Source organism: Haliotis asinina, chromosome 5 (assembly GCF_037392515.1).
Source record: "Haliotis asinina isolate JCU_RB_2024 chromosome 5, JCU_Hal_asi_v2, whole genome shotgun sequence".
Taxonomy (NCBI): domain Eukaryota; kingdom Metazoa; phylum Mollusca; class Gastropoda; order Lepetellida; family Haliotidae; genus Haliotis; species Haliotis asinina.
This window is the reverse complement of record NC_090284.1, coordinates 20471747-20615925: the sequence shown is the minus strand read 5'-3', so window position 1 is coordinate 20615925 and position 144179 is coordinate 20471747. Positions and strand designations below refer to the sequence as shown.

The 144179-nt window shown below is 39.6% G+C and overlaps 1 protein-coding gene across 7 annotated transcripts; it reads left to right on the top strand.

Annotated features, from left to right (window-relative positions):
- The first annotated feature begins 78664 nt into the window (after window positions 1–78664).
- LOC137283347 (protein pangolin, isoforms A/H/I/S-like) lies at window positions 78665–143978 on the top strand. Of its 7 annotated transcripts, none has more exons than XM_067814802.1 (11): window positions 78665–78910; window positions 79043–79112; window positions 108587–108672; window positions 126557–126659; window positions 127171–127261; window positions 131809–132015; window positions 133445–133643; window positions 134196–134358; window positions 136236–136320; window positions 136823–136897; window positions 138387–143978. In XM_067814802.1, exons 1-10 carry the CDS (start codon window positions 78767–78769, stop codon window positions 136893–136895), a joined length of 1221 nt encoding a protein of 406 aa, XP_067670903.1. In that variant the 5' UTR covers window positions 78665–78766; the 3' UTR covers window positions 136896–136897; window positions 138387–143978. The 7 variants fall into 7 exon arrangements, with proteins under 7 accessions (XP_067670903.1, XP_067670905.1, XP_067670906.1 ...); XM_067814804.1 differs by lacking the exon at window positions 133445–133643 and adding an exon at window positions 133089–133278; XM_067814805.1 differs by lacking the exon at window positions 133445–133643 and adding an exon at window positions 133089–133278 and having other exon boundaries at window positions 136823–136902.
- Window positions 143979–144179: the final 201 nt, after the last annotated feature.

Genomic DNA, 144179 nt, shown 5'->3' with positions numbered 1-144179 from the left:
TCACTCACTCACTCACCCATAGTAACCTGTAACACAGTCTTTATAGCACTGCCACTTATCTAGGCTCTCGGTGAAACGCTTTCAAGCTATGCGGCTATAAACTCCGCTTGCAGTTATCTACGATAATTCGTAATTTTGTATTTCTGAGTAAACTCTTAAACAAAGAATCCTATGATAATAAATCTTTCTTGTAATATATTGGTCTGGTGTGATATGCGTATATTGTACTGTCCAGTTGTCTTCCTGTCATAGAAAGCCTACTTCTGACTTATGACTGTCCAAACGCGTTGTTGAAATTGCTCTTTACAATCATCAGCGGTTATTGGTAAACATCGAGCGGGTATTTGTTTTAAAGAATGGGATATATATTTTTCCGGCCTTGTGATGGCAGACTGTAAGCTTTTGGTACGGTAACATAAAAAAATAAAAAAATAAAATAAAATAAAATAAAATAAAATAAAATAAAATAAAATAAAATAAGTGTAAAACACAATTCACTCACTCACTATTTTGGAAAATGGTAATCTACTGTAACTTAGGAAGAACTCCGTTCCAACAAAATCAGGATAACTGCATATCGACATGTATACTGACATTTAATCCTGGAGGCATATTAATCACAGAAAATGAAACAAGTTCATCAGTAATGACAGTGCACCAACCATCTCCATCACTCTGATAGCCACAACTACACTGATAGTACACTACAACCAATAATGTTTACAATGTAATGCATGTTCCAGCTGAACAGTTAATATGACATCCATTAATTTGAGACGCCATGACAACTGCTGCTGCGCACGCATACTAATCTCAGTATGGAAGTTCTGACTTCCGGTTGTATGACGGCCTTGCTGACAGCGAGAAAAATAGGTCTTGTTCGTTACCTAGGTCGGAAGTGAGTGCGACGGACCTGTCAGTTCCATCTGAGTCAATGAAATCATGCTACTATAGCATTAATGTATCATTATACAAATCTGTGTGTGGGTCAGGGGTATAGCTTACAAAACTGCCAAGGGCGGACTGACTCTTTATTCCTGGTCACTCACGCTATTCGTTCACTTAATCAGCACTATAACGAACTATATAATGAAATGTCTCCGACGGAGGTAAGAAGGATCATTTGTCAGATACCCAACAGCGTACAATATGGTTGCATTGTTTCCTGGATCCTTTAACGGTATCTTGTTGGCTGGTGAACACGTTACACATTTATCAGACTGGACTAGCCGTGCAGATCCAGGTTAGAATTGATCTTCATCAACCCATACTTATCGTAAGAGGTGACTATCGGAGTCGGGTGGTCAGGCTGGCTGACTTGGATGACATATGTCATCGTATCCCAGTCGTGTAGACTCATGCTCACGTTGTTGATCACTGGATTGTCTGGTCACACTCTGGTATTTACAGACCGCCTCCATATAGCTGGAATATCGATGAATATGGCGATAAGCAACAAACGTACATTAGGTGGCCCTGTGGTAAAGGTATTGTCTCATCATACTGCTGAAGTGAGTTCCAATCCCATCAAGGTATATTAGTGGGTTCTCTTTACTTACATGGCTCTAAGAGTGTCTTCAAACTCTGACTAACTCAAACACTTGTTCGTTTACATCTACCCCTAGACGACACACCAGTTCCAGTTTAGCAACGTTCACTGTGTTCGTAAGCTGGTCAATGGCCATCGATCTGTATTTCCAAAAGTTGTTAAAACTAGAATGGGCGTTCGTTGCGTTGTCCTTTCCATTGTGTTCTACCCATTTTCAAGATACTTTCAACAAAGGTTTGATGTTTTGTTGTTCAATACCACAGGACCAGACATTCCAGTGACTGACCTCATGAGCATCGATTTAGGCACTTAGGATTTAGGGTTAGTCAACAAAGTCTGATCACTCGGATCTCTTAGTTGTCTGTTACGACAAGCATGGGTTGCTGGAGACGAGTTCTAATCAAGCCCCGATCTTTATTGTGGCAGCTATATCACTTGTGCCAGCTACACAGAGGTGACGTATGTTGGTCTGTTGGCAGAAAGTCTTCCAAGTTTATGTGTTGTTCAATGGCTTTCTTTAAATGGTTACTGCTCCTCAGTGGTAACCATACAATATGTAATACCGTGAAAGACTATTAGGAAAAGCTCGTTTGAAATGTTAATTTTTACAAACCAAGCAAAATTCGCTTTCCGTTTCAGATTCTTCCATTTATAGGACGTAGATCACAGCTGAACATCTCATTTCAGGAATCGAACCCAGAGCATTGCCTGACGCATGAACGGGTTAACCACAAGGCAATGCCACCGTCTCTTAGACATAAATCTCTTGCTCCCATCAATCTTCTTTTTTGCTGTTTAAATTAAATTCTGATAATACCAAAGGCATTTAAAAAGTTAAGGTTAAGTAAATATTTGTAAAAGACCAACCACCCCCACCAGTTCACGACGCCAGACCAACTATCTCGTTCTCACTGGTAAAAGTGTCACGGATAATAAATCAGTTTTTTTTATCATTTTGAAATAAGTATGAACTAAATATAATAACTTAATGGAAGTATTAGTTCAAGACCTAGTACTGAACGTCAACACAAATATCCATTGTACTTCATGTAGTAGTCTCAAATCATTACTCACGTGTTAAAACCTCAACAATATTTTCAAGTAAAGACATGTCTTTATATTCACTAAGGACCATATAGGAATACATTTAAAAAATACAGTTTTACCCCCCAACGACTAAACGTGGAAACTAAACTAAAGTTATGTTTATATTCAGTAATGGGCATATATGAATAACGGTAAAGTAGATGCATGTATATATTTAATAGATATCTCTTAATTTTTAGCAATGCAAATACACAGAATATATAATTCTGGATATGTCTTTATATTCAATAATGACTGGACATGCAATGAAAGTAAAAATGTCTTCAAAGTCAGTAGTGACCATATATGGGAACTGAAAAAGGAATTATGTCTTTATATTATATTAAATAATGACCATATATGGAAAATATCACTAAAACTAATTTCTCTCAATCAGAAACAGATGGGCGAAACTCTTCCCAAACGCGTTCATCAGCGAGATACAACCTTCATCACAGCGAGGCCACGAGCCACGGAAAGACTCCCACCCAATCTGAATCGTGCCCTAGACCTGTCTACAAAGAGGGGTAGAGCTCATTTGAATATGACATTTTGTATTGTTTCTACCAAGTCCCGTGTTCAACGGCCCCGCCGAGGGAGATGCAGGGCCGTTGATCTGGGAGCAGTTTAATCTAATTCTACTTCAATATCCCATAATTGGCCATCCCTCGAATCATGTGACAAAACAACGATCTTCATCTCCAGAGGAAAGAGAAATTTAATATTTTTCTGATTTCATCGCTCGCCTTTCTCGTCTTATTGCTTGATATCTATTGCTTGTAAGGATCACAAACGTCGGGGCCTTTGATGTGTGCTGTGATTGACAGTTGAGGTGGTCGTTGGGCCCGGGAGATCACGCGCACTCGGGGATACGGTAGTCGTCCCTTTTCGTTCCTTCCGCCTCTTCTCTTCTTTCGTTCCATGAGAATTCCTGTAAATTATAAACATATATGTTAAATTAAAGATCGTTTCATTGATAAGTTGTTCCAAAGCTCTAAAGAACTTTTATGTCAATAAACCTGTGATTTGGAACTGGGTTTCTTTTCACTGACGACAGTAAAACAGAAAATGAAACGCGTGTAAAGCATAAGACTCTCATAAATAAGCGTGTCTGTGAGTACATCTTTGAAGAGGAATCCCAGGGATTCTATGTGTCTATATATGTCGTGGCAACAGCGATGCAATCAGGTATACCCTTATGCATACCAATAATGCACTCTCGACATTAGATTACCTCTCATGCTTTGCCTATATGCAAATGACTTAAGTGAGATTGAATAGATCAATCATAACTGTATTATTTGTAATCTAACCATTCTACCAATCGTCATGGTGCACGACTAGTCCACCAAATTCCATCAAATACACCCACACACCCATAATATATCCCTCAACGTCAGATACCCTCTCATGCTTTATCTATATGTAAATGATATTAAATGAAATTGAAAAGATTAACTTTATTATTTGAAATGTAAACCAATCGAACAATCGACTGGTGTAGTTGGCAAAACGTGAACTGTGTAGAGCAGTGCCCGATAGGCATACCAGAACACTAGGGGTTTGAATATCTGCTTGTTTCAAAGTTTGTCAATACCACACTCGTGCTCGTGATTCGACCAAAGTGATAAATTTTCAAGGCTTCCACTTTCATACCAGATCAAACTGAAACTCCGTGATATAAACGGAATACTGTTCAAAGAGGTGTTAAATAGAGAATCTCACCCAAGTGTGTACTGATATCCATTATATAAAGAGTTGATAAAGTAACAAGACTTGCCGAGGATATTTTTGCCTTTATCAAAATGTATTGAACTGACATTAGTATACCCGAGGGTGAGATATTTTTCATGGAAAATCATTTTCATTAGTTTTCAGTGAAAAATGTACATCTCCCGACACTGCGCTACTATTAGATTTGCAGTATGTCATAGCATTGTGACGTATTCAATTTCATGACGTCATAGAATTGTCAGGGCATTGTGCATAAATCTGTAAAAACGGTATTTCCTAGGCGATGTCATATAATTCACACAAGCGATATCTCCTATGAAACACAGTTTGGTATGATAAACTAAATTTATTCATTCCATTAATCGACAAGAGCAGGTTGAAGTATTCTCAAACGTCGGCAGATTGAATTGAACTCGAGATACTGCTTTTCATATGTTGAAATGTCAAAGTATAATCAATACATAATGCCTAAAAGACTAGTATCCTTTGTACCCGAAGATACCTTACAACGAGTAGTGTTTGTTTGGTGTGTGTTTGTGGATGTACAGTGAGAGCTGTGAAAACCGGCATCTGTTCAATCCGGCAAGTTGTCAAGATTGGCGTAAAATCTCCGTCCCGTTTGTGGCTTGTACATTTTTTTTCATCAACTATACAATCCGGCACATTGTTTAAAGCGGATTATTTCTTCAGTCCCAATGAGTGCCGGTTTAGACAGCTTCCACTGTATACCATTGCTCCAGTTATGATACTGGATGAACATGATGAACATGATGAACATAACTTTGGGAATGACTAGCATCAATCATACTAACTAGACTGACTACCGGGACATCCCTTCACGAAGCACTTAGATGGCCGTAAGTCACCAAGGTAACCTCATTGCAATGCAAAGAATTGAAGTTGAGGTTAGCCTTTGTTAAGGTCGCTTTGTGAAAGGAAGCACTGATCCCTTTAGTCGCCCCTTAAGACAAACATGAGTTGCTGGAGACAATTCTATTCCGGGTTTTCAAATATTACCAAACGACAGCGCAAGAGTATAACATTTCTGTTTATCTATTTATATCACACCGAGTTCCACCTTGTTTTTTCCATCGATCACTGGATGTCAGTCTCAACAGCATATCGTATTATCAATCTCAGCTCCCTGGGGATCATACAACTCTTGCAGGCACTAGGCGCGTCCGGTTAAGGTGACTTTCCCATCCCTACGAGGTATCCAGTCACAGCTGCGTGGACTGGGACACATAGTCACGGTACTTTATCAGAATTTACTGCACGTTGCTGTACCCACAACTAGGTATTTGCACGTATTCATGACATTTTTACAGTAGAAAATACTAGCATTAAGACATAGATTGTAATCGTAACATACATATTGAATATACTCAGTGTATGGTCAATATACACGTGAAGTACAATACAACATTGGGCTAGGTTACAGTGCAAATTGGTTGATTCCAACCACAAGCCAAATTGCCTGTAAACGTCACTGATGCTTTTGACAGATTGACTGATTCCTCTTATGAATATATAACATACTCGCCAGACAATAATCAGACTCATATCAGATTTCATTAGAGCTAATGCAAATGAGTGGTGAAAATTACAGGAACAGAAAATGAATGGAAAATGAATGTATCTGGAGTATTCGCGCTCTATCCAAACAACGCGAATTAAGGATTCAATCCACGACCTTAGTGAGTGAGTGAGTTTAGTTTTACGCCGCACTCCGAAATATTCCAGCCATATGGCGGCGGTTTGTAAATAATCGAATCACGACCAGACAATCCAGTGGTCAACAGCATGAGCATCGATCTGAAATTGGTAACCGATGACACGTGTCAACCGAGTCAGGGAGCCTGACCACCCGATCCTGTTAGTCGCCTCATATGATAAGCATAGTCACCTTTCATGGCTTGATTTGTTAATCATTTCACTTCGAGTAGAAACAGTAGAATTCAAAATCGTGAATCTGAAGACTAAGTAACATCAGTGGGCTAAAACAATCACAAGAATCAGTAAAGTTGGTATTCAGAGGCATCGGTCACAATCAAAGAATTGTTAAAATTAGAAGAATAAGTAAAATTAGAACAATCGGGAGAGTCAATAGAATATGTAGACTATTTAAAACCAGAAGAATCAGTAGAAACAGTAGAATCACCACAGCCAATCTAATAAGAATATTTAGAACCTGCAGAATCAGTAGAAACATGGATCAGTAGAATCAACTGATCAGTGGAATCAGAATGAGTAGGATGAGAATGAGTAAAAATAAAACGAATCAGTAACCCAGGATGAATGAATACAATCCAACAAAAGAGACGAGTTAGTAGAATTAACGGAATCTAAATATCAAGAGAATCAATACAATCAGGTTGAGTCAGTTCTGTCCGAAGAGCAAAGCAATATGTGGAATGAAAAGAACCGAAAGATTCAAGGATAAAGTTATTTCAAGACTGAAAAATCTACAGATACCGAAGAATCAGAAGGATAACGAGATTGAGAGAAAGCAAATATCTGAAGAATCAGTTATATGAAACAACTGATGGAAGACTGTAGAAGGGCAGGAGCCAATAGAAACAAAACACCAGTGGAATCAGTAGAAAGAATATAATCTGCACAGCCAGTATCAATGGAATCGGGAGAATCAGAAGATTGAGAAGCAAAAAAGGGTCAAATCAATAAGATAGAAAAATCAATAGGAAGGTAGAATCAGAAGAATCGATAGAATTCGTGAAATCAAAAGAATCAATAGAATAAGAAGATTCAGTCACTCAATTAAATAAATGAAACATTTTAAACTAACAAACTAAGTGAATTTACTGACTGACTACAGCATGTATAGATATTTTGAAAACAAGTCTTTTGATGGCGAATATAGTTGGACGTATTAAGACATCACTTCAAAGGTGTTATTTTGTCTGGACGAAAATTATAGATTTTTTGCCAATTGCCCGTACACGTCTATGTTTGATCCGTGCGTTGTTTGATATTGTCTGTTTAACATCACACTTAAATAATATATCGATAAAGGGAATATTCATGCATAAAAAGAGACGCCAAATGTCTCCAAATCGGTCCATCCCTGAATCCGAGCAGCGAACGATATTGCTACAATCTCTGTAACAGTGGGGTTGTGGCAGGGGCTTTAAACTCTACATCAAATTTCTTGATTCAACATGACATGTTGGAATAAAAAATCAAAACGAGGTCCTATATAATTGAAGAGGATCAGAGTTGGAATAATTTCATTATGACTTTCAGTTTAACACGCGGCAGCCTCCAGCCGTCTTTCCTGTTACGACAAATGTAAATCAGAAAAAATAAAATGTCCCAGCACAGAATAAAGTTTGTTGATGACCATGCTAGAACTGCCGATATTTCTAGATTTGAACAGTATATGATCTGACACATCCACAGGCTGCTTCAATGCGTCCATTAGACGTGGGTTTGATTCAATGGCGGGCCCGAGCCCTCATGTTAGCTTGGAGGGGTGGCCCATACAAAACAGCCCTCCATCTGCCACGATCAATACGATTTCTTCAGTAAAAAAACATATCGCCCAAAGCAATGCACGGGATGTATAAAACATAATACTAGCCCAACTAACGCGATTTTCATGTAGTATTTTCTTCCCGTGTGTATAAATGGCCACTTGATGTTTTATGTATTGGATGGGGCTTGGGGCGGAGAGTATGGGTTAAAGTCATCACGTGACCCTACTCTCGAACCATACGTGCCAGCGAGGACAAAGCTGAGTATGGAGTGCTTTGCTTTACATGTACTGGTGCTTTAGTGTGCTGCTGTATGTTGAATCATCTCACTTGTGCCTGAGTGACTGTCATTGAAATGCCGGGAGCGGCTGTTGTCCTCTCGTGAAGTAAATATAATAGTAAAATGATGTGTATGAGATCATAAAACTAATTCCAATTTGAAGATGCACTTACAAAACTGCAAAGTATATAGCAAGAACTGTTTCCGTATAATTGCCTTCTGTCCTTCAGCAGGACACGCGGTGAATTAGCAACATCTATTTGATAGATTTCAAGGGGTTTTATGACCCACGACAGACATGTCATATCTTACACTTGAAACATATTCATTGGGGCTAAAAGGTCAGAGGCTTAGATTTAGGGCCATGTAAATTACGCACACAAATTTTAAATATACAGCCGGTACTATATACATTCGATTTTCTGATGAAAAAAGCTATAAATCACCACAAAGAACTGGAAAATAGGACGAAATATGATTTCTTGCATGAGCGATCAAAACAGTATTAATACGCCATTACAGAATATGATGAAATTTCTATATGACAAAATATGTCATTGTCCGTAAACTTTGTAGAGAAGACTTAGTCTTTTAAAGGCAAGAAAGTAATAGAACAGATTTGACAGGCATCAGAATGAGATTTGTTAGGGTGTTGGCTGACTGACTGAAGGTCGCGTCGTCAATCACGCCCGTCGTCTGGAACAGCACGCAATTAGGCAACGTGTTCGTCAGCGAGTTAGCCGTTTGATTTCTAGAATTACGAATGTGAGTGCATTGTGTTTTAGACAATATCTCCCAATTTCATTTCAGATGCAATATCAGATATTGTAATTATGAAATGTGGAAGTCCCTAATGACGCCTACCGCAAACCCTTTGACGCGCTGTGGTGTCTCTTGGGTGGAGAGGTGTTCAAAGGGAGATAATTCTGAAGCATCAATAACGGGATCAATTGTTCCGGTCTAGGGTCCCGGGGCATAAGCTGACCCCCACATCTGCAGGTGGCTCCCTCCCTCCCTCCAAGGCCCAACGTCACTGTCGGTACGGGATGGTGGTGGGGGGATGGTGGGGGCCAATTCACCGTCTCAAAGAGACATGATTCTATCGGTCTGTATTCGCGCAGCCATGCCGAAACTCAGTTTTGATTTTCTACGCGATGAAGGATGGAGCTGACGCTGATGTCTACCCAGCTGTTGAGGGGCAAAAAGGTGCCCCCCCCCCCCCCCCCCTCCAAACCATCCATTCCGTTTTACTCCCCCGTGCACGTGGGCGAGAACCATGTGGCGAGGAATCAAGGGGCAGATCACTCGGTGCACAGAGGCGCCGAGCCGTGTCGCCACCCAGTATCACCCAGTGAGAGATGACATGCACAGCTCGTGCTGATGTGCTGGGCTATCGAAAAAACTGTCTGTGACTTGTAAAGAATGTGTTTTCCCGACTGAGAACAAAATGGCAAAATATTTGTTATAAATACAGAGTGCCAAAATAGCACACTTCACAAGCCAGTACAAACACGAGTTTAAAGAATACCTAGGAAAATCATCATTGTGATGCTGAGAATTTTCCAAGTTCAAGAAGATACCTTCAACCCGAGGAAACCTGGACACCAAGAACTACCATGATTTTTAAAAAATCATATTGCTATTTACATGGTAGAGGAGTTATGTCCCTTGAGACGGTTAGTCTGAATGCCTTGGCTTAAGGTTCTGGTTCAGGTCACAGACCAAACTACCATTCATAGTTTCCGTGTTCATCACTTGTGGTCTCCACATTCACCTGTTTCTAGACATTCTAGCTTTCCCAATGCTTAAGTGACACGAAAACAGAGCAAACTGAACAGAGTGATATCGATTGACTTGCATGGTCATCCGTAGACTACTGTTGATACTTAATGGTGATTATGGTTTTACACCGTTTACGCCAATATTCCTGCAACATCACAGCGAGGACAGAAATGGGTGCGCATTGTATCATTGTTGGAATCAAACGTGGGCCAAAGGCATGGCTAGGGAACACGTTAACCACAAAACCAACACTGCGCCGACTCTTGAAACTTTAGAAACGATCATGGCAAAATATTCCATTGTACACAAATTGTTTACGTAAAACTTCCTAGGGTTGGCTGTGTCAAATCACTGCTTCTATTTGCTGTTCTTTATTGATGATGGTCAGTTGAGTGAACGCTATATCGCACAATTGTGTCACGTTCAGTGATATGTTAAGTTCACCAAAAGTCTAGATTTACGATATAATGGTTTAACGTTAATGTCTGCACTTAATGGCAACGTACGTGTGTGCGCGTGCGCGTGCGCGTGTATGTCTATGTGCATTATAAAATTGCCTAAAAAAGGATTACTTGTAAAATACAATACATCATAACACCAACATCAGTGCCATATGGAACGTGTAAACAATGAAAACCCTTTAGCACGGACCTCGCTAAAACGGAAAGCCGCCTCCAGAGAGAATATCGTCCATCTTAAAGCTATGTCAGATGGCTAACATACCCACGATATCACAATCGTACCATCAACTAGGATTCTATATGGATGTTGATTCTTTCGTTTATATTTAACCATTTAAGATTTGTTAATCGGAAACACATCTTGGTTCTGAAGGCAGTCAAGCACCATTGTGACGACCTTTCATATGTCGAACTTATGGTTGTCCCGAAGACGCGGCTTAGTCTCTTCGTAAGCTTTCATTATTTAGCATTTTTCTCTTTCAAACTTTGAATAACTCAAAGCATTTCCTCCGATTCATACCTCTTCGAGATAACGGTGTTTGACTGTTGGAAACGGTACATCTGTGGGAGCGCGACTGTCCTGATCAAGGGGGTCCGTTGTTGTGAGGCAGTGAGTGGAACCAATGGCTGTAGGCTGCTGTACAAGTTCTGTTGTGGCACTCTAATGTCCCATTACTCCCATGGGAACAGTGGTTCCGGATTTCTGATTCCTGGGGTCTTATCGACAGCATCCATGGGAAATGTGTGTTTACTCCACAGTGTCAGCACAGGCCCATTTGTAAAACCTGGATAGGGTGGTGTTCTGTATCATGTGATTCGTAATGTCTGTTTTATCTACTAGTGTACGTTGAAGCTACCCGTGTTGGATGCAAATTTATTTCCCTGGAATAAGTGTTGCTGTCTGTTGTAACTGCTAGTGTTTTGTTACCCCTACTCCTAATAGGGTCTTTTGCAAGCCCTCGTGTCTGCTGTAGCTCCTAGTGGCTTTTTACCTCTTACCGTTTGTTGTAAACCCTCGAGTGTGTTGTAGCTGCTGATTTACCCTTCGTGTCTGTCCTTACAAATAGTGTCTGTTGTAACACGCTGCGTCTAGGAGCAGACACTTGGGGCTGAATCGGACACTAAAATGCAGTTAGTAATTTCAAATCATGGTCTTTCTTAATGTTTGTGAAAATTTCCAGACGATGGTTGTATGTTGTAGCGGTCTGTTGGTTGTATGTTGTAGTGGTCTGTTGGTTGTATGTTGTAGCGGCCAGTTGTGCGTTCTAATGTTGTAATGTGCACTAATATTTTGTAGCTAAGGGCCCGAGAGCGAGTGGTCGTTGTTCCCAGTATATACATGCAATATGGCAAGAACACATGCATGTAGTCAGTGTCTTGCTTAATGTCTAGTGAATATTTTGTAATTTGTGACATGTATGGTCTATTACATCGTCTGAGTTACAAAGGCGGTGTGGTAGACAAATGGTTACAGAGTACTCTGCCACACCGAAGCCACACGGGTGTACAATGTGTACAAACCATTTCTGGTGCCCCCCGTCGTGATATTGCCGTGTATTTTTTTGTAAAAGCGACATGAAACCCTTATCACACATCTGTCTTGTTGCTAATTCGCCATGCGTGACTGTCATGTATGTTCAAAGTCATGTCACACTGGTACTTTGCAGTTGGTGCCACTTTGAGGCTTGCCATATTGATGGTACATGTTAAATATTTTTGGCTTCACATCGTCTATGTGATAACAGTGTTCTCTAGTAAGTGTAGTGGACTCTAGAGTCAGGTTGGTATATTGTAGTAATTGTGCTGTTCGGGTAATGTTCTGCGTTTCTTCGAAAGACATCTTGTGTCACGAGTGAGTGAGTGAGTGAGTGAGTGAGTGAGTGAGTGAGTGAGTGAGTGAGTGAGTGAGTGAGTGAGTGAGTGAGTGAGTGAGTGAGTGAGTGAGTGAGTGAGTGAGTGCGTGGGTGAGTAAGTGAGTGAGTTTTTACGAAGCTTTAAGCATTTTCTAGCAATGTCACCAGAAATGGGTTCCACACCATGCACCATCGTGCTTAATAGGGCCCGGTCTTCTGCATGATCAACGATTTTTTTTTAAACATTAGGCTGCACCACAATCCCTCGATAAACAAAAGTAGATTTGAAATGCCTTTGTTCCATTCTGTGGAACCCCCTACATCGTATATTCCACATCTGAAGGCACCTAACGGTGGTTAGTTCTCTATTTGTGGCGTTAGCTCTGATGTGCTTTCGTCCACCTACTGGAAGGGTTGATAAAACTTTAGATCTTAGTATAAATATACATGTATCAAGAACGAAGCTGAGGTGAATAAACTGTCATATTTACACATATTACACACATTCACACTGACACACATTTATATCAAATTTTCTTTTGTCACACTTAACGGTTAACGGTTAGAATCGGATGTTAATTTAAAACGTTTAGTAATATCGTGTGATGTTTTGTTTTAATTGGTTATATTGTGGCAATTTGTGATTTTTACGTAAAGTTGCGGTATTTTGTATTCCGTGATGTTTGGTAATAACTTGTGTGTAATTTGTAATCTTTGATGAAGTATTTTAGATTTGGCTATGGCAATTTGCAATACTTCGCTGTATTTGATGATAACTACTTGTATCGGATTGAGAGACAATTTCGTAGCTAATAGGATTCTGTTTCGTTTCATGATTCGCAGTGTTTGTGATCAGATTGTCCTTTGTAGTACGTGAATGTGGGTTTTCAGTTTGTAGAGAACATTTGAAAAGAGAGATAATGCGTAATTATTCCAAATAATCAACTACAGAAAGTGAACAGAATGAAGGTTTGATGGCAGTTATAACCCAAAGAAAACGTTAAACACATCGAAAATGTTCCAACTAGATAGATAGATAAATCATACGCCGAAGTGTTAAAATGTCGTTAAATATTACCAGATGCCTTAAATACGTTTCAGATGTTTATAAAACAACAAAAAGTTGTCTGACAAAATGAGTATGAATGCTGTTTTTATGGTTCATGTGCTGGTTTTCAGTATCTCCTCGTCTGAAATAACACTGTGATGTAAAAAGAGTGATTAGCGTCGTGTAGTATGACAGTGCTGCAGTTGTCGACGTCTTCTTCGGGCGCACACGTGAACGCATTAATCACATACATTACGTCATAGTAACTCGATACTGTTGTGAACGGAAATGCAAGACTATTTATGCTTATTTTAGTTGCTAGTCCATGCTTGAACATTATATCTCGATTCGGCCGTTTTCATTTTCATTTTTTGTTCAAGGGAGTCCTAGGTTAGCTTGGAAATTGAATATCAAACATATTTTCCAAATCTTTGAACATGGTGTTTTAATGGTGCTAAAAAATTTATTGATACACACAATTTGTATAAGTGTTTCCTCACAAACTTAACACATTAACAGTTGAGGAACATTAAGATCGTTAAAAACATCGTCGCTTCTCCATTGTGATACACACGCACCCTGGGTGATACAGCTGTTGGCGAGGAAACTTGCCGATTTCATGGATGATGGCCTGTTTACGCTGTATTTAATACAGATTTTTATATTCCATGTAACCTTACCGTTTCATTCAAGGCAAATCGTAAAAATGACGTAGATGTAAAACAGAGCTCACGCTGAATGAATGTATTTCTGAATTCGCCTTAAGATGTTTCACAGTGAAAATGATCTTTGTCGTGGTTCACTTTCTTGCACAGACAGTGAAACCTGTCAACAAGGGACCCTGACTGACCCGAATCTCAATCAAAACCGGACACCATTCGCTTCATCAGTTCACCTTCGAGTAAAACCTTTCTAAAAGGACGAGCTAATCGTGTATTTGATTCTCCCTCGTTCGGATTAGTCCGGTTTAGACAGGTTGTATTGTACATATAAATCTCATGATTCTTTTAAGGAAACATAACCCCATATAATAATTATCAACAGATTTAAAATTTACTCATATTCCTCTTCAACGTCAAAATATTATATTTTGGGGCATTCCTGGAAAGAAATTATACAAAAATAAGAATTATCATAAAGTTCAAAGTGGCACTACAGCACTCTCTATATTAGAATTACATTTACACATGATCAGGGCACGTTGTCGCTTACCACAGGCCCTAAATGAGTATGAATATAATCAATTCTGGTTATTAATTAAAGTTTATACTATTGCAACGACACACGATAATGTTGATGCCAGGTCATAAACCTACTATAGGATTATTTGAAATGACCCTTAAGATGCCCGTTAGTATTTCATCTTTACATGTCATATCTTCTTTCCCCGCGTTACCAATAATTCATTTAATTATGTTTGCCATTTATTGTCCCGGCATGATTTTTACTAACGACATCATGTCTTGGGTTCCTATTATTTAATCAACTTTAAATAATTCTTAGTTTAATTGTATACATTTCGTTGAATTATATTAGTCTACCGTGAATGTTATAACAATCGAAAAGTAGCCAATAAAACAAAGTTTCCCATTGCGAATCTTTAATGAACTCACTACAATAAAGCCGGGGGAAAATCAAAGTACTCTTGCATCGAAATTCTTTGAATAACTAAACATAGAGACTCCCTGGTGGCGCTTACTGTTTGGTACAGTGTTTATGAAGTAAGGGCATAGCGTTGATGGTGCCTCGTGGTACATGCACAAATGAATCGCATGGATTCCACAAGCACCATTTCTGCTACGCAATGTATGCAGAAAGCTACCCCTATCCATTAGGCAAATAAAGATCGCAGAAAATTATCCGTTAGTTGGAAAGAGAAAGAAAACATAGAGTAACATTGGAAAATTCTATTGTGGAATATTTTGCTACCTCGCCAAATTGCCTGTGCATTGGAAACAAAAGAGCATACATTTGGTTTTGCTTTCGCCAGATCCGCTACAGCTGTGTTTTGGAGGGAAAGCGGTACAAGTACAATATCGAAACAAAAACAGGTGTCTCGCGCTTTCTCACCCCGTCTTTAGTGCATCGGGCTGGGCCGCAACCTGGATAACCACTCTCAAACACGCCATATGGTCAAGTAGAGTTTTATACAAGGGGAGACAACCGGTGCGCATAGAAGGAAAGTGAGAGTGAAAGCACGTGAGTCCGCAGCTGGCATGAGCGCGGCACGAGAGCTAGCAATAGAATTGCTAAATTACATCCAAAAAAATATAAATGTTTATTTTGAAATACCAGGCACCTTTGCCTTCGATTCTTAAAAACACGGTTTAAAAACCGATGTCATAATTTCAACCAAATGAGCCCTTTGATGATCGTCGCTGATCTAACAAGACGCATTTGGGGAAACCCGACGCGTCCAGATTCACAGCAACATACCGATGCGCGCCAAGCAAACTGATCAAAGAATATTGTTCTAATTTGTAGAATATCATCACAGTTTATTTTTTGCTGGCGAACAGTAAATAAACTTGATAATTCCGTTAAGTCGACACTTCAAACATCTTACTGGCCCGAGGATAGATGGTCCGTTTCTCTTTGATCTTTGCCGGTCTACCTGTTTTTCCCATCCTACCTCCATAAGATAAAAGACTTCTGCTTACCCCCAAACCGCAACCTTGTTGACACCAGTTTCCATGGTTACCGGCAAAATGGACGCGGAACCCATTTAAATATAGATAACGGAAGTAAACGTTTAGGTAACTATATTTGCATATGACTCAAATATCAAAGGAAAATGGCTGGGTTTCTTTACCGAGGCATCGGACTGTTTCTTTATTGTGATGGTTCCGATTGATCACCAGACTGAACGGTCTATTCCGTTTGTTTCTCAAAGTGGAATAACTGTCACACGAATGTTTCACTAATCTGTCATAATTTGGTAGTTGCAGGCTTTCGGGGGAAATTGTGTATAGGAGTTAGTTTGTAAAAGCCCTTTGCTACACACAAATAGATTTTCTTCACATACAATGGACAGGGGCGAAAACGATCTCAAAGTAATAAAACATTTTTTTGGTTAGATTCTTATTGAAGTTGTTTCTGTGATATCGTTAGTTTAGATCATCTGCTGTCTAAATCTACAATAATAATGATCTTATTTCTAGAAATAACAAACGTAGTATTTAGATGAAATAGCTACTAAGCTCTCTGGTCTGACATTTTAAGTTCACATTTTACCAACAAATCGATAATACGGAGACTGATGGTCAGGACGTTTACGTACATTTATTGACTCACGAGTGTGCATGTACGGACATATGGTCCGGTACTAGAGTTAATATTTGATGAGAACTGACACTCCGGGTTACAGAGTCCCACGGTTCAAGTGAGTGAGTGAGTGACAGAGTGAGTGAGTGAGTGATTAAGTGGAATATCCGCAGTTTTCAAGCTATGACACATGTAAGGTGACACCAGAAACGGGTTTCGTATAAAGCGTTTTTTAACAAAAATGATGACAAAGATGATGATATCGATGACAAAGACGATGACGACGACAAAGATCACGATAGTAATGATGACGACAAAGATGATGATGAAGATAACAATGATGACGACAAGGATGATGATGAAGATGATAACAATGATGACGACAAGGATGATGATGAAGATGATAACAATGACGACAAAGATGATGATGAAGATAACAATGATGACGACAAGGATGATGATGAATATGATAACAATGATGACGACAAGGATGATGATGAAGATGATAACAATGATGACGACAAGGATGATGATGAAGATGATAACAATGATGACGACAAGGATGATGATGAAGATGATAACAATGACGACAAAGATGATGATGAAGATGATAACAATGATGACGACAAAGATGATGATGAAGATGATAACAATGACGACAAAGATGATGATGAAGATAACAATGATGACGACAAGGATGATGATGAATATGATAACAATGATGACGACAAGGATGATGATGAAGATGATAACAATGACGACAAAGATGATGATGAAGATGATAACAATGATGACGACAAGGATGATGATGAAGATGATAACAATGACGACAAAGATGATGATGAAGATGATAACAATGATGACGACAAAGATGATGATGAAGATGATAACAATGACGACAAAGATGATGATGAAGATAACAATGATGACGACAAGGATGATGATGAATATGATAACAATGATGACGACAAGGATGATGATGAAGATGATAACAATGATGACGACAAAGATGATGATGAAGATGATAACAATGACGACAAAGATGATGATGAAGATAACAATGATGACGACAAGGATGATGATGAATATGATAACAATGATGACGACAAGGATGATGATGAAGATGATAACAATGACGACAAAGATGATGATGAAGATGATAACAATGATGACGACAAGGATGATGATGAAGATGATAACAATGACGACAAAGATGAAGAACATGATGACAACAATGACGATGAAGAAGACGATAACAATGATGACGACAATGATGAAGACGATGACAAGAACGATGAGGAGGAGGAGGAGGGGGCGAGGAGGACGACGACAAAGCTTGTGGTTGTGGTGATGCTGATCTAGGTAAGAACTCTGAGTGCATTAACAGACGCAACTGAAATGTTTACGCATGCGTATGAAAAATATCAATATACTTCCTGCGGATAAATCGGTATTTGTGCAACAGATTAAGGAATGTCTTTGTTGTGGGCGACTATTGTTGAGGTGTCATTTGAATTCGTGTGAATTCCTGACTGAATGTAGCAGCTGAATGTAGCAAACACGAGTACCACTCAGGGGTACAATCGTAGGAAATGACTGTGGCCGTGTGATCACGTGGTATAATTTGGTCCCTAACGGTGACTTTGATAGGAGGAATGTGGAAAACTGAGTGAAATACGTCGTTTCTTGCTTTCCTCAACTTCCGGAAGAATAAGTTGTCACTTTCAGTGTGGTCGGAAATCATCTCTAGATTAAAGTCGAGATTATTATGGTTTATTTCCGGTGGTCGTTAAAGTCACTGACAGTGCACATGGTTCATGTGAACTTTTGAAAGTGGGACATTACATATTAAACAAGGAGAAGAATTACATTCTCCATGTGTGAATACTGATGTCACTGTATAACAAAACGTGCCAAAGAGGCACCATTATGTGCCAATATCGTACAGACAATTTGTGTTGTCACCTCTTGTAGTAGTGGTGAATAAATACAAGTTATATTTTTCATATTGCACGAATTAGGAAAGTGAACAGATTTTCCCTCAATACGAAAATACATTTGAGCGTTTAAAATACATTTATGACGAATTACCAAATCAAATATAATCTTTGATTGATCTGATAACACTGGATTTAAAGTACAATCATTTCTGTAATTGACACGACAGCTGTCCGTCAAAACGGAAAACGTGACTCGACGAAACGGGATGAAGGAAGTCTCGCACTGTAACGGCAAACGAAGGTTTCAATGGTCAGTTACATCGTCTGAAATATATTTTCATGTGGTATCATACTACGTAGAAACTGGTTTGTTGCTTGAGGTATCAAAGAAACACTTTTGCTCCAGATAAGTACAAACAGTGACCTAAAATTGGGTCGATAAACCAACATCCCTCACGACAGTGAAGGGAGTTTGTTACATAGGCATTCTAACTGTATAACAATGAAATAATGCAGTACAATGTGTGGAGCTTGCGGTAAACTCTAATTATCACATTAAGCACCGTACAATGTAACTGTTTTTAATACAGAAATTTATGTGACTATCAATTCCGATTTTTTAAAAAGCAATATCATGAAAAATATACATCTTTATGGTGAAGCATGCTCACTATGAATGAAAAAAACACACATTTTGTCCCCGTAACAACAATCACTTTGAGAATAAATTAGGCATACATATCTCAAGGGTGAATGTCAGTCATTGTTTATACACAACAGAAGCATATTGTAGTCAGCGTTCGGCGTACTGATGTCTGCCACTTTTACACAGTTATGAACGTTGATTGTGTTCCTCTCAGTGCGTCAACTCTGCTTGTAAGTGTGAAAAAATATCGGGCCCTCCCCACGCATGAATGATTAAACTGTTCCTCTGAGAATGAAACATGCGTAACGTTTTTGTGATAATGGATTGTCGGTGACATACCACGCCATAAGTACAGAATTAATTTTTTACCTTTATATAATATATCGCTATGATATAGAAATCAGCCTACATCGGAAACATTTGCAATCTGCAGTATTATATTTTCTTGATGGATAAACGTACATTTTCGACATTGCAAACGTTTCGGATACCTTCTCGAGTACGATATAACCTCCGCTGGTGTGTGTAACAATGTCAAAAGTAATAGGTTCTCGTGATCAAAGAAATAAAACAACGTTTTTCCTGTAAATAAGTACAATGAAGTGTTGAGTCCGTTTTTTCTTTAATGGTCTTTTCAGGAGTTGAGGAGGTCAAGAATGAGGATGACTTTTTGCATATACAACTTCTTTAATCCGTCAAAGGCCACGTTTCAAAACTGATTTTAACGTCGTTGTTAAGTTGTTGAGTGGTTGAGTTGTTGAAGTGTTCGCTCGTCACACCGGGTTCGATTCTCCGAATTGGTCCAAGGTGTGAAACACATTTCCGGTGTCCCCAACGTGATATTGATTACCACAGTCTCGGGACGAAGAAAGTCTCTGGGAACCTTTTTATTGCAATTAGTTAAGGCAATTTAGAAACAAATGTTTCTGTATGATATGTTCATTTCAAACACAAGATGTTGTCTTGACCTCCACAACTGTTAATAATGTCCTTATTGTTGGTACATATTAGGTATGGTATTTTAGTATGGTATCTCAGCTAATACTCAGTCTATTGTAACTAACGTCATTGACGACACTGTAGAACTGGAGAATGTATACACTCGAAGACGGGACTTTGCAGAGTGAGTGAGTTTAGTTTTACTCCGCACGCAGCAGAATTCCACCTATATGGCATCGGTTTGTAAATAATCGAGCTTAACCGGGGTATCCAGTGATCAACATCATAAGCATCGATCTACGCAATTGGGATACGATTACACTTGCTTAAAACGGCGTAAAACAAAATTCAACTGCCACTTTCTATTATTTTAAAATATATTACTATAGCTTTGCCAGGTATCCAGGAGACTTTTTGAAACTGTCGGCCATTACAATAACATAACATAACATTCTCATACGAATAACCAAAGACACAACTATCTATTAAACCTAAAAAAGTATGTCTACCATATATGCTCGTTTCTTCATATGTCGTGTACCAGTTACATCACTGTGATGGTTATCAGTACGTTTACATGTCGTAAATTATCGCGATTATGATCTATAACTCTATGACTCTAAACGTTGAAAACGTACTATACTGTAATTGGGATTATATGTACATGATTTCATTCACCGATTAAAACAAAGTAGTCGATATCCCTATTTTGCTATCAGTGAGTGAGTTTAGTTTTACGCCGCACTTAGTAATATTCCAGCTAGCATCGGTCTGCACAATTGGGAACCGATGACATGTGTCAACCAAGTCAGCGATCTCGAGCCTGACCACCCGATCCCGTTAATCGCCTCTTACGACAAGCATAGTCGCCTTTTATGGATTTTGCTATCAAGGTGATATCCTGTCTGTCATAATGATCCTGAAACATATATACATTCGTGTACATAATGCAAATCTAGCATGTTTCGCAAGTCTAGATTACCACAGTCTCAGGACGAAGAAAGTCCCTGGGAACCTTTTTATTGCAATTAGTTAACGCAATTTAGAAACCAATTCAGGAGAATGTATACACTCGAAGGCGGGACTTTGCAGAGTGAGTGAGTTTAGTTTTACGCCGCACACAGCAAAGTTCCAGCTATATGACATCGGTTTGTAAATAATCGAGCTTAACCGGGGTATCCAGTGATCAACAGCATAAGCATCGATCTACTCAATTGGGATACGATGACACTTGGCAGCCAAGTCACCCTATCCCTTTAGTCGCCTCCGACGACAAGCATTGGTTACTGAAGACAAATTCTAACCCGGATCTTCACAGGTGTTAATAAAGAAATTCTCGGTCGTCGAAACGTTTCTACGCTGAAAATGGTTACCTTAAGACTACAACGAAAGGTCTAGGGCCCCGTTCCCCAGTGCGATCGTAGCGCTATGACAGTCATAAGTCTATGTTAAAGTATGGGAGTTACGATCAACCTGGCACTACAATCGCGTTGAGGAACGGGGCTCAGTACACAACCAGGATATAAAGGGCACCGCCACAGTATAACAATTCCGTGTTTGTTTCATTTTAAGCTACGGAGAATACTGTATTTTACCCGATAGTGTAGCTGATTTAACATGTACATTTTATAAGATTTCTTTTCGACCAGAAGGTGACTTATCATTGTACTTTCTTTCACCCTCAACTAAACAGATTGCTAGTAAATACTGACTCTTTACTGGTAAACGTCGTCGCTAATGCATATTCTCGACCAGTGTTCATACATATTTGACTTCATTTTTGTGTTGGGCTGGTTTGTTTGCATAAAATGTAACATACATGTATACATACATGTGATAATTGTTTATTGTTATTTGAAAATATCCTTACTTTGTAAACATACTCTGCGGTAAATGAGCCGTTAATATTTAATACTTGTCTCGAATGAATGGTTTTATTTGTGTAAAGTGGGACTAAAAAGCCTTTCCTTGTGATGTTTGATCTATGTACATACCTACATTTACAATCCAAGAAAGAGATTGTATTATAGTCAATGGTTTATTGAATATGCATAAAATCGAAATAAACTGTGTGTATTGACCTAACACTTGACGCAAACCCCCGTCAAAGTGATGGCATATCTACAACAACAGTTGTGTGATAACTTCGCCCTCTTTTATCGCGAATTAACTAGTTCGCTATAGGAGGCATCTCCAAAGTTCCCATGAAGATCGCATCAATATTGACTTGACACATCTATCAGATCAAAATGAGAAATAAATTATGTGGGTTGAGATAAAGTAATATCCTCAGTGTTGATGACACGGTGAGATATCGATGATTTTCCGTAAGTTGTTTCCACCGTTCGCTTTCCGCCCTCACTAAATCTCCCGTCTGTTCAAAATCAAGAGGTGAGATCAGATATGCGTTGGAGTTCCGCTGTTAGCGGCGAACTTCGGGTGCTTTGTCAAAGGAAGGACCAAGCTAGAATTTCATAATATCTTGGGCTCTCGCGACGGGACCACCGTTTTGTCAATAACGGGTCTTGTAGTGCATCCATATTGCTTTCTTCGGCCCAGTGCAGTGCAATAAATTTCTGCGAAAATAAATAAACGGATAATTTTCAAACGGCGATTGATCGTGCCGCCGCGAGGCGAGCGAGCACGTGCGGACAGGTGTGCGGTGTCGGCAGATCATTGGCAGTGTGATCTATGTCGATACATAACTAACTCCCCATAAAGCCACGGACCCGCTCTACAAGCGATAAGTCAATACCGGGGGACTTTAATCAAATCCTTTATTACGGACAATATCAAATCTCCGCAAGAGTCGATCACGCGGAGTGACTTACGTGCTATAACAATACGCGCGACACTGCACACACACCCGTGCTGTGTTGGGGAGGTCAGTGGGTTACAACTTAATATGGCTGTGCGAATGCGGGTACGGGGTGGTTTACGTTGTCGCGAAGCACGCCTCCTTCCCTGTCTCGTTGTCGCAAACAACAGACACGTCACGTAACGAAAACCTGCCCCCAAGACATGAATAAAAAATCCAAAACATTATTTGTAAAAAAAACAACAAGACAACTTCCCTTCTTTACGACATACCAGTATTGACTTACGTCACTTAGGCAACAGCCCCGTCTGTCCTGCTTTCGAAAGTCAGTTTGGGCTGAACGTCAACGACGTTGGTTTTCAACGTCTCTAACTCGATGTGTTGCTGCCGTATCGCTGACGCCAGCCAATACAAATATTTCCTCTATCGACCTTCCTTGTGGGTTTCAAGTGCAAAGCCATTCGCATGTCACGCTTGAATACCGCCACAATCGATACAGCGATATGATCGCGCCAATAAACTCACGGCGGCTCGCTGGGGATAGAAAGCGCCAAAATACTTAGCTGTACTACGAACTATCTTGATTGGCATGGATCTGTTAAGGGGGAGATAACTCATTTGACACCTGGCTCAGTCACTGAAGTGTCATTGCAACCTGTTAAACTTATCTTATCTTATCTTATAACCATATGTATTTGACATGTGGCATAAGTTCTGGAATGTATTTCGAACAGATTAGCACAGGAAACTGGCGCATTTAAATAATTCCATATAAATAGGAATCATTTCGTCAATGATTTCTTTGATGTTGCATTTTTTACCCAAAGCAACACCAGTCTTGGTCATTCGATGCACATGGAATCCTATTCTAAACTGCCCATCGGCTATCATGACGTCATTTCTCTCGCTGTCTGATTCAGACTTGATTATTTACGGACTGCCCTCCATTATCTGGAATATTTTCTGAGGTCAGCGTAAAATAGCACAAAAATTCTAGGAAAAGCACAGTACATATTCGAAAACTATACGTCCAGTCTATAGGAAGTTGACAATAGGCTTGATGTCGCTGACAGAATTAGAAAAAAAAACGTTCAAGAGGCTGACGCAGTGCTAAAGTATGTTTTTAGTTTTGCCTATCAAGATTGAAATCCCAAGCCAGACAACCAGTTTCTGAAATAATTTACAGACAAAACAGTTCATAATAAAAATTAAAATATAATGCAAGGCAGTCCCGAGACTTTCTTCATTTTCAGAAACTGAATATCTGGAGTTGAATCACTTTCTAGGCTAGCATGGGCTACACTGGGTATGTTTGTTCCAGAGTCTGTTTGTCAGGCTATGAAATCCCTTCTAGTAATACCTCCATCTCTTGCCATAAGTTTATGCCCCCTCTAAACCTTAACCTCCCACCTTTTAGTGCCCTCTTCATTCCGTTAACCCCTCAATCCCATCCCTTATCCCTCAACCCCATGCCTCCCCCCTCAGTCACTCCCCCTTAACCCTTCCAATATACACCTCAGTGCCCTCTTCACTCCGTCAACCCCTTAATCCCATCCCATAGCCCTTCAGCCCCATCCCTTAACCCCACAATCACTTCCCCCAAACCCTTCCATCTTACCTCATTCAGTCCTTCCAATAACCCTCCCCTGGCCTCTTACCCTCGTCCCTTCTCCCTCACCCCTTCCTCTTACCACAACTCTAAACCAAACATCCCTTTGCTACCCCTCCCCTTCAACCCCCAACCCCAGTCTCTCCCCCAACGCACAATGGAGACCCAGCGTTATTGACAACAGCCGCATGAAGCGTGTCACGTTGACAATCAAGTAGATTTGGGTGATGACTTTTTGAATGCCTCTCCATGCTCGCCTCGCCAACATAAAGAATGTGTACTGGTTCAATGTGACACTTTTACAGAATCACAAAGCCAGTTGTGAACCAGCTAGTCAGTCTGTGTTGATCGTTGCAGGCGAACGCAAACATCGGGTACCAACTAACATGGTATTTATGTAAGCGTGCCTTTCAAAGAGGCAGTAAGTATTGTCATATACAGTGTTTTAGTCACGGAATTCTAACGTAAAGCTCAACAATGAAATGTGAACAGTTCTGAATTCCGTCCTCTGTATTGTACTGACTCGGTGGGTCAAATCAGAGCTTTCTCTGGCCTCAATAAAGCTGGAGAAATGCACACAAATTGGAATAACTATGTTTTCTTAATGAAAGTATTAAAGGGCAGATGTATTTCTGTACTGGAAGTGAACCTATTGATACTGAAAGTGCAACTCGGGGGAACTAATTACACGGATCATGTTATATATATCTTGGAAACAGTTGCAGGTTCTCTGAATTCAGTGGCCATTTCCTTGTTATAGACACGATAGCGTTTACATGTCGACGCTGTGAGCACAAGTGCTTAAGTCAACACCAGTAGATAGCAGTGTGAGTTTCATTATAAAGCGGTTAGATGAGGCACGATGTAGTTGTAGGTTTTTTTCTCTGAGTACTTTATATCCGAAGCTAATGTACATGCGTGACAATCTGAGACAATAACGAGAAAATTGTTTGGGTTCAATTTTCGTTATGTTGCAGTTATGTCAGCGTTAATAAGAAAAATAATTCATCGCTCTTATGAATGAGTGAGTTAAGTTTTACGCCGCTTTTAGCAATATTTATGCAATATCAAGGCGGGGGACACACATTGTATCCATGCGTAAATCACCTCGCACTCCCATCACACGTGTATTAAATGTGATCTTGTTAAGAGAAACGACTTCTCTTGGAGTGAAAGACTTAATTCAGTAATTCAGCAAAGTGTAAGTGAGTGGTATATCAATGTAATAACCAGGCGATGGTGTTAATACAAACTATACCTATATTATTCTATAAAATACGATAATATATGGGAATGCAACTATCATGCATCGCATTAAAATAACCGTGAGCGTGTTATTTACTGTTACAGTCTTATAGTAACAGAAGGGGATACCTGACTGGGCTTCACACAATGGTTGATTAGGCCACGCTAACTCCCCATTAACTGCTATATGTTGTACCCTTTCACTGCTGTTACCCTCTACACCACAGCAAACACAGAAATGTTGGAAAACAACCGAACACTCGAACCCATGTCTAATTGTGTAAAAATTAAATTAAATTATGTAAAAAACACACACATCATGCTTCATTTTTTAACATACTGCTGTGTTAACACGAGTGTTTTCACGATGGAAACAAAACAATTGCATTGCAGTTTTGGACATTTAAACTCTACATGATTGTACAAAGTCTGTATTTAAGAAACACGGTCGTGACATACGAGTTAATAAGGTGTTACCCTGAGAGCAAACCCGTGTTTGCCATTAACCCTGAAAAGATGCAAACCCTAAGGCCCCAGACCCATGGAAAGTTGTGGATCACGATCAGAATGGGTGGGCCCTATTATTTTGACTAAAATATATACGTCATTCCCAGCAAAATATGACAACAAACAAACTGAGATAAAGAGTTTGATTTAACTCTAGTAACAGACTAGTCTTCATTTATAACAAAATCAACATACATGTCAACATCCGCGACTTCTGATTAGTCGAAAATGACAGTCCTTTGTTTCATACAGACAACAGATGCTGATCGCGATAAAAAGTAGAAATTACTGAATGATAAGTTCTGCAAAATAATGCTAGATATGTTAAGTATATGTTAGATAATTGGGGATGAAAACAATGTCGGTCATAAGGACCCCCAGAAAACAAAGTCCGAGTGGTCTTTAGTCGACTTCGGGCCTAAGGGCCGACTTTATTTCGAAGGCTGATTTAAAGCGTTCACTTGTCATACCGATGCACCTCATCGGAACAGTGTGAGAAGTCTATTATGTGAAGTCAAATCCGGGTTCGTACACTTCCGGAATCCAGGTTCATGCACTTCCGGGTTAACGAAATCATGATATGTTATGTAATATCGTTTTTCAACAGATATTCGAAATTGTCATTGTCTGGAAAACCGTGTGTCCGGTTTAAGCAGGTCCGCTTTCTCTGAATTACGGGATCTGAGATATTGTACTAGGACGTTTGACCACGCATGGCCTCAGGGTAGTCGATATGTCCACTGGTCGGTCACTCAGTACCAACGCATTAATCATTTATGGTTGAGACAATTTGATGCCGTAGGTTAAAAGAGTGTTAATCTTCCGTAACCGAGGTCGTTTTAAAAACATTCACGTGTTTACACAAACTCTCATCAAATGGAGGGGGTTATGAGATGTTGGGGGGCGAGGGAAGAGGGTTGGAGAGGGAAGCGGTGGCTTGTTGTTTGGGGGGAACTGTCGAAGTTGTAAGGGGTAAGGGTAGGTGGGTAGTTCGAGTGGGGTCGGGGCCTGGAGGGGTATGGGTAAGGGTTGAGGGGGGAACTGGTGGTTGTTTGTTTGGCGAATTGTCGAGGTTGTTAGGGGTAAGGGTAGAGGAGAAGGGTGGTTGTTGGGTGTAAGGGATGCGGATTTAGAGGGGCTGAGAGTCAAGGGGTGTGTGGGTGTTTGAGGGTTCGTAAAGGATAAAGTAAAGGGGGATGGTTGCGGGAAATGGTTGAGAGGGATGGGGACTGTCGCCGGTGTAGGAGAGAGGAGTTTGGTGGTGGTGGTGGTGGTGTGTGTGTGTGTGTGTGTGTGTGTGTGGGGGGGGGGGGGGGGGGGGGGGACGAGGGAATGGATATACATATAAATAGAGTACCACTGCGAGGGCAACGTTTGCATGTTTGAGAGGCTGTGTGCGTAATGTCGTTCATCGACGTCGACGTAGTTCATTCCATGGAGTGAGTGTTGACGCGATGCCAGATAGATGTGTCAGTAGTTCCATTAGGCGCGTGCCACAGGTAATGGGCAAAGCAGCGTTATTTTACAGGCAGAGGGGAGGAGGGGTGGGGAGCGAGTGATGGATGAGAGTTAACTATCACGCATTCTCTAATTCGCATAAATTAAATCTGTGGAAAAAAATCTAAATTGTTTTTGCAATGCTGACTATTAATGGACTATCTTCAATATCCAACAGTCAACCCAATGCATTAATGATTAATTACTAGCTGTGCCTTAAATCTCCAAGTCATTGTTGCATATATTTTAACCAAACTATTCCTTCAAAGACACTTGCATTCAACAAAAACTTTACATTTAGTTCATTATCTGTAAAGCAGTGGGCACTGCTTATCAAACCAAAAAATACATGTTCCCGAGCAGATCCGGGATACAATTGATCTTCTGCAACCTATGCGATCGTGTGGTCAGGCACGTTGGCCTGTTTGACACGTGTCACCGTATCCCGTTTGCGTAGATCGATGTTCATGATGTCAATCACTCGATTGTCTGCACCAGACTTCTTTATTTAGAGGCAGTCGCCATTACACTGGAATATTTTGAATGCGGCGTGAACAACAATAATAAACAAATTAACTTAACGGGAATGTGTCCGAATAAAAACGATGGACTGGAATATGGTCGAACATTCTTGCAAATGGATTGGAATGTTGGCAAGTTGACAACGATGGTCAGTATGAATATAACATGTAAACAGCCATTTAAAGTTGTTGCCATGTGACTCGACCAATAACTAGTCTCTGAAATGAAGATATTTTACAGAAAAAAGCTCACAGTAAAAAATAAATAATGAAAAGGCGCCCCGATACTTTCTTCATTTCCTGAAGCTCTGGAATCTAGACTTGTCACATTTTCTAGGCTTGCGTAGGCTTTTTGGTACATTTGCCTCAGGGTCTGCATAACTACAATATGACTAAATGTGACATAAAACACGATTCACTCATTGTTACCAATGACAATTCCTATCAACCCTATACCGCCGGTAACTATAAAATGAATACATGTATTCTCAATACACAATGACCTCCTCTGGCCGCAAGACGAATCTGAATCCCTTTCTCTTCCCATCAAAGACGGTTTGAAGCGTATCAGTGAGTTGAATAATGCTACATGCTCTCCTAGACAGGGTCATGGGGGCTCGATGGCGGAAAACAAAGAAAAACAATGAGCGGATATTTTTTTTTCACAATTGTGAAAACAGTAATTATTTCATTCTCTATGATTCATAGACAGCAACTGCATCTTTGTCTTAAAAGATGAAATCAACAAGAATGGCGATTATGGATGTTGTGCTTGAGGGCGCTTGAGGATGCATATTTAACCTCGGTGCTGTTTGATGGTGAATTGGGTAACACCACGGCATGGTCACAGAACTTTGAAGTTTTGTAGGAATCGTTATGCTTCACGTCCTCTCAGAAAACATCCATGCCAAAACTGAAAACAGGGCGCTTAGGTACGAAACAGATATTTACATGAGCACTAACCCTCCTCGTGGATATCGAGAAAATCGAAACACTGGGATTTGGCCAAGATGTTCAACTGCGGCGACTTTAGCCTTAGGTATATCGGAGCACTGTAAAGGCAGGTAGCCCAAAACACCTTCCACCGATTTATCCAACTAGATCTATATACATGGCATATTAACCCCTTCACGTTTAGATCTCTGTATATACAGTGAGTGAGTATGGTTTTACGCCGTTTTTAGCAATGTTCCAGCTATATTACTGTGGGGAACACCAGAAATGTGCATCACGCATTGTACCCATGTGGGGAATGAAACCCGGTTCTTCGGCGTGACAAGGGAACGCTTTAGCCACTCAGCTACCCTACCACCCCCACCCCACTTGTATACAGAGTCAGAGCAACACGAAACTATTCAGAAGTCTGTTCGACAACAATAATGATTTCAAGTGACAAGCTTTTCTGTTTACATTTCATAACTTTTAAGGTCCTTGAGAAATTGTTGTTCTCCGTTTATATAGTTGTATGGTCGACGGACGAGGAACAAATTTGACGCATCGGTGCCAAAATAATACCCGATGCTGTTCCCCATCTTGACTTAAAAAACAGAAACAAACTGTACAAATCGTTTTAAGCAGGGGATTCCTGCAATCATGTTTGGTTTGTAGCTTTATATTGATTTTGTTTTTCATTTGGTCAGCTAAAAAGGGCATATTATGCTGAACCACAGAATCATCACCATATTCATATCAGGCCTTATAAATTATATTTGTTCGAAATTTAATAACGTTAATGATAAACCTCAGATCCTCTTATGTCTGTATATATACGTGAATGTTGTACCACTATTATCTATGGCCTATGTTTTAATTACAAATTCAAACAGAAACCACACGACGTACACTGACTGACAAAAGGGTGATTGAGCTGAGTTTTACGCCGCTTTCAGCAATGTTCCAGCAACATCACGGCGGGGGACACCAGAAATGGGCTTCACACATTTTACCCAGGTGGGAAATCGAACCCGGCTCTTCGGCGTGACGACCGAACACTTCAACCACACGGCTTCCCTATATAGCTACCGCCCATGTAAGGTTATTATTTCCAATCCTGTTGTGTTAGGATATGCAACTTCTGTATTCTGTGAAAGCTGAGGTAGAATCTATATGGTTTCGACGTAGATTCTAATCCATATATCTATACATCCACAAATATTGTTATTATGTCATTCACCTTCCTAAATGCCCATCAAAGAAATCTACTTTGGTAAGACTCAACGGCGCTGATATGAAGCACAGACCTAGAAACATGATCGAGCCCGTCCATTAAATACTTTCCTGCCATGTGCAAGGGCTGCAACCCTGTACAGAGAATCGGGCCATTCTCGAGTTCGAACCTATGGTCAAACGTGTGGTACGTCTAAGGGACGTAACTCTGTATAAGGTGAATTATCTGTTCATTAAATATATGTAAACATGTGAGTATTCCTTTTTGTGGTTAAAGGACAGAAGGGTAAAGAAAAGTAAAATGGAAATAAAATTTTAAAACAGTCCTATTTAGGCTGAATAATCAAAGGACCTTTGGCTGTTCTGGCGTGTATCAAAAGAACTCCGTTAGTCCTTTTTTTTTTTTTCTTTTTTAAATCTTTTTATCTATTATGAACAAAATGTCATTTTTTGTTTGTTTTAAAAATCCCTTTATTTATTATGAACAAAGTGTCATGCTCGAGTACATGTGTATCAGTGATCACTCCAAGGCACATGTCGCCTAAGCATGTGAAGACATCTATTATTGAAAAAAACATTTCAAACAGGACATGATGCATATCAGTTTGTATAATCGTTGTTTTATGAAAGAATGAATCACATGTTCCTGAATTAATTTTCATAAATTGTTTTCAGTTTTCCCCATGTCATAAATCAGCGTCATTACAATGAGATCACAGTTCTCTGCCGATGGAGGACGTTGCAGAATACGTCGGAGCGAAGATTAGCGAACTTTGACCAACTAATGAAATGTATAGAAATTCAGCACAAGTTTCAAAGTGACTACTACCTTTTGAATTCATTTTTCACAATTTTAAATTCAGAAAACTGAAGTAAACTACACTCAGAAATTTCCTTCGGAGGCATTTTAGAATTTGTATAGGCGAAGGACATTTAAGTTTGGATAGTCAATATCTTTACTGCAACAAGTTTGGTGTATCGACACTATTGCAATAAAAAGGGTTAACTATCCATTGCCGTTTTCCTTCAACATTCATACAAAACTATATTCGCCGAACTTAAAAACCTCGAAACTATTCATTGATATATATTCCCTATATAGTACCGCCTCACAATCTTCACTATAGTCAAATGTTTATCCTACAGTGACAGGAGATATATGCACGATTTGAGGAATTAAGGATGTAGCTTTGAAGCTATTGGGATACCCAAAGTGAAATGTTTTTAAGGTCGGCGAATATACAATTGTGCAAATTAAGTGAATGCACTGAAAATCAAAAGAAAATTTTCCCTTTTTTGTTATGAAAAATCCCCATTGTGTTGTGCCGTGCACAAGGTAAACGCTATACTGGGGTATTGTATTTTGATACGGTGTTATTACGGGATCATATAGCGGGGAATTTGCATCTGTACTCATAATGCTGCAATGTATAGAGCTCCTAGGTTCACCTGTCATTCAAGTAGAACATGATCAAGTAATCATCTATTTTCCCTAATGTGTATCCTCTAACCTGTCCAGTCGGGAGTTGATAGTCCGAGCTGACCTATAAAGGAATGAGTTTGGTTTGCTGTTAGCATTTTTCTGAGGGGTGGAGGGAGACACCCAAAATGGACTTCCCACATTGCACCCATGTAGTTAATCGAACCCGGCCTTTCGGCGTGACGAGCGAACGTTTACACACTTGGCGACCCTACCAACCCTGACTTAACAGTGATATGAATGTTCTGGTATGGATCGAATCTTTGCTATTGTTATTGCAATATTGCACGTGTGTTTTTGCTCAGTTTGTGCAATTGGCATGTCATGACGACGGGTGGCAATAAGAACAGCACCATGCAGTACATCGAAGTGGATAGTCGAACCCGACTTCGCGAGCGAGCGCTTTAACTGGTCGGCTACCCCACGACAGCAGGAATGAAAACGGGTGTCATTCTAGGCCTTGTTGGATATCTTATCCATAACACACCCATGAAGATCCCAATTAGAATTTATCTTAAGTAATCCCTGCTTGTTGTAAGAGGCGACGCGTCTTGCTCTTGCTGTTGATGGGGGCGGTGGGGTAGCCTAGTGGTTAAAGCGTTCGCTCGTCCCGCCGAAGACCCGGGTTCTATTCCCCACTTGGGTACAATGTGTGAAGACCATTTTCTGGTGTCCCCCGCCGTGATATTGCTGGAATATTGCTAAAAAGCAGCGTAAAATCGTACTCACTCACTCACATGCTGTTGATCACTGGGTTGCCTTGTATGGCATATAACTTGAATATTGATGAGTGCGTATGCATACGCTTTAAAAAGTGCTTCGCATCATTACTGTAGCTACAAGGAAGGGAGTAGCGCCGTACAACGCCGGGATAGAACTCAGACCTGCAGTGTGACAGTCGTACCCTTTAATAACTGTGCCACCGCGCCTATGTACGCACAATATAAAGAGTCACGCCACCCTAGAATTGTTTTCGGGTGTTCAGGTTTTCTTAAACCCTATATCCAATCAAGCACAGGAAGGAAAACGAAAACTGACCTTGTTGTGGTGGTGACAGCATCACACACAAACGACATCGCAGGAACTCAGACTGTCGCATGTTATAACACGAACCCTCTGGTATCCTCGTGGTTTAAGCGTTCAGACGTCACGCCAAAATCCGGGTTCGATTCTCAACGTATTAAACGTATGGAGTGTGCGCAGTGATTTTCCTTGAATACTGGAACAATCTGGTTGAAAACGAAACCCGAAATGAAAACGAATACGCAAAGCCTTTTTGAAGTGGTCAAATGTGAATCTACTATTTGGAATTATGAACCAATCTTTTATGGATAAATCTTATTTTAACTCTTTGACACAGAATGTTTCGGGGTCATTTCAGACCCCTTCATCTGGTGTCAAAGAATTAAAAGAAGATTTATCAAAAAAAAAAAAGATCTTGGTCATATATAACAACTTCTAAATGCCGCCAAAAGACATTACCTTGATACGGTACACATTCTTTTACTTTTTGGGACTGAACCCTATGAGGGACTCTTGCTATCGATCCTACGATATATCAATCAAACTAAAAGCAATCATCAAAACCAATAATACCCTTTTAGCTGCGCATTCTCATAGTATGAAACACAATCCTTTAACGTCATAAAGAGATTAGAGTTTGTTAAGTAACGGTTCCGTTCATCAACAAATTATGACTATATTACGGATTCCTAAAAGGGACATTATCCCGAAGTGCTATCTTGTAGCTTGAACATCACAGAGTTCGTCGCTAATCAAAAAGCAAGCAGGAAGTCCCAAATAAATATGATATCGGAGTCAGCTGGTTTGTATATACAAATATGCACGACTGGTACACTACATACAATGTAGTAATGAATCTTGTAAATACTACACATATTCCCGACTGGTTTTAGAGTCCCGTCGTGTATGTTTATAATACACATTACAACAAAATTCAATATCATGATCTATTCCATTGTTAAACAAATGCTTCATAAGCAAATAGGAAACAATTAAGTGATCAACGGTTCAATTATATTTCACAGTATAACTTCCACGACAAATACGGAATATACATTAAACAGCAAGCGGTACACGTGCTATAGTAATAATCTAATTGAGACGACCGTCAGCAATACTGATCAACATGAACATAACGATGTTAGTATTGATGTAATGAACGTACTTCATTTAATGCTCCTGTTTTGCTATAGATGGGCTTTAACCAATCGATTGAAGCCGTAGACTGGGCCAAATGACCTCGCGCATACCATTAAGTCTGTGGCATTATCGGCGAGTTTGATGTTCAGGGTCGTTATTCTTACAGTTCGGGACAGCGCAAAGGTACTGGTTAGAAATGGTCTTTGAGAACCAATGCTTTTCAAGGAGGTGAGATAGGGGATAGATGGTCAAGGTTGGTTGACGAATGCCATCATGTTCTGATTCGAAAATCGATGTTCATGATGTTACAGTTCTTGCGTTTTTGGTGTTCCCGGGTACCCATCAAACTATTTCTGGTTAATGTGGATTGGATGGTCATCTTCAGAGATTATTTGATAGCGTGTCAACATGCCAGATTGTTGATCACAGGCGTGCAGTAGAATAGTTGTTAAAGCGTTCGCTCGTCTCGCCGGTGACCTGGGTTCAATTCCCCTCATGGGCACAGAGTATAAACTCCATTTCCGATGCTGGAATATTGCAAACAAGCGACGTTAAACTAAATTCACTCACTCACGTGTCGCATTCTAAGTGAGTGAGTATGTTTTTACGTTGCTTTTGGCAACACTTCAGCAATATCACGGCGTTGGACAGTAGGAATGGGTTTCACACAGTGAACCTATGTGGGGAATTAAACCCTGGAATCAAATCCATTAGGCTACCCCACCGCCCCCTCGCCGTCACAGGTGTGAAATACTCTTCAAATTGGCCCTTGAGGATTGAATGTCGTTGAGAACCAAAATTCCATCACTGCGATTAGCAAGGAAATATCCAATTACGACCAGCAACAGTACACACGGAAATAAAGAGTCGCAACATTACTACAGTCATATATGTTCATATCATAATAATGTCTTTTTATTAGTTGCACCCTTAGAGCACATCATAAATTGATTTTAGATATCGCATGTGGTATGATCAAAGACGAGCATCGTATGCAGTGTATGTACCCGTCATCATCTACCCGTTATTAAGCAAATACCTAGTTTCAGTAAACTGGTCTTACAGCTCGATAACTTGGAAAATCGATTGATTTCACTGTGGATAGACAAATATATGGCTTCACCAGTTGACAACTGTTCAAAGATATGTTAAGTTATTGGTGTGTGGGATGCTGCAGTACCACGTGTGGTTATTGTAGGACGTTATCCATCGACTATGGGGTGTGGGTTGGGTTGGGTTGGGGGATGGGTGGGGGTGGTGGTGTTGGAGCCCATACTTTGTACTTTATGAGTTGTAAGTTTCTCACTGGTTACGAGGGGAGCGTACTATTTGATGTACCCTCGAAGTTTGTTTGGAACAGAAACAAACATCGAGGGTACATCCACCCATGGGCCCCATAGGGCAAGTGAACAACGTATTTATCTTATCGACCACCCCAATGTTAATTTTGAACTGTTTGGATTATTGGTATCGGATCGTACATTTCACCCAATCTGTATGAATCAAACGATTCGAATTTTGCATAGTACTGTTTTTTTTTCCCGCAGATATTGGCTTAGTAAATTCACCTTCGTCATATTCACATGGACTTCATTTGAACGTTTTGTCAAAATTCAGTTTTTGAAAAGTGAGGCAAATCTTTTCGTAGCCATCACAGTTTGCAGACGACACACAAAAAACAGACTTAGAGTTATCTCCCTTCCATCCATTTGCACTGGCAAAACATTTCCGTGCATCATGCGTGACTCAGTGTTATTGGAGATAAAGTAATACCACGGAGTACCGAATGAGTTGCCATTGGTAGCAGGGAGAGTTGAAATGTACTTCTCTTATAAGTGGGGTACATTGGAAATTACAGAAGAGTACTTAGCCAACCAGAAAAAGACATTTATGTGTGAGGTAAGATAAATTCATCGAAGCCCAATACATGCAACTTTAAGACAGGGGTGCCTTTGGGATTATTATTATTATTATGCTAATTTCCAATTCTTGTTAACAAGGGCTAATACTATACTCTTGCAGAGCATATCTTTTGTTTTCTATTATTGATTATCAAACCCTTTCCTTAAAGAAATAAGCCTTGGTACACTACCAGGACTAGGCTTCACACGTTGGGGAATCGAACCCGTGTCTTCGGCGTGGCGAGCGAACGCTTTAACCACTAGGCTACCCAGCTGGATAATTGAAAATGAAGCCAAAAGACATAGTTATTCTCCAGTGAAGTATCTGACACTGGTAAAGCATACTTGTTGTTAGTGCAACATGTATCATATCGCACATGTGAGTACACGAGTGAGTCTCGAGAAAATGTGAGTCAATTTCAGACACAGTCCATACTTTGTTTTGTCCGATAGTGTACATATATCGCATGTACTTCAGACCTTCAGTACTCCGGATTGATGTGGGAGACAAAACAAATGTTGAACTGCTGGTTAATCTCTATTATTTTTTTTAAGTATTGACACCCCTGTTGTTTGCCATTTTACCCCAAAGGTTCTGTAACATTGCATTTCTATCTTGAAGTTCCAGCGACGTACGGGATCTGGTGGTCAGACTCAGTATCCCAGTTGCGTAGATCGATGGTTTACAGTTGATCACTGGATTGTGTGGTCCAGACTCGATTATTTACAGACAGCCGCCATTTCGCTGAGATTATTAATGAGTGATTAAAATAAACTCAGTCACTCAGTTACTATATAGCGTAAAATTCCACACAGGATTTAAATGACCTAAGCAAACAAACGTGCAGAGAGCCGTATTGGTTATCGCAGCAAGGACATTAATTGGTCTAGTTAATGTCTCCGCTCTCACTGGGACGTAAGTACCGCGTCTAGACGAACTAGGGTCATTTACAAACCGCTGTGATATAGCTGCAACGTCGCCAGGGACGACAGGTCGCTATGATACCTGCAACGCTGTCGGCGACGTCACGAAACACCATTAATTAAGTCACTCACTCATTCACCTTTCATGGAATGGTGTGGGTGTGGAATTATGTTTGGTTGTGTAATGTCAGCCGAACAAAGGTCATGTGATCAAATAGCATCCTGGAGTGATCGATCGTTCCATGTTAACCGACATGCCTACTGCAGTACAAAGAAAACTCCGGTAGTTTTGCGAGAGAAAAAAACCCATATTAACCTTGGCTGGATCATTCGTGACAGACGGAACTTCTTCAGCAATATTGGTTCGATGTTGTGTTTGTTCGTTCGTCGTTTGATGGTAGTAGGGTAGTGGTTAAACCGTTCGCTCGTCACGCCGAAGAACCGGGTTCGATTCCTGGCATCGATACAATGTGGGAAGCCCATTTCTGAGATGTCCGTCACAATGATATTGCTGAGATATCACCCAAAACGTCGTTAAACCAAAATTTATTCACTCACCCGCTCACGTGAGCGCAATTCAAGTTTTACTACCTACTTTAATTAATAGTCTGGGCCTGAATTTTCGAAGCTCTCTTAGCGCTAAGATAGTCGTAAGTTTATGTTAATAGATGACACTTAATACTATCTTAGTGCTAAGAGAATTTCGAAAATATAGGACCTTAACCGGGCAATCAAGTGAGTGATATCATGAGCATTGATCGATGTGCATTGTTACGTAATCATACACATCACAGATCCAGGCTGCAAGATTCTTTAAGTCTCTTATCATATGCAATATGGGTCAGACAATGAGCATAGTTCTACGATGCCTTTCCAGCAATATCAGGGCGGGGACATCGGAAGTGGCCATCGCACATCGTACCCATTACAGAACAGAACCCGGGTCTTTGGTGAGACAAGTTACTGCTTTAACCACAAGGCTACCCCACAGCCAGTGATCAACAATCCGCCATGGTATGTAGGCACGCTATCGACCAAGTCTCTAGGATGACCATCCAAGCATAGTTTGGTGTGATTCCAAAATCAACATCTCTCAGAAACTGCAACATTTCTGGCTAATGATGTTTTTTTGCTGTTAACCAGTTCTAACCAAACATTCCAAGAAAGAAATGAGCTCGGTTTCGTTGATTCCGTTCGATGGGATTGTGTGAGAAAAATGAATGACAGTGCTTCTCCTTTGACTGAAAAGGCTAAACTGAGGATTTGTTGGTTAAGCGTGTGACATTGCTGACCGTTGTCATGGTACCCGATGACGTGATCATAGACTAAAACTTCGTCTCTGAATCTCTATAATTGTCATAGTAACAAATAGACCCATATATATTGAAATGGAGTCCCAGTCACACAGGGAATTCCGCAGAACCCGAGGCAATCTTCGTCAAGGGCTTCAGCATTACTGGGAGGGTGGGTCAGTAGGGCAAATAATGTGGTTCAGGGACTGTGACACAGACTGACGAGATCGCTGCCCAAGCTATTTATCACTGATCTGGCCTTTTGAAGTTCCAGTTATTTTGTGAAATTCTTCTGGGGCGTAAATGATATGTAACCACTTTAATACACTTTCAAAATTTTGATCGGACAAAAGGGCTCGACCTTATAGTCATGCTGGGAAGAAAACGCGAATCATTTGCATGTTTAGAGAACAATTAACCACGGACTAGCCAGAAAGGCAATGGTTCACAAGGCAATACATAACAGAGCCACAGGTGAACTGTTGCACTCAAGGTCGGATGGTGACAGAAGGACAGGAATCGCAAAACAAATTTAGCGTTAAGGCTGTCGTAACTCGACAGCCGCAGCAGTTGAATCGTTGGCAACAAAGGGTCAAGGTCATGCTTAGAACCACGACTGTCATAAGTCCGTATTAAAGTTAACATGTTACGACAGTTTCAGCACTAAGGCTGCTTTGTGAGACCTGCTGTTAATCGTTGTTATAGAAAGTCTTTAGACCAAAAAAGTCATCTTTGACAAGCTCCAAAACCCCGTCATGGTGAAGCTGCGAATGGCCGCATTCAGTCTTTAATAAACCATCCACTGTGTACATTGAAATAATACCAATAAATATTGTTTGAAAGCTGGGATGAGGGTGTGGGATTTATTGCCCTTTCGTGGCCCTTGACCCCTATTGCAATCCCCAGTCATCCCGAACAAACATCCCGCTCACGTTTAATTAAGCATTACTATACGTAGATCAAAGAATCCCCGCACAATAACAAGGACGCAATGAAATCATGGGCTATATGGCGGTTAATGTCCCCGAAATGGCCTCTTCATCATTGAGACGACATGTGCAACTACAACAATGCTTTATCAACGTTGACAGGTCGACGATGACACATGTATGCAGGGGGAAGAGGGCCTAGGGGTGGGGCGGTTGGGTGGGGTCACAGCTGCTTGTCGATGCATTGTATGTTAAGTGTAGACGTGGAATGCCATTGTCATCAACAATTGATGACGTAGAACACAGGTGAGGACTAACTGATGTTGTCACCTATTAATGGGTTTTTTTGTCAGTATATTTGGTCACAGTTGGTCAGTTGGTATTGTGAAGTTGATGTATAAAATGGAAAATATCACGAATGGAAAATCAAATATTTAACCACCTAGCTAAAGTGCATTAAGATTAATTAGATATTTTTTCGATACATCCATTATTGACATTTCTAAATGCTTTTTTAATTTATCTGTACAAATGGTACTTTTTTTAAAACTTAATTTTATATCACAGCGTTGATTGTAACGTGTTTTTACGGCTAAAATATTTTAATTTTGTTCCATTTGTTATTGACATCTGCAGCAGTCTAACAAAGCATACAGTAAAAGTGTCTTTATAACCAACACAAATGGATGCCTTTTTTGATTTCGTGAGGCAGATATCAGCCATCGGAATCAATATATATATTTACACATGGCATACTCCGAGAGTAAACTGTTTATACCCCAGGTTGCTCTGGCCATAAATACATTCATTACTAAGGAAGACAAAATATGCACATATAGAACGCGGATTATACAGATGTCTATTTATCGCTTCTACAATGTATTAACTTTTCATGACATTATTAGAGGACGGGTTGAACTAAGTAATTACCATTATTGAATTTTTACTTTGAAAGTTGATTTGAGTCCTTTACACATATTTGTGTGTGTTGCGTTGCGTGAAGAGGCGCGTGTTATATACGGCCATGAATAGAAACCGTACAAACGTTCCAGTGCACGCAATGGCGATTTCCTCTGATGTTGTCGGACACGCAGATATTTGATTACTTTTGCTCACAATGCTCGTGTATTAACCCAGTCTAGTATTTGTACATCTGTAGATATTATTTGTAACTGATGAAGGCTCCAAATCTGCTCAAGTCATCCATGCGACGACAACTGTCATGGAGGACAGCTGTTTGTTTCAGATGATTTCTGTGTACATGGAGTTAATAGTGATAACATAATTTTCCAATTGTGTCGTGCCGTGCACAAGGTAAACGTTATACTGGGGTATTGTATTTTGATACGGTGTTATTACGGGATCATATAGCGGGGAAATTTGCATCTGTACTCATAATGCTACAATTTAAAGCTTTTAGATTCACCTGTCATTCGAGTAGAACATGATCAAGTAATCATTTTTTTCTCTAATGCACCTGTTTGTGTATTCTTCAACCTGCCACGTTGGGAACTGATAGTCCGAGCTGACCTATGGGAGAGTGAGTTTAGTTTTACGCCGCTTTTAGCGATATTCAAGCAGTACCACTGCTGGAGACACCAGAAATATTTCCATACAGTGAATTTCCCTGTGATTAGTTAAGTGATTAGATGTAGGTATACGTCGCTTTTAGCAGTGTTCAAACAATATCGTGGCGGGGATACCAGAAATGGGTTCACACATTGTACCCATGTGGGGAATCGAACCCGTGTCTTCTGCGTGACGAGCGAACGCTTTAACCACTAGGCTACCTCACAGCCCCGCGAGATAGTTTGGTTTGTGGTCATTTTTGTCACCTAGCTCAATGAGTGTCCTTGTACTCCGATAGCGTTGATCAACGATTGTTGATCGTTGATGATGCCATCAGACCCACTTGCCTGTTCCAGATTCGGTGATTCTTAAACCGCCATGATTTAGTAAGAGTGTTGAAGACTGCGGCGTATAATAGCATTTACTCTGTGACTGGCTTCAAGCTCCTCTGTCAGTCCACGGGTCACTGATACCATCCATATTTATATCCGGGAACACGTGGGCCGTGGACGTATTCTCCCAAACCTACGTGGTGAGGGATAACCTAGCTGCGGTCGCTTGTCATGCCGTAAACTCAGGTTCGATTCCCAGCATCTCACTATCGACCACATCTGCTTTCTTCTTTTGCCTATCCATCACAAATGGTTTTCCACTCAGTCTCTGTTTCAAGCTCTGGATCTTCACTTAGTCTCACTTTTCCTTATCTGTTTCTTCAACAGAACCTTCTAACCACGACCACTGTTCTCTCTCCCAACGCTTTATCGGTCTCTTTCCGTACACTCTCTCTTATGGAAAACTAAATGATTAATATTGGCGAATGACGCACTGTATAAAATTCCCATCATCACACCCGCTACCCACAAACGACCCATCCGTCCTTCAATCACCCCTCTCCAGCTCCCTATTCGTCCTTTACATTCCTCCTCCATCCGTCTCATCCCCCTCACCCTCTCCATCTGCCGATCCCTCTATCCTTCCAACATTCTTCCCATCCTGTCCTTCTCTCTACCTTAAACGCCAACAATCTACGTAAGCAAGGAATTACAGTAGTACAATAAAATCTGCTTGACCAACAAATTCTTTAAAGTTTCCAGCTGGCTTTAACGGCCATTTTTCACGCAAGGCTGACACAAAGTTTCAACAGAGACAATGTGCCAGACTGCGAGCTCATTCACTGTGGACAATTACTCGGTACAAATGCCAGGTAAGTTTGGCTGAAAAGGCCACGAAACACGCAGAGACACGGGAAAAGTATCTGTGGTGAAATGTATAAACGACTTAGTATGTCCGTGAAACGGTGACACATATGGTTTGTTTCTTACCAGCGTGTCTTAAAAGCAGTTTGGACACGCACTAGCTGTAGAGTCATGCCTGCTAGATTCTCGCTAAACTCTTTTCTACAATGAATCCATTAGTGTCGCGGCCTAGCCACTAACCCAGCTGGGCCCAGGTGGGCTTCGGGGGCAGGGGAAGGGAGGGGGAGGTAGCGTTAACCACATTTTCTTGTAATCAGACCGAATATCACCTGATGCACGTATGTTGTCAACAATGTTCCTAAGAACGGTCACCATGATGTATTAGCTAATGACCTCCAAGGTCACACCAGAACACGTGGGACCAACTGGCAAGAATGTAGACTTTTTATGTAAGGGTTTAGGAGATAGAGGTGGGTTTACCCGCGTACGTATACCCGAATTTACCTGCAACAATTCCCTCATACAGACGTCATTGGCTTTCGCCTTCCTCTGAAGTGACATTCAATAATTTATAGGGAGACATGCCAGAATTTAAGACAGGGTGTTTATCAGATCATTGGTGGAAATTTTCTCCCATTTCGGTCCTATTGTTCGCTAAACTATGGGGGATGAGATTACCGCATTTACTGTAGTGTGATTATGTTTGCTACACGATGTGTTTAATGTCGTCAGTGTCACCGTCGTCGACGATTGTGTCTTTCACAGCGAGGCCCCACAGCACCTCAACGCAACGTTTTCACTCCGTGGTCCTTGAATGGCGGCGAAAGCTTTGATGAATGCACACATATTGTCTACGAAGCAATATAACCCAAAACTGTACAGTGGACTTCCTCCGAACGGACGCCCTCTAATCCTACAGTCAGTGTAAACCGACATATCCATTTAGTCCCGAATATGTCCCTAGTTGTCATATACGAAACTCTCTCTAAACCAAACCCCTCTATTCTGACATTCCATGTAAACAGACACACCTGTTTTGTCCTGGATTTGTCGCTATGAAACATCACAAAAGAAACTCCCTCTAAACCTACATCCCCCTAAACCGATATTTTCAAAAGTGCCGAGCAATGTCGGTTTACAGCGAGTCCACTGTATACGGATTGTAACACAGAGCATTTACTTCAATGCAAGACACTGTTGATATAGGAACACCGTAGACACAATTAAACAAATGACTTATTGTTATGAGTTGGTAGTGCGATTTTAAACCTCGCTCAACCCGCCATACATTTTCTATTTAATACATCTATATCAGATCAATCATTACATACGTTATCGATACAGTTATCGATTTCATTTTAACAAGAATACTTCTTAAGTAATTCATTGTGCGTTGATTTATTGTGTTGATTCATATTTAGAATGCAAATACTTGAGTTATGCACGTGTTCATTTTTAAGTGTTTTTTAACCTGTTTTCACCAAACAATTTTACACATGCAGTTTATTAATAGGCGTTACATATTTGCGTTTAAGGGTCATTGTCTAGATTCAAGATGTTTAAGAGTATGCTCTTGGTGTACAAATGACTGTAGTTAATGTTTTCTCTGGCTTCGCACACACAATAAACTGTAACAAACTTGATAGATAACAACTTATTTTATTTCGCGATAACGATACAAGAATCAGTAGACTAACAACGAGACTAAGTCTCTGAAATGAACATATTTTGCAGAAAAAGTTCATGTTTTAAACAAATATAATATAATATAATAGATAGAAGCCCTGAGACTTTCTTCATTTCATTCTGTGGAAAACTGGGCCACATTTCCAAGACTTGCGTGGGCTAGGATATATTTGCTTCAGGGTCTGTGTGAACAGGCTATAGAATCTGTATCTGTTATCCATAAAGACTATTCAGGATTGTACTTCCCAAATTCTAAAATGCCACTCAAAGAAACAATAAACCATTTGATAACAAGCCATATATTTATGACTTTTTTTCGGGCGACTCGGAACACAGGGAAATGAGACAATGTGGTATTTTAATCACAAGACGCTGCGGTGGGTCTTCCCACACTGTCACAAAAGTTAAGCCGGAAGGTGCAGTTCCATGATTGGGAGCCGAATAGTTCATCCCGGATTACCGGATTAACGATTCAGCTACAAATGTTTCAAAAAGATGGAAATACTGAGGCTGCCTGAATAGGGGATACGCCCACTTCCCTTTTTTTAGTCGGGCACATGTGCGTGTGCGCGTGTGTGTGTGAGGGTGTGGTGGGAGGAGAGATGCCTGCTTGCAGTTTTAAATGGATACCCAACTCTCACAAAGTGTACATATTCCGAACCGACCACTCTCCATTTTATCCCATTAATGCCTGGTAACAACAAAACCCATCTTTGGCATCTTTTGATATGTTACCAATAAAGATCGGAACCACCGACCTTCCTCGCTCTCGGAGGACCCGTTATCCACGTCACCATGTTCCGCTTTAAAGAGGTCCGGTCTTACGGGGGTCATCGAATACGCAAGTTAATCTCAACTGCAATTTCACCCCTGAGAAAACCGGTAAAATGCATTGCCATTTACTGAAACTAATCCGGGCGTTATCCCGTCATACTGTAACTTGGGGACGGCTTCCACCTGAGCAGCGCCACCTATGTTCTGTCAGAGCGAGGCTTGCGAGGGATGGCGACACGCCGTTGTGGTGACACGTCTACTTTATCAGACAAACAGGAAACATGGTCGCCTGGGAAACTCGTCCAGTAGATGTCGTTGCGAAGATGTATATAAAGAGAAACACGCCACTTTGTCCTCGATGACGTCTCCGATGAGACGTATGGCATTTAGGCCAGGTGTTACGTTGTCTGTTTCCGTGAGAGAGGCTTATAATGCAATTTTAGATTTGTTTTTATGATTATTGTGTTTGGGCATTTGTCGTTTATTTACATAACCAATAAAGTCAGTGCGAGAGCTCGATGGGGTAGTCTAGTGGCGTTACGTCCGCTCGTCACGCCGAACACCCGTGTTCGATTCCCCATATGGATAAAATATATGAAGCCCATTTCTGGTGTCGACCGCCATTATATTTCTGGAATATTGTTAAAAGCACCGTCACCCTGTAACAAGTGAATTTCAATTGAGCCGACCTGAAACCAAAATGAAAGCACAATTCTGAATCGTCGTCAAAACAATAATTTCAGCAGTCATATCAGATTATTTACATTGTTATGTCCGGAGCATTAGGTGGTGGAATGTGAACAATGGTATCTTTCATTTGTCTGATTTCTGCTAATTGGGGTCAGAGAGCTCTTCATTTCCTCAATAAAACAGCCAGCCATTCATGGAGATGTCATAGCCTTGTCAGCATTTTCTTCCTGAATCTCTCACGTAGTAATAAATTACTAAAATGACCCTCTCCGTTTATTTTTGTTTGATCTGTCACGTGTGACATCAATGTATTTTTTATATTTCGGTAATTAACCTCAGCCGTGATTTTGTCAGCTTCCCGCCATCAGAAGCCATAACCATACGGCGATGCATGCTGGGAAAACTACGAAAGACGTCACGTGATGCGCAGAGCGCTGTAGGAAACATGGCGGCCCCTACTGTTGTGGGCGGTAGGTGGTTATGCTCACTACTGAGTTCCGCCGGAATGAGCGTGGAAAGCACGGCGATGTGACCCGGGAAATGCAAGATTAACACTGTGTCAGGATTGTTATAAACCTGCCGCATGACCTCACGACGCAGGAGGTAGAGCGTACCGCAACTTCGCTTCATTGACCAATCTCAATTTATCGACAAACATGACTTCAGATTGTACGACATAAATACATACCACAAAAGTGATATTAAAAATGTTTTGTTATTGTTTAAACTTTAAAACACGCCCTTATTCCTTATTGGCTCGCGTCCATTATTTTCAACAACGCAAATAATTAGCGTGGCGGTTCGGACCCGGAAATTACTTTTGTTGATTATTTCAAATCCCACATAACTTCGACACATGGAGGTTCTAACCACTGGAGATGATATTGCCTGTTTCTGTTTTTAAATTCCAAACGGATAAAACTGTATCTCTACCTCTCTCCATCGGGATGTGAGACTAGTTAAAGGTCACGTGACCTTTAATATAGTCTTTGCGAGGAGTGGAATCAACCCCAGATGATCCGGGCTCGAACTGGTCTTCAGCAACACATGCTTGTTAAATGTGACTAATGGAAACGGTTGGGGGATCGGATGGTCAAACTCACTCATGCCAACTGTATACATCAATGCTCATGGTGTCAGTCACTTGATTGTCTACTCCAGCGACAGCCTAACTGGAATATTAATATACATATCCAACTCTGATTGGTTAAAGGGAAGATGTAAAGTAGATCAGCGGCGTATTTCAAGACTGTAGGAACTACACGAACTCTGCAAGTGTTTTAGGATTAAATTAAGTCTTAAACCCCACAGTATAGATCGGTCATTACGGATAACAGTCAATTCCGTCTCAATACACCAATCAATGTATTTCCGTTAGGTGCGGCCGGGGCTTGAGCAATTTGATTCTGAAGTACAACAAACGTCTTCCAACATATTCTTGACCAAATTAATGTTTTCGGGAAACTTGCATTTTAAGAATTAAGGGACTTGATATTAGAAGTCCACTTTGGCGTACTGTTGTGATTTTTATTCTTCACAGCCAGAATATAAGATGTATATGATACCCACTAAAAGAGATAAAACTAAAATTTAGGGAACGCTAGAGCCAGGAAGCATTTTCTTTCCTTGACATGATTTTCTGTGAAGAGGAATGAAAGTTCCAGTGAAGCGAGTGATATTGGTACAATGTGCACTAGCAGATTTACGTTAACAACTGCTGCTCTTGTCCAACCAAATTAACCATGAAAAGGTTTCAAACATGTGCGCCAGACTTAGAACAACTGCATGCATTCATGTCTGATCGGTATTTTGAGATTAACATAAAAAAGGTTCCAGTATTCGGCATCTAAAACTGCTTTTAAGAGGATCTTATACAAGGGGTAGAAGCCTGAACGTGGCAGGACTTGAGTCTGGCGAAAGAATCGGATGTTTGTGTGTTGATTTTTAAAGCTGCACGCAGCAACATTCCAGCTGTATATTACGGATTTTGTTTGTAGTTTAACGCCACATTCAGCAACATTCCAGCTGTACATTGCGGATTTTGTTTGTTGTTTAACGCCACATTCAGCAACATTCCAGCTGTACATTACGGATTTTGTTTGTAGTTTAACGCCACATTCAGCAATATTCCAGCTGCATGACAGCGGTGTGTGAATAGTCGAGTCTGGATAAGACAACACAGTAATCAACAACATCAGCGTCGATTTGCGCAATGACGTGTCAACCAAGTCAGCCAGCTTGACCAGCCGGTAGTCGTCCCTGACGACAAGCATGGGTTTTAGAAGATCAATTCTGGCCCGGATCTTCACAGGTCTATAGCTATATGAATGCAGTCTGTAAACTATCGAGCCTGGAAATGAAAAACCAATGTAAACAAATGGGAATAACAACATTAATCAGCCGTCAGCGAACTTGACCACTCGGACGTGTTCATCCCCTCTGAGCGTTTGTAGATTAACCTGGATATTCACGGTGTGCGTACGTGCGGGCGTACGTGCGGGCGTACGTGCGGGCGTGCGGGCGTGCGTGTGTGTTGGGTGGGTGGGTAGGGGGGATCTTCTCTCTGGTTGGGGAGGATTGGTGGGGGTGGGGTGGGGGGGGGGGGGCTCTCTGGTATGGTTTATGGAATGTGTGGAAAGCGTTTTAGGGAAATCATTATCCATTACACGATTCAGAACAGCATGTTTTTCTGTTGCTATGATACCATTTGTTCCCGAAAAGGTAACCGTATCTTGCACTACTAGTGGCATCTACATTCTAGATGCTGCAAAATGGTCTTATCTTGAGAGTAAGGACAATCGCAGCTAAGATCGCTTTACAGAAATGCAATTAAACAATATTCGCTCTTTGTTTACATATGATTAACTGAATATTGCTTTAAGCCGCATCGATAGTTTTGCAGCTGTATCCGTGACTTTTATGTTAGTATGGCTAGCATTGTATACTTACGTTTGTAAATGTAGGAAAACCACATTAAATATCGAGACAAATAAATTCGAATTTAAACTGTTTCAAGGTATGTACCTATGTATATTCATATGCCTGTTCCATTTGCCCAATAGTTTGTGTTAACGCTATCGTCATCGAGTGTTAGACTGCGATTAGCTCTTTGACATTTTTAACCTGTTTACATCAGCAGAATATTACGTATACTTGCAATGTTGAGAGTTGGTTTTAGAATCAATATACCTTTAACAAAAACAATTGTCAAAAGTTGAAGTTCAATTGCCAACAGGAAACCTTGTTTCGATTTAACCTGTTTGTACCTCCGGGATATTACATTTATCTCTAGTCTAGACACAAATATTGCTTTCAGCGGCAATGCTATTTTTTTATAAAAAACAATCGCCAAAAGTTGAATTTCACCCTGTATTTACCGTCTGTCTTTGAAATGGATTTCTCTAACAACAAGCACTAACACTTCAAAGCGGATGATGTAGCGCCGCCCTGCATAGTGTTGGTATTCCGGTACAAGACCCTGTATTAAGAACTGGCGATGAACTTTGAGTGCACGTGTACATACGCATGCTGCTTATTGTTCCTTGTATTGTAGGTAGGTCTTTATTGAGTGAGCCAATATTTAACCTCGCTGGGGTAATATATCAATATATGCTGATGGATCATAACTTTGTTCTCAGGATTGCATTCACAACATGTGTTTTTATGTTTCGGTTGTGTGAGATCCGAGTTTATTTTGACTGTAATATAATAATGATGGTGATAATGGTTGTCGTCATCAGTACCACCACCAACACAACAACCATCATCATCATCATCATCATCATCATCATCATCATCATCATCATCATCATCATCATCATCACTGCTACTACCAACACTGCCACCACCACCAACGCAACAACCACGAGCACCACCGCCAAGAATAATCATCTTTATCAACATCACCACCACCACAATCACAACCCAACACAACTACAACTACCGCTACCACCACCACCACCGTCATCACGACTACAACCACCACGATCATCATCATCACCATCATCACCACCATTACCAACACTGTCATCACAACCATGTCCAACTTATTATGATCATCATACAGAAAACGGTACCTTTAAGCGTATATAAAACATGGACTACGCTATTCATCGTTTCTGCATGTTGGTCCCAGCGCGTTACTCTACGACCTAATACATTACACCTTGTGTTGTTACAAACCCCACGAATCTCTGGTAATTACTGGTGGCATAAATCAAATCCGCGATAAGAATCATACGCACATGACAGCCTAACTGGACATCACATGGTCCGAAGTGTTGACATTACGTCAGATTAAGCACGTGGTGTGGGGACATTGTCCACTCTGGGGTCATTTCCGATCTCTTCTCACCTCTCGGGGATCAGCGGTCGTAATCCTGGGGGATATCTCGTCAAACGGGGTACTTGACACTAGGAACACACAATAAAACAATTACAACATGCACCCCTGTCTTAGAGATACCCCGGGGTAACGGGAAGCGTGTACCTCCTGTCTCACCTCGGTGTTTACTAGTTGCTATGCTCGCCTTAATACATTGTGATCCCTTGGGGTAATTGACCTGAATTACAGGAATAGGAATCCAGTTAATATAGTTTTAGATATAGTTGTAAGATAAGTCTATCGCGAGCCAGATCAAGCAGATCACTGGAAATACAAATAAAACAGTTCTGATGTAAATGATATGGTCATCCTGCCCTTTGGCAGAGTTTCTTTGGCAACTTATTCGGTGCTCCTCACTTTCATCGCCGTCATTGTCATTGGCGAGAATGAAACGATTAAATACTTAGAGGTGTTGGTTAAGGTTAATCTTGGGTTTGTATTGCATTTAATATTACCAGAAACGAACGGCTATAACAAGCTGACGGTTATCACCAGGCCTTTGAAGATTCGGTTTTTAACACTTAGAGGTGTTGGCTAAACTTAATCTTTGGTTTTATTGTATTTAATACTACTTGTATAACAAACAGACTGTTATCACAAGGCCTTTGAAAGATTCGGTTCTTTACCGCGATGCTGAACTATGTCAACTCACAAAAAGTCGAGTTTGAACCAGACATTACAATGATCAATATCATCAGCATCGACCTCCTTCTGCTGCCGAGATCTACTAACCCGAACTTGGTTTGAATAGTCTCTATCTACCCTCCTGAATCGTGCGTTAATGAAATATATAGTCAACATACAAGATCTGGAGTTCGTATCTGTTACCATGGCGACACTGAGTTGACGATGTATTGACAGAGTAGGAAACTCGTCTATTTTGCTAAGTATCAATATCATGTGTCTTAATGTTCTGTAAAGTGTAAAATGGCACGGATGTATCGTCTTAAGTACAACTGACTTGAATTTGTATCTATGAATACACAGCTTATTATATTTAATTCGATCTACTTTGAACGGCGTATGTGTTTCATGTTGAAGGAATAAATGAGTTTAGTTTTGCGCCGCCTTTAGCAATATTCTCGCAACATTACACAAGTAATGGGCTTGACATGTTTACCCATATGGGGTATCGGACCCGGGCCCCGAACTCTTTAACCACCAGGCTACGCCACTGCCCTCATGTTGTGGGGGAGCCCAAAGTGATGCAGATCTAACATGAAATGGGCGAATTAGGATGCTGGCATTCCTAAGGGAGGCAACTCGAACGTTCTAAATGACAAGAACCGTTCCTATTAGAGCACACTGGTAGTCGTCGTGATCGAGAACATTCGTCATCAAGAACACCAGATTACAGTGCCTCGATTGTTTGAAGACATATATACCGTTTAAGAAAGTATTTAAGCATTTTACTCGCCAGTGCGAATGCGTATGAGAAAAAGTATATCCATACAGATGAAATATTTCCAAAGGAGTGGAAAAGGTTGTTACATTTCCCCTTAACTTTCCTTCATCATCTGTTTTCTCCTTGCCTTCATCATCTGTTTTCTCCTTGTCTTCATCATATGGATTGTAACAATCTTGTAAATCCAATATCTCCTACTTATTTTGAATGGTATATATTCATTCCCAACACGGAGAGCGCTGGATTCAGTGGCGATGTGGGTGGGTAGATGGGCCCTGGTAGATGACAGGTACCACTGACCACCTCGTGTACTGACCGCTATACTAATCTCTATATCGTTTACGTTAGACTGACTGGGTAGTGTCAGGAACAGCGTGACCATGGTAACACAGGTCCTTCGTCCAGACAATAGCCGAGGATCTATCTCTGTGGGGAATAGTCTAAGCAGTTTGAACATTGACAATGGCCTGCTTGAGTCGTTGTAATCTGTTGGGAAGACGTGTTCTAAAGGTGTCTGAACAACAGGACAATGTATCTGTGTACTCGTCTTTAATATTCCTTAATAAGCTGGAGTGGACACCACAGGCTTTAAACTGTATGGTGTTTACTAGTCTGTTTCACAGTCTCTTTCCTCTCTGCAGCGTGCTCTGCTGCCCGATCCACAAACCGTTCGTGAAGATACGACATTCGTAAGGTCACACGAATCATGACGTTCCACGCATCCCAGATAGCTGCTCATGCTGTTGATCACTGGTTTGTCTTATCCAGACTTGATTACTTACGTTGGAATATTTTGTGACATCCCGCCTTTCGTCTGCTTCCGGCTTGGCCTATTGGGTACCTCTGCCACGCCATTACGTAACAGCAGCCCAAGGCATTATTCATTTGAAGGTAACAATATATCAGTGATTTCAGAGGATCCAGAAATTGGCTGATAACAGACGTCCATTCCATTTAATGTAGCAATTAGTCCATCAGCGTTCGTATCGATTGTTAGTTATTCTCACCGACTCTAGTTGATCCAGCTGCTTTTCCTCATAATGGTTATCTAGTCACGTTCCACGTGCTCCTAGAGAATGGAAACCAGTTTTGAAGACCTTGTTATTGAAAAATGAATTTCCTTTCAAAACCCAGTTCCGAACAATGACGAATGAATTTCGACTTCAGTAACGTGCGTTGAAGACCAAAACTGAGCCCCTCGTGTCACCGTACACTGGGAATAAGTAGTCACGATTTCACAAATTACGCATCAAAGCATTTTGTATTTTTGGTCAGATGGTAGAATTCGGTTAAGAAAATACTGTTTTTTATGTAGAACGATGTCACGTGTCTGTTGACGACCTTATATGGCATTATCCATTCGATATGCTTTGTCTGGGAACGGTCACGGATGGACATACTGATTTCGTGATGTTTCTGGGTTTACTGACAGTTCGCCGAAAATTACGTGTGTGCTTATTAATCTCATTTTTTATTGATTAACCGGATTTTGGATTAATATTTGCGAGTGTTTTTGTCAAGATCTCTCAGCAGTGCTACAGCTATTAGAACGGCCTATACAGACAGACAATCTCATGACTGATATCAAGAGCAAAGATGAACGCCGTGGGGGTTACCTTGAAACGTTGTGAGCGAATTTATTTTCACACAGCTTTTAGCAATTTTCAAGCAATATCACGGCGAGGGACACCAGAAACAGGCTCCACACATTATACCCACGCGGGGAATCGAACCCGGGTTTTCGGTGTGACGAGCGACCGATTTAACCACTAAACTACCCCAAAGCTACGACACTTTGTGAACCATGCCAGTTCATTTGAATAGGGAGGTGGAGATTTATTCAAACACAGAATCGGGATCCGATCACTGAAATTAACTAACTTGGGGCCGGGCGAATAACGTGAAAATATCACTTAGTGAAGACGGATATGAATGTTGTCCCCGGAATGTGAGCATGTTTCCTAAACTACAGATACCCTAAATATCTGCATCAACAAATAGAATAACAACGTTGTTTACGGTGCCAATTCTACACGGGTGGTATGGCCTTTTAAAGAAGGCCTGCAGGTCACGACAAACCATCACTGTCACGCTTAAGACGCCATTGTCACACACATGTATTTAAAGAATCAAACCCGGACGAATATTGACAAGTGAACGCTGTACCTACCGCGCCACCTATCGCCCCTGACGATAACGACAAGACATTGTGGTGTAATGTGCCCCCTGGCTAAGCTATATAAAGATGTTTTATTCAGGCAATTAATTTGTTGCACTGAAGACACCACAACTATTTTATTATGGCCATGTAACCATCACACTCACGCCAGCGAGCTGAAGCACCTCAACAAAAGTGATTTATATGCATGCTGCGACTAATGTACTTGTTTGAACCTTAAGTGGTCCTGACACAATGGTTCGCACGCTGCTATTAAATGCAGAGTTACGTCCCTTAGTGATGGCAGTACTCCATGCTCGTTAATTCAGATATAGATTCGTTCTGATTATGATCCTTGGTTCTCACTAAAGTATTTTGTTTGTGTTTTACCGCCACACTCAGCATTTTCAAAGTCGGTAAGTAATCACGGTTGGACGCGACAATCCAGTGGTTGACATTGTGAGCATCGATGTACGTGACTGGGATACGGGGTCATCTGTCAGTCAAGACAGAGGGCCTGGCAACCCGTTTCTTTCTTAGCATGGGTCTAACTAATGTGGGAGGTAAAGTGACAGTCGTGCATCTGTACTGGCTTCTCCCACACTCATTTTAGATCTGCATTACTTCCGATTCTCCTACAAAATAAGGCGGTCGGGTAGCCCAGTGGTTAAAACATCCACTCGTCACGCCGAAGACTCCAGTTCGATTCCTCACATGGGTACAATGTGTGAAGCCCATATCTGGTGTCCCCCGACGTGCTACAGCTGATACACTGCTAAAAGCGGCGTAAAACCAAACTCTCTAATTCCTCCACACTGTATTCTTGTTGCGAAAACTTGACTTGACGTCACGTCACAACCTAATAATTTATCAAACACCGGAATTAGGGTAATGTATTTTTAGACTCCATTAAGACAGTGACAAACAACATGGTAGTTTCCGTGACTCTTAAACAACACAGCCGCGCTAGAACATGAATTCACGTCAGAGTGGAACTTTGCTAACGGAACGGCCGTCACCTTTACAGGTGATGAACACTTTTTCTGACACTCATGACAGCTGTCTTGGTCACACGACAAATCGCTAATCAAGTCTCGTCAAACCACGTATTTGTCACGTTACGTCACGTCAACGTCATAAGCGTCACGTCAATGTCAGCTGAGGCAGGCTTGTTGGATCTGTCCACCGAGGCCATTAGTCGGCTCGAGCATGGTGATTACTTCATATCGAGAGATGGTTTTCGTGCACGTCATTCTTGAACGCTCCCCTCCATTCTCGTCCCCGCGGTCCGGGGAGCGTGTCGGTGACGTGGTCCTCACGTCGATGACGCTGCATTGCGTGTGCTTGGTTTTGTTGGTAATACCATGTTTCTTGTCCTAAGTAGGCACATGGGGGGTGTCACGATGGCTTCCTCTTTACATCATACTAAACCCACACAGTCTTACTTTCTGGGCGAGAAACATCAGATTGGATCGATAAACATATTATCTTAAACTCATTATGAGGTTGTGTATAAATTAATTGAAGGGAATGGGTTCAGTTCGCCACTCCCGACACAGAGCCCGGCCTTCCATGTGTACAGCAAAATGGAAGTCAATAGTTACTTCACGTCAAGCACTACCTCTGGACGTCGAACGGGCTCACCTTTCAGTTAACTGTACATTCTGCCTGTATCGCAACTTCTATACGCTGAAACTTCGGTTAGCACGACGTATCGCTTAAGTCGATGTGCGCTTTTGGTCCAAGTTGTATTCGCCCTACTTCGGTTATATCGAAGTTGGGTGTAGGAACGCTAGACTATTCCTCCATCAGTGCCACGCTTACTGTTATTCCTCGTACACAGCAATAGAAACCTGGTTCTGTGCTCGGTTGTTGTTTAACGCCCTTATCAGCAATATTCCAGCCAATACTCGAGTCTGGACAAGACAGTGGTCAAAAGCCCAGTGGTCAACAGTATGAGCATCGATTTACGCAACTGGGATACGATAGTATGTGTCAACTAAGTCAGCGAGCCTGGGCACCCGACCCAGCTAGTCGCCTTATACAAGCCAGGGTCTTTATTCTTGAAACGTTCGCAACCCTGAGAATTCTTAACTTTGCTCGTAGCCAGTGTTAAGAATGGGCTTAAGAAGTTCGTAGGGTTACGAACGTTTCGAGAATAGCTAGCCTGGGTTACTGAAGACCAATTCTAACCTGGATCTTTAAGAGTGCAATAATATCCTGATACACTGGTTCCTTAAACATATACTGAGACTCTTGTCATCCGTCGTGATATTGCTGAATATTGCTCACAGCTGCGTAAAGCTAACTCACTCATTTACTCTCGACATACCAGATGAACATGTGGGTTCAAAGCACCCTATGCATGTCCTGTTGATTTTATGGAGCGGGTGCTTATGTTTAGCTGATGTCATCATACCCTAATTGCGTTGATTATTCTCGTTATAACAATCATTGGATTGTTTGGGTTTTGTAGTCGTCCGGCATCTTCACCATCATCATCATCATCATCATCATCATCATCATCATCATCACCATCACCATCATCACCATCATCATCATCATCAGCAGCAGCAGCAGCAGCAGCAGCAGCAGCAGCAGCAGCAGCAAGCTTACTTTGTAATGGGTATTAAGTAGTGAGTTTGTGTGACTTTGCCCTTATACTGTGTGACCTTGACTTTACACTGGCTTATATACAAAGCGGTGTCATAAAGCGTTGACTCGGTTTATTGTTAAGTATATTGGTATTCACTTTCGGTCATGTACTCTTGCATTCCCTGCCCAGATTTGTAGTGAAGGCAAACCAAAATCGCCCCGATTATTGTTTTTCAGAAAAACTAAAAAAATAAGGCTGTAGAGTAGTGGGTACAGTTTTCATTTGCCACGCGAAAGTCCGAGTTCGACTCCAAAGGGTGAAATGCCCAATTATAGTGATCCTAAAAAGGTGACATTACATTGCATCGCAAACCACTACTTGATCAGTACTTCAGTTTATCAAAACTGATAGACAATTACTACAGACAATATAAAAGTATATAATGAGTGAAACCTCTAGACTGGGAAAACAACACATGGCCTTAATCCAGTAACGCGTCCATCATATTCAAAACGAAAGTAGCATTTCCGTTCTCCGATACCGCTCTGAAGTATTCATATACTCACTTACCTACCGCGTGTGTCAGTTCTCAGCACTATCCATATTAAAGTCTATTATCTAGCAATATGTCAGTGTCACCCATCACAGCAGCCTGGGCGCGACGCCGACGACGACACCGGGTAATAAATCCCCCTGCCTCTCATAGTGACGAACATCATGCGTTACTGTCACCCCAAACGCTTTCTTTTTCTGTCATGCAATTTGAATTTCATGCAGCCCCATTAAGAGAGTAACGAACTTGAAAAGAAATCTAAAATGACATTCCCAGGTGGGCAAAACCGACTTTATCGTTCACAGTGACTCGTACGAAAGAGACAAAACACTGACTACATTGATAAATATGCTGCAGTTAATATGCAACTAAAAACCCTATATGCAATCATTTTGAGTGATGTATGTATGTTTCATTCTTGTACATATTATGGGAGTTATGCTCAATGGGTTTGAATTATACCCTCCGCTACAGTCCCTCATACATGTGTTATATTTCTCAATCTTTCTGAGAAAATCTTTCATAATTGAGTTTTACATTTGAGAAATCAATTCTGATTAATAAAATGGGAATCTGTCATCATCACTTCACATTTGCACGACTGATGACGTCAGAATCATAGACCCACTTGCGAGTTTCATTCATTAAATTAAAAATCTTGATTTTATCAGATACGTTTAAAGTGTTACTTGTTCCAACCAAGTAAGCGAGTCTGACCACAAAATTCCGTTAGTCGCCTGTTACGACAACAATGGGTTACTGAAGACCAATTCTAACCCGGACCCTCACATTTAAAGCGATCCAAACGAAGCATGGTAATTAGTCGAATGGTGAAAGCGTTTGCTAATCTAACAGAAGAACCGAGTTCAGTTCAAGGGATCTGTTTCATACACTTTGTTACACCTGCTCTCAGTATAATTACGTATGATGAGGAGGAATGTTGATGACGTCGACGTAGTACTCACTCGCCAACGTGTCATGTTAGGTTTTCATGTGGAGACATTAAATAAGTCACCATGATAAAACTTTTCCAGCTTTTTATTGTGGACCTACTGTACGATTTTATAATGTGACAGTATCTGTCAACGTGATTCACGATTCTTACGTGTATAATATAAGACACATCACTTGTCCACTTGTAGACTTGCACATTTCTCTAAAGACATAAGTAATAGTTTAAATGATAATTTTAAAAATATAACTCTCCAAATTAATGATTAATACTTAAATTTAAAGGGTAATTTTTAGAAATATAACTCTACAAATTAATGATGCATACATTAAATGATTATTTCGAAAATATAACTCTCCGAAGTCATGATTAAAAGTTTAAATGATAATTTCTGAAAATGTAAGTCTTTAAGGTAGTGATTAACAGTTAATAATTTCTAAGAAATATAACATCTCTCTAACAGATTGACTTCCCTTACTGTCTCGTCATCTGGACTTCCCGTTTTAAATGATAGAATTACTACAGATGCATAGGCTCAGCAATCAGTGTACACTAAAGCCTCGTCCCTAACTACATACTTCCCATAGAAAATTTAGACTCACCTAAAACACTCACTGTATATATGGTTACATCGAAGATGAATTTCTCCACTAACTTCAGGGAACCAACTGCAAACCTTATGCATAACTGCACAAGTATCAATGCATCGAACTGCTGTGCATGTGCAAATATCGTGCATGTGAACAGCTGCGTTATGACGTAAAATTGGGTTAAGAAATTCGACAAATTTCATTCATTGTTATCATTAATTGAACTCATGACAATAATCTTTTCAACGTTATGAATTTGTTTTACAATACACCAGTTCATGTGTAAATAGTACCTTTAAACAGTATCGACTATTTAGCATTTGCCAGAATTAAGTGGTTAGTATTTACGCTGGTGAGTCTAAACGTTTGATGGGTAGTATTAATAATTTAGATAACAAACAACCCATTTTAAATGAGCCCCAGTGAGTTGGGAGATTCGGGTACCTGGGATAATCTAAACTTGCTTCATGTAGATCGTTTGCATTGCAGGGAGAGCTAGGTTGTAGAAAAATGTGTGTGGTTCAAGAACTATGAGACAGACTGTTTCACTACAACCGTGGATCAAGGCTAATTAATCTACGTGGCTCGTGAGACTAAGCTTCACACTGCATGTATGGGCTTTGTGAGTCTTCATACCTCTTACTGCGCTAACCGTCTGTCATGGCATAAGCATGATTGGCGGGGTGTCGGTAGAGCATGAAGTGTTTATATCATCGCGAACACCTGGTGTCATCACTGATTTTCAAAGTTCCATTCATATAATATAAAAACTATTTTACTTTACGCTTTATGGAGCCTATTTCAAAAGATTTTTGAGACTTGTTATCCTCTAGCGTTGAATGGAATCATTACTGCATGTGTTCATGGAAATGTGAAATTGAATTTTAAAGACTTTTACCTGAACTCGTCATGGAACTGAGCCCAGTATGGTGGGGACATCCTGAATAAGTTACAAAACAGTACGCAAAGGTCGTTCCTGTTGTTTCTGATGCGCGGTGTACCAAACAGCCTCACAAGACCTTGTGTCTGACGTAAAATTTGATAGCTGTTCTTATTCACTGGCGCATATACGACTGCATTAATACAAGTTAATATTAAGGAAATAGATTTAATTCCAATAAGATATGCATGTCCCAAACCCGATCCTTTGTGATGTTAAAATGTGAAAATGCGAGTTACAGAGTAATGTACCATTGTAACAGAAACAAGCAATACGCTTAGGTAACCGTTTGGAGTATCTTGGTCACTTGTACTGACTTAATAATGTAAACTTAATTTCAAAGAATCCAATTAAATCCACATAAGACATGCATGTTCCAAACGCGATCACTTGTGATGTTATAATGTGAAAATGCCAATTACAGAGCCGTGCCTGACCATTATAACGCGGAAGAACAATTGGCTTAGGTAACCGTTTTGAATATCATGGACACATGTACGGGGTTAATACATGACAAAGATACCAGCAATGTATACTTAATAAGCCCAGTATGGTACATACATTCTGAATGAGCTATAATACAAGCCCTGCTAGTTTCCTCCCGCGGTGTGCCGGAGCGTGTACGCGGTGTACTCGAACAGAACCAAGTGTTTGACGTAACGATCACCATTGCTACCGGCTGATGCATATATAATTGTATTTATAAAACTTAAATCCATAAAATAAAATTTCATTCGCGTGAGAAAGGGGCCTTCTGCATATTCCATATACGATTATTTGATGATGTTTTAATGTAAAGATGTATATTGCAGTGTGGTGACCTCTGAAGAAAGGCAACATGCCCTAAATACGCTTTAAAGACAACACCTTACCTGTTCTATTGAAATACATGGTAACTCTTCACACAAAATTTTCTGGCATACAATACACGTGGTAAACAGTTTCTTAATTATCTAACATATCACTTGGACACATTTGTATTGATCCCGTTTGAACGAATGTAGAAGATGGAAGTATAATACATTTCACAATATATAAATGTTAGGTATCACGTATTTTGAGACTACATTCTATACATTTATGTGGTTCGACTTCTTAGCGAAACGATTACCGTATTTTTATTTTTATTTTTTCAGTGTAAACATTGGTTAAGTAACTTGTATGTTATGATAGATTGACGCATGTGCTGGTCCATGTAAGAGGATACAGTACAAAAAAAGGATTAAGATTATTTCGCAGATATTTTTTTTAATTTGTGTGGTTAGTTGGAAACAATATCCCAAATGATAAGCAAATGAAAGGCTCTAAAAACCTACATCCATGGAGCACTTTCGAAAAGTATTATTGCGATACTGGATAATCAGGTTATGGTATATTTCACTATGAGTTTGTCATCATAATAAAACGAGATGCGATTCTCAAACTGAGTATTGGCTAATATTTAGCCCTTGATATGGGCATATAATGCAGACAAAACAGTTCTTGAATTATCATTGGGTATGGAAAAGTTACATTTTTTCATTTCGGACACAGCTGTAATCTATATTTGCCAGTGTTATACACTTTCATGGTCTTCCTTGAGTAGATCAGTTTCTAGACCTATATAACAGACTAGAGTGACTACTACAGAAGGAAACCATATAGAAAGTGGTGCCGAAGTTCCCAGCTGTGTGTGTGTGTGTGTGTGTGTGTGTGTGTGTGTTTGCCATGTAATAAGTGTTTTTTCACACTTTTAGATAAACAGCATAAACCGGTGTCATAATATAATCAGATAAAGTCACAATAAAGTCTGACAAAGTCATAACAGAGTCAGATGAAGTCGTAACAAAGTCAGACAAAGTCACTATAAGTCGGCTAAACTCATTATAGTCAGATGAAGTGATAATTAAGTCAAAGTCATAATAAAGTCAGATAATGTCATGATAAAATCCGATGAAGTCATAACAAAGTCAGATGAAGTGATGATAAAATCAGATAAACTCATAAAAATTAGATGAAATCATAATAAAGTCAAATAAAGCAATAATGAAGTCAGATGAAGTCATAACAAAGTCAGATGAAGTAATTATAAAATCAGATATAGTGATAAATTCAGACAAAGTCGTGATTAAATTAGATAGGCTTATGATAAGTCAGATGAAGTCATAACAAAGTCAGATGAAGTCATAATACAGTCACATAAGTCATGAAATTTATTTCAGCAGAGATTTACAATAAACATGGAATGGACTGTATTTCAGATCATTAGCACACTGATAAAATGGTAACACCCCCACCCCCACCCACTTAGGTCACAGCGATTGATAGATTTGTCAAATATCACAAACGACGCTTGCCGTATTTGTCGCGTTGCTTGTGACTGCGGTGATATGTACGCACTTGATCAGTTTATATATTTTTCCAAAGGATGAAAGTTTTTTTCAGTGGGCTAACATTTACGAAACGCCACAACCGCGTTTCAGGTGCTCATGTTTAGCCGGGACTGACTTTTAGCTAACTGATGACTCTCCTCGTTTATAGTAATTTTATCATGTGAAATATCTCCCCTAACAAGAAACTAGGCGAGGATTCCTGTTTCGAGATCGTGATGACTCAGAAATGTTTAGATATTGTTCACATATATTTCTGGTTTTATTGCTTGTTTATTTCTTTTAAATCACAGTAACATTTTAGTGCTGGACTAAATATTAATTTGCAGACGGAATTAAACATATCAAGCGTGTTGGAGCGGTGTAAATGAACTGTCGACACTGCCGCGAGGGGCGCAAGCTTGAAACTCGAGCCCCGAACTGGCATCAAAGTGTACTTGATAAACCGGTGTTCCCCCACACTGCTACCTGCCTAAACGGCGTTTGCCCGCACTTCAAAGAAGACATATGGAATTGTGCCCGGGGATACACGATTGGTTTACACACACACAACCAAATATACGAAAAATAAAAACTTGCCCATACAATGTCAGCTCCATGGGTTTGGGATTGTATATGAACGCTATCACATATCAAAGTTGCGATATATCAGTAGCAGTTTGATGTCGGGGGAAAGAAAACGAGAAAAAACAACTCATCCCGGTGCCGATGTTGGTGTACGTTGAAAAAACCTTTGAAACGAGACCCTGCTTTTGAAATTGACGTTGTATTCTATAGCTCTAGTTTTCATAGTTTATTTTTGCACATAAAGGACGTTTTATAAAAGTTATGTAATAATGTTGACGGACGACTCCATGGAATGTTATTTCAACTGTTCGCCTACAGAGCGGAATGGTATGCAGATGGTATTTGCAAACAGAAATAATTACTGTAATAAACATCAGAGAGATGAAATTTTATGTATAATTCATGGTTGAATATTTTGAATAAAATATTACGTAAAGGGTCAAAACCGTCGCCATGAGAAATGTTGACTGTAAGTACACTGTATCATTCCGACGCTGTCTAATTTTGAATTATTACCGCATAATGACCCCGAGTTCTCGAAACAAACTACGTCTGTGTACTTTCTTAATTTTTAAACAAATTCGAGAAAACGCAGGATAATACATTTTGCAGAGTGAAGTGAAATCGATATCAAACATAGACATAGTACACAATTTAAATTTGGTGGATACTTAAGTTGTTTGAGCGTATTTATTTTTAAAATGCAGCTGAGTTATAATTCGGGCGTTTCAAATTGTTCAACTCAATTTGAACTTTGAGTGAAGACTTCAGTTTATTTCGAGAAGCCTGGTATGGGCGTGAACGTATCCCGGCCAACCGGTGTCATCGACAGCGAACGGAATCTATTTTATATGTCTCAAAAATATGAAAAATTGTTTACAGCAAACGGTAAATAAACTGTAAAAGTATAACGTGGAGCATTCAAAAGTTACCAACTGTGGATTTAACGAACAAATATCAACAGATACCTTAAGTTATTCTGAAATCATTTAACCTGCTAGGAAAATATAAGTGTGTGTGTGTTAATAATAATATGATAACGATATATAAAAGGTGAAACTTAGAATAGCTCAGTTCAAAGAGTGAAAATCGGGATTAGGTGTCAGGATCACTCGTTGTTGATGCATGTTTTCATTTCCATTTAGTGTATATGGATGTTTATGGTGTAAATCACATGATCGTCCGACCCAGTAAGTAGCTGCCTTATTTACAGATCGCCTTCATAGAACGTGACTAATGCTGCGTGCGGTGTTAAACTACATACGAACAAAACAAACAAACAAAACATAACAAATAAATAAACAAAATCTCAAAATGCATCTGTGAATTTACGTTCGTCATTTTCGATCATTTGTGACCGTGACTATTTATTTGATCACCTCATTTTGATCAACTCTGTATGTTTAAGAAACGATAATGCATTGGTTGTTTACATATCTTTAAGCAGAGACAAATTTGCCCAAACCTTTCCCACATTCATAAGCATTCTATGCTTTCAGCAGAGTCGATTGTACGACTCGGATACGTGATTCACCTTCATAGGTAAAACTATGTTATAGAAAAGGTGAGGTGTCCTGCTCACCCGGTGACACAATTCAGTAAAACATGCAAAGGCAAGTCAATTGTCTACAAAACACACCCTCACCTTAACCGGAGTTCCATTAATATTCTTCTAAGCATTTGTATTTAGCATTTGCCTTATATAAAAAACGAACAAGCAAAAAAAACAAAAAAAACCCAACAAAACAAAACAAAACAAAAAAAAACAACACCAGCACATCTTCCATGCTAATGCTTTATAGTGGTTTTACTATGTGACTGCTCGGTTTGAGCCTCTTGCGATAAGACAGACTAACATTTTAATCTCTGAATACACTTTATGACATGGAAAGTAAGAAATAAACCCATTTTCCCTGAAAAGAAGTCGCAGTGAGTTGGGAGATTCAGAACGGGGGAAATCTAGACTTGCTTCATTAAGATTTAGCATTGCAGGGAGGGCTCGGCAGTATGGAAAATAACGCAGCTGACGTCGCGGGTGATAGACAGCTTTCTTTGCTTTTCTTTTTTTAATTCTTTTTTTTTTCCGTTTTTTTCCGCGTGACAGTTTACTAGTAGTGGGTGATAAGATTGAGTTTGTTGTTTAAAGCCGAATTCAGAATCAAATTTATGTTAATTTAAAGGTCACGCAATTTCTTCATTACGAGCAAATCATCGACAGATTATTCAAAACATATGATGCTTAGAATATGGATATGATCACACAGAGATGTGCGAATTTTCACGTCTATTTGATTCCGGTTATAGTCTTTATAGTTTGATATCTTACCATTAATGAAAGAATATGAATGAATGATGGATGGATGGTTTGGATGAATGAATGCATAAAGAATTGGATGGTGGATGGTTTGGATGAATGAATGAATAAATAAATGAATTGATGGATGGTTTGGATGAATGAAAGATTGGCAGAAGGAAGGTATGAATGAATGAATGAATGAATGAATGAATGGCATCCCGGCGACCGGGAACCCTAGGCTGTGTTTGTTTTTTCATCCGCTTGTATTTAGGTAAGTGCTGACAAAGCAGCTATACAACCTGAAAGTAGATCAAGTATATTTATTTATACACGGACATATGTGATATGACCTTACCCGGAAGTGTCAGCTCCGAGCCGGACATCACACAGAAACACATGGTCGGCACGTGGTTATCACTTGATCAAGGTTACGAGAGCCTTAATGTGACATTTATATTGTGCAAATTGGTCTTTCTATATAACAGAAAACAACCTGCGTAAGGTGGTTGACATCGTAATCTTTACACCTCAAAGCGAAAACCTTAATGGTCAATTGTGAGTGAATGCATTTATTTTACGTCGCCTTTATCAATATTCCAGTAATATCACGTCGGGGGCACCAGAAATGAGCTTCACACATTATACCCATGTGGGGAATCGAACCCGGGCCTTCAGTGTGACGGGCAAACTGCTTCCCTACTTTTCGGCTTGACGATAAGTACAAGACTAACTACCTCACGACTCCCTATGGCCAATAAGTCCTTTGTGTGACTTCTTGATGAAGTGAGATAGAGAAGAGACGGGTACACAGACAGACATCGAATAATAATTAAACGTTTATCAGAGGCAAAATACTAAAGGTGCCCATCACCATCATCATCATCATCATCATCCCCGTGAAGGTCCGGGATAGAATAGGCTTTCAGCAACCCATGCTCGCCATAAAAGGCGATTATGCTTATCATAAGGGGCGACTAACGGGATCAAGTAGATATATGTCATCAGATCCTAATTGTGCCGATCGATGATCCTGCTGATCATTGCATTGTCTGGTCCAGACTCGATTATTTACAGACCGCATATAGCTGGAATGCGCGACGTAAAACTAAACTCAGTTACTTAGAAATCATCATCATCATCATCATCATCATCATCATCGTACACACACTGTAGGCCTACCCATGTGAGGAATTGAACCCGGGTCTTCGGCGTGACGAGCGAACGCTTTAGCCACTAGGCTACCCCGCCCCTCGTTCGGCTTGAAAGAACCCCACCCCTTCAAAGAAGAACCTGCATGTTTTTTAACTGTCAAAATATTATGAGCGACATTATAAAATAATTCTTCTTCTTTTATGAGGACTACATCGAGATGTGAAGAAGTCCACGACTGACCTAGTGTCTGAAATTGACAACAGCGAACAACAACAGTATCATTTACATAGCCTATACAACTGTACGTGGAGAATTCGCGCCACGGAGCATCGATCTGCAGTTTAGTTCCTGGAGTCATAATGTAGTCCGGGATAGAAAGGTAAATTAAATCAGCAGATAGGGCCTTCAATACAGAATATATTTCATATTTGATAATAACAGTTACAACATTATATAGTCCATTAAATATCATATGGCGTTCGAATTATTTCAGCAAATACTTCATGTTGCAATTATATATTGGATGCATCCAATCTGATTGATATAAAGCATAAAGTAATGTTTTCATGTAATGTAATGGTTGATATTTTAAATAATATTGTAACAGCATATATCCATTTTTATAATGGAATAGAGCGCATACGTTCAGATTGGAGTATAAACTATAGTTCACGCTGACATACCCTATGTATTTCATGTGAGATGGACCCGTGAAGGTCCCGGGGTAGAATAGGCCTTCAGCAACCCATGCTTGCCATAAAAGGTGACTGTGCTTGTCGTGAGAGGCGACTAACGGGATCGGGTGGTCAGACTCGCTGACTTGGTTGACATATGTCATGGGTTCCCAATTGCGCAGATCGATGCTCATGTTGTTGATCACTGGATTGTCTGGTACAGACTCGATTATTTACAGACTGCCGCCATATAGCTGGAATATTGGTGAGTGCGGCGTAAAACTAAACTCACTCATTCATGTGAGATGGGTTTGAATCCAAAATGTGACCGAACCCAAAATAGTGCTAGAAATTGTAGTTTGCAGTGTAAGCCCAAATAGTATGACGACATACGTGTAAATGACAACGTTTCGAGATGAATTGTCCATTTAAACCGCTCTCGGCAATACAACAGTACCATTTTACACTTATTATAACGGTACACAAAGTATAATCTGCCATACAGACACTGATATATCCATGCAAGTCTAGAATATGTGTCAAGTTTAGATATCCTCTGAAAATGAAGAAAGTCTTTGGGCTCCTGTTATTACACTATATGATTAAAGTTTAGGAACTGTTTTCCTCTGAGTGAGTGAGTTTAGTTTTACGCCGCACTCGGTAATATTCCAGCTATGGCGGCGGTCTCTAAATAATCGTGTCTGGACCAGACAATCCAGTGAGCATCTATCTGTGCAATTGGGAACCGATGACATATGTCAACCAAGTCAGCGAGCCTGACCACCCGATCCCGTTATTTGCCTCGTACAACAAACACTGTCGACTTTCATGGCAAATATGGGTTGCTGAAGACCTGATCTATCCCGTACCTACAGGGGTCTGTTTGCCTGTGAAATATGCTCATTTCTCAGATTAGATGTTAGTCTAACAAAGTATGCACTTTAGACTTAACAGTTGTAGGACATACATTTCTGTCGATTTGATGACTGGATTAGGTCTTATTTCAGTCATGGCTATTATGTACCATACCTGAAGAAAGCTCGAATCCTGTATGAGATTCCACCAAAAACTCGAATTTGTACTTTAGTAAGAAAATGTATTAAAAACATTTGTCACACTCGTTTTAATTCAGGGTATACGGTGAAACAGTGGGGTAGCCTAGTGGTTAAAGCGTTCGCTCCTCATGCTGAAGTCCCGGGTTTGATTCCCCACATGGGTACAATGTGTGAAGCCAATTGTCCCCCGTGATATTGCTGAATTGTAAAGCGGTGTAAAACTATACTCACGTTTACATTGATATAAAGGACAAAGACGTTCATGAAACATTACATAGTTCGTTACAATATCTAGGTCAAGATGTAAGAGTACGTGGGGCATTATGTGGGACTGTCCTGTCATTTTGACCTGCTTCCTCCGTGAGCGCATCCCCCTCACCCCAGCATCAACTACCGTTACTAATAATGGCAACCCCATTTTGATCCCTGTACGGAAATATTGTTTCAAAACTGAAATTAAAACATCCGAACATCCTATATTACTGTGCACGCGGAAACGGTGTCACGACGCGAACGTGTCAATCGTCAGCACCACAGAATCTGCGGCGGAAACGTCCACACAACAACGTCCGTTACACATAGGACTATGACCAGTGATTTTGCATAGTCATGTCTTATTGTGTTCAATTTACAATATGCTAAGGGTCGTTGAATTAATTTTTTAAGTATCAAAAACTATTTCCCCATGGCCAATAATATTCTACTCAAATTCAATATTGTATCTGAATTCGATGCGAATGTTGCCATTATTTCTCGTCCAACACTACAGAACTCACATGTGACTGAAGATCAACTGGACAAAATGTGAGAGTAGTATGTGTGTCGTAACCCATGGTTTTGTTATTCATGTTATCGACCATGGGCTGCTCGGTTTGACTTGCCTTTTATGCACTGCTCGTCTTGATACAGATGGTATATATCACAGAGCGTTAAACAATATTCACTCACACATCACATATGATATTACAGTAAACCTCTATAGTTTGGGCACTTTTGACTGGACACTTCGAAATTCCGTCTTTTATGTGGTCATAACAGGTAATGATAACATTACATTACATTAATTACTGAATGAGTGAGCTAGTTTTACGCCGCTTTTAGCAAAATCCTAGCAATATCACGGGGGGAGGGGGACACTACAAATCGGCTTCACACAGTGTTCCCATGTAGGGAATCAACCCGAGTCTTCGGTGTGACAAATGAACGCTCTTACCACTAGGCTACCCTATCGTCCCTACATTACATCATATTAAATGCTAATCCGGAAACTTCTTAATACGGACTTAACGGAGTTCCATTGTACTGTAGAACTGTGTAGAAATCTCGCGCCCCAATACAAAGTTCACTAGTACATCACATGACGCGATCACTGCCGTCAACATGTGTTTAAAGTTAAGTTTCTCTGTGTAATCAGATCATATAACATGTGTTATTCATGGGATCCAACCAAAATGTCAGGGGACATTACTTCTGGATTGCTAACAGACACAAATTGTCAAAAATGACCACACACGTCAATATATGTTGTATTAAGGACAATATTGTATTACGTTACATTCTGACAATTATGATTCCATTTAGTCGTACACCGTATGTGTGCACGCGGGTAACACGGTTAAACACAGTATACATTATAACTTTATATAATCTCTCTTTAAAACTGGGCAATGTATCAGAATTCGAACATTTGCCTTAGTGACAAACTCTTATTGGAAAACACAAAAAGAAATCGATTATCTGATGACAAGGTTGAACTTTCAGCAAACAGCTGGTATGAGCGCTATGAGATACAGTTTGATTGTGATTCACAGATACACGGTTATGACATGGTCGGAATCGAAGACTGGTCTGTCCTCAAGTAGATATGCTTTGTTTATGGAACTATGTTTGTCAATTCGTAGTTATAACTGTAGAATATATTTGGCCACATTTTCCTTTCTTCCTCTCGATCGTTCTATGATAAGCTGCAGCATTTATGGCCGTCTTCTGAAATACAGAGTTAATGTATGTATGTGAGATCATCCTTATCGTTCAAAATGAGATCAGTTTCACGTGGGGATATTTCCAAAACATGAACGTACCGGACAGAAGGTGCAGTAATATTAGAATACAGAAGGTTGATGATTAAACATACTACCCATCAAAAGGTTAGTCTCACTAGTGTAGATGTAGAGATTTACCAGTCAACTATTCAAAATAGATTTTGTAAAATATTACATACTGTTTAAAGGCACGGTTTACACGTGAACCAATGTAATGTAAATCAAATTCGTAAAGCTGAAAAGATTATTATTATTATGAGTTTCATAAATTATGCAAATAAGTGAAAACTGGCGATTTCTTAACAACCTTTTACAGCAAAACACAGCTGTTCACATGTAATATATCTGCACATGCCTTTGAGCAATTTGATGCATGATTCACGTGCAGTTAATATGCATAAAGTTTGAACTTGCTTCCCTCAAGTTAGTAGAGAAATTCATCATCGATGAAAGATATACATAACATGCAATGAGTGCTTTGAGTGAGTCTAAAATGTTGATAGGTGGAACATTTTCCGGTTATACAAACATGTTCTTAGTGTCTCATTTTCACATGTTACTTAAGTTGCTTGCTTATGTTGTACTGGTTTGAATATGGAACGGTTATTTGAATGTTTCGTCAAGTGTGAAATCAATAGATATCAACCGGTGGGTTAATGTGTGATTGTTCTTAAAGTATACTGAGCAGTCAGGTTGCTACATTCAACATTGTATCATATTATGAATGAGTATCGCATACCATGTATCCAGCATTGAAAACTGTATATTTAATTTATTATATATGGAGTATTGCATATATGTCCAAACTTACTTACATACTACGTAAAACTTACATAGGACGGGTATAAAAGACTATACACACACATATACACTTTATATCCTATATTCAAAACTGTATAGTATGTCGTATGTTCAATACTGCAGATCCTTCGCCGAACATTCGGCAGTGTATAGAATATATCCCACACATATTCAAAACTATAAGCATATGTTATACATTCAAGATTGTGTTAACCATACCCCGCATTCAACATAAAACACTGCACGGATTATATCTCACATTCATCCCTGTTCAGCTCACATCATAACTCTGCAAAGAGTGTAAAATCCTGGGTTCAACATTATGTATACCGTTAATAGATCTCATATTCCGTACATAATGTATTATACTTCCATCTCGTGTCTTATACAGAAATTCAACACCGTACATACTACAGCCTACGCCCTACACGGTATGCCATATATCATACATGGCTCACTGGTATTACTTAGTACTTTAAATACTCAATATATATACTATAAACAGTCAGATCTGTATATCACATATAATACATTCAGCACTGTAGATACTATATCCCAGACATGACACTGTGTGTCGTAAAATCATACACTCGTTATATGTCGACAATAGTACATTACTAATATATACTAATGTATATAAAATGTATTATTGGATACATTTCTGCAAATGGGCTCGCAAGGTTGGATTATGCTGAACCACGAATTTATTTCACATCGTTTGCCACATTCGTCACCCCCTTGTCCCTGAATTCAAGATGTCGTTTAGTAAATTTGAAGATATTCTTTCGGGAAACAAAAGAAATATTATGCTGGTATAGTTAGCAGCTAGAGTTACTCTAAGATATACTTTCTGACATTCCTCTACGATATATCGCAGCTCGCCGGTATCTAGCAACAACATATCGCAACTCAGCAATATCCCATTACGATATCTGGTAAGTTGGCAATATCCGGTTGAGACCTATTGTAAGTCGGCAATATCCAGTTACGACCTATCGTATATCGGTAATATCCGGTTACGACATATCGTAAGTCGACAGTAACTCGGTTCGACCTGTCGTAAGTCGATCATAATCGGCTACGATATATCATAAGTCGTCACTATCAGGACACGAAATATCGCAATGGCTTTGTTTCTCTGATTTACAAGGAATGTTATGCACCTGGCATTATTTCATCCAGGTCGCCAATTGTTTCCCCTTGGAGTCGGGTTTCAATTGTATTTGCGGTTGTTTCGCTTGGTGCAAGTTCAAACGGGTTTGAACATAAATATCTCAGTGTCTCAGTGCTTGATGTGCGACTTCCATGCAGACTTGCAGACCGTGTTGAACAAAACCTGCGCGGACAACATGCATTACAGATTATCGTGTGTGCTTAAATCTTTTTTTTCTCGAAATCGGTGTGGGTTGTGGGTGTGGTCGCTCTCCATGCAAAAGTTTGCTCGTTTTGGGTACCATGAGTATTGCTTAAAGCGAGCGAAAACTTAACTCACTAAAGTAACACTGCAGTGCACTAACTGACTTTAACAGTGTTCGTATACTGGATGATAGATACATGGTGCTGTAAAAATAACTTACTTTAATAGCTGTTAGAATTAAAGAACAATTGCTGTGAATTTAGTTTTACTTATTTATTTCATCGAGTACCAGACCGAATATATGATCAGCGTATCGATAAGGGTGTATCGGTGTTAGACTTTATATCGATTGGGTGGATTTCAAGTTCACGAGATTCCGTCATAGCATTAGTTTGATCATTTGACTATACTGAAGGCAAGATATAAGGGAACAGCACCTGAGTACAAGTTTTGCAGTCATTTCAATGTAACGTCACGAAAGCAAGTCATTTGATAATTTTAGTGCATATGTCTGTCTCACAAAACGTTGTATGAAGTGCATTCATTGAATATAGCTGTAAATGATAATTTATAACACCTTTAGTTACTTTCCTGTAAGTAGTTCAAAAGCACATCCTCGTGCTATACTCAAAATCGCACAGTCGATTTGTTATAATGTGGGCAGATTTCCGTCCCTATGAATATACTTAAATGTTGCATCAGATAATTGATGTAATGAAGTTTGAAGAAATCGTCTATATAGAACACGGTGCATATACACAATTCATCACGGCAATTTGACAGAGTTCCACTCACATCGTGCAAATTTGCCATAATTCACCCAAAGTACTTTCACGTAATATCTGACCTCAGGTTCATGACAAATGTTTGATATCTAAAATAATGTTGTTTATTGGCGTATGTGAGTTCGATGTTTCCCTAGTGACTGAACATGTTTTGTCCAAAAAGTATGATTTATTCATCACGGTGTTTTGACAAGGGTTTCACTCACATGAACGCTAGGCCACAACTCATCCAAACTAATTTTTACGTAATGTTTGAACGTAGTTTAATATCGAATATTTATTATGTTTAACTGTGTCATTATATCTGTTGTCGTATATGAACCCTACATTAACGCACACGAATATTAATGCTACAAAATACAGTTATTCTTCTCGGAAATCAGTAATATAATTGGGAAATATATGTCGTTTTTATCACATCAAAGATAGCAACACACAAAAACACCAGTAACTATAACGGTCAGGTCGGAAACCATTTCAAGTGGCACTGGTTTTCATCTGATGACAACTTAGACAAGATAGAAAAAATCTGTAAGGAAGATAAACTGATTTTTTTTTGTTCTGGCTTAAATCGTGGGATTACAGAAAGACAGAAGACGATGAAAGGGCGACAAAAACACAAAACTATGGTCAAGATCCATCGCCACTGACTACAGTTGTCATGGTAACCGCTGTATGCCTAATTAGATTAATTATTCCAGTGAATATAGCTGTTTAAATACTCTATGTTATTTATATATCGTGTTTGATTTGTAATTTAATGTATGACATTTACTGTTTTACTGAACATAGTTTTATCATGGTAAATGCTTCTGGTTCCTTATGACAGACAATCCAGTGTTGAAGATTAAACGCTTACATTCCATGAGTATGAGAGTATTAAAAAGGGTTTCTTAACTAGCTATATGAAATACATACAACTGACAATTTTAAAGTCTTAATTACTGTAAAGAGTAACATACAATTAATATGTATATATCTTATTGCTGTTTTATAATAATCGCATACAACGGGGATTGTATATCATTTACAATCAATCAGGAAATATTGTATGTGTATCCCTGATGACGTTACCCCTTACAAATCTGTATATCGGATACATACTACCAATATAAAGTGACATTAGATATACCTTATGTATTATAGACGAAATGAAGTTTATTATATATGCTAAGGTCAGTTCATTCTCAACTGTTTCTTTTGAATCGCATGTTTTGAGATTTAATAATGTTATTAATTACCCGGGCCTCGTTCCTCAACGCGATCTTAGCGCTAAGTTGATCGTAACTCCCATACTTTAACATAGACTTACGACTGTCGTAATGCAACGATCGCATTGAGGAACGGGGCCCTGGGAGGAGATAGTAAACACGTGTTACATACAACTAAATACGAACAAGCGGTATATGTTTATTCGATGGTGGTATATTTAATACGGGCGTTAGGGTTATAGTCACCTAAATCCAGTCAACGAGCATTGAACATTATATCAGTCTTGTAAAGCTTTGATAACTTTTGTACTAATTTGGTAAATCCGAATTACTAGTGTATGCCTTCTTAACCCAGCTGTTTATATAATGTATTAATGATATATACGATATATTAAAAGATAAATTAGTACTTACTGCTCACAGATGATACTTTGTTGAACGTATTTTCAAGTCATTCAGCTTCATAAAACAATACTATATTGCAATATTGTATATACCAAACAGTGAAATTTGTATATGAATAGTATGATTTTGTGTCGTTAAAAATAATCTCATATGTCTTTGTATTGTAATTCCACAATAAAAATTCGTCCAAGAAACAATATATATTGGACAGGTGCAAATGTCAGGTCACCTTTGATTCACACGGGTACTTCAGAAATATGAAATAGGGGGAACTTTTAGGTTACACGCAGGATAATTAAAACGCTATAAATCAATACAATGTTCTGTTGCTCGGTGGTGACATGCTACGCCACTGCCCGTGTCAGAACGGGCTGTATTACTCATAATATATAAAATATACCGTGAAGACGCAGTGTATGGCCATTGTGAAACTTTCATTTAAATTTAAATGCATTTAAGTTTCACCGTAATCTTTAAAATTTATGATAAAACAAAACTACAATTAGACATGTTCAGTATTCTTCATGATTGGTCATTATACTTGGAGAATGTAACATTTAATCTTAGCGATGATTGAAAATATTACATAGAGTTTAATATCATGAACAAATTAACATGCGAGTATGGAAACATCGTAGAATTACTATCAAAACATTCGTAATCTGTAATAAAAATAATTTTATATCTTTAACAACGCAAAATCGATTTCGACACTTGAATGATAAGTGCAGTGTAAGCAAAGGGTAAAGAAAGCCATTAGCATTAACTCGTTCTTTTGTCACCTGCGCTTGTATATACCGCGAGGTGGATGAGTGCTCGGCGATCCCAAAACGTCAGTGACGTAATAGCATAATTCAGGTGAAATGTTCCCCCTTGGGCTATAGGGCGTGTTCTATTGTTTTATTGCTGTAGTCTATGTAATCAGGCATGTTATACATCGGCGACCTGTTCAGAATGAGAGTGGTGTTATTAGCAACGAAATTAGCAGGTGTGCTTTAATCTGGGATTTCTTTCCTTTCCCCTCATGCTCGGCTTGACGGATCAGTTTTAGGCATTAAGAAATATATCCTGTGGTGTATAAATATATACTTACTATGCATCTAGATTGTATCACTTATTTCTCACCTGAAATGAACTTTAGTTCCATTCAACAGTGTGGACACACACACACACACACACACACACACACACACACACACACACACACACACACACACACACACACACACACACACACACACACACACACACACACACACACACTGTGCATATAGGTCAGAAGATTATGACTGACACATCATTAAATGAAATCATATGATGGATTTTAAAGATTCCTTTCTTCGCTACTTTTATGTCGATACAGACGCAATAATTACTACCTCAAAGGCAGGCAATATGTCCATAGTCCAAATGAATAAACTGATGTAATATACGTTACATAACTCCTTGTAGTTGAAACTCTTTAAACCCCACAAAACTGCTCAAATATAACATGCTCCAATCAGGGATAATATGTCTTCTAGTCTCCCGCTTCCAGTAAGTATCAGACCAACCATATAATCGGAACAGCTGTAATTATTACGACATGTCTCAGTTTATATATAAATCTTACATAGATTGTATTGTTCTCCATTGACAGCATACAATCCTTATAATATATCTTGAGTTTGTGCACTGTGTGACGTATCTTCAGTCAAGACTTTATTAACGTTTGTGTATATAAACTTATGTAAGGATATGCTTATTCAGCCGTCTTCAGAACATATTTAGACATAATGACATTTGATATCAACGTGTCAAAACTAGACAATAAAGCCGAACTTGTGTTGCGTCTTTATTGTGTAGTTCATCTCTATGGCAATAAACCCTTCCACGTCTGCCCTCCAAATATGAATACCGACCTATTTTTGGCTTGTCTCAAAACGATACAAAGGAACGAACATAGGTAGTGTTATGTATCAAGGGCAGCCGTCTTTCTAAACTCTATATCATCTTACATGGATCACCAAATTGCTGGCTACATAGATTTGTATTTGGTCGCTTATGCAGTGCCTCGTGTACCTCCTGTTCAGCCGAGTCTATTAATGCCGCGTTCAACCATGGAAACCCCAGATTCATAAAGACTTTTCTTCCCACTATATTAAAACGTACGGTTATTCAATTTCAAAGTAATAAAAGAGGGACATAAAGCCGACGGGTTCTTGCCTTAGTACAACGCTCCGTGCGGCGTTACTGTGCTGAGATGCGCTCACCACCACACAGTAAATGTCTATCATTACGGGTAGGTTTACCCGAAGACTTTGGAGTGTTGTTGTGTGTCTACGTCTGTTATATATAACCCTCGGGTTTTGTGCCCCCTGCGAATGGTTTCAACTGGCATGGACGCATTCAGGCGCGACCCGACCGTGAACGCACACCTACCCCCAGGGCTTGACACGATATCACGCAACCCCATGCAACAATACATGAACAAGAGGGTAGGGGGTGGCGCTCGGGGAGGGGGAGAACTGGTCTCATTAGCTAACTGGACAAGGCGAGTCAGGTGGAATCTTCGACAGGAAATTCGTAAAACAATTAACAGTCATTCTGAACGAACCACCCATCCACCATCTTCAAAGGGCGAGGCGATGTGGACTCTTAAACTAATTATAAATAATGATGGACTCTGCAATGGATCTGTCGTTGCGAATTTCACACATGAGTCTCCCGCCAACACAGACACAAGCTTTCCGCTCGGCCCAGGTCGCCAGTGGTGAAAATATTTCTAAGAAAAACAATACTCTCTAAAACATACGGTATTAAGTTTCATATAATTCCTACCTTTTTTCATATTACCGTCTACGCATGATCGCTTCTGATCTACCTGCTTTGGTTGAAATGAAAATTGTTTTGTTGAGCCGAATAAAGACATAGCCTGTATGCCTCTATACAGAGCCGAAAGCGTTCTGGCAACGACTGATTATTTCGTTAACTTAAGTTAATAAGTATACAGTCCACAATTGCGGCCTGTTTCTATGCTCTTTGTGATTTGTATATTAAACAATATATTCACTTGTATTATTATTTAAGCGAGTACTTTAGGATAAATACAAATATTTCGTCAAGTGAATCTCATTTCCGATCAAACGACCTCCGGTCATTTGCTTGTTTTGAGAAGTTGAATAATTAATTCAAACCATTTCGCTTTCTTTTGAAGTCGGCGTAATAAAAATAATGACTCTCTCGAATAAATTCGTTACTTTGCTTTTAGTATTGGAGCATCATAAATTATGTGGTTTAGCCTTTTATAAATAAACATTAAAAGAGCCTAAATCGAGCTACCTTTACAGCCCTAAATTGTAAGTTCAAACGACAGCTACAAATGTGTTGCACGTTGTATAAAAGATCATTGAAAATTGAAGCACATTCCTCTATTATGTCCAAATACGCCGTGACTGCTTATTTGAATTACGCAGTCCCGTCTTTCTGGATACAGTTGTGTTTCTGTGGGCAAAAAGACAGTATTATTCAAACAGTACCTGTTTACCAACCAGTGTCATGTTTTAATTCGTCTATCAAATTACGAAGACCTTACTTTATTCGATGTATAAGCGCGTTGATAAGATATAATATTTCTGAAACACAATAAACGGATACATATATTCATTTGTAATTATAAACTAATCCAACCGATACCCATCTTATATTAATAATAAGAAAAAGTCAAATTAGAACTCTACAAAATGTGTGGCATTATATGCTTTTATTTTCGAAGAATAAACTCAAACTGATTGTTGTTTTGTTTAGAACGATATTTGCTTCATGATATGCGTGAAAATCAACAACTGTCTATTTCAGTGATGGAGATACTTGTAGGGCGATATGATTCCCTCCGAGGCCGAGTATCCAAAGAAATTGCCATCAATATTTTCGACCGGTTTTCCGATCATCATAAAAAATTAGCAAATATCTTGAATCACATTAGGTGTGGCTTCTCCATGCATGAAAATGTGAAAGAATTATTGTTAATAGCCTTGACTTGACATCTCGACGAATGTCATTTAAGGTGACAGAATAAGTAAGTGCTATACATACATCAACGGCTTATATCTTCTCGGAGAGTTCTCATAGTCCATCAGCCCTGGGAGTGAGGCGCTCGACCACAGACCCCGAATACGCTTGACATTACTTATGTCCGTTTCTCCAAATCCATGTGAACCGACCCGCCCCGTCTCACTTGACAAGTGAAGTCGCACGATTTCAACACGACTCCTTGACATCCGTATTAATTAAATTTAAGAAAGCGAGAATCCAGTGTTTTCGAGAGATGTTAGGCTGTAAAAAGTGGCAACGATCTACACCAGTGTAAGAACTGCATATGGCGCACGCGTTGCAAATTGAATTCGTCATTCACGAAAACGCAGTTATATTAAACATGTTAAAAATTCGTTAAGGAACGATTTCGAGTGATGAATTTCAGATAAGCATTTTCTCAGAGCACATCCGCTAGGTGGCGGTAGCTACAAAGGAAATGGAGTGTAAACAAATCTTGTCTCATTGCTCGGGCGCCACTACCATATAAGGTATCACAAAGGCGTTCCGACACTTCAAAGGGAGCCGCCGAGTGCTCGGTCTCAGCTAAATTTCTCTGCGTTGGCCTCATTCACGGAGCACAAATAAATTAATATTATTTGAATATCGTTTTCAAACTTTAATGAAATGATTTTGCGTGGACGTAGAAGTTTAAGCACGATCAAGAAAGAGAAATTCCAAGCGGAACGCCTCTTGACCTTTCGGAGCGAGCAACTCACGAGAGATGGCTGAGATTGTAGATACGCGGCAAGATCAAAGGGAGCTCGCTGAAAACATCTAATTCTAGCGCATAACAAGAATGTTAGGGGCGACAGCGCAGGGGCCAGACCTGAGCTTTGTTCTTGGCAAAGAGAGCGAATGCATGTCGGTGTAGCAGGCATAATTTAATCTGCTCTCAGAACTTATTGATAGGCGCTTGTTGATGTTTATATGTGCAAATGTGGCCATTAGCATTGGATATACAGAAAAAACGTCGAGGAACCCAGCATGGATAATACATAGGAATGGTGCTTGACCGAGAGACGAGACGCTCACAACCAGCCGTGCATGTGACTGCAGACAGCCCAGAGCATCCCTGGTCTTTGATTGATCCAGTTCACTTTTATCTTGCAATAAGAGGAGGCAAACTTTACGTTCAGACGAGAATAACACAGCACAGTTTAGTTGCTATACTGCTACATGACGAATGACTAACCCCAGCCGTAACGGCGCTTTTCATTGGTCGCCGATACAGAGAGCGCGGCGTTGATTGGTCTCTATTTGCTAGCCTTTACGTAGTATTCATGGCGGATTCAAAACGTGTGTTGAGAGTCGTTAATATCCTGTGCGAAAATTAGATCGCAGTGGAGAACTTTTGACCATGCCGCATATGAGTTCAGGCGGCTCAGAGGATTTTTACTCGAAAGATGAGGTCAAAGTATATAAAGATGAGGGTGAAGAGGAAAAAAGGTCATCGGAAAACCTCTCGGAGGAAAAGTTGGGTTTAGTCACCGAATCCGAAGAGGTGAGTGCTAGTCTTTCATCTCCCTTTGATGTTGTGGGGGTCAGCTAGGACGGAGCTATTACGAGATCGCGCCTTCCCATAGCTTATCTGCTTAATATTTCCCCTCATATCTCTCATATTCCTTTGTTTTAGGGGAAAAATGGCAGTTTACCGGGGAATTACTCTGGCAGTGAGAAGAGTGGGACAACACGACCAGAGGATGGTAGGTGCTAATCAGGCAGCTCTGCTAACAGCCATGAAAAGGCCAAAAGTTACCACTACAATTACCGACATGGATACTATGATTGTATCGGGAAACGAGACAGAGGTCACAGGCTTTTCTGTATATTCGAGGTTCATAATATCGCGTATATATGCCCCGATTTGCTGCAAATACAGTTCACAGCGGCTTCCCTTTGATGTGTAAAAGTATGCACCTATTGTCTGCCGTCCATTGTTCGCAGTATGCATGACAATGGCCATGCACATACCGGCATTGCGACGGGCAGAGTGTAGCAAACAAGCTCCAATATACCCCTAACGATTGCACATCATATTTTAAAGGTTATTTTGTCAAAATTGAGATGATATATGAAGCATTTCCGGATTGTTTTGAAGCGATCTGCCCCTATTTTGACAATGTTCTGGGTCAGTAAATCCAGCGAGCAGAACCCTTTGATGTTGCGAGGCAAGGCTTGCGTGGGTTGGAGGGATTGCCCTCTATGTGTTGAGGGAATATCTTGAATCTGATTTTCAGTTAAAGCATAGGGTTTCCAGTTAGATAAAGGCGATATACATTTTGTAACATAGTTTTACACTATGAATTGAAAACAACAACAACCGGGCAATTGCAACTTTAGGTTATCACTGTTGGTGCTTGGCTACTGCATGGCATATTCAGATGGTTTCAGCAAAGATAATTATGTAATCACACATTTTCATTATTTGCTTAATTGGTTGGTCAACATTTGCCTTCAGTCTTTTTTCTTGTGGCTGGGGACAACTACAAGGGAGTAATCACATGAAGGTATAAGGAACGTTACACGATTTTATCTCCTTGTTAGGAATGAAGTGAAGGATGATAAACTTAACAAAGAAGGTTTATCATGTTACATTTCAGTTCTCAAAATGGATACATCCAAATATTGTCTGTTTAGGTCTATAATTTGTTCCATTGTAATTACATTCAATCAAAGGTAATGAATAATGTTTCGCTGCCTTCATTTAACATTCAAGAATCAAAAGCCTTGATATCCTAAAATGTTTTGTGAACTGAAAACAAGAGACATATTTGGCATGAATAAATGGTGACTGAACTGATGTTCCTTGTTGACATTCACTTTCATATTATTAACAACAGCATCAGGTGATATTAGTGTAAGGTGATAATATCATTATCTCCTTTCATAAATTAAAAGAAGAAAAATAAATATATCAAGTATAGTGTTTTACATGATTGTCAAATCAAATTCTTATTTATTCTTCTGCAAATACCTCACTTGTGAAGGTTTAGGATTTTTAAATTGAATTTATTATGATTATGATAATTGTTTTTAACAGTTCGGGCCATACAAGTTCCTCATCTAGGTTCCAACCATACACTTTCATAACAACTGGAGAAAATAGTGAACATAACTGACCTTATGTTTTGAAATCTTTTGATAGATATCAGGCTGAAAAAAATTTGCTTTGATATATAAAATGTGTTTTTTTTCCTCCATTTAATGATAGCGGAGCTGGGTTTGCGATAGGACATTCAAACGTGTATCATACTCAACATCAAAGCAACCTAGTCAACAGGAAATATTAACAAATTAGCTATCCAGTTCATTCTCAACCATCAAGATGCCAGTGTACAGTAACTGTTTACAAAATTTCTTTTTTGTGTGATAAATTATCAGGTTGTGAAGCTGTTTTTCCATCGGTATTAATTTTGATCATCGTGTGACCAAGTACTTATCACATTTATCTGTGCAAAACTACTACATTAAAGAGGCCATGAATATACATTTCATCATCTGCAGTATACTCCAACAAATGTAAAATAAGATTTTCAGGATAATTCAAGATTTATATGAAACAATGACATCAAAGAGATCAAATTTCTGTCTCTGAAAATCTTTCAACATTTGAGTGTTAACTTGATGCCTAGTTGAAGCGAGATGCATATATAAATGGTGTACTACAGGAAACAGTTATAAGAATTGCCAAGCCTCCATCGTTCGGTTTTCACTTCTTTAAAGAATTTATATTGCTCTTGTAAACATATGTCTGACTACACAGGATACACTGTAGACGAAATGGTAGATAGGAAATCCAACTTAATATACATCGGAAAGTCAAATAGCAGTAGCGAGTCCATTACAAGACTAATGAATGACCATTGAAGTTTATAGAAGTTTACGTGTCAAACCATAATATTCTTTCATTAGAAAATAACATTAGCACTGGTTACACAGGTACTGTATGGTATAATTTTGTTCTAGTTTGATAGGAAAGCACATGAGATGCTTACTTGATGTATTGTCTCCTAGAATAATGTCATTATGCTGGTGATTGCATTTGTGGGATTGGCGGAGATTACTGGCTTAATGTCAACTTAGCTCAGTAATCTGGTATAGACTCTGTTACATATGCAGTACATGGTAGATGATGAACCCAGCTTAGTGACATCATTACTGCTAAACATGTTATCTATATTAACAATGTTATTGATTAATGATATCTGTCAAAAGACGCTATGTACTTAAATGCTTGGGATACAGCAAGTGTCAAATTATCACGTTGAACTATTTTATAAAACAATTTGTATTTTTTCAAAACAAGCTTACGAAAATATTGGTATTTAAATCATTCTTTAAACAATTTCATTTTAAAAAGGCACTCAAAGCAACAGGGATGTATATTTGCATATTTAAAAATAGATTGTAATATATTTAGACAAGAAGCCAAAGTTGATGGTTATCTCAGATCAAAACTGTTCAAGACATTTCAAACAATGCTAAGAAAAGGCAGTTGTTCAAATATTCTGTAAGAACAAAGATAAATTGCGGTGAACACAAGAAGAATATGTTGACAGAAAGTAGAGATGCCAGATCCTTTGGGTACACGTGAAGATGGATGCCATTTGACACAGTTGACTGCTAATTGCAATTATGATGGACAAATGCTACAAGTGACCATGATGACAAATGACAGAAGGGGATATATTTTAAGTGCTTTTCGAAACCCTGCTCTTGACAGATCAATACGTAAGCTTGTTTCACGGCCATTAAGTTGTCCTACTTATCTTGTTTTGTCGTTACTTAGGACATTTAAAACGAAAGGACTTGGTGAGCTTGGTAAAGCGTATAAGAAAACAGACAATAACTCAACATGTTCTAATGGTCACTGGTTGGAATGGATATTTGAGAAACTGTAAACCTGTTGGAACATGATGAAAATTTCAGATAGTTAATTATTACGTGATAAATGACACCCGTTTCACATATCATAATTGTCTTGTCGCTATATTCTGTTGTAGAAATGGTAAAATATTTTTGTATCTTTTCACTTCCGATAATAATGATTTTATTTTAGTACCATTTTGAAGAATGTACGGATCATTTGTATACTCATCAACAGCAGAATCAGTACATCTAATCCTTTCAATAGTAGTGATTATGCACACAGGAGGTCTCATGAGAATTTTGTTGCTATGGCTACGTTTATTTGTGTTCTGGACTGTGGGGAACATGGAAAACTTTCAGATCCAAGTATGGTTTCTGTTTTGATATAACTATTCAGTGAATAGGCCATGTGATTCAGAGAATTAATAGTTTGTGTTTCTTGGCCAGGAAAAATACATATGTTTACAAATACATATTAATTGTCATGTTACGATATTACTGAACTGATCAACTTTGGACAGGGATAATCAGAGTGTGTGATATACTTAAGAAACACTTGACATAATAGTAGAATTAAGTATGAGTACTGTGGACAGTTATAAATATCCCTATCGAAAGTAGAGTAGTATATGACGTGAAGGAAGGAAATCTGTGAAGAATAATAGAGCAATGCTAATGTTTAAGCGCTCTGTGGTGTGTTTTGTAATTCTATAGCCCAGCTCATATTTATGTGTAAACACCTTCTTCATTATCATCAATAACAATGTAACACTAAAAACCCAGAAATATTTAATGTTTTTAGTCTTGTATATTATGATGGTGGTAATGACCACTGATCCTTGTGTGTGTTGTAATAACAGGAAAATGTTTCTTTTTTTACCATTTCTGGCCTAAATAATTGTATGGGCAAACAATCTGGAATAAGAAACATCTCTGCTGAGGGATTCTTTTGGCATTGTAATGATTGAAAAATGGCAAGTGCGTCATATTTTCTCAGAAATATTGAACACTTGTTCCTGGACTGTTCTGTTGTCAAAGCACTCAGGTGTTATTATGCATGGAATAAAAGTTCATTATTATACATGGGGTTGTAAATTTGTATTTTCCCTTCTTTTATGAAATCTTTTGGATTTGATAATTTTCTCTCTTTTAAAGAATCTTTAGCTGTTAATAAATATGGCACAACCACAATGTGAGTAACATCACCAGAATTACAAATATTGGTTTAATTTGAAATATAAACAGCGCTTTTTAATTCAGAACAAGTGAAGTGCAGTATCGCATTACTTTGTTATTTTACTTATATCAGTATTATTTGTGGTCGTTATCAAATTGGTGTCAAGGAGAAATTTCCTAAGTACGTTTTCTAAAGTTGTCCAAATATTCACTTGAGCATGGTGTCTGGTCAACTGGATAGAGTAATAACCCAAAGGCAGGCTTACAGACAATTAATGTACATCATGTTCTTTCACTTTAGCTTCACAAAGCCCTTTCAGGTCATACCAGATTAGAAAATGAAACAAAAATAGCTAGCAGCCACTGCCTAGTGGCTGGTGTGAGAGCTTTGAAGAAATAGAGCATGGCAAATCCCTTGGCTGATCTGTGTAAGCAGTGGTAGGAAGGGCCTTTGGGACCTGCTGGCCTTACTGGCTTGCCCTCCAGGGAGGGCCAGGGAGGAGAATGTGGATGTATTGGTGGACGTAAGGTCACTAGCTGGACTTGTCGTTGATGGGACCTTTGCCTTGGGCTCTCTTGTCTGTCTAGCTTTAGATGTAAAGACTCTTACAGCCAGCCCAGCTCTGTCCTGTGGCCAACAAGTTGATGCTTTTCGGTGTGGATGGCATTTTCTTTTTGAGGGAGACTGGGAGGAAGTCTAATAGTTAGACTTGAGCAGTGATAACGCAAAGTTACAGGTTCTGTTGCCAAATGAGTAGTTGGGTGTTCTTATAGACATATTCTTGCTTGCTTGTCATGAAGGTGATCTGGATCAGTTCCCATGGATACGGTGTGGGACTTAGTTTGTTCAGAATACAATGTAGGGTCATTATATTGGTATGAATTGGGACAATGGTCAGTTGATGAAACAGTGAAAATGGGAATATACAATGTAATAAGGTGATTTTGTCAATAAAAAATATTAGTTATTCATCTTGGTGTCTGATGCCACACAATAAAGTGAAAGTTGAAGGGCCTTGTGTGAATGTAAACATTGGAGGTCCTTAGATTGAAAAGTTCAAAATTGCAAGACAATGAAAAGCCCCTTTGTGCAAGTTTGTACTTATATGGTTATTGTATTGCAGCATACAGAATAGTACAATCAGGAAAAGAAACCTCTCCCTGACCTTCTGAAACCATGGCAATTGCAACAAACCTCATTGTATTTAGTAGCATGTGAAGGGTGTTTGTATCAGGGATCACTGTCCAGTTTAGCGGACATTCAGCTGATGAGCTGGTGGGACATGGGCTCAAGTGGTCATACTTGAACCAACCTGACCAGGCCAAGTGGCGATTGTTCCGCTGACACTGGACAGCAATGATAGAATTATGGTGAATGAAGCTGTCATGATCACATGTCCTGAAGGCCAGCGATATTGTACACATGTCAAACCAGATACTAAAATCGACAGACATTCCGGGAGACCCATCTCCTCAGTTGGAATAGATGGTTCAGTGGGCGGCCATGTATTATTGTCACAGCCCCCTGTTTCAGTGTCCTCATATTCAAATTAGTTATGTACCGGTATGTTGCATCATACATTTGATGGAATCGAAGAAACAGAAACTCATATATTTCTGAGATGCTAGCATTGATGTCATTAATCAAGGAGTTCCCGAAGTTAGTGATACCTGTGCAGTCATAGCATTCAGTCCGTAGCCTCAATCTGAGTCCTGAGTCTTGTAAAGTCTTTTATCCTGAACACATAACCAATGAAGTCGAGAAAAATAACACTAAACTCCTTGAAGTAGACAGTGTCAGCGTAGAAGTTTTGGGCACAGATGTATTATCTTCATAACCTTTTAGCATTCTGTTTCAACAAATATATCGTATGATCACATGCAGATATTATTTGAAAAGAAATCACCCAGAGTGATATAATTGCATTTGTTGAAATACATTTACTGGAGATTTAGTCAGTTTGGTTATATGTTTATCTGCTTGTTGGAATCACCATTTTCTTTTTCACCCCAAAACGATATTTTAGTAGGGATTTATTTTCTACCAGCTTTACCATTAACAAAGGCATAGCGAATATGTAAAGAAAAAGTAGATGCTGCTGTGATTCTGTTAATAAAAGCTTCTTTGTATAATCAACATCTTAGTATTGACTCATTGATATTCAATATCCGTTAAAAGGATCTTTCCAAACAGATATAGTGGCATATCAAAATAGAGGAAATTGTGTCAGAAATCCCCAAATGTACTCAATTTTCCAGAGGAGAGATATTTAGGTATGTACTTTTACAAATATATACACACAGTGATTCGGTTTTCCTTCCCAACCTCAACATTCACCCACTGACCTCCCCTTATTTCTGGTGTTGACTCTTGACAAAATTTACGACTTTGATTTTATTTTAATCAAATATACAATGATAAGAGAACTCAGGAGCATATGAACCACCCGAAACTTTGTGACAGTAGTTTGATATCTGTTTGCTACCAAAATATATATTTTAAGATAGTTTGCTGTTGGTTCTGAAGGATGAAAAGTCTACAATGATTAATTTTTCAGATGACCAACTCCTTTTTCGTGTTAACTGAAAATTTTGAAAATTCGGTGTTGAACCCCATGAATGTTTTATTTATTTATTTTTTTTAATCTGTTTCTGGTTTGTTTTAACATACATTATTTTCCTGTGATTTCCTTCGGTCTGAAGTCCTCAAAATCCCAATGTTTGCGTCTTCTCGTGACAGGGTCATTATCCCAGCATAACGTCTATTGCATTGTAAGTAGGTGCAGGTCCGAACGTGGGCCTGGCAGTGAAAAAAAATGTAAAAACATTACCAGGTGTGTGGAAAGAAAGACCTTTTAACGTTAATTCCGTCGGCAGCAGATAGTATACAAATGCTGGAAAGCGACTTCTATTGCCGCCAGTCCTGTGGAAAAGTTGCCAGCATATGTTTATTTACCGGGCTTCATTTCATACTGGGTTACATTGAAGAGGGTAATGGAACTGTTTATTTGGCAACTGGTAACTGGGGACAAGTTGTTGGAACAATTGTAATGGCAACTGGTCGAGTACATTGAATGAGGGGAGGGGGCGGATGCTGATTTTTTTATGTGAGTGTTTTTTGGGGGGAACGGAAGCTGAAGGATTAATATTTTAAGTCATGGAATTGTAGCTTTTGTTAGTGTTTTGATAAGCATGATCAAGGCACGCTGAATCTTTCCGCCTCGTATGAAATATGTTCATGCAAGGCAGAACACCAGTCAGGCTTTAAGTTTCAACAAGCTTTGATTTTAGTAATATTGCAGAAATGTTAAGCATGAGTTGATTCAGAAAGAAATTATTGCAAGCAAAACCAAATGTGATTTAACCATTTCTGATTTTGAAAGAAAGATTTTCTCTGATACCGCATCGACAGTTTGAATGTTTGCAATTGTCTAAATGAGATGAGAACCATATATTTATTTATTTGTCAGTTGAATACAAAGAGCACTTCATATGTGTAACAACTACATTGTCTGAAATTAACCCATATTCTTGTTAACAATCCCACAAATAATATTTATCAGGAATATGTTGTTATACTTAACATCTGTATATCTGATTGTTGTGGATATGCCTACTTGATCTGAAGTATTGTGAAATGATGATGATCATCAAAATGTGAGACTGAAGATTCATAAGGTCTTTTATCATAACAACATGTTCTGTAAGTCTTACTAATTTTCTTTCTGAATGAAAATGTGCATTCGTTACGTACTATCTTGGGAAAATGCGAAGAGCAAGATGTGCCACAATGCAGCATTTAGGAAGAGTTGGGACAATGTCATGACCTGTGGTAAGATCCACTCAAGTAGGAGACCTGAATAAGCATCCTGCTTTGAAAGAAGATGATTTCCTTGAGAAACTTTCCTGAATCCTGGTAAACATCTCACGAGACAGAAATATACCAGAATTCAGCAGAACTAAGTTTGATAAGGAAAATGACTTATTGACTGGTAAACATGTTACAGAGAATAGCAATTTGGACACATTTTGTTTAGGATTTTCCAAGTTGCAGATCAAAGACAGTTGAGGGCCTGATTAATTTAATTAAGGATCATTTTAAGAGTTATTAATCCACTGATGTAATTATTGGGATGTAAATGGGTGTATATGAAGGGCCCGACGCAGGCCGAACAGTTGTGATATGTACGATGAAGTGAGTCGCTTACTTCAAAGGCGGCAGGCGTTTTGTCAATGAAAACAGTGTGCTCTACTTGCTCCAATCAGGGGTGGGAGACTAGAACTTCAAAGGAAGCCGTCAAGCGGTGACTCATATACCATACAGAGGAAGGGGGGTTGAGCAGAGGAGGGGGGTTATTGAGAAGGGAGGGGGTTAGGGAGGATGATTGGGACCAATATATCACTGCCTGAATTTGTTTTAACATATCTTTTCATAGTTCTATCAGTACAATTGACAGATTATTTCTTAGTACCAGTTTTAAGACATACTGTAAAAGACTTGTTTGAAAATCTGCGATATTAATTTCTGATTGAAAATAAGCACAAGGACAATTTTGTGCATTTGTGCGTTTTTTAATTTCAACACTGTATTGTGTTTTTGAATTGTTACGTAACTGCATAAAATTAGTCACTAACATAATTTTCTGCAACATGTGTGAATGCTTACATGAATTTTGAATTTTTAAACCGACACAGTTGAAAGTGTTGCTATGTGTACACAACCATATATAGATTAACAGACGGCATATGTGGAGTTGGTTAGTGAGTAAATATTGTCAGTGTGAAGTTTGGTTGACATGGAGGGACGTGGATGTCTGGCAGGGAAATGACCGTCGGTGGTGACACATATATGTCAGGTGCTACGGCAGGCACGTCATCATCGCAGGTACACACTTGTTCACCTTCTGACTTGCACATCACACTTGTACCTACGCACACCGACATCATGCTGATTTATTAATATCATCTTTCGTCTTCTGTGTACATCATGTACTCCAGGCTATTTGTGGATATAAGTTTGGAATCCTGTGTGGAGCCAAGGAGAATGATTTCATGACAAAATTCTGTTTATGTGAGTGTCAAAGTTATGTATGCTGTAGGAGAGTGGGTAGTAATTTTAACACTTTTTCTAAAGAAAGTTATGCTAAACAAGAAAAAATGGGACAGGTTTAAGGTTATACTGTTATACAGATAGATGGCTCAAGTTAATACTTTTGACCGAAAGATGTTTGGTAATCATGTTTGCATTTTTACCTAATAAATTCACAGTTCTGTTTCGAACAAAAAATTATTATAGTAGGTGTATTTGTGAAGGTTTGTTCTTCAGGCGGCCATTTGCAAAGGTAATATTTTCTCCATTTGCTATTGAAATTTTTTTTTGCCATGTGAGCATGGTTTATTGTATCATATGTTTCCAGTTTAAAGCACATGCTTTTTCTATTTATTTGACATGTGAAAATGAAAGTGTCATATTGAGTGCTACTTTGCTCTTTAATTGTATCAAAAACGTTTTTACTCATATGTGTTGGTATGAAATCCAAGCCCTTGATGTTTATGAGGTTTGGGAATTGACATTTCAAACTCTAGCATCATATGAAGTGAAAAATGATATTTTTATTTTGAGTTGAGTATGGTGCATACAACAGGTGCCATGATAACACTGACAGTGAGCACCAACTGTTTCTTGCAAGCAACATGTCAGAACATAACAAGCAGTTGATTTAGAATTGCTGATGGTTTGCTGGGGAAAGCATCACCAACGCTTCATATCTTCTGAGGCTGGAAAAATGAAGCAAACGTTGTGCAGAGATATTAAACTGAAAAAAAAATATGTGATATGTGGTGCACTTCTATCTATAGTAATGCATATTGTTTCACAAATGTTTAATATTTTTACATCAGATAATGTATACAGTTGATCAGCTGTCAACTTCATGTGATCCATTGTTAATCTTATCATGAATGGTGTTTTAACAAAGCATGAGGATTTGACAAATAAATATGAATAAATAGCAGCTTTGCTTTTCCTGGTGATAGCTATCTAGTAACAGGACTTTGCTTGTGTGATGCCTGTCAGATTCATAGACAGGTCTTGGATGAACTGTCCATTATTGACCTTAAGTTTTTTTTAAAAAAAATTCCAGACATTGACAGTAACCACTTTTGTAGGGACTCTCTTTTGGAGAGACTCTAATAATGTATATTTGTTTCTTTTTGAGGGGTGTATATTTTAAGGTTGAGGAAGAAACCTCTCTGGATGGTAGGACGTAAGTTTTGTTATTTGTCACAGTGACTTTTTAAGCTGTTTTCCATCAAGGGTTTGAATTGTGTGGATTCGAAATGTAAACATGACCAAGTGTAGCACTTAAAGGATTCTGTTTGTTTTGTGAGGGTCCCCCACCCAGAGACAAGAAGCCGGGCTGGGTGACATGTATGGCATCCCCACCCCGTGTAGAGGGGTGATGATTTGTAAGAGTTCTTACCCATCCTTATACCGACCATGGACTTGATACAGAACAAAGCAGGGGAAATGAAGTCCATGAGCAAACACAGTGATAGCCGAGTCACATCTCCGCCACCAGATTACACCAGGCCTCTCTACACTGCTATCACAGCATCTTATGTACATTGTCATGGCCAATCTGGCACTATAATGCTCTATTGTTTGACCTGATAGGCCCCATGGCTCTTCCCAGTCAGTTTGCTTACTGATGGCGGAAGAAGACCCTGATGAGCCTATTGACTGTTCAACATGTGTAGGTTGAACTATGGGCATGACAGCAGCCCAGAAGCCAAAGGGGCTCCTGATAGGGGCATCTGGAAACATGTCTGCCCCTGTCACAAGACTGCCGAATCTCATTCACAAGTGACGACCTCTTGTCATTTGGTTTATGGAGCTTTGGTTGACCAGTATGAGTAAATATGTAATAAAGTGTATTAGCTGCATCAAAGAATAATCGTGTGATCATGGCCACAATGGTCAGGGTGATGGCTGTCTGTTATAATGAATCTTGATGTCGGACTATAGCTTCAGCTTTAAATTGGTTCATGGTAGATTTCCTGGAATTGCCTGTCAGTTTCTGTTTGTGAGAGCAAGTGAGGTGTTAAAAAGAACGGGACAACCTTTGTGCTTGGAGGAGGAGAAGGTTTATTGTTGCCCTATAGGTCATGCTTGACTGCACCCGGTGTCCAAGGTCCCCTTGAAATGCGACTAATAACTTCTAACCTAGGGTCCATGTCAGGGTCATGAGAGTGTCTAGTGGGGCAGACAGGCAAGAGGGGCCAGCTTTAATATGTACCTGCAACCGCATACCTGGTAGCAGGCAGTGAGGACCTTGGTTCCGGCCAAATTAACATGGCAGGTCAATGAAATATAAGAATGCTTTGGTAGTTTAAAATTTTACTGACACCATAAATATCTTGTTTACTGTGGTTGGTAGACTGGTTTCCACCCCTTGGGTCTGTTGCCCTGAAGACGATGCTGACACGTCTGCTCTCCAGTTTCTGAATATTGATGTAGTTGTCCTTCCAGTGAAGTTCAGACATGTTCAATGTAATCACATCGATGTAACTTCTGGATTGTTATGAAGCATAAATTTTATTTGGCACTCTACAGTGGTCGTGTTCATGTTTTAACAACTTAAATCAAACTGCTTAAACTGACCAAGCTACCCAACTGATTATGTCCTTAGTACCAGTAGATTCTTTGTCAAAGCACATCAGATTACCACTTGCGTTCATCTTCTTAATGATAATTGAATCAAGGTTATCAGTGCACTAGTTAAAGATCAAAATCAGCATTATCTTTGTTGCCCAAACCAACTTGCAAAAAAACCTAGCAAAGGTATCCAACTGGATGGCAGGTTGTCATGTAAACCAGTTCACTACTATAGATATTTGTAGCGCTTAAACTTTCAGCATGCCCAGAGCAGTTATTACATCTGTATCAAGTGTCCGGTTTGGCAATACGCATTCATAACGTACCTACTATTATAGTGTTTTATGCTCAGCTGTAGACATGATTCATGACAGGCTATCTGCTTTCAGTACATGTTGTTTTTTCCATAGGTCTGAAGGGCTTCTTTCTGCAGTTGGTTTACCAGATTTGAAGAGGCCTTAGGCTTTCCATAGAACACACTTAAACCAAGTTTCAAAGTTTCTTGTGTTACGGACCCGATGTTAAGACGAAAAGACAAGGTGGTGCCATTAAATTGGAACGCCTGTGTCTGACATATTTTGTGACAGGTTATGTTAACTGAAGCCAGTGATATGTGTACTGTTCAGCTAGTACATGGAGAACTATGACTGTATATAAATGCTAATGCACAGAATGATTTATGAAATAAACATGGTGATTCAAGAATTACTGTAAGGCGTATGACAGAAAATGGGCTGATATTTTGAAGAAGTGAAGAAGTTGTTTACTCATTGGCACACATAGAATTTATATGACACATCAGTTTTTCAGAAGACTTGAAAATGATAAGTTTCTTTCCTGTATTCTTATAGTCAGTGTTTTGTCAAATGTGATTTTAGGTTTTGTACATGGATTATGTATGGCCAATGTTACTTTAACTCTGGGAGTCATTGAATTCCTACCGTGGTGTAGGGTGTGGCCACTGTTTGTCTGAAAATGGTGAAAACCAAGAATGAGTTGGTTTTTAAAATATACAAGTAAATTTACTTATTGAATAAGCTTAGGACTTGCTGGATATAGCCAGTGTCTGCCTGCGTTGCTAAATGACTGACATGCAAAATGTCAGTGACACATCAACCTTCTTGTGAAAAGGATCTAATGATTGTTACATCCTCAAAGACAATGAATTCATTTTCATTGTTTGTGTTTATCGGAAGGATCTTAATTTCAAGGTTAAGACATTTTAGATTTCTTGCTTATTTTCCTGTTTACATCTTCACTGTGAAGCAGTGTATGGCAAACCAACCGAAAGTAAGACTTAGTGTTTGAAATGGTAAATGTGTCTAATTTTCAGGATCAAGAAAGATAATTGGTGATATGAAATGAGAGATGATTTCTTAAAACTAACAATTTAACAGGCTGTTAATTTCTACTGAGAATGCTACAGTTTAATGATGTGGAAAATCAGGGGTTAAACAGTATGAGACCCATCGTAGCCATGTGGTACTGAAATGTGTTTGTTTGCCTGCATCAAACACTCCTCTTCAGAGTTCACAATTGCTTTTGTTGAGAGGTTTCATATAATGTTTCCCTAACAACATCTCAACAAATATTCTGAGATAGCAGGACAAAATTGCTGTTGAGGTTTAAATTGGTTTGAATTTTTGCAATTTTCCTTATGGTCAATAACTAGCTTAAAGCTACCCTAAACTGTGAATTAAAGAGTAAATGTCATGTGTGGTGCTTGTCATAAACACAGGCATTTTCCACATCCTGAAATGGCAAGACCCATGTAGATGAAACGTTCCAAGAATGAATGCTAGTGATGTTTGCAAACTGGTTATGCTTCTGATTTGGAACAACTGTTTGTAACACATGCCTTGAACATTTTAAATTACAGTTTTATTTCAAAATACTCATATATTCATATTATCAAAACTGTTTCATCAGAAAAATATTTATAGGTGTCCAGAGCTCCAGATAATTTTTCAAGCAATTGGGTATTTACTCCCATGTGTGTTTATGTATGAGTAGTTGCACTTTTGAGGAGTAACTAGCATTTTGTGTACTCATACTAGTTTAAAGAATTGAGTACTTTTACACACAGTTTCTTATCCATATTGGTTATATAGCCTGTTTACGTATATGAATATAAATGCTTTTCAAATAAATGTTTTTAGTAATTCTTATTTTGCCAAAAAGTTGGTAGCCATTTTCAAACCCTCAACATTGAAGTCACGTGGCTACTATGGTAACCTCCGGACAGTGGCTACGGCTATAACAGCATATGTATATATAGGTATTTGCTTAAAAGTAACGCTGTTGAAGAGTTTGGGCACCTGGACGAATTATCATACACAAGTCAGTTTAGTAGAATAAAATAACAGGATATTATAGACCCATTGGATTTTAAGTGATTCTTATGCATTTTTTGTACTCCCAGATTTCAAATTAATTGAGTAAATGTGATTTATATTGAGTAAGATATGCAAATATTTGCTTTACCTCGAGCCCTGGGTGTCTTATTTCCCATGTTTCTTATATGTTTACAATTAACAAATAGACACTATACCGATGGACACATCCTCTATGACGAACTTCCCACGAAGTAAATGAAATGTGAATCTTAAGCTCTGTAATAAACATCCAAACCATGCACCAACAAAGATGATCTGGTTTCGAACTCTAGTCAACTGGAAACCAAGAAAAAACCAAAGCTACATGCTGTCCAGGCTGGCTTATGACGATGTCCTAGCCTGCTTCCTGTGAGCAGGATACATTGGCTTGCTTCAGTTGTCGTCTGCTGGAGCAGGGAGGAGGCAGGCCTGCTTGGAGGAAAACCCGGGCAGTCAGTCGCTAGCCTCATCGTCTTTGATGTCTGTAATTTGCTCCACGGACCACCTGACCTCCATCCAGTAGTCTTTTGATGTGAGGCTTCTGTCAGTGTTAATTGTCCACCTATTACAGCTGCCCTGCCGCCCTACCTATCTACCTACCCACCTTCAGCTCACTGCAGCTTAAGTCGCAGATTAAATTGTCTTAACACAAAGAGTAGAATGTCAAATAAATATCCAGAATTTTTTCGGATTAGTTTGCTGATAACTAAAAGATCTGGCGATGAATTTCCTTCCTCCTTGGAACATTGTATGATTTGTAGCCAGTGTAACTAGATTGACTTCTATTCTTTTCTTCTTTTCTTTTGAGTGTTCTAATTTCGTCTTGGGTAAATGCATTATCTAGTAACAGTTAAATAACAAAAGCAGTTTATTGGTGCAAATTGGTATGATTATTTTCTTTCAAACCTAAGTTGATCTGTCAACTATTGTGGAGTACATCAATTCTAACCGCTGTACGTGATGAGGCTGCTACACGATTTATCGGCTTCATGTTGTCCAGATCTTCGATGGCTATCATCTGTAATAGCATTGTCCGTGTAATGACCGCCTGGAGCTGACCACACACTTGGATATTAACACAAGTACAATGTTATCCACTAGCGGTTGTCTCTCCCAGTCTCTCGATGTGAGGCATTGAGTGACAAACTGGCTTGATGACCAGCCCATCTGAGTTCTGTGGTTGTCCTTGGCTGACCAGCGGTCTCCCAGTGGATGATAACCACGGCTTGCTAGAGTGCCACTTGTCCGCCCCTTAATGGAGATGAAATCTCTCTGATTACAAGGGCTGTTGACTGATACAAGAGCATTTACTGCACATGATGGCAGTCCGCCATATTGCCGACCAGCCAAGTGGAAAATTAAGACAGCAACAAGCTGTGGCTTTAGTTTGTCAAATCTAAATGCGCCTTTGGAAAATTGGCTGAAGATGTGCACTGGTTTTGTGTACCTGCTTGCTTCCTGGAAGCACGGCTATGCAAGAGTGGCCCGGCTCTATGCTAGGATCAGATTAATTAGCTTGTGGATGGTGAGCAGCCATGTATGAAAAGCCCTCATGAATAATTCCATGCTGAGATGTAATATGCATCCTGCCCCTCCTGAAGAAGGTGGTAACTGTTTGTTGGGCCACTGGCGCTCATTGTCTCCACAGCTTTCAACCGCTGCCCCAAAGGACTCATCAAGCATTTGTGTACTCAATTGAAAAATTAAAAATTTTCAAAACACTTTTTGTCTGGGTAAGTGTGACGATGCCATGATTATGTAATATGCTTTACCAATTTCATTACTGATATTGAATCTTTAAATAATCAAGGGTTAAATGGAATACAATGTAAATTTGATAGTTGAGATAATGCATTTTAGAGTTGTCTAGTTTTTTTGCATGGTAATGGAGAAATGTACATCCCTCAGGTTGGTTAGTGCTTGTCTGGTTGTTAGAGAGCCGCTTTGCTTTGCTTTGCCTTCTGGACTTTACTTCCTTTGAAAATTATTTTATGCCTTTCTAACAAACATGGTGGAAACTCTGAAGGCTGTTCCTGAAATACTTTTTGATTTCTGCCCCTTGGGAGATTCGGGTCGTCAGTCCATTGCTCGTCACAACTACAGGCAGCCATACGTGAAGCACATCTTGGTTACCCCACAAGATTCAATCAGACATCACTTCCCAAAAAGCTGTTTTGAGGATTGGTTGGGGAAAGTACAGTGTGTTGGTGACAGATGCGTTCAACGAGCTAAATTGCCAGATTAAAAGCGGCATGGTGGTTGCTGTCTCTGTAGTTACGCATTGAAATAGACCTCGATGTGTTAAGCATCTTGTGTCATGGTGCTGTCATAGCTGACGTGGCACCCAGTGAGTGTTAGATAGCAAGGTCACATTGTCAGTCAAGCTGCCTGCAAAACTAAACTATTAAGCACCTTAAACATGTATATTATTCAGAAAATGTACCACATGCATTTTATTGGGTGATCATGAGTGTTATTTTCTCTGGAAGGATTGCCTATATCGTACTTAATAGTAAGTGATACATATCACGCCATTTGTAGGTTGATAAAGCAAGCTTTATTTTGATATAATCAAAGCCTGCTGTTATAATTGTCAATGCAAATGGAGAGGAAAGTGAGAACATTACGTGTTTGGTGTTGTGTTTGAGGTTTGTGCGGCAGGTGGTTGTTAGATAATGCAGATTCGGTGCATGACTACAAATACAACAGTATAGCTAGACTTTGATTACCAGGGCTGCCCTGCATCACTGATGCACAGGCTTCCTCCGACTCACTGCCCCGATCCAATTTCTAGTGGGGATTGGTGGACAAGTGAGCACATTCACTGTCAATCCTGACACAATATTCCCACTCAGGAGACAAATCAGCCCATTCTAGCAACTTGTGTAGCTGGGAGATATGGTGGATGTGCCTGACTTGGCCTGTGTTTTGTTCTAGGGCGGGGAGATACAGGCCAGGGGGGAGGGGGGCAGGGTAGGACAGACAGAGGGTAGGGTCACTAGGGGGAAGGGAGAGAGAGACAGAGACAGCAGGTCATGCTGTGCAGGGGAATAGATTTTAGAGAGATTTAGGAAGCATGCGATACTGGTGTCAATAGTGCTCTTGGAGCTGCTATCTTCTTAAACCTAACCAAAGTTACACAGCCACTTGTCTGTTCGAAAGGAGAGAAGACCGTGACAAGTTCTATCCTTAAGTCCAGTAGTTTCACATAAGCCACTAGTCATACAGGGCCTGTGAATATGAATATGTTTGATTTTTAACATTAGGGGGCATTATTGTGGAATACCACAGGGAATCAGTTAAGTTAATGGCCAAAGTTGTCTACCCCTGCTTACCAGAATTTCAGATATTTCAGTATTTTTTTATACCTTGTGTTATTTTGTGAGGTTCTGATGCTCTTGTAATCATATCCTATTTGTAAAACTTGTAACAGGTGGAAACATTAATGATTTTGAAAAGAAACTTGTTACAGGGGTCTGGTTTCGGCAAGTCATGTTGTATATGCAGTATGGGCCTAATTATGGACCTGTGTGTGTTTACAGTTCCCTTAAGGGGCTTTTGAAAGATTGTATAAATTTCAAAGTGACACAAGACACATTTCAGCAAGGAAGAATATAGAAATCCTGCTGTAGTAGAGATCTGGCGTGTAGGTGGCCATTACCATAAGTGACCTAATCACTGCCTATGTTCTTCCACACAGGCAGATAGCACCTGTGTGGAGTAATGACAGGCCTTCATATGTCCATTAGTTAATCACTGTGGATCAATACTTGGACTCCATGCTTGAAACTTACCTAGGCTGCTCCCACTATAGTAGTGTAATAAAGGATGCAAGCTTACGATGATTAATGCTTTGACCTACTGATTGCTCAGTGTGATTGGGCCAGGTTGTGTGTGCTGGTGCAGGTGAAGGTTGTGCTTGGGGAGATGGATATGTCGGGTTGTGCACAGGGTGTGGTCAAGGATGTGGAGTTTGACAGTGATTTTGTGAAGGTTGTTTGTGACAGTGAGGTTATTTGGGTAGTGTGTGACAGGAAGTTTGTAGATGTGTGTGAGTGCAAAGTTGTAAATTTTGTGTGTGATGATGTATGTGACTGAGGTTGTAACTGGAATGATTATTACAGAGGTTGTGCAGTTGTCTGTGACAGGCTGTAAATGTGTGAGATGACGTGTGACAGTGAGGTTGTAAATGTAATGATTGATAGTGAGGTTGTGTGCGACATCCTGTAAATATTGTGCATGATGGGGTGTGTGACAGTGAGGTTGTAAATGAAATGTGTGATTGGGGTATGTGTGATGGAAATGTGGTTGTGTACACAGCCTGTTGGTAGGCGAGGATAAGAGGAGATAGGTGATGTTCTTCATGAAGTGCATGAAGATGGGATTCCATGATTACATACTTGTTGATCTGCGCGAGAGGGCATAATCTGCAGACATCAACTGTTCTGAAGTTAATGCATAAAACATCTGTCTGAGTATACGGTGAGTCCAGTATTTATGTCAGCTTGTCAAATTCCATACTTGCATATGTGGATAGAAATATGAATTGAGATCATTAAAGCAGAGTATTTCTCACCATGATGTGCCTTGTTTCCATACCTCCATTCCATACAGCCATGTTTATCCACCAATCAGATTGTGACTCAAACTCATATGTCTTTGTCAGTAATTGGGTTTATGTTTTGAGGTGATTGCACTGTAACATTGGTTTTGTGCTGTGATGGTAACTGGCCAAGTACTGGGCTAATTTATATAGCTTCAGATGAAAATGCTTAGTGTAGGGTGACAGACACAGTGATGGAGTCTTCTATGACAGACATGTAAATGTGTTTTATGATAGATAAAGATGGGAGGTTGCGTATAATGGTCGAAATGTGTGACAGTGGATGTTGATATCGATATGGGGTTGCGTATAATGGTCGAAATGTGTGGCAATGTGGGTTGATACAAATGAAATGCACAGTGTAGGGCATCAATACAAGGACGTTGATAGTGGTGGATGTGTGGTAGTTTTATGGTAGACATCAATACAAGGACATGGATAGTCTTGGTCATGTATTTTATGGTAAACATCAATACAAAGTGTCATGTAATGCTGGACATTGGGTTGTTTATGGTAGACATCAATGAGAGTAATTCATCTCATTGCATGGTTATGTATTGCACTAGAAATCTGACCATAGATAGTCAATGTAGGTACAAGGTCATGTATTGTGCTAGAAATTTCTGACCACCTATGCTTGATGTGATACAATGTTTTTTGTCTCTATTTGTCGCTAGAATCAAACATGTTTGTAGCACGTACCAGTTTATATTCGTGTTTGGTGTTTTTCAACTTAACATCCATAATTTGAAGTACAAGAGATGTGTTGACAGATTGTCAATTTCAGAATTAGGTCATATTTTATGTTTATTACTAGAAATGTGACATTTGGTTTACTTCCTGTGACTGACTGTGGATATTCAAATGAATCATGTTTAATTTTTATGTGGAGAGATGTTTGACATCAGTTGGTTGTCAGCCTAGTATTCGAAGTAGCAGTAGTAGTAGCAGTGATGTGTTGTGGTTTCAGTATTAGGCTATGTTTCCACATATTAGTAGACATGTGTGACATTGGTTACTGGAACCATAACATGTCGTAGTAATGATGTCAGTATTACTGATTCCTGTGAAGATTTGGGTTAGTATTGGTCCTCAGTAACCATGCTTGTTGTAACAGGCGACAAACAGGATTGGAGGGTCAGGCTCTCTTGGTTGACACATGTCATTGTATCTCATATGTGTAGATCATTGCTCATGGTGTCGATCACTGGATTGTCTGCACACTTATTATTTACAGACTGCTGTCATATTGCTGGAATATTGGTGATGTGTCGATAAACACAGCAAACCAACCAAAACAGTGTTGGAAGACTGACATCATGACACTCCAAAGGACTTGGACCATGTGTGGGAGTGGAAAATCTAAACTGATTACAAACTGAAACAGAAATACTCACAAGTGTATGTTTCCGTCTCAGGAAGGAAGTGCAAAATGAATTGGGATGCAGATATATGATTTGAGTGATTTCCTCTCTCTAGACCTTTGATATGGTAAGCGAGAGCGTGTGCCTTGCCTAGACTCACACCCTCCTCTGATACCTGCCAGTCACACCCTTCATCACTGACGACACCTCCATCCCACTAGAGACTGGCTCCATGGCTCCTAGCATGGTGGTTCAGTTGCTTACATTACTGATAACTAAGTAGGGGCATTTTGTGCAAATTGGGACGAAATCCAAGTTTTGTCTACAAACCGTGATTATTCAAGAGGTGTAGGGTGTTACCGAGTTTGCACAATTTAAAATTCTAATGCATGTGTAGCACATTGCTGGTATGTTGCATTTTTCAAACCATTTATAGTTTTTATTTAGTAAAGTTTGTGTAATGACTTAAATTCAGATTCAGCAATAAGCAAATGATTCTATTATCAGAAAGGTAAAACCTTTTGCATCCATTTGTTTTGCCAAAATACAAATTCAAACTGTACATTTGGATGTTTTTAGATACGAATGTGTTGAGATAGCAAAGGTACTTGGGCCCTTTAGGTTCACTGCTGTGTTTTTTAATATTCTAGGGACCATTTGTAACTTTTAATATCAGGGTTGTAGCATCTAATTTTATTGGCCTCATCATTGGTCTGAAACAGTGCATGATCTCAACTGGGTGGACGGTGAAGTAGCCTAGCGGTTAAGGCATTTGTCATGCCGAGAACCAGGGTTCGATAACCTCACATGTGCACAGTGTGAAGCCCATTTTTTGTGTTCTTTTTTGATATTGAAGGAATATTGCTAAAGATGTGTCAAACTTAAACTCACTTTCTCAACTGAAAGTGACTTTTTGATGACATCAAATCTTATACAGGTGTCTTGTTGATTTGTTGACTGACCATACTGTTACAGGAAGGAAATTGGTATTTTTGTGAATTTCTTATTTTGTGATAATCCTGAAATAAAGATCTATAGCAGCTGCCTTTTCTCAGGCTATTCCTGATTCAAACTGAACCATATAATGCTATTGTTAAAGAATTGTTGAGCTGTTCAAACCTCCATTTTCTTTTGACAATGCTCAGAATCTTGTAATATTGTTTGGACAAAGCAGATATGATAATGACTTTGGGATTGGCATTGGCAGCCACGAGATGTATTATTTGTAAAATCTCAGTAATTCTTGTGTCACCTTAGCCACCGTTTTAATACAGTTATGATAATGAACCTTTTTCCCTCATGACAGACGCATTTCAAAGAGGGAGTTTCTGTATGTGATATTAATAAAGGCTTAGTCTTTATCAAAATTGGATCAAGGTTGCTTTTCCCACTATACAAGTCATTGAGGCTGTATTTTTCTCCAGTGCGTCTATGATTTCCTTATCTAATGTCAGTCTGTCTGTCATTGGACGTGTCTGAAGCTGCCATTGTGTGGTCAGCGCTAGCCATGATTACAGATTTTCTGGACACTCTTTCAGCCCGAGTAAAATGGGTGATCACAGTCCATCACAAATCCCAGCCAAATCATCTGGCATTGAAGATGGAAAAGCCAGCGGCAACTGTCATTGTTTCGTAATGCATCACATCCCTGTCAAATTAGACAGCATATCCATTGATTGGCCAATCCAGTACACATATTACTGTAAGTCAGATGGTGAAGAGTTGACTGTAATCAAACACCTTCCACTACTCTCTACATGGTGGTACTACATCACAATTACGTTTCCTGAGAATGTTATTTGCTTCTTGTAGACAGAACTTTACCCTTGTGGGTGTTTCCCTGGCACTGCTAGCAGGTATAGTTCACCTCGGAGACTAAGATTAGAAAGAAGTGTCAGATTTGGTAATGGCCAATATTAAAAAAATTACTCAAGGTGTAAAAGAAAAGGGTGATGGTGTTTAGTACCACGGCCTACAAGATGACGACAGAAATAGATTGGTGTATAGGCCTATTTTCATTGAAGCAGCCCTACAAGCTTGCCTGAAAAGGTGCAAGTATATATTCATGGCTTTCTCTGGACAACTGGCTGAAGGAATGCATCTCTTGGGGACAATTTGGGAGAGAAATGAAATAAATGGTTCACAGGTCAGCTTTGGGCCAAAGTCTTCCTTTTAAGTTCTGATGTGCATTAAATGTGTCTGAAGTCATACACATGCTTCTGTCCCATATGCAGTTTCTAGCCCCAGAATGATCTACAAGGCAGATTATGGGTAAGCATGTATTTTTCAGACATGCATGGTACGACCAGATTCTGTTTTCTTCTAATCCAAGACATCGACACCAACAAAGAAAGAGTCATTCATATGCTCACAACTTGAATGATTTATGTTTAATTGGAGAGTCAGACCAACTCTGCTGAACCACCTTTAAACATTCACTGGCATGTTTTCATAGGACTTGAGACAGACAAATACAAATGTACAATGTTTTTGCCAGTCGAATTAGCAGACACATGTCTGCTTGCAAACCTTATCACCGACAAAAGCATGTTTTCAATGAACATCATTCAGACATATGCAAGTTGACAAGTCTTGTGCATTTTGCGATGGTTCGAGTGACAGTTGCAAGTATTTCATTCAAAGATACCCAGGATCAAATGCATATGCATACAAGAGAGGGACTATGTTTGGGAGCTGTCCGACTGTCGCTATGAGCATGTTGCCTTCAGGAAGGAATCTGCCCGACAATGTCCGTGTCTTCGGGATCCATTGTCCCGCTAGTCCATGCTATTGTGCCGTTGAGTAGGGGATTAGGTCAGCAGCGAGCCCTCCTCCTTGCTGCTCAACTCAGTAAATGAGGAAATGAGCATGTGGCCCCTAGGGTCTCCTTTCCCCTGACCAGGGCCGGCTCCCCGTCATGTCTAGGAGCTGCTTTCTGGCTCACATATTGCCTCAGCACATGAACATGATGAATCCTGGCTGCGCTGCACACTTGAGTGACAAAACAGATTGAATGAGGTAGAGATTGTATCAAATGGATTGCAAAAATATCAAATCTTGTGGAAAGAATCTGTTTAAGAATTGTTCATTCATTTGATTTGAGTGCAAATTTATCAGGAGTGAAATGAATCGGTGCTGGGTGCAGTAAACAGTTTTATGTGTTGATGTTCGTCAAGATTGATCCGACTGTCACTGGAGATGGTATTTAGAGAATGTATCTGAATGTGTGTGAGAGCTTTTGTTAGTATGTAGCTGAAAAAAGTATGTGTCAGTGTATATGTGGCCAGATACTCCCACATGCTGTTGGGGCCAGTGGTAGACACAGTGGCAGACGTCAGAACCAATCCTCGACCCTCTGTGCCCCGTCTGGCTCCTGTTGTTGACAGCCTCATATCAGCCAGGTGACATTTAAGATCAAAATTTGTCAGTGCAACTATCAGGATAGATAATGTTGGCAGTATCACATCATTGAGTCAGAGGAAGCCGATCTGACTAATGGTTTGATAAGACTTAATACTGTTTGTACTGGGTGATCTGTCATAAAGGCAAAATCTGATGTTCGACATCACATGTGTTTGTAATTTGAAAGATCAGGCTGAAGAACATGATTTTATCTTGGACAAAATATGTGCCTATATGTTGCATGTGTTTGACATAATATGGTAGTTTCTCCGTGGTATTTTTAGATGGGTTTCAGTGGGTTATTCGTTTGATGCCCAGCATATATCTATTGAAATTTGATATTACTTCAAGCGAATGAGGATTTGAATGTATGTTTCTTAGGTTACGTTCTACAAAAGATGTCTCTAATATTCTTCTTGTTTCTTTATGCTCTTCAAAATTACTTGGCACAAAGTTAGTTATAAGTTATCTCCCATGAGGATTGTATTTGCATACTGTGATGCTTTTGAAAGGAAATGGGTAGTGTTGTGCAAGTGTCTACTCACTCACTCAATCACTCACTCACTCACTCACGTTCATATGTCAGTTTCAGTGTGTAATGTTTTTTCATAATTTACGAAGGGTAATATGAATATTTGAAAGGATGTCCCAGAGCTCAGCCATGTTTCGTTCCTTCAGAGGTGATAATAGAGTGATTGGGCTGAAAGACAAGCAGGAGAATTTGGCCAATAACAGTGGAGGGTCTGTATGTTTGGCAGTGTTATCACGATACAGAGTGATCGGTCAAGTCAGTGTAGTTGCATGATGACAGGTGATCTGATCACCATCAGGATGGCAGGATGTCCCCCAAGATAACTGCAATGCACAGATTAGTGTCACTTCACAAGGGGGACAAGGTCCTGTTAGGGGTGGGAAGCAGGACACAAACAGGTTTAAGGTACAAGTCTTTGGTAAAAGTCCCATGCGAGAGTTCACTTGGTGGTTCAAAGGACCCAGTGTCCTTAAAAGAATATGTGTACCTGTTCATTCCAACCTGAACGGACATGCATATCATACCACTTTCCCCTTGATGTAGATCCAAGTTCAAATGTAAATTTTGCTCCTCTTGGAATTGCAGAGTCTGCCTGCGGAATGGGTAGATGTGGAATAAATGTAAGGTGGCATGCAATAATGGAATATGATTTGGAATGTGGAAATATGTAGATGCGATTGAAGGGAATGTCACATAAATGAAGGCGTATACCAAATGAACATGAATGGGTTCTAACGCTGCGTCGAACAGCGGTGGGGTAGCCTAGTGGTTAAAGCAATTCCTCGTCATGTGGAAGAACTTAGTTCGATTCCCCACATAGGTTCAGTGTATAAGATAAACAATCTGACCATGTGTAGATATTGGATGAGTGAACACATGAAGAGAAATATACTTGTAGATTATGTAAACATTTAGACTATTAATATGTAAAGATTAAGGGAACATGTAGACGTGGAATAAGTGAACATGTGTATTTGGAATAGTTAAGCATATAAATGTTAAATGGGTGAACTTGCAGATGTTGAATAAATGAACATGTGTAAGTGGAATTAACATTAAGAAATGGAAGCAATGTTACAGAATGAACAGCTAAAGCAATGTTCATTTCAATGTCCACTCTTTTTCATGATTTAACAAAAATAATCTTTTCACGCCAGATGACAACAAAAAGAAATTGATAAAAGAAGCTCCATTTGAAAGCTGTTCAGTATCAGGTTGCAATTCACAAGAACTTTGATCAGTATCTCCTTTTGAAAATGCTGAACATATTCCTGTCCCAGAAGCCTAGTAATTTTTTCACCTAAGATAGATGTAACCTACCATTTTTTCGGGTCAGTGTTTACATCTTTTCTCCTGGTTATATGTTCTCTCATTCAGGGGACATCCATCTTCCAAAGCCATACCTAAAGCAGCCACATCTTCGCCTCGATTCAAGTGAAACTCAATTGAGCACTTAAGAATTTGGGTCACCAACTTCAAAGAATCATTTGCCATCTTGGAAAACAACCGTGCACTCTGTTGATCTTGTACTGCTCCTGTTTTAATGAAACTCAATTGATATTTCCTTGTGCGCCCTATCACCATGGGAGTCAGGGTCCGATTACGTGGTCCTTCCTAAGGGAAATGATAAACATTTCCTACTATTTCCCTTTGGATAAAACTTGACTGCAACTTCCATTAAGAGAACCAATATTTCTGGTCTAACAGGTCACAGAGCCATCTGTATTAGTATCGCTTACTTTGGATGTTTTTGTAAAGAACCTCGGATTAGGTCAATCAGATCCAGAAATGACTTTACAGTATAGTTTGAGAAGGAGCTAAATGTGCGAAGATGGCTGACAAAATTTCATTGTATTTGTAAGAAGCTGAATAATACAGTTGGACATAATAATGTTTGGCTATTCCATTTTGATATTTGTAAGGTGCGTTGTCATCAAGACAAGAACACACTGAGAGAACAAAGTAGCAAAAAGGTAATGTTATACAAAGCCCTGAATATTTTTGTGATAATTAGAATACATGTACCAACTGCAGTCTGCATAATTTTTGTCATTCACATCTATGGATCTAATATACACTATTTCTTAGTTTTTTGTTTAAAAAAAGAATGATTTTAAATAAAGAATAATTTACTGGGTTGTATTTTGAAAGTGGAAGTGAATGTTTATATGGGAAAAAACGTACTGGGGCTAGTTTCACTATGCAACTAGGGCACTTTAACTGTAATAGTGCGTTTTAAAGCATAAGAGTCATGATTGCTTTGTGCAAAGATTGGTTTGTTTAACAGGGGCAACAGTACAGACAATCTTAGCACTAAGACTAAGTTAGTGTTAACGTCCAAGAATTATGATGGCCTTAGTGCTAAGACTCCTTTGTACAAGTGTGGGAATGCTAAACATATTGTGCCAGTTGTAAGAATGCAGTTGTCATAAAAAATGTGATAATGTCTTTTGTAACTACCATGATTTAATGTAAAAATGATGTCAAGGAAGCAAAGTCACTCCATGAAAATTCAATTCTGTGTTACTGAGCATTAGGACATATTGTAAAGTCGTCTGAAATTTCTTTTTACAATGTTCAAGTTAACTGCCTTGAATACAGGTTTTTCTAAATTCACAATCGTGATGAGGACATCGAAACAGCAGCAATTTAAGGAAGTCCAAGATAAAAACCTAAACTCAAATAAAAACATAATCAAACATAAAGTTAAAAATAATCTCGGACCTGGGTGAGTGTATGACACAGCTGTTACAGTAACGAGAGTGGCGAATGATTGATCATGTCCCCTTGTTACACTGACAGTGGGACTAGGGAAGGGTGGGGCTACTGTGGGGATTACCAGCCAGGCTGGGATGGTCAGTAATGGCGGTTTAGTGCACGCGTAACATTTGCTGGACACCCCTCTGCATAACAATCAGGCAGCCTGACAGCCCTTGGGATAATTACTGTTGTTTAATTGAGGCTCAGTTGAGCTTGGTAGGGACAACATGGGTCCAGGGAGTCTAGAGAAACTGCGACTAATCAGGACATTAACGTAAAAAATATCCTATTAATGGCGACATTTTGTACCAATTTTTTTCCTAATGCTGTAGAAAGCAAATATTTTGCCACACTTAACATAGGGATTATTATACAATTGCTGAAAGAAAGGTTGAGTCATGTTTTGTTTCGTAGTTTAATAAAGAAACGAGATTATTTTTTTGGTTGAATTATTTAACAAAGGTCTTGGTTATGAGAATAAAATATGGAGGATCTGCTTTTAGGTTTGCATTAAAAAATTGATGTGCTGATAATTGGCGGTAGAGGCTGTGTGTGAGAAGCACTTGGGTGAGAGTCGGGCTATGGCGTAATTGGTCATCTTGATACCGACGACTGGTTACACCACTGCCTGGTGGCTTGCCCAATGCCGCCCGCTCACTCGCTCGCCGGCTCTTCTCGGCCAACTGATCGGTAATATTGATCGTGCATGTGAGCTGTACATCGAGTGTGTTGTGTAACTCTATCACCCTGACATGCTTGCGGCCATCGCTGGCTCCTTCCCCTTTCCCTCTTGCCATTCTCTCCTCGTCCTCTTTCTCGCAATGACTTCAGAATACTATTTGTTTGCTGACCTTGTTGTGCAAAAAACAAAATCACCTTTGGTATTCCCTTGACTGCAGCCATTGTGCCCAGTGACAGTTCTGTCGGTTGACACACTTGCTGAAATACATGTTGCCATCACCCATCTCTCATTGCGAGGGCGCGGACTGTGTCACTGCAATGGCGGTTCAAAGTGCATGTGGGGGATAATTGTCTGTAATAATGGTCTTGTGACCTCATTGGCTATTGATAGGTCTATTATCGGCAGGCAAGGCGCAATAATAAAGGGTATGCAGTGTATTGCAATTACCTGCACCGTACTGGGAACGAAAATGCAGTGATATATATATATATATGTTAACAGTGTAGACTCAATTAGCCCTATAGTGAAGCTGTATACATACATAAATACAACTGTATCTCTAAACACGCTCGGGTGAAAGAAAACACAAGGTTTATTTAATGTTTGTTCAAGCAGATCTCCTTGAGCAAATACTATAAAGCAATATGATTACCCCATTAAGTGATGCGAGCAGACGGCCAGATTATGATCAGGCTGTGAGTTGTGTGGCAACTGGGAGAGGCAGAGTTACCTCCCTTATTCCCTCCTGGCTGAACAAGGCAACTGTCAGTCGCATGATAAGGGAAGGGCATGTTTCTGGACCCCCGTGACCTACCACTGAATCAGTCAGTGTCTCTGACAGAATGCCATGGCATTACAGTAGTTCTATTATTTTTACCTGGTTAAAGCTTTTTTTTTGAAGAGAAACTTGATGAAAGTAAGAGGCACAAAAGACTGACAATGTTGTGGCCTTGGGGCGAAGCTTTCATGTTCTCAGGAGTCCATCTTTCAAAGGCTAATACCAAAATTGATACGTTAGACTCGAGTATCTTTTAATAAGCATCATTTATTGGATTCCGTCCTGCTTCCTATTGCTTCATTTCAGCAGAAATATGATCTTATGGCAAGGAGTTTTTAAATGAAATTCAAACACGCTTGTTTCAACTTGAAAGATATAGACGATACAGGCAGCAGTTGTTGTACAAAGCAAATGATTACCTACTGCTCGTTCACTGCTAATATGCTACACTGTAATTATCTCTGTTTTCATTCAGTCACAAAAAATCTAATTGCTTTTGTCATGTTTGTTTTTTTCGTTTCATCTTCTATTTTCCATGTAATGCTGGGGTAATGAGTTTAACGGGGTAGATTTCTAAATTGATCCAATGTTTGAACAATAGACTCAAGTTTAACCAGCCCCACGTTGTACTTGAGTCATAAAACGTTGTCATAAAACATTGTTGGAATTTGTGGACCTGCAACCATGTCACAGACGTGTGGTGCCGAAAACTCGAGTTGGTTAAGTGATCACCAGGTGTCAACTCTGCACTATGGTGGTATAATAACCCATATTAGAGTTGTAGAAAAGTGTTACCATTTGTGTGTCTAAATACTTCAATATTTTTTCTCTCGAATTCATTATGATTAATTATTTTCATGTTATGAAATGATTTTGTGCTCCTCGGACCACATGTGATTTCTGGTTTTCAAATTTATAAAAACAATTTGTACATTGCTGTGATTCAGTGATCATTAATTGTCCTTGTTTGCTCTTTCAGACAAGTCAGCAGCTCAGCCCCCAGGCCTGGAGCAAGGGTCCCTTGGGTTCATTATGCCCCCCTACTATACTAACGGTGCTTCGATGGTAAGTTCAACCAATATTTATCCTTCTCTACAGATCCAAGTCACATGCAACACCTTTCATTTGTTTCTCCTGCCATTTTTCGTTGGCAAGATCACATATTTGAACACTAGTTTTCCAGATTTGAAGAAATATCCACTGTTGTATTTTGATTGGATAATTTTTTTTGGTCATGAATCATAAGTGTTGAAAAGAAATTATTTCAAATGCCACTGAAACCAGTTAAGTGTTACTCAACATTCTGTATAACATTAAAATTTCACACTATATTCTGTATGGCATTAAAATATTGCTCCTCTTACCAAGTGACATCAATTAGTCATTTGTGCAGGAAAATAGATGTGAACTGAGTTGGGTTCACAATTCTAAGCATGAAGAATTCATGTGACGGTGTTGTATGTGACTTGGCTCGAAGCAGTCCATGAAGAAATATCAGTTATCATGACACCTTTAGAAGCCGCCTTGTATACGGTAAGTGATATTCCCATGTTAATGGCAACTTCAGAAATCATCAGTGCTTTTATAGCTTTAGTGACAGATTAGAGAAAATACTACTGTCTTGACATCACATACCAAGCTATCCTTCATATCACGGCAATCAGTGTTGATATGTTGTCAGGTGAACGTTTTTAATGTGGATACCATCGAAACCTTTCCCACTAAAACTGATATAGACTTTCAAAGTTTTAAGTGACACAGGACAATCGTACCCACTTGAGTTTATTGAGTTTCGCGCTGTATGAAATTCTAGAAACTATGTGTTGTGGAGCATGCGTGTATTTTTCACATGCTAGAAGCTTCGGTAATGTTACTCAGCATGTCCCATGGCTTAAGAGCTCTCCAACAATGGGCAAAAGAGGCTCTCATCTCACTGAAAATAATCAATAACTAAAATTTAGGAAAGAAATGCTGACCCAAATGGAGACTTGGTTAATCATTTGAAGAAAACCACATCTTTTGTGCAAGTGGCCTGAAGTCTTGAGAACAGAAATCAATATCACTCGGCTAGTGTTTTGAGGGAAGAGATCTGAAGAAGAGGACGACTGGCCATTCCTCCATCTTATCAGTAGCCTTGCATGACAGGGGTTGTATTGTCTAGTGGGGTAGACATGTGTGCCACCCTAAACCCAGCACCTTGTATGTTATCCAGATGTCATCGCGTTGTACGTTACCATAATGCTGCCATATTATATGTTATCCGATGTCATCGTATCGTATGCCGCCCAACTCTGTGACATCAAACAAGTACAGCTGGCTGTGTTATCAGTGGCCCGTTTATGACTGTGGGTGTGTGTGAGCAGTGGTGGGTGGGTGCTATATTTGTACACCACCCTGACTCCTTGACATGAAACATGACCCAAACAATGGGCATCAGCCCAACATGGTAATCACATTATACATATTTAACACCACCCAGTCTTCGTCCAGCCTCATGGCATGTTTCACTCATGGAGTATTCTTGTCCATGTTGTGGTGCCTCCCCCGGGGCCAGCTCTTATCCACCCACTAATATTAACATGTCCAGTGCCAAATGCTCCAAGTAGTTACGAGGCAAAGATGTGGAGCATCTCTGGCGCCATGTTACTTCATACAGTGTTTAGTCTCTGTCACCATTCCTCGTCTGTTTGCTCAGGAGAGTCACTATTGTCTGGTTGCATAACAGTTACAAGGTTCAGAAATAGTAAATAAGTATAAATAATGCAGGGAAAATATTTTTAAAGCAGGGAAGCAAATAGTAAGAGAGGTTAACTTTCAAAAGTTAGATATTTATTCTTGCCTGAAGGATGGAGTAAACATGGGCTTTGAAGATAGCTTCAGGTGGGTAGAAAATACAGTGTAGGTTTCCTGTAAAGCTAGACATTACAGTTGGTGCTTGGTCGTAATCATCCCCGGGACATCATCTCTGACCCATCTACAGGACATCATTTCGTCTGCCATCCATAGTAAAGGAAGCATTGCTCACCCATTCAAGCAGCATCATTCCACCACTCACCCATCCAAGTGCATCATTCCATCGCCCACCCATCCAAGGGGCACTATCCCATTGCCAACCCATCCAAGGAGCATCATTCCATTGCCCACCCATCCAAGGGCACCATCCCATTGCTCACCCATCCAAGGGGCATCATTTTGTCATTCACCCATCCCAGGGACACCTTTCAATGCCATCACAACACACAAGCCACTGGCTGTTGAGATATCTGGTGCCATATTATGCTCGCTGCTGATAAAAACATGATTTTGTGATAACACCATTCTGATTCCTTAATATGATTTTTCATGGAGGATTATGGCAATTTTACTGATTTCAGTGTCCATATTTTTAATCAAATTCTAGAAGATTACAGCTATGCGTTCAGACTCTTTTTTTACACCTAACCCAGCTTGTTTTCATGACTTGACTTGGAAAACAGTGTAGAGTTGGGGGGACTGCTGCCCAGCTCAGGTGGTTGTGGCAAAACAGAACACTTTCTCTAAAAACATTGTTTTTTAATGTGATAATGTGATCATTTTTGCCAGCTGATACTCGAGGCACAGTTATGCCATTAGATATGTGTTTTCTCTAGAATATCTCAAATGCGATGTCTTTCATAAAGAGTTATTCTGTAAAAGCACCTTTATCCCCATAATACAAAGCCCAATTATTAAATCTTTTGCAAAAATGATGCATAACAAATTCTTTAAATATATTTTATCGTTTTCATTGACACTAATCCAATATTGTCCGAAGCAGATGACTGAAATCAGGAACCTGACACCAGTCATTCAATAAAACAGCAAGGTTACAACCAGTGAATCGACTCGCAAACACAGCAACACTGCAAGTGCAACTATTTAGTGTTTGTGTTTATTGAGGACCTGACATCTGGAATCAGGGTTCCAGTCTCCTCCGTGGGCCTGGTCAGCCTATTGGCTATTGATCAGGACAAGCTCAATAGCCGGAGTCATTCACTGGGCATGCTTTGTTTGTTCTCCTGGTGCACGTTCATTGAACCTTTCCTCCAACTGCCTTCAATATTGGTAATGACCATACAATCCTTGCTGAGGTATTAGGCTCAGTTAGTGGGCTCAATGGGCAGTTAACACACTTGCTGTCTAAAATTAAATTGTTTATATCCTGTAGACCTGATGTTTGAGTATACTGTAGACCTGATGGTTGAGTATACTGTAGACCTGATATTTGAGTATACTGATATTGACACACATGAGTATTCCAGAGATGATGTCTCGACAAGCTGTGAAGCTGGGATTAGTATTCTTGAACATGTTGCTATATGACAAGCAGTTCTTTACTCCTGTGTAAGATGGTGTCAGAGCTGTTTATGCATGTTACAGACTAGGGGAGAGTAATAAAAGAATAGCAGAGTGAATAAAAAGCAAAATCTGGGTCATTTTTTTCTGTTGTGTACTTTTGGCAGGGGAATAAAAACAAACAATAAATCTTTGGCAAATGAGGAGAGAAGGTCTTCCGAGAGAAATATGGCTTGATTTTTTTTCCCTTTTTGTAGTGAAATAGGAAAACAAGTTAATGACAGTGTAGGGATGACAAAGGTTGGTTAGGTTTCCAGAGCTAATTCCAGTGTGTTGAACCTGTCCTGGCTGTGTGACAATGCTGGCTGTGGATGTGGGTCTTCCCTACCTCTCCCCATCGTCATACGCTACAACACCAGGACACTCTCTCCGCCTATGGGCAACCTGCAAAAAATGGATTTGACAGAAATTATAGGTCTTCTAAGGCTATTTGGGGATTAGCATTTTTTTGCGAGCAAAAGTCAAGATGTTGAGATCCCACTTGCTCTTTTTTTCCACATATAAAAAAAAATAAATTATCCTGCTATCTCAGTGGACTTAATTCAGTTTAAATGGTTACTTTTTCCATTACTGTAAGGCTTACTGTTGGATGGACAAGTTCCCTGTAGTACTCGTCACAGAGTTGGTGGTTAGAGGACAAGTTCCCTGTAGTACTCGTCACAGAGTTGGTGGTTAGAGGACAAGTTCCCTGTAGTACTCCTCACAGAGTTGGTGGTTAGAGGACAAGTTCCCCGTAGTACTCATCACAGAGTTGGTGGTGAGAGGACAAGTTCCCTGTAGTACTCGTCACAGAGTTGGTGGTTAGAGGACAAGTTCCCCGTAGTACTCGTCACAGAGTTGGTGGTTAGAGGACAAGTTCCCCGTAGTACTCATCACAGAGTTGGTGGTTAGAGGACAAGTTCCCCGTAGTACTCATCACAGAGTTGGTGGTTAGAGGACAAGTTCCCTGTAGTACTCCTCACAGAGTTGGTGGTTAGAGGACAAGTTCCCCGTAGTACTCATCACAGAGTTGGTGGTGAGAGGACAAGTTCCCTGTAGTACTCGTCACAGAGTTGGTGGTGAGAGGACAAGTTCCCTGTAGAACTCGTCACAGAGATGGTGGTTAGAGGACAAGTTCCCCGTAGTACTCATCACAGAGTTGGTGGTTAGAGGACAAGTTCCCTGTAGTACTCGTCACAGAGTTGGTGGTGAGAGGACAAGTTCCCTGTAGTACTCGTCACAGAGTTGGTGGTTAGAGGACAAGTTCCCCGTAGTACTCATCACAGAGTTGGTGGTTAGAGGACAAGTTCCCTGTAGTACTCGTCACAGAGTTGGTGGTTAGAGGACAAGTTCCCTGTAGTACTCGTCACAGAGTTGGTGGTGAGAGGACAAGTTCCCTGTAGTACTCCTCACAGAGTCGGTGGTTAGAGGACAACTTCCCAGTACTACTTGTGACAGCGTTAGGCAGTTTAATGACAAATTTCCAGAATTACTGGTCACCAAGTTAGGCAGTTAGACGATAAGTTCCTAGTAGTACTTGTCACAGCTTGGGGTTAGAAGACAAGTTTTCAGCAGTATTTGCACAGAGTTTAGGATTAGACGATAACTTCCAAGTAATACTTCTGACAGAGTTAGGCAGTTTAGAGAACAAGTTCCATAATACTTGTCACAAAAATAGGCAGTTAGAGGACAGGTTTTCAGTTGTACTTGTATATAGTTAGGGGTTAGAACACAAATTCCCAGTAGCACTTATCACAGATTTGGTTAGGTATTCTTGTCAATTCATCACATTTCTTCACAGGTGAATTGTCATTCTTATAACATTGTTCTAATCATGCCTAAAGTTATTAAAGCCAAATGCCAGTGATTTACTAACAGGCCACTTTATTCCATAATAGTTTTTATCTGATGTTTTTTTTATTCATATGTTATGAAGCAGAATAAAAAAGCCATCATGCTGTGAAAGTTACGTCTTTCTCACTCTTAAATGCAGAGTTGCTTCTTTGTACAGTAACAGGATCCTGTGATGATAGGCCAAAATACATATTCAGAATGAACTGCTGAAAAGTTTGCTCCAGTGAACTTTGAACAAACTGGACAGAAAAAGATGACACTTGTGTTCCATTGATCCAATAGAAATGAGTTGGTAGAGAGTGTTTCAGTATTTTTTAAAAAATTATTCAGCAATGTTATGGTTTGTTAACACTGATGTTTCAAAATAGGGTCATATTGTAAAATGGTTAATGCGTCCACTTGTCACACTGAAGACCCAAGTTCAATACCCCATATGGGTACAAGGTGTGAAGCCAATTTCTAGTGTCCCCTGTAGTGATATTCTTGGAATATTGCTAAAAATAGTGTAAAACCTTACTTACTCACTCACTCTCCTATAAACCATGGATACTTTAACAGCAAGGTTCTTCAATGACAGTAAAGACCCACCCCAGGTCATAAATGAATAATGTCCCTTAAGCTTACCTGAAACACAAATAATATTGTTCAGCCTAAGCATCAATATCTCCAGTACACCGTGCTTGTGCATGGACTGACAACACGGGAATGTGATGATCATTATTGCCGAAGTACTTATGTAGTGGGATTAGGCTAATGGTGGTTCATCATCATACCCAAATGATATGGATTGATCTGAACATTATCTTGCCGTCCTGGGCCTTATTACATTGCAGATTACCTTCATGCTGATGTGTAATTGCTGACTTGCACAAATGTCTATTTGCTCTCTCCCTTAAATATCATACCTTGAGCTGGGGCAGATTATGTGGTTTAAACTTTTAGCCTATCCCTTGTTTTTTAACTTTAACCTGAGGTATGACATAATTTCATCATTTTGGTGGCTTCTTTAAGTTTTTATGTCCAAATATCTTCAAATTATCTTGTACATGTATCTTGAAGCAGTCAGCATAAACTTCAGATATCATAAAGATAAGTATCATATCAGATAAGTAAACAGGTATGAGTGTAGCTGATTATGAAACTATGACAGGCAGTGCAACTTTCACGTCCACTCTGTCTGTCTAACAATCCCCCTGATCAGTCTTCATTTGGAAAACCTAATGACATTTAAATATGGTGAAATCTTGGAGGGGTTCCTGGAAGTTCTATATTGGATTAGAGATATGGTCATGGCGTCATCTAAATCCTCAATTTTCCGAGGTTCAGAAAGTTTTAATAGTCAGAAAGTCTGATTTCTATCTGTGAAGTTAAAATCTGAAGGTTGATCAATGTGAGACGTTTTCATTTTTTCTCTTTGATTATTATTATTTGCTATGAGAATCAAGGTTGAGAAGAATGTAACACCCTAAGAAATTGCTCAAAGATGCAAATTTGCGAAACCAACCTTGACGTGTCTAGCATATGTCACTTTTTACACAGAAATGGTCTTTTTTAGATGGAATTATATGAGCAAAATATTAAATATTGTATTTTGTAAGATTTGATTATGGATTGAGTGTGACCCTCGATCACAAGTCCCATGCGTACTTGCACGTCAGAGCAAGTTTTCGTCTCCACGTGTCACCATCAGCACGTCAGACGTTATTGAATTTCAGTCAGTAGACTCTCAACAAAAACTAGCGTCTAGTGTTCCCTGTAGGTGAATTACAGTGTAATAAAGGTTGGGTATACTAACACCTTGTGACTGATGATGATCAGGATTTGTTCTGCTTCACGTATTAGTCGGACGCAACTTTCTCATCTCTGTAAACTGAAGATGAAACACGTTTTACAGGCATTCTTGAAGAATGCATGTGAAAAAAAATTATGAGCTTCAAAATGATACTTAACCTAACTGTTATTACAGTTTTATTTCATCTAGGAAGTCTGAAGATGTGAAATGAAAAGAAAAAAAGGCAAGACTGGGGATACTCAATGTAGAATTAATGTGAAAATCTAATACAGATATCTATTGGAGATAACTCATTTCATAGCTTGAAATACAGGTTCATGTATAACATGAAATATAAGATGAATGACCAAAGGGAACAGTATTCATCTAAATGTTATCACATATTTAGGACCTCAAGAAATATTCTCCTCATTTCGAACACATGGCCCTACCTAGTTTTTGCTCAAGACCCTACCCATTTTGTTGTAGCACATAAATAAGACATTCTTGACTAGGCTGACCCTATTTCATCAGGCCTTTACCATGGCAGCCCATAGGCAGACTTGACTAATGAAAAATAATACTGTTGCCAAAAATGTATTTGAAGACGTCAACAAAACTTTGAAACAATTAACATTTCAAATCTACTTTTTCTTTAAAAAACTGTAAGTAACCATGGAAATAAAGCAAGTAATTTTTCACAGTTTGAGGTGCTTAAAACAGTTGTTTTTGGTGCTTGTAATATGGCTTATCTGCTACACTTGTGTGCTTGTGCATGCTGATTGAGGATAACAGATTAGGCAGTACTTTAGCTTGTCAAGCATTATCTTATACAGGACAAGATTGGAATATGAAGTTACCATACATTTATGTAATCTTCATATGAAATTTTCTGGAAATACTAAAGGATATTAGGAAATAAATGCTGATGGTTTTCAACAATTGCTAGGTTCTGCAGGAAGCGAGTAAAAAAAAATCATAAACAGACACCAGGTGACAAAAGGAATTTGCACGAATAATTACTGAAACAGGCTTTCAAACAGAAGTGGAATTGACTAAATATTTACATATTTAATCAGTGAAGAAAGTTATTTGGTTTTCAACCTGAAGCTTTAGCATAATTGTTCTATCTGATCACATTTGTTTCACTGAGCAAGTGTATATATGTATATGTGTGTTTAGAAATGACAAAAAAGCAAATAATGTTTGTTAGGAATTGCCAAATGCTTTGCTGATGTGTTAATGGATTGTTTAAAAAGTCTTTTTTGTCAGTCGTGATGTTTCATTCATTTAGTCTTAATTGATTTTTATCTGAAAGTGACTTTAGTGTGATTTTATAGCTGTGCTTGCGGTGACAATTTCATGCTAAAATAGTTGAATGACTTGTGTTGGTAGTAGTGAGACTTAGAGGACCAGTATTACTGTCAGAGGTGACAGGCGGATTCTCTTGGCAGCTCATCTGAAATAGTTCCACTGTGTGGGCAGCTGAGGTGCAGCTCAACCCTCTTCACTCACTCTCCACAGCTCTCTCTCACTCTCTCTCTCGGCACACTTTACCTGCCTGCCCTACCATGAGAAACACCTCAAGGTAACTGAACGGCCAACAATTGGGGGAATACGTAGGCCATTGATTTGGTGAAGTTGCCTGCTAACACCGATACCAGTAGCTTATACAAGTGTGTGAGAGAGAGAGAGAGCGCATCATCTGTGTATGTAACCCAGAGCAGCTTGCTGTCTGTCCACTGTTGTTGTAAGGAAGAGGTAGCCCTCCAGTCTCGTCTCTACCCTAGTGCGGAGTAACAGTACACTAGTCCAGCGCGGACAGCAGCTCATTCATCCCTCCTCTATCTGTCTATCTGGCCAGCTAGAGGGACCTGTGCCACCTCCTCTTCCACCTCTGGCTCCTTCACTCTGCTACACCGTTCTCTACTCCCCTCTCTCTCTCTGAGCGGGCTGGCAATCTGTCAAGTGTCATAGCCTAGCAACTGACATGATATATTACCTCCACCGTCACTGGGGGTCGGGGTCAGGGGGCCCACTCGGCTCTCCTCCACTAGACACTGGCAGTCAAAACACTAATGGAGTGACGGAGAGGGATGTGGGAGCCGACTTCAATCAAAGCATGTGTTCTACCTGTAGTGCAGCAGCAGCCGCCGCCACTGCCGCCGCTGCGGCATCCCTCATGCCTTTTGCGGACAAGATGCCACCCGTATGTTGTCTCTTACCGGAAACTTGTACACTAGGATGTATCCTCGACCTGGTAAGAACTTTGAACAATGTTGATTTTTCATAATTTCTCGATGTACATCAGTGGATTCGTATCATGTTGGTGTACATCTTCGTGTTTCGGAGGAAAATGGCCGGTTGTCGTTTGGATGAATGAATCGTCAGTGCGATAATGTTGTTTATTAATTATATAATCTTAAATGACAATGATTGTTGAAGATACATTTTAGGAAAATTGGGGGGAAGAAAACTGTTACCTGCCTTGAAGGTGTGACTCCTGGTGTTAACTGCCTGTGACTTGTCAGCTGTTTCACATGGTCATTTGCTGAACATAAGGGTGTATATTTGATAATGACATGACATGGAGCCACCCCTAATCCACCCCATTCTACCTGTTTTCTCATGCTCGGTGTTGAATAAGCTAATTAGGAATTTCATTGTTATCAGTGATATAACTCTCAGATAATTTAGTCAGTTCAGGATCAATTTCATTTTGTTGGGAAAAAAAATATTTTATAAAATTGCCCATTAAGGAGCCTTTTGTGTTAAATGAAAAATGTAGAATCTACTTGATGGCAGTCATAAAAATATTGGTCACATGTTTCTTTGGGTTGGGGCTTGTTGATATTTCTTCTGTGGATGAGTGTAACAAGAAATACTTCTTTTGACGGGGATTTTTTCAGTAAGTTCAGGCAAAAAGGTTTGCAAGGTTTTTTAAAAATAGGAAAATTTACTATCGGAATTTTTCCACATGAGAGTGAGATGTAGATAGCAAGATACAGAGGTGACAGGTGAGGGTGAAGAGGGGTGGGGTTGAAAGTACCATGCAAATTGTAAAGTCTGATGCAGACTTCTTAGATATTGTTCATCAAATGACAGCTCCTAAGTGTATTTCATTCACCTATTACTACTTAATGAGTTTTCTAATGAGAAAATCCAATTTAAGAAAGATCTTCTCCCTAACAGGGCCTCAGGAAGTGAATTAGCATTGAGGCCACCCATGGTTACATGTAGGCTGGGGCACTGTTGGGTTATTTTCTCGATATTATTCAATTCTTCGTGGCTCTGAAGGACTCTTAAGCCTCTTATCACAGTTGTCATGCATAATATTGCATATTCCATAGTCCAATTTGACTAAAACACACAGATTTGATCCCCCAAATTCAAGTGCAGTTCATATTTAGAGACACATCCCTGATGTACCCCTGCAGTCATTTGCTTTGATGGACGTGTGTCACAATGGACCAGTCCAAGTTGGGCTGTTTTCAAGGGGAGGCTGGCATTCCTTCACTGTTTCCTGTGAATGTTTTACAGAACAAGTAACATTCCTGAACTCTAGCACCGCTTGGGGATGATAAAACAAGGGCCTAGTTATTGTTTGGCGTGATTGTCTGTGTAAGATAATTACACAGAAGGCCAAGGGAGGCTGAGGAATGGATCCTGGTCTCCCTACTCCAGGCTGACCCAAGTGCCAGCGAAATTTTCATTTTTGTCATGCTCTGTAAACTTGACACGAAACATCAATATCCATTGCGGGAGTGATTAATGATCGTGTAACCAAACAAAAACTCTACAATTTGAGGCGGCTGTTTCAGTAAATCTTTGTGATATTAATTCGTGGCAGTCAAATGGCCATTGTAGGCAAGTTTAAATTGGCGGGAGAGGGCTGATAGTATGTGCTTCTGGCACCTGGACATAGGGAAGGAGAGAGCAGCTGATTGAGGAATGGCCCCCACACACCACCATAACACTGACACCTAAATAATCATCCCATGTAGTAGGTGTTGAAAGTTTATTTGTTATATGTAACACGGTTAAAGCGTACTTGAAAGAGGCAATTCAAGCAGATCCTGCCTCCAAGCCAGTCTGCTTTCTCAAATGTCCCTGTGAAACATCTGTAATGTTCCTCCAACAGAAAGTGTGGGGAAACATATTTTCTTCAAATAAACAAATCTGAAACTGTTTGTTGAAATACCGATCATGTGTGAAAAAGTATGATCCAGTGTGTGAGTGTAAGAAGTTAGCTGTATTTTGTCAGAAATGGCACAATTACATGATTATGTCTGGTTATTAAAACATATCCTTAAAACAAATCTTCAAGGAACTGACTTTGAAATGCATTAAAAAATACTCTGAATTATTTGTAAAAAAAAGTTTATGATTTAATCAGTCTTATTCAGTAAAGAAATATCATTCAGTTAACTTGTAGGATTCTGGAATTCTGAAACTTAAAACTTCATTGATTAATGTTGAAATAAAATCAAAATTCATGCAGAATTTATTGAAATTAATCAGAAAAAAATAGCAAACTCATCCTCTATTTAACTGCAGTGCCTGTTAGAGATTGGTCACACTTCCTTAAAAAAGCTACAAAGTCCAAAATTATTGTAATGTATTCAATCAGTAGGGAAATTGGATAAATATAAATTTTACTTGTACGTTAGTATTGCTGTTTCCTATGAGCAGGAAGAAGCGCTTCTATGGTCATGCTTGTCTTGTGTTCGTGACGTTTGCTTCTAACTGTGCATATAACTCATATCAGCATTCAAGTCCACGTACATCAGGTGTAAGTTTCTGAGCGAAGTACACCCACCATACATGAATCATGACTGCTTACGTTTGTGAGGGTTGAACAAATAGTACTTCAAATATAAGCTCATCCTTTTGCAATTAAAAGCGGAATTTTTCTTCTAATTTGATGTAATTGACATTGTAATTCAAAATTAGAATTATTTCTACATTGTATCCTAGATAATCCCCCACTGATTTGTTGAGTTTAACTTTTCACATTTAGGAGTGAGATATGAATCCATTTATGACAACAATTTGATGCTATCCCATGACGTGATAATTTATTCATGATAACTGCTTGAGTGAAGTTATGAGATAAATTTTACAATCTAAAATTGATGATTGTTTTTTCAAAAAGATCATGAGAAGAAAAAACGATCATGAGAAATATCACCTTATCTTCTCTCAACTGTAGGTGTTTTTACACCAATGATATATACTAGATCAAACGTTTTATTAAATCTGTTGCAAATCATTGCATTTGAGCATTTAAGTTCAAGAAATAATAAAATTCCTTACATATCTTACGTTACATTTTCTTCTTAAAACATACAAACTCTGTATTCAAGTGAATTTTAATTATTAAGTCAGCTTCCGAATTGATATGCTTTTGTGACTTTGTTTTAATTATGTATGTATCCAGATTATGTAATTAATTCATTGCAATTTGAAACATTCACTAAATAACCTTAGAATTACCATTTTGAAAAGTATTCTGAGACGATATAATTTCTGTTTGCAGGTTATTTTATGTTAAGGTTTGAGAAACTAGTTGCTGACTGCAAGCAAGGATTTTATATGGCAAATAAATCTGGGATCAGTTGTGCAGCTTAACTGTTACAAAAATACTTGTCAAGTGTTCCCTATCCATGGTACAGTAGCTATTGAAAGTTTTTGAAATTTCATAATGTTGAGACGCACTGTAACGTAGGATCTTTGCCACACAATTTTTTATTTATTAACAGTTTACATTGAAATTTAGAGGTATCGACAGCCTCCTAACAACATACTTGTACTCTAACAACTAGCTATGCTATACAGAAAAAGAGAGTGCACTGTAGTGTAAAGAGCTGCCACCTCCAACCCTCACTTTAGTCTGTCATTTGAATGATACGAAATGTCTGGGAATATGAAAACCGCCAGGTATAGAGTACAGAATGTGTTTCAAAGTGGACCTTCATCATGCACTCGCTTCAAAGGTTCCAAAATGTTATTCCAGTTCTAGGTCCATTGTCTTAAAAATATTTTGAAGTTTTTCTTCTTCTTCGATCTAAGTCTGGCATCGAGGGAGAATTCTGTTCTTTTGATTGATGTAGTTTTGAAGTGGAGTCTGTCTCACAGATGTTAGTAGGGATGCAAAACTTAGTGAAATTATTAATGAAGGGGCGCACAAGGCTGCGAAGTGAAAACTTCCCTGCTGTATTTTGGTTGCTTAAGTTCAGCCAACTATTGATATAATTTCAGTTTGGCATTCTGCAGGATTTAAAATAGTTTAGCCGATGAATAATCAGCTTGAAGATAAAAGGATTTCTGTGTCTGTGTGGTGTTTCCTGGGGAAGAAGGGTGTAGTGGTGTTCCTGTTGAAGAAAAATGGATTGCAAGGAAGAAAAAAAATTCTTTTCTTCATATACTAGTATGATTTGAATAATTTCATCATCTGATTATCCTTATAACCAACCATAAGATTTGTAGAAAATGATGTGAAACAATCTGTTCAAACCTATCAGATGAAGAAGTCATGAAATGATCACACCATTGTTATACAAAGATTTAAATTGTAACTGCTGCCTGAATTTCCAGAACAGTGTAAAGTACTGGTTGGGATATTCAGGAGTCACCGACAATGTTTTTTAGGAAGAACGTGTTAACAGTTGTCACACTCTAGTAGAAAATGCTGTTTGATTTGGTTGAAAGTGAAATTTGTAATCGGCTGACATTGAGGGGAAAATAAGTAATTAGAGCAATTGTAAGGCTTCTATTATTGAAATGATGATGGTAAATCCTTTTTGCATAATAGCAAGATTTCAGACATAGTTTAGGGTGGAATAAAAAAAATGGGGGGGAAAAAACCCAAATGATTTTATCCTTGGAAATTTGTATTCTTCCATTCCGAACTCAAGGACCACAGAGCATGAACATCCATCATTTGGATGTTACACCATCAGTTTTACACATCTTGGTGGAAAACATGTATTTTCCCCCAGTTCCTTTCTCTAAAATCCATTGGGGCAATTTTTCATCAACTGTATACGTTTTTGCAGCCGCTCCTTATGTTGTGGAGTCGGTGTCAATTCATTTCAGGATTAGAACACAAATTGTGCTGCAGGTTGGTAGCTGGCAAGTAATGCCTTCTCAGCTGATAGGTCATCTGAGATAGTTCATCAGGGTGAGATTCACTTCAGCCTGCTGTGGGGTAGTTTGGCTGGGGGAAATACACTTAAGCCTGTTGTACCTATCATGAGCCATCGGATGTAGTTTAACTGATACACTTCTGTCTGCTGTGAGGTTGTTCAGCTGGGCAAGATACACTTCAGCCTGCTGTGAGGTAGTTAAAATTGGGTGAGGTACACTTCAGCCTGTTGTATCTATCATGGGGCATCAGAGTTTGTTCAGCTGGGTGAGATACTCTTCAGCCTGTTGTGAGGTAGTTCAGGTGGGTGAGATACACACACTTCATTGTACTGCATCTCAGGGGTCATCTGAGATAGTTCACCTGGGTGAGATGCACCTTCACACAAGCTGTATCTGTTGGGATGGTTTTTTTCTGTAGCAGGTTATTGAACTGAGCATCTGAAACAGGTTGTATCTCTGGGATGTCACTATCAACATCGGTGACAAGCCTAATGCTATGTCAGGTGTGTAAGCTTCGATTTTGACACTTCAGGCAGTAGTTCATAAACCTGTTCCAGATTCTATAGTTTAGGTTGATAAGCTAGGTAACTGAGACTTGTGAGACCAGATAATTATATTCCTGAGATCTAGTTGACAGGCAGACAGTGTGAACAGTATCCAAATATGATAAGAGTTCCTTGTTAGATTGATCAGGAAAGTGTAGGCCAACATTCTGGAACTGTATCTTAGAACTATGTAGGCATCAACCACCAGACTGATCAGGAAGAGATCAGATGGGTTGCAACTAAATCCACATGGTTGGGGGTTTACTGATCAGCAACACAACAGATGACCATCGGCCATGCTAGATCCACCTATTATCAAGAGAAGGAGACACATCTTTGTTGACTGACACCATTATGTGTTAGGATGGTGACAGACTGACTGGCATGTTTGTGTTGACTGTAGATGTGTGTGTGGCACCATTCGTCCCAGCTTCTTTCACGTGGACCATTCTGACTGTCGCGGAGAGATTGCTGGAGGAGGTGTCCAATGAAACCAACATCATCAGCATGTTTGTGGAATAGACCCACAGCTATTATTAAATACTGATGCTCTTGCACGGATTTAGCTACCATTCAATACTAGTGTTTTCTACACAAATACCCCACAAGCCTGGCCATGGTGTATCCCACAGTATGCACAAACCGGTTGTTGGAAAGCTCAATTTTGCTTGGTGTTTTATTGTGAGGCAGCCCGGGGTCTGATTCTAAATCTCCCATGGTGGAGGGGTGGGATTGCGTCAGAGCTGTGGGCTGTTTCAGAGGAGCAGTTGAATCCCACTGACTGCAATGTGTAAATACAATTGATTAGGAAGACTCTTTTCATATCTCCTGGGAGGCTGGCTTTGTAAATATTAGCTCTCTCCACTAAAACAGATTTCATGATCTGTCCCAAGGGGTAGGGTTTTTGTCGGGGGAAGAGGCCCCACCAGCTTGAAGTAGCAAGAATATTATTCTGCATTCTTTGTTCCTGTCAGCGTGGTAATGCACATGTTTCAGAGTCTATACACATCTACGTGACCGAGGCGGGCCTGGCACCAATTTGCATCATCCAAAGTTTTTTCACATGTCGACAGGGGAGCATTTAGAACCGTTATTACAGTACGAGTTGTGAGTGTGGCATAATCTCTGGTAGAAGTAAGCCTTGCATCGTGCCTGCCATTGATTTCTCTGCCCATCTCTTCAGAGCTCATGCTTGACTTACATCACAAATCACATTTAGATGCTGTAGATGGGCAATATGTTTGCCATAATTACACTTGTATAGGAGTCAATGGTGTGTGACACATTCAGAGGTGAACTCCCCTTGTGTTGCGAACAACACAGGCCTCTAAATGATCATTCTCCTGGTGCTTCTACTTATTGAGCCAGCCTGCTTGATACACATAGCGCTGAGTCGGGAGTTGAATGTGCCAATATGTGCCTCCCAGTTTGAGGTGGAACCAATGGTCACTGGACCAGTGTTTGCTCTGTAAATTATCCGCTGACCTTGATGTGATTGGCTACATCCAACATCACACACATACGTTCTGGATTAAATCATTGGTACATAGGGCACAGGTTTTGTTTGTACCTGTGCTGTTCTCAATAGCTGTTGATCCAACAAATTCAGCAATCATTTAACTTACAGAAACACTAGACTTTGCCAATCAGATTGTGTACCTTCATCTGTTCATTATGTTTCCAGTATTTGCTCTTTTGTCACATCTCTAAAGGCCTACTGCAAGGATTGGGATTTGAATAGTCCCCATAACCAGAGACCATACCCAAACATTGAGTGTTCATGACATCAGCCAATGGTTTCAAATCCGAGCATGAATAAACAAAATTATTAAGCAAAAACAGAATTGTTATTGCACAACAGAGATTGTAAAATTGATAAAAAGTCTTTATAGGCATTTTCTGGATTTTTTGTTTCAATTAATGTTCTGGACCTTCTTATCTCTGGTTTGAACTGGGTAAACCAGATCTAATGCCACAGGTTGCAGCACGAAGTGTGCATTGAGCATCTCCATCAACTGTGAGGCAGGTGGACTGATACGCCGTAATCTGCTGGAATGTGACTCTATCATTTCATGTATCTGAGTGATTTAAATAGACCCAAGAGAAGTAGGCCCCTACCTTCACATTTGAATAATTGGAAGCAGATACAACAGTTTCCCAGATCGCAAATGTTGGACAAAATGTTTATGATTTATTATTAGGGAAGATGTTCACCGAGCTTCCTTGGTCCAGACTGATCAAGGGATAAGGGTAGAGATATGTATTGTTTTGTAAACCCAATTAGAATGTCGGATGTCAGTAACATGAAATAATTAATTAAGCTTTGATGTCCGTTTCTTCAAAGAACCTATTTTTCAAAATGGTTTTGTAACACGCTTGTCAGTTTAGATCATGAGGATAGTGTGCTTTTCTTTTTCATAACTAAGATACTCTCTGTAGTAATGATAATTAATAGACATTACTTGACTTGCTTTCGTGTTCCTTTTCAACTACAGTTTGAAATAATATTAACTCTTAATCAACAATTGGAACTAGTACAGCCCAAGCCGGTTTGCCTGATATTGAAAATTGTTTGAAAGCTAATTATTTTTGATGTTTTCTTATTACTGTTTGGATTATATTAGTTCTACCCCTATTTATTGAGAGATTGATTGTATGAGGTGGGAGTGCCCTTTCCAATCTGTTGGTCAGCCAACAGGATATGCCACGGACAGCCACCAGCATACCATTGTTGGTTCCTGTCCATGTTGCTAGTGGTAGAAGGATTGCTTGATGTGTATTTTGTTTGAAATGAGATTATTAAATGCTCGGAGACCCACTAGCTGGGAGATGCCTTTGATGTTGGCTGAGGCCCAGGTGATCAGGTAACCTTTTGATTTCAAGCCATAACCCTAGTTCGCCTTAATTGGAACGGTAATTTTGTAGAGTCATCTCGTAATCAAGTTACAACGTCAATTAAGGATTATAACCCTAACGGAAAAGAGCACGATTCAATGCTAGCTTCCCGCTTTCTGGCCTCTGCTTTTGATCTCGCTTGAGATAGCCGTGCAATGTCTCTGTGATGTCATACGCAAATTACCCATATAGTTTGCATGCAGACAGCTTCCAAATGAAAGAAAAATTGCTCTCTTCTACAAATTAATTAGACAGTATTATTTCAACTTAGGCCATTTAGTGTGCACAAAAAGGCTTTCATGTACATTGTATTCATCACGATGGTATTTAAGTTTTGCGTTTGATGTTTGCTAATTTGTGGTGTTGCTGTTGTATTTTGCAGGGCTGTAGCAAAATAGGAATGGTGCAGCCGCCCTACCCGTACTTCGGCTCACCACCACCCGCACACATGGGCATACCGCCCGTCCACACGGACCCCAAAACAGGTAACCTCTCATCCTCGTACCATCACATCACAGTCGGAATATGTTGGGTTTTTTTCCCTCTTAGGAAATATTTGTAGACATTGTTGTTCATAGAGGTTAGGTAATTTGTTTTGCAGGAGTCTTCAAATGAATTAGCGTATTTTCATCATTCTCCTGTTGTGAGATAATTATCTTTCAAACTTTCATGTGATGTTATTTGATGCTGGTTTGCTGGAAATGAAAGTTCTATGGATATTTAACTTAGCTTTGTGATTAAATTTGATTCGTCTTCAAAGACTGTGTTGTTGTATGCTCTTATCGACCAATAGTGATGTACCTGAAGTTCGTGATCTACAATGTGATTGGCTGATTCTCTTCCCTGCTGTCTTCCTGACAGTTGTCCCAGGGGCATATATCAAGGGTTTTATCTGGATAGCTAAGCACCATCATTTCAACACCCAAGGGCATTGTTGAAATTTGTATCATTCTGTTGAAAACATATTTCATCATTAGGTTCCTCTTCACCTTTCAGGGTTGCCACGACCACCAATGTATGCGACATATCCCGCACCTCCGGGGCAGTTTCCTCATCACCTCTACCCAGAGTTCTCGCAAGTGCAATGGTAAGTCGACTGCATGATTGTCTTAAAGTGTTTTTATTCCCTTAATTTTGTTTTTAGCTTCAAAAACTGATGACATTTCAAGAAAAATTAGTTCCTGCTCCAATATCTTTGTTTATGTCTACGATATTTGTGGTTAGGTGATGTACACTATGCGTATCTTAGATTAGCATCTTTGCATGATGGATGTCGCATTTCTGCAGTGCATATTTCCCATTTTTGGAATTCAAAGTCATTCTGGTAGGTTTAGAGAGATGCAAACTTTAAGGATTACAACATTATCACTTTCTTCTCATTTCAAGCTCCTGCGTTGGTAATCGTAGAGATTTGCTATCTTTATGTTCCACAAGAAGAGATGAATTCAGTGACTAGCAGGGCTTGTTTGCATTATGTCCTACCACCAATGACAATGAGCTGATGTAATGTTCTACATACGTTTTCTGGCTGTCAGCAGTTTTATACAGTGACCATAGTATTATGGGATTTGAATAGGGTTTAACTAGTGTTAGTTTCACTGGATTTAATATGATTATTAAGCTGGATAAAGTTCCTCTAAATATAAAGGAATCTAAATCTAAATAAGGAATTGTGGTCAGATTTTGAACAAACAAACAAATAAACTTAGTAAATTTTCCTTGTATTTGCTGAAGCTGACTTGCGATATCTTATTTTCTAACTTTTACAAGTTACCATTCTGTTTCTAAGTGTATATTCTTTCATGGTTTAATTGAGCACAAGGAAATTAAGAGTTAAGGTTTAGAAATCTGTGAAATAGTCGGGGTTTTAAAATGAAGAAAATAGAAAAATGTGCATGAGAGTGAAGGGTTTTTTTCCTCTGATCCCCTGAAGTAAATAATACAGGAGAATTGAATTACATTTTTCATAACAAAGTGTGTTCAAATCAAGGGAAGCTAAAAAGCATCTGAAGTCCCATTGAACAACATACTTTTTATAATTGTGGGATGATAATATTGACAGACACTGGATTGTAGGATAGGCGGACAGGTGGGGAGGGACATTAATGTCAGGGAAAGTGACCATAAACTGGTCAGCCCTCAGACTGTGGCACACTCCGACATTACACACAGCACTTGATCGCATTTATTGTACAATTTTCACTGTCGTATAAGTGTCACGCCAAACTGAAAGGCAAATTGGGCCTCACAAATTTGATGTTGTTATGAAATTATCGGGCAACATTGATACGATAGTGGTGACACTCCGACAGCGTTTGGGAAAGGTCCGAGTCAGGTCGTCACTGAGCCGGGTCTATTACTGTTATGGAGGTATGCTGTGTACAATGACGCGACATGACAACCACCTATCTTTGTGTCACCCTTACTCTAGGCTGGCTCACAACATAGGCCGCCTCAGTCGTCACTGACGCTAATCGTAGGGGAAGCTACAATTTATTAGTAGCAAAATTAACAGCCTCCACCTGTTTTTATTCTGAGCATTTAAATATGGACATAATAAGGCGAAATGCGAGGATGAAGTGTTGTTAGGCAGAGCTATTAAAAGAGAGCTTTCGTCTGGTAATTCTAGTTGTAGCCCGAAAACTGCTCGCTCTGCTGTACAGATTGTCAAAGATTTGCCACGTTTTATTGTCTTGTGTTCTTTTCTGCCACATTGCTTGAATAAAATTGGGATTGACAACTAGAAGTTGCTTATTATTTTCAATTTAAGGCTTATTGTAAATCGCAGACAGCTCTCAGACAAATTGGTACCCATTTGGTTGTGTCGCATTCCAAATTGGAAGTGTGCTTTTTGCTGTCTTATCAAGCTGCCAAAGGAAAAAGCATGGCTGGCCGGTCAGCATTAATGACAGGGACAACCATTTTGCAATAAGAATAGTATGTCCAACATATGGGCTCCATTCATTGTCAATTATGAAGTTAGCGTAAGTGCAGGTCACGGCTTTGCGTACCCATACAACCCCACCATGGATCGCAGCAAATGAAAAGATAAATAGAATGTAAAATTGTGGGACTTGTGTCATCTGTTGAATCGGGGCCTGTTGTCCGGGGCGGTATGCTCTTAACCATGTTGGCCCTCCGAATCTGGTACACATAAACACGCCAAATGGCTTCTTTCTGGACTTAAAAAAATGTTCAGCAACACCTGACACACTTGGTCCAATAATAACGCTCGAGGTTGCCCATTTTCCTTTTCCATGTTGTGTTGATTGTCAAAAGGACTTTTGACTTGTATGATCTGTACATGATGTTTGGGTGGTGTTACATGTGAACATACATACTCATGCATTTCACCTCGAAGGATGTTAGGACTTGTGTTTAGGACGAGTGACATCTCCTAATCATGCTGTCTGTCAGTCAGTGTCATGCTGGTATCAGGACTAGAGGAAACATTCTAGGCAGCCCTGGTTATCACCTCAGACAAGGAAGACATTAATCCACAGTTATTATACAAACAGTATTGAGTATCAGCTGAGGGTTCACAAATACACTAAAGAATGTTCTGGTATCAATTTTCAATTTTTATTGAGATTTGTTTTAGGATGCTGAGGATTGGGGGAAAATGGCAGATGTTTCTGTTTTATCTGCAGTGTTGTTCAACAAGAATAGGACAAAACATATTCTGCTCTAGACCTAATTATAATTTTGAAATTTATATATTAATGTATTATGTATTGTTTGGTGGTGTATGTGAATTTGTTGTTTCAAGAGTCAGTTAAAATGAAAGTTTGTGATACAAAGTAAAGTACTAAACAACATTAGCTTCCTTACAGGAAAGTTTTCTGAAGATAGAAAATACTATCAATAAACTAAGCACAGAGTATATGTAACCTCTTTGACAAGTAAAAAATATTATTTTGATAGTGAATATAATTTGAAAATAACTTATCTTCAATCAGTGAGACAGATAACATTGTTTTATATTCAGCAAGATCACATTTGGGTCCTATTACATGAAGCCACGTCAGTTTATTAGTGTTGCGTCTTAAATGTGCCTTTCCATAAAACTGTTCAGGGAAGTTTTGTCAAGTTTGATGTTGACATTTTGTGAGAAGCAAAAAAAAAAAATCAAGCATAATAAAACATTTTCTGTTTATGTCTCGAAAGTAGGGGTTAAAGTAGAATAATGGCATCAACAGAAAGCCTGTGTCTTGTGAATCTTATGGGGTCTCTCCTCTATAATGTTGACTCATAGTGAAGCAAAGCAAGCCACTAAGGCAAGCTAGGCAGCCATGACAGTATTATCATCTCTGCCAAGTTTATTTGACATTTTTATTGTGGCATAGCTCATGTTTAAGTCACATGAGAAAGAACATTTGTCAATATCTGATAAATGATTATGGTGTTGCTCAGTGTTCCTGTTTAATTGTATCAGACTTACAAACCATGATGCTGAAATATTTATTAATCCTTTTTCAGATTTACTAGTGTTGTAGTCTGTGAGTTTGGTTACAGAAACATGTGTTATGTCACTGAGTACAGTTCTGAAATGTCCTAGTATCATCAGGCTGCAGCTGTAAATTAGAAATTTCACTCTGAACAACTTACCAGTGTTATGCTGTAATTAAATTTTTTAAACTGTAACTGATTTTTAGGAGGGAATTATTGTCGGGTTCTTATATCCATTGTCGAATAGCAGGTGAATTAATTTGAAATTGGACAGTGGAGCGGGAGCGTTAAGCAGAATAACTGTCCGTCCCTTTTGTCATTTTGTTGGCTCCTATCTCTAGTTTTTATTCCTCAAATCTATTAGAAAAAACTGAATCAAGTTTTATTTTTGGATCATTGCATAAAATATAAATAAAATTATTTCATTTGATCAGTTTGCTACAAGAATCAAAATGATGAATTCGTGGATATAATTTTATTGTGATTAGACAAAATGGTTTTGGTTTTCAAAGACTTATTAAAAATATATGGCAATGATTGTTATTGTATTAAGTGCATATACTTGAGTGTTGTGCTGGCCATACAAAGTAATGCTCCAAAGCAGACTTTTGAAGTGCCTGATGTTGATATTCATATATACACGTACTAGCACTTTGCCTTTGGCACTGTTCACCAGCTATCACAATTTCAAACCACAGTGGTGATCGTGATACCGTTTTGTAACCCAGAAATGCTGTTGTAAATCAGATGTTGAAATTAGTTTCTGAAATTTTAAAGGACTGAATTAATTTGAAATATACGCCTGTGGATTGTTGCAAGTTAAGAAGCTTTGTATTTCATAAGCCCTGTCCAGAAGGATTAAGTGAAAAAAATTATCTTGTCATGGGATCGCTCTTTTAACTGTCCAGCATATCCCTTTTGTCTTACCTGTCATCTGATTTGAAAAATCAGTAATAAAATTTTGGCTATAAGGTGATTATTGCTCTTTTGCACTGTTAGAACATGAAATTATTCCTACTGACAATTTTTCCAATATTCTGTGACAAGCAAAGTGTTCTTAAGGCGGCATTGCGGGCAAGCTGACAATACTTTGACCATCATTTTGGCAGCAGGATATCCAGTTTCTTCAGGCTTTGTTATGAATTACAAATTATTCAAACTAACAATATCACTTTTATTATTTAGGCATCGGCCAGCAGGGTACCCAATCTCTTCGGGCGGATTCTCAGGCTCCTATCCACCTTTAATCAACTCAATATCACGGCTGGGCCCCCCAGGGATCCTGCCACACCCTGGTCTGCCTCACCCCGGCATGCCACCCCACCCAATCATGAGTCCGGGACCAAAACAAGAGATGATGGGGGCACAAACGATGGGCGTTGACAATCACAGGTTGGTAGGGGAAATGATGCAAAATCAATTATATTATTTGAATATTCGAAGAAAAAGTTCAGTTAAATTTCATGATTGTTTTCAAATGAAGGAATGCTTTTTCTTTGGAAAGAGGTCAGTTCATATAAGCAAATTTAGTTTGCTGACTTAGTTTCATTTATAGGGGGAAATGTATATTTAAGTTTTGATGATATTGGTTACATATCAAAGAAAGGAAAAATAATTTTAATTTGGATTCAAGTGTATGAAATCTGTGTCTCATGATTTTAATATGTACAGGGGAAGGAATCATTTGGTACCTAATATTCAATAAAAATTTCCATGAGATATAGCGATATGAGAGAACATCTGAAGCGAGAGAGTCTGATACATCTGTAGGGAGCACCAAGTACTGCATTGAGTGCTGCGTTTAACACCTCGTTAAACGTACTTTATTGCATCATCGTCGTTAATGCCTTCCACAGACTGACAAACTCTCAGCTTACTAGAGAACCAACTGAGCTAACGGCCATGCATTCCACAGATTGTCTTGTTGATAAGATTGTCATGGGGGGGGATTATTAAAATGTTTATAAACATTTGAACATTTATTGCATTTTTATGTTTTAAGGAAATGAAAAGAATGTGCAATGTTCACAACAGTTGTGAAGTTTATGTAGTGGGTGGCTGCTTGTTACTTATTTCGGCCAGATTGTTAAGCTTAAATGAAAGATGGTTAAAAGTGAGAAAAGGGTTAAATTTCTTCAGCTGTAGCCGAGTTTTCAGGTGAGTATGACATAGCTGTTGACATTTCATCAGGAGAGTTCTAGGGCAGAGGATATCGCAATAAGCAATGCTTGTTATATCAGAGATTTACCTGGGATTGGATGACCCGCGACTGTTGTGTCGCCACACAGCAGTGCTGTTTCCTGGTTTGTCTGCACCAGGATCAGAATCTGAGCAGACTACTGCAGCAGATCCAGCTTACTGCTGTTGCAGCCCTCCATCCACAGCATATCTGATGTGTAGGTGACAGATCAGCTTGATAACGGACCCCTGCAAAAGTTTTACATGTAGCTTGCGTCTCTTTTCAGGCATGGCAATATTCCAGATTCTGCCAATAGTTGCCAGAACAACCCCAATCCGGAACCAGAGAAGAAAAAGCCACATATAAAGAAACCATTAAATGCATTTATGTTATTTATGAAAGAAATGAGACCCAAAGTTATAGCTGAGTGCACACTTAGAGAATCAGCAGCTATTAACCAGATATTAGGCCGAAGGGTAGGTCCATGTTAGTTCCCGTCACTGCTATGTTTTGGCAAATTGAACATGAAAGCCGTGACTCCCAGCCTGATTAGATAAGCCACATGTAACTCTTTACTGACACCGACCGACCGACCACCAGGGATCTGAGTGTTAAGTCCATGGTTTTCTTGTCATTTTTCAGGCCCACGTTAAGTTCGAACCCTGGTGAGGAGAGTTCTGGCAGTAATAGCCGAAGTGGGGAAAATACCCAGAAGAAAAAGCCCTATGTTAAGAAACCTCTAAATGCGTTCATGTTGTTTATGAAAGAAATGCGAGCAAAGGTTATCGCAGACTGTACGCTGAAAGAATCGGCAGCTATTAATCAGATTTTAGGGAAGAAGGTGAGTTGAGCTCCACGCTGACTTCTTCAGACCAGTATACAAGACAAGACCTAGTATTTCTCACTCTCCTCCTCCTATGGATAGGCTGTTTGTAAAACTCCTCTCAGGCTTACGTAGGGAGGCCCTCCTGTCTGTGTTCAGTTTGGCAATTCATAGTATGTCACCATACATGTTTCCATTTGTCTATACTAACATGAGTTCACATCAGCTTTTAGAAACATTCGTTCGGTTTGTTAAAAAGCTATCTGGTTAAACGGAATATTACTGCAGAATTACTCATTACTAATATTGTTTGTAATAAATCTGTTTATTTATTATTCATTAAGACATATCTGACATTCAAAACAGATTATGTGTTACAGGTTTTTGGATGTTCGTCTTCTATTTGTAGATGCTAAATTACTTATTGCATTAAAGATATTGTGTAATAGCTGTTGAAGTGAATCAGAAAGAATCTAGCTTCGTAATGAAATGAGTTCAGAAATAGCTGGACATGTTTTGTTGTAAGGTTTACTTTGTGGATGTTTGAATGTTGACTGTGGTTTGTTCCAGTGGCATGCATTAGACCGGGGTGAGCAGTCCAAATACTACGACATGGCACGGAAAGAAAAGGAACTTCATCTGCAGCTGTATCCAGGGTGGTCAGCTAGAGATAACTATGCGTCACATGCCAAGAAAAAGAAACGGAAAAAAGACGGCCCTGGTGAAAATAAAGGTAATACTCATTGATTGTATGGAACATTGCAACCAGTTGTTCATGTCTCAGAGTGGCGGAAGGATAACCTTCTGATTAATGTGTTTGCTTATCACGCATAAGACCCTGGTTCGATTCCCCACATCTGTACATTGTGCGAAGCCCATTTCTGGTGTCCACTGCTGTGATACTGCTAGAAATATGAAGGCGGCATAAAGGCTGGTTAGCCGTGAGGGTAATGTGGCTACTCATCTGTCTGGGTTCAATTCTCTACATGAGTAGCATGCTTCGAGACCATTTCTGTGTTCAGCATGATAATTTTTATGGAATATCGCTCAAAGCTGTGCAAAATTCTACTGTCACTGATGCAGTGCTTGCATCTTATAGCTATAATTGTTTTAATTTTAATAATTTACCCTATGTACTGGGTCTGCCTTATTGCACATAGATCTTTGTATCGGTTGTTTATATAGGGAATATGTTTGTTACGTTTAATGTTTGTTATGTAATCATAGCAAATCTGTTTCTCGACATTATGTGGTATTTTCAATTAGCACAGCATTAGGGTTGTCCTGGTCAAGTGTTTGCTTTGAGCTGTGAACATTTAAAACCTTGGTCTGGAAATTTATCAAGTGCATAGTTAAGGGCTAACATTTTGACACTCGAAATTACGCGCTATAAGAGAAAAAGGTATGTTCTGGTTGCCATAAATCTAACTGAAGATTGTCATATTTTCTTTTAACTGAATGGGTAAGTCATTAATACATAGGAATTAATACAGCTGGAAGGTAGGGAAAATTGGGAAAACTTAACAAGACAGGACCAAGATAGACATTCACCCTGCCTGTCCTGCTGAGGGTTAAAATATTCTGTTGAGAGGTATGAGCGCTATGTGGTTTGGTCGTATGGTAACCAGTGGGGCAGTCAGAGTTGGAAGTGAGAGGGCAGAAAAATAGCCATGTGGACGGAAAAAGATGAACTCGCTTGGCTCAGTTGGTATTCTATATTTTTGAGCAAATGAACATGTTAGTGGATTTCTTACGATTGGCAAGTCAAGTTATTGGCTATGTTTCATCATGTAGAAAGTTAAATTAAAGAGAGTAATGGAAACCCTGCTATAGATTTGTTCCGTAAGTCGTGCTGATGAACAATAGTGGCAGGGATATGAACGGGGGCTGCAGTACTCCTGCAGCAGGAGGCTGAGCGTGTGGAAGCAACGGTGCTAGTCCAACTTGCTGCCGATATTGATTAGTATGGGGGTTAATGCGGATTAAAATACCGAAAAAATACAATTACACTCTCACAGTTTCCAGTATGGGAAATCATTACCCTAACTTGTGAAATTGCTGGATTCTGGAGTGAGACTGATAATTTGGTGGAAACTGCATGTGTGATGGCGAGAATGTTTAGGTGGGTTATGTGCATGATGAAACCGTAAATCAGCCCCTGTCACAAGTACATCTCTCGTCAAGGCTTACCATCCTGTGCTCCGTGACCCTCGTACACTCTCATGCGTGTCTTGGATCTTGGGGAAGGTGTCTTCAGACTTAGCTCCATCTCGCTGGCTACTCCTTTTTTTTCTGTTAATTTGGGAAAAAAGTTGGAAATCAATATTTGAACATGTCCCCTGGTTTGAAGCAGTGAGAACTAGTTAGCAGGAGCTGTGCTCAGTGCTGTATGGTCTCTTTGCCTATCTGATTATTTGGTCGTCGCTTTTTCCGCGGTGACACCCAGGAAGTGGATTGTGTAGGTTTAACTTAATTTAGTGAAATGATAATAACAAGCTGAACAGGGAATAACAGCAATTAAGATGATTCCAGGTCATTATCTGTTTGTGAAAAAGTTGCAAAGGGCAGTTGGCCGCAGTTTGAATTGACATGTTATCTTAGGCACTGCAGTTTATGTTTCAGAATGTACACACGCAAAGAAGTGCCGTGCTCGGTTCGGGATGGAACAACAGACTCAGTGGTGCAAGCCCTGTAGGTGAGTGCATCTGCCTAGCTTCCTCAGGCACTAGTGGCTAATGCAGAAAAGTTGTAGTTGGCCGCCCATCGCCACCAGCAGTTGTTGCCTCAACCTCACAGGCAGGCTGCGACTGCCGTTCTTAGCCACCTTTCTCCCAGCAGACAGGCTGTAGGCTTGATGTAGGAGGTGAAACTACAGCAGACACTTGATTTGGAAGAGTTACGTTCGGTCAGACTGTTCATGCCCAAGTGATCTTGTCAAGGATGCCCCGAGCTGTCTCTGCAGGACGAGACATGAGACACTCTTCATGTGTCTTCGATGAGTTTGTTCCATGAGGATGGTTATGTAGACCTATACAGGAAGATTCAGCAGAAGTTGGTTCATTCAAAATATCAGCAGAAATAATCTTTTCCTTAATTTTTTTCCCATTTTATTTTTTTAAAAATTTTTTCATTTATTTTTTTTTTTTCGTTAATTTGCTGCTGAACTTTTCTGCAATGGCCATGTTGTCTCGTTTCAGATCGATGCATGACACAAAGTGTGAACATGACAGTTCCTCTGAATTAGAAACGAAAAAGTCCACCGACGTATAATAGTAAGGTATTCTTGAAAATCTCGATGGAGCATGCTCAATGGCTGCTTGTTGAGTGTTGTGAGCAGCTTGCAGTAGCTTTGCATGAGGCTGTCTGGTGAAGGGCAAGCCTGTCCTGACTAGACCATAGACAGACCAGGGGACGAACCAATCATGACACTGACCGGACACTGACCACTTGCTTGTATGGAGTGTATACATATCTACATACTCACTTTTGTTGCTTGAGCTTGTCTCACCTCTGTACCATCTCCTGTTAGCTGGTGCTACTCATGTAATCCCAGTGCCAGGTTTGTGTCAGCGGGGGCATTGATGCCCCCTTTCAAACACTTCCAGCTGTTTCTTTTCTTGTCCCTTTCTTCAGTGTAGTCCTTCACGTAGAGTTTCAGATCAGTTCTTTACAATCTTAATGTAAGTGTGTCCTGAGCACCATAGCTCTCTCCCACTTTGTTACAGAAAATGTAGAAAAACATAGGCTACCCTTCTATTGCACAGGTAATTCTACATATGTAATTTCCAACTTGGCACCTTATCAGTTACTTATGATAAGGTATATCATGTTAACAAAATAGCCGAAAAAATGGCTAGTTCTGCTTAAAAAAGTTCCTGAACATGTTAGAGTGTATTATGGGTAGTGGCCTTGACCTCCAGAGTCCAACCAATGCATGGTGCCCCTGCATGACCACCTGCTGATCTGCCTGACCAATCAGATTTCTTCTCTTGCAGGATGAATGGCCTGTGGCGTGACTGACAATATGCTTGCTTACAGTAACCATTAACCACATATATTGCTTGCTGTCTTGCCCATATCACAATATATATTTCTATATCATATAGATGTATCTGTGTCTGTGTACCAAGTGTTTTTGGGGATGGGGTTGCGGAGCATGAATTGAGATGACATTCAACATGAGCATGTGCTGCAGAAGTCCATTACCAATCTAATTCATTCTGTGGTTGGCATTTTCTTTGGTTTTTGGACTCACTCAGACCATTGTCCTTCTCTATCTTGGCACGTGTTGATTATTTGGTTCTTGTCAGCATGTGGCAACATTGTTTTAGCTTCACTGTACCAAGCCTCTTGTGCCTGGACTCCAAATGTTTCCTCGTTTTGACATTGTAATTCGCAAATAGATTATATTGGAATTCTCACAATATAAATTTTAATTTTTTTTTTTTTGTCTATGAGGTATAGATGTTTGCCTGGTGTGAGGTTGTAGAGCTTCTTTATTGTAATGTACTAGTAAGTAATCTAGTGTGCTGACTAGTGTTCCAGTGGTAACTATAACACACATTTTGCTTCTTGTTACTGCTTTCCATAACCTCAGTAGAGCTGTAACAGCTTCAGTATCCATCTTCATCAAACTTTAAGTGGACAATTTGTAACTGTAATTTAATTTCTTTGGAAATGGTTCCGTAAGTGCTGTCAGTGGATGTACTCTCCTATTTTGATGTTGACATTGGTGACTTAACTGGGATGTGTTTATTTCAGGAGGAAGAAGAGATGTGTTCGTTTCCTGCGTGGGGAGGGGGAAGACGGGGGAACCTCGGATGAAGAATTGGATGACGACTTGTGCAATGACAGTTATGCTGAGTCGGGGAGATCTGGCGTGGACAGTGACTGTAACGTGGAAAGTCCACTGCCAGGCCCTCAAAGTGACAGCTTTCATTTGAAACCCTCGGAGAAGTGCCATAACTCTCAGCACCTGTCCTCACCCTTTGGCCCAGGTAGTGGTGATGCCCTGGATGTGGACTTGGATGACGCGGAGAAAGCTCTTAGCTTTCACGCTGAGTCCAAGCTGTGCATGGATCTCCCACAGACACCACCCTCTGTGCCCACATCCTGACGCCTGGACTGACGGAGGGATGGACAGGCGGGCCCACCTGGAGACGGGGACAGGTGTTTCCTTGCTCCCACAACAGGGCAGCAGCAGCAGCAACAGCAGCAGCTGGGTGTGTGTAGCATAATACAGTCTACGTGAGCTTGTGGATCTTGCAAGAATGCACCCGATTGACTGACTCTTTGCCTGAAGTGTGACTGTCTGCACCTGATTGGGTGACCGTGCTATTTAGACTGGCTGTGTACAGGCCGAGTCCGGCAGAGACCATAGCTGCTACTTGTGATGCTCGGAGAGTGATTATTTTTGTATAGCGTGGATATCACTGAGACCAGATTGTGACATTACTGGCACTGACCGAGGACTTGATCCCGAACAAACATCTTCATCTGAGTATCGATCAAGTCATTGTGAACGAAGAAGAGTGAGATTGACACTCGATCTGTATGTGCCAGAGTTGTGTGTGCTGAGAGACTGCAGCAAGAGGCTCACACCATCTTAGCATTACTACATAATACGTGTGTACCACTGCGAGTGTCGCTGGCTCCCCGACAGGGCGGCCAACTGCAGGCGACAGCCACCATGTGCCTGGACCTAGATTGGTGGTAGCACCACTGGTATGACCAGACTTGTGTATCTCGTATGTTCTATGTGATCTCTGTTTCTAGGTATTGACAAATACTAGTAGTAATTTCAAGTACACTCTAAGTGTCCATTTGTACCACATGGGGGGAGGGGCATGCGCTGCCGTCGCACTGAGTAGGTCTTTGTTTATCATGTGCTGAGGCTCGGGGGAGGTAGTACAGGGGTTGAAGGTGCAGGGTCACTTGCTGACCAGAAGCTGCCCAATATGACCAATAGTGTTCAAGTTTCTTCCATCAGTCCCCACCAACTTTTGAGATGAGTCTTTTCTGTTGGTCCCCACTAAACCTTATGATGAGTCTCTTCTGTTGGTCTTTACAAATCCCAGTGATATGTCATTCTGTTGGTCCTCACAAACCCCAATGATAAATCTCTTCTCTTTGTCCTCACAAACCCCAATGATGAGTCTCTTCTGTAGGTCCTGACAAACCCCAATGATGAGTCTCTTCTGTAGGTCCTCACAAACCCCAATGATGAGTCTCTCCTGTTTGTCTTCACGACCCCCAATGATAAATCTCTTCTGTTGGTCCTCATGAACCCCAATGATGAGTCTCTTCTGTTTGTTCTCATGAACCCCAATGATGAGTCTCTTCTGCTTGTTCTCACGAACCCCAATGATGAGTCTCTTCTGCTTGTCCTCACGAACCCCAATGATGAGTCTCTTCTGTTTGTCCTCACGAGTGTTAAAACGTAAGTATCCAATAACCTTTACAATGAGCCCCTGATAATTCTTTAGTCTGTCGGTACCTCTACCACAAGTCTCCACTTGTGTTCCTACAACACATCATCACTGGTCTCCACAAGTGGTCATTTTACCCTTACCTTAGCCTGCAACTGCCAACCTCAGCCTTATGCATAGTAATCTTGTCACAAGATTGTCCTTTTTTGGGTAGCACGCTGGTACATAGAAAATCTAATTGAACTTTGAAATGACACACTGCCATGTTGGATACAGCTCTCATATCTGCCAGCTTGTGTATACAGCTGTCGTATCGACCAGCTGTCGTATACAGCTGTCATATTTGCCAGCTCGTGTACACAGCTGTCATATCTTCCAGTCAGTGTATACAGATTTCATATCCACAATCTAGTGTATACAGATGTCGTCTCTGCCAGCAAGTGTGTACGGACTGTCTTGGTCTAGATTTGCATAACATTTGCATAATATGCTAAAAGTTGTCATTTCAAAGTGTATGTAACAAAATCAGTCATCGAAATTGTGTTTTCTGACCTTGCTGTCACAGACGTGTGTGACTGTGTGTGTAAAAGTCTCTCTGGTTAGTGTTGCAGTGTGTAGCAACATCATGCACAGCAGTGTGTGCCCGCAGTATCTGCAAATCTGCAGGTATTTATTTTTGTATTTTGAGTCACAAAGTTAACTTGAATTAATTCCAAAACATGTGAAAACCATTAGTCTACAGTTACCTCATAGACGGTTGTTTGATATGGATATGGACCAGCACACTCCTTGGGTGTGGTCGGTATCTGGAGAAAGGGCGGATGGGAGGGAAGTTTGCATGTACAGCGCCAGGGATCTCTTCTCCTGCAGTTTTTGACAATGTTGATCTGTTCAACTGTAGATACCATATATGTGTATCATAGGTGTATGTATGTATACACAACATTCAAACATTTCCCATTCTTCAGGAAGAGCGTAATTCCAGTACCCTGTGTCACAGTGAGTGAGCCATTGTTTACAGCAGTCATGTGTCTATCTGTTGTCCTCATGAGACCAGGTAGGGTCTCGTGCACACTCCCAGAGACCTAGCTATCTCGTCACTTTTGTCTCCTTGTCTATCAGTTTTATTCACTTTCTGAACGTTTGACCAATTGTGTTATGATTTTAGAATGTTCCTAGTCGGTTGTTTTAGATTTTACCGATTTGTAGATTTAATACAATGCCAAAGGTTTACGTAGAAATGGCCAAAATGTCTCTACCATTACTATCATGTCCCTGAAGCCAGTCTTGTGGCAGGAATTGCGACGGTGTGGTGGAACATCCGCTGTTACTGTTGTCGCAGTGTACACTCTACTTGTCCTCCTCTGCAGTCTTCAGTAAATTGTACGTGCCATGATGCTTGCAGACCTGATAAGAATATAATTTTGATATTTCATTTGTCCCTGCTGACACTAAACAAATGTTTAAAAGTGAGATAAGATAGGCGAACTGTACCACATCAGAAGGCAGAATAACACTGTATCCTACGAAAATGTTGACCCTTATAAAATGTGAATATATAAATATATGGCGTAGAATCATAACAGCATTTTATTTTTTCTAGCAACAATTGGCATATTTGTGTGCTATATTAGAATATTTCTGTGCCTTATTCTGAGTGGTATTACAAAAACGATTGTGTTGTGATCAAACCTGTTATTCAAGTTTTAGGTGCTTTTGAAATTTTTTGAAAGAATCCAATTGTGTTCGGAGACTGCAAATTACATTTGGTGGAAAGGTTCCTGATTTGGATGTAATCTGTTGTCTTTACATGAAATGATCAGGTAATTTAAACTAGGTGAATGACATCTCTTCAGGCCTAATCACAGGGAATGAGCAATGAAGTATTTTAGTCCTTGGTGAACTGTTTTATGTTTCTGTTGTATGAACTATACTATATTCTGCTGTCTGATTGTTACTCTGAGCTGAATAGTGACAGCCACCGTTGATTAAAGTCTACGATGAGCATTGATGGACCACAGTTTACAAATTGTTCATCTTATTTTGTGCTTACAAGGCATGATCCTTTTACTATTGTCTAAAGATTTTATTCACAATTTAGCCACCAAGTGGTAATGGACTGATGTTATTATGAACATTTTTTCTTATCCCAAAAGAGATTATTATGACTTTTATTCCGAATCATGATTGAATAACAGTAGTTTTAAAGTAGTACAAGTACTTTAAAAATGCTTTTGTTTGTTAGATTATGTTTGTTACCTGCACTGGTTTAGTAGCAGAGATGAAAAAAAATGATGTGTAAATGCTTTTGTAAGTTCCCGATTTTCCCTTTGTAAATGTAATTGCGTTAATCCAGTCATATGAACAAAATGCACTGCCATACTGTACTGGTGTCTCATCGCCCAAATAGTCAGCCATACTTTACTGATTTGTCATGACTGAGATGGTCTGCCATACTGGAGTCTCCAGACCCTGATAGTCTGCCCTCAAATCTTATTGTCCTCAAAGCCTGCAAAACTTTCTTTGCATTGAATGAATCTAACTCCAAGCATACTGTACTGGATTCGAGTCTCAAGGCATCAGTGTTCTGCGTTTCCTTAATGGAATCGCATGTTTGCCCCTCTGAGAAGCCATACTTTATTTGACATCCATGGCCTAACTGAGGCTCCACACTTAACTGGAATCAACTAATGTGCTGATATTGGTAATACCACATACTGAAATGATTACTTTCTTTTGGACACACTTCACCAGCTGTTTGGTCAAACTTCAGATGATGGACACAAATGCAGTTCCTGCATCATTGCATATTGAAATTCTGATCAGTGTTGATAGTGAAAACCTGGGTCTGTGTTTCTTCTGCGTTGGAGCACAGTGTTACTGAAAACTTACAGATATAACTGACTTGTCCTAACTAATTTCAAAGAACATTGTGTAAACATGTTTGTTTTTGGTATTGGCATGTTATTTCATCACAGCAAATATGTTATAAGTCTGTCTGCATGAATGATGCTCCATTGTACACATATGAAATTAGGAAATCATTTAGAAGGCAGTCGTCCTTTGTTTTATAGCCATTGATTATGTTACCGAAGTAAGTACAGGACTGTAATTAGGGATTTCAAGGTTTTAATGGCACATTCCTAGGAATTGGCAACAGGTCTGCCCCTGCTTCAAGATTCCATGTTTTGAATTTACCAGTCCTCCACCAATGGTAGTACAGTATGGAGAAGTCTTAAAATCTAGATACTAGTCAGAACCTATATAGTATATCTTGATTTGCAGTTAGTGCTAAGATCCTGTGGAATAATAAAGTCCAATGAGGATCAGTTATCAGTGTTCTGGATGACCTGACCCAGTCTGAGGAATGGTGTGTTTACAGCAAGTTCAAACAAGTCCAGAAAATTCTAGTGTGTTCCTGAAAGTTGAGGCATGTATTGAAGGTTCTAGCATGCTCCAGAAGGTTCTCTCATTCTAGCATGTACTGAAGGTTCTAGCTTTGTTGCTCAAGGTTCTAGCATGTACTGAAGGTTCTAGCTTGTTACAGAAGCATCTTTTATGTCTGGGTGATTCCTGGTGAAGGTTACTGGCATCGGGCTGTAGGTTCTAGTGTTCTGTCTGATCAGAATATGTCCTTGTTTTAGGTTCTCAGAGGTTTCCAGTATAGCTTGTCCCAACTTCAGATGCACACAGCAGTCCCTACCTTGGCTGTAGGATGCACTGCTTCTATCCCCCAGAATGGATGTTTCTGATGATGCTTGCAGGGGTGGTGCAGATCACCATCCTCCTCCTAACTGTTGACTCTCGTGTGTGACTGTAAACACTGGCTCCAGGTGTATTCATCTCACAATCATCACTCATTTTATTATCCATTCGTGTATTTATATGTTATCACGTCATTTCTGTAATAAACATCCAGTTGAAACATCATTTCTTTTGTTGTCCATGCAAAGACGCAGCTGTGTAACGCGACAGTGACAGTGTGTGTGCTGTTTTAGCTTCGCTGTGTTATTACAATATTGTTTGCCAGAGGGGAAGACAGTATAGAGATCAGCGTGTGAGTCTCAGAGTCAGTGGTGTCGGGAAAAAATACAGATGCGCCATAGGATATATTGATAAAGTGTTA

Bases quoted from the DNA above. Each gene is read 5' to 3' on its own strand.
- LOC137283347 (XM_067814802.1), top strand. From the start codon at position 78,767: ATGCCGCATATGAGTTCAGGCGGCTCAGAGGATTTTTACTCGAAAGAT. The intron at 134,359-136,235 runs GTAATACTCATT...TAGGCACTGCAG, and splicing joins CGGCCCTGGTGAAAATAAAG to TTTATGTTTCAGAATGTACA. The intron at 136,321-136,822 runs GTGAGTGCATCT...GTCTCGTTTCAG, and splicing joins CAGTGGTGCAAGCCCTGTAG to ATCGATGCATGACACAAAGT.